The following is a 139,519-nucleotide window of genomic DNA, read 5'->3' as shown; positions in this document are numbered from 1 at the left end:
ATTAAAATCCAGGTCTGCTCATTCCAAATGCACTTCTTTCCATTACGCCACATTGTGCCCCCATTGTTGTATGAAAAGCACTTTGTGGTTTTTAAACCGCTTTGCAAAAGCTGCCTGAAATTATAGAATAACACGTCTAGGCCAAAGGGACTTGGAATATCCTCTACCCCGACTTTGATTTACAAATGATGCAAGTAGGGTGAAAAAGGCTGGGAGTTGGGAGCGGAAAAAGGTTGGGAACCCAAGGTCACCCAAGTAGTAAAGGTCAGAGGTTATATTTGAACCTAGGTTTTCTGACTCCAGAGCTAGGTACTATTTCTATTATTCTATGATATCTTAAAAAAAAAAAAGTTATTCTTTGTCGCTTCAATATGAAATAAAACCAACTCTAGGTTCTGTCTATACTAATAGAGAGAGTATAACCTCTGACACATCCTTCATCATCCTGGATTCTTGGCACTGAATTGTGTCTGTTCAAGAATCAACCTAGTTAAGTGCAAATAAGCTCATGATTGGAAGGCTGGCCACCAGGGATAAAGTTTTCAGTGGCAGCCACTAATTGTGTCTTAGTGATAGAATCATACTAATGAAATCACAGAAGCTTGATGGTTTATTATCAGCATCATTGAGTGATTTTTATTTTGTCCTAATGTCCTTGGCATAGAATAGGACCTTAATATTAAATATTTATTTAGTTGAAGACTCTCTATTCATTCAACAAAAGTTTATTGTTCAATGTCTGAAAGATATATTGCAAGGTACCCAGGAAGATGCAAAGATGCCTAATTCATATACACTGCCCCTTGGAGTTTACAATTCAGTGAGAGAACTTTACTTTGAATCTTGAAAGTTCTGAAGTTTCATTAATAAGCTCATAAATCTTCCATACAATTTTTAAAATTATTTTAAAGTTTTACTGATTTTTTAATATTACATTTATAGGTTGCTCTCATGACATGAGAGTTCTCTTGTAACAATGTAGAACAGTTAAGAAAAACTAATAATTGTGTTCTTGTATGAAAGCTCATAATATCTTACATTTGCAGTATAATATCCCCCTCCCTTTTTTTTAATTAACAGAAATCTGTTTTTCTCTAATTTCCAAGAAATCCTTTTTAAAAAGAAAAATTTGTTTTAAAGGAATTTCTTATCATAAATATGCATAGTCAAGCAAAACAATTTCCCTCAATGACTGTATTTTCAAAAATACACGTATCTCATTCCAGACCCAAATTATCTTAGCTATTACAAAGAGATATAAAGCAACTAGGTGGTATAGTAGAGAGAATACTGGGTCTAAAATCAGGAAGACTTATCTTCCTGAGTTCAAATTTGACCTCAGTCACTTATTAGCTATGTCATTTAACCTTATGTGCCTCAGTTTCCATATCTGTAAAAGGAGCTGGAAAAGAAAATGGCAAAATACTCCACTAACTTCAAGTAGGGTCATGAACACTGATTGTACAACAATGGATAGTATGTTTCATTATCTCTCCTCTAGATTTATGAATGGTTATTGTATTGATAACAATTCTTATGGCTTTCAGAGTTGTTTTCATATAGTTGTATCAATTTATCTCCTGAATATGTTCACTTCATTCTTCATTGGTTTTTAAAAGTCCTAAAAATTGTTCATTTTTTAATATTGATGTTAACGATATAAATTATTCTGTTTCTGATTATTTCAGTTTGCATCAATTCATAATAGTCTTCCCTGGAGCCCTTAAATTTAATAAATCCATAACTCATTATCTCTTCCTTTAAAACCTCACTGAGGTTTCTCCATATTATTTTCCTCCATTTTTCACTATCTTTTACTGCCCTCCCTGCCCATATCCAATCTGTGCTAAGGCCTGAAGATTTAACGTATGCAGTATCTCTTCTCTAATATTGCTATAACTCTTGTGCAATTTCTCAGCATCCCATGCATTGACTATTACAATAGCCTTAGGGTTGGTCATACTGCCTCATGCCTTTTCCCAATCCAGCCCATCCTCCATTCAATCACTTAAGGAATTTTCTTAAAGCACTGATCAGATCATGTCACTCCTATACTCATTAAATTCCAATGTATTCCTATAGCTTCCAGGTTCATATACAAAATCCTATGTATACCATTCAAAACCCTTTGTAACCAAGTTCTTCGCCATAGTTTTCTATCCTTACAATATAATCCTGCCTCCTTACCCTATCCCATCTCAATATGTTTGATCTACTGGCCTTGTGTTTCCATGAACAAGACACTAAGACACTACTCTCAGTCCTGGACATTTTCACTGACATCTCAAGTGTGTAGAATTGCCCCTCTCCTCATCTCCACCTCTTAACTTGTTTGGCTCCAAGACCTAGCTAAAATCTCACTTTCCATAGGAAGATGAGATTTCCTAATCCTCCTTTATTTGAGTGCCTTCTCTCCATTAATTATTTTCTATTTATCTTGTATATAGCTTGTTCATATATATTTGCATGATGTCTCTCCAATAAGATTTTAAACTTTCTGAGGGAAGGGACTGTATTTTGCCTTTTTGTTTGTTTGTTTGTTTCTCCAATATTTAACACAGTGCCTGGCACATGGTAGGTACTTAATAAATACTTACTAACCAACTAATTTCCATGTTTCTTTGAAATTATTTTTTCATTCCATATATCACAACAGTATTCATTGACCTTGATGTATCATAACAGTCATTCCAAATAGTTGGAAATATTTTTAGCTTCTAAATTTTGCTACCACAAAAAGAAAGAGGCTATATTTTTTGTATGTACAGAACCTTTTCTTCTTTGTTTGAACTCTTTGGAATTTAGACCTAGCAGTGCTCTATATAAGTCAAAGGGACCTCTGTAGAGGTATTTTTGAGTACTCTTCAAATTGCTTTTTAAAATTCAATTTTATTTTATTTTCAGTTCCAAGTTTTCTTTCCCTTTTTCTCCAACTATTGAGAAGGCAATAAAAACAAAACCCACTACATTATGTATACCCATTACAAATATGTATAGTCACAGAAAACAATCTCGCTTAGTAAACATGTCCAAAGAAAAAAAAGAAGAGAAAATATGCTTTAATCTTCATTCTGACTCCAACAATAAATGAATAATATGTTTCATTGTGAGCCCTCTTGAATTGTGTTTAGTCACTATATTGCTCAGTTATTGAGTATTTCAAAGTTGTTTGTTTTTAAATTATTATTGTTACTATATAAATTATTTTCCTTACTTCACTTTGCGTCAGTTGATACAAGTCATTCCAGGTATTTGTGAAATAATCTCCTTCATCATTTCTTACACTCTTACAGAACAATAATCTTTTATCACATGTATATATCATATTCAACCACTTGATGAGCATCACTTTATTCCAGTTCTTTGCCACTACCAAAAATGTTGCTATAAACCTTTTTGTTCACATGGGACTTTATCTCTTTCCATGATCTTTTAAAATCTGATAGTCATTACTAGATCAAAGGATATGCACAAGTTGACAACTTTTGGGGCATAATTCCAAATTGCTTTCCAGAATCGTTGGATTAGTTCATATTTCTATCAACAGTCCATTAGTGTGACTGTTTTCCTACAATCTCTCCAGCATTTGTGATTTTCCCTTTTTTGTCATCTTAGCAACTAATGGATATGAGATGGTACCTTGGAGTCATTTTCATTTTCACTTCTCTAATTATTAGTAATTTAGAATTTTTTTTCATTTATCTATTGGTAGCTTGGACTTTTTTCTCTGAATATTGGTCATTTACCAATTGGGGAATGTCTTGTACTCTTATAAATTTGGCTCAGTTCTCTATATATCTTAGAAATAAAACCTTTATCCCTGCCCAGTTTCCTGTTTTTCCTCCTCATTTTAGCTGCATTTATTTTGTTTGTGCAAAAACCTTTTCATTTTGTAAAATCAAATTTATCTATATTACCTCTTATAAACTTCTCTTTTTCTTGTTTGCTCATAAATTCTTCACCAATCCATATATCTGACATGCAGCCATAATTTCTTCTATCTTTCACTAACTTAGTTATAATATGATTAGTTATGATATGTCTAAATCATGTGCCTAATTTTGAGCTTATATTGGAATATGGTGTGAAATTTTGGTCTTTTTCAACTAGATATAGTTGATATAGATAGATGGATACATAGGTAGATAGATAGATAGATAGATAGATAACAAACTATGTGCCAGACTACTTTCTAATTTTCCCCTACCACTTTTGTCAAATAGTGGGTTCTTGTTTAGCAAACACTAAGTTACTGTGTTCTTTGCTTCTACTAGCTGCCCATTACATTGTCTGCAAAATGTTATGGTTTTATATCCTCTTTGTCTATTCTTTTTCCGTCAGTTTCTTGTTCATGACTTGTTGCTATTGTTAGCATTTCTAATACAATATTGAATAATAAACATGACAATAGATACCCTTGTTTCATCCCTGATCTTAGAAAGATTTTTAGTTTTCTTAAAATAAAATTTAAAAATAAACTGGACTTTGGAGAGATATTACTTATTTTAAGATAGGTTCCATTTATTCCTATACAAGATTTTGGAATCTTGTATATGGTCAAAAGCACTTTCTCCATCTACTGAAATAATCATATTCTATTGTTTATGGTCAGTTATACTTGATTAGTTTTTCTAATATTGAACTAGTCCTGAATTCTTGATATAAATTCAACCTAGCTATAGTATATGTTCTTTGTGATCTATTACTGTAAATCTTCTTATAATATTTCACTTAAAATTTTTCCATAAATATTCATTAGAGAGATTGGTCTGCACTTTTCTTTCTCTATTTTAACTCTCTCTGCTTTATATATAAAGAGTTTATTTGTGTGTAATATGTAGTTAGATGGTGCAATGGATAGAGCACCAGTCCTGAAGTCAGGAGGACCTGAGTTCAAATTTGACCTCAGACACCTACCACTTCTTAGCTGGATGGCCCTGGGCAAGTCACTTAACCCCAATTGCCTCAGGGGGAAAAAAATAAGTAGATTTGTGTCATTAAAGGAATTTGGTAGAACTCCTTTTTTTCTTTTTTTTAATTTAAATTTTTCTTTATTCCCCACCCCCCCAACTCCTTCATCTATTTCTTCAAACAATTTATGTAGCATTGGAATTAATTTGTTGTCAAGTTGTTCTCTTTTTTTGATGTAAGCATCTAGAGGCATAAATTTTCCACTAGCACTACTTTGGCTGCATCCCATAAATTTTTGAATATTGTCTCGTTGTTATTATTTTATTGCAGTTATTTTGTCCTTTAATTCATCCATTCTTTAGGATTGTTAATTTCCTATTAATTTTTCATCTAAATTTCAAAGGTCCTTTATTAAAGTTAGTATTTAATACATTATGGTCAAGAAAAGATATATTTAATATTTTTTGCATTTATTTGTGAAGTTTTAATGCTTTAATTCATGATCAATTTTTGGTGAAATGGCTATGTATAGCAACAAGAGAACTGTATAAATATGTACACATATGTTGTATATTGCAGATATACTTTAACATGTTTAACATGTATGAGATTTCCTGCCATCTCTGGGAGAGGGTAGAAGGAAGAAAGGGAAAAGTTGGAACAGAAGTGTTTGCAAGGGTCAATGTTGAAAAATTACCCATGCATATGTTCTGTCAATAAAAAGCTATAATTAATAAAAAAGTAAATGAAAAAAGAAAAAAGAAAGAAATTGCCATGCACAGTTGGGAGAAAGGTATACATCTCTCTATTCACATTCAGTATTCTCTGGAAGTCTATCACATTTAATTTTTCAAAAATTTCATTCATTTCTTTAGCTTCTTTCTTTTTTAAAGTTAGATTTATCTTGAAGTAAAATGAGGCTCCTCCACAATCATAAATTTATAGTATATTTCTTCCTGTAATTCATTTAACTTTCCCTTTAAGAATTTAGATGCTTAGATAACTGAATAAATATCTATACATATATTGTATTTAACATATACTTAAACATATTTAACATGTATGGGACTACCTGCCATCTAGGAGAAGGTGTGGGGAAAGAAGGGGAAAAGTTGGAATAGAAGGTTTTGCAAGGATCAATGTTGAAAAACTATCCATGCATATGTTTTGTAAATAAAAGCTATAATTTTTTAAAAAAGAATTTAGATGCTTAATTTTCTTGAGCATCATGATAAACATGGAGATATATATAAAAGAACTGCATATGTTTAACATATATTGGATTATTTGTTTAGATGAGGGGGAGACGGGAGGGAGAAAAATTTGTAACACAGGGTCTTTCAAGGATGAATGTTGAAAATGATCTTTGCATGTATTTCAAAAATAAAAAACTATTATTAAATCTGTTTTTAAATTTAGACGCTATGTATTGGAATACCTGCCATCTGGAGGGAGGGGAATTTGGAACAGAAGGTTTTGCAAGGGTCAGTATTGAAAAATTACCCATGAATATGTTTTGTAAATAAAAAAGAAATTTAGATGCTATACTGTTTGATGCATACATGCTCAGTATTGATATTAATGTACCATCTTTGTTGAACACTACCTTTTATCAAAATGCTATTTCCTTGTTTATCTGTTTATTTTGCTTTTGTTTTGTCTGAGATCATGATTGCTATCCCTGACTTTTTTTACTTCAGCTGATACTTATAGATTCTTTTCCAGCATCTTATTTGAAATAATTTATTTTTCTGCTTTAAATCTATTTCTTATAAACAACATATTGTTAGATTCTGGTTTTTAATCTATACTATCCTCCTTTTTCATGGGTTAATTTATCCCATTCATATTCACAGTTATGATTGCTGTGTATTTCCCTCTATTCTAGTCTTTTATATTTTTTATTCTCTTTTCTCCCCTTTCTATCTTTAAAACACTGTTTTTCTTTTGATTGCTACCTCTTTAAATGTGCCTGCCGCCTTATACCCTCTTCTCCTTTCTCTTAACTACTTTCCTTTTATTTCCCTTTTGATTAAGATGAATTTCTGTATCCACTTGTATGTATATGTGTATACTTTCCTCTTTTAACTTCCTATGCTTCTCTTGAGTTCTATATTTAATGTTACATTTTCTACACAATTTTGATATTTTCATCAGGAACATTTGAAGGTCTTCTTAATAGTAATTAGAATTTTGTCAAATCTATAAGAAGCCAAGTATCTCCTGTGTGGGATGGCACCCCTAACTCAAAATGACTACTCAGAGATTTCTCAAACTGAAGAACAGAAGCTTTATTAGAATCTCATTAGAAGTGGGCAGTCCCCTCACTGAGTTTTTCAGAGAGAGGAAGCCAATTTCAATGCTTGCTCAAATAGAAGTAATTTGCAGGTTTGCTAAATTCTAGATAGGCTGATGTAGTTAACTTATTGTAGGTGTGTTTGCCTAAATTCATGGTAGTCAGTTTGTTACAAGGTTTACAAATGCTTACTTGTGCTGGTATGAGCACTCTATTGTAAGGTTTGTACAAAGAATTTCGTTTTCCCAAACCCATTAGACCTTCATAAATATATATAGGTTCGATCTACCTTAGTGAATGATTTTATGAGAAACCACATAATCCCTCACATTCCCAAATGATAAATGGTCACTTACAGGAAGTTGGAGTTCTGAGTGTGGGGTTCTAGGTCAGAGGGAAGAACTGAAGGAGGACCTGAGGCTAAAGACACTATTCCTCCATGCCCCAAGACTGAAGGTAATCCACATCAAAACTCTGCTACAAATTAAAATAAAAAGAGTAATTAGATGAGAAGGATTGGTCTGGAATCCTGTTCACATTAGGAATGGGTTAAAGAGGGAACAATATATATGGATATAAAAGTCTTTTAAATTAATAAATAAGAGGGGGAGAAAATAGGATAAAGGAGGGCATAGATTAACAAGAAGGGGGTAAAGTATGTAGATTAATGGGAATGGTATAAAGAGGGAGGGAAAATGTGGGAGGAGAGAACAAAGGAGGTGGGGGGGGCAGGCAGAGATAGATGTTGTTCATCCTTTCTAAAAGAGGATCTTGACATTATCAAGCTGATACCATGACATGCAAGTGAATTGGATTTGAGTAAGAGATAGCTATGCAAGGTCACCTGCCTCATTTTCCCTTCCAGAGCCTTCTAGATCCTGTGGCAAGATATAGATCAAGACAACTGAAAATGTAGCAAAAGAAAGGCAAGGTGGAAGGTAGAAGTAAAGCAGAAGACTCTTTATATAGGAAATAAAACAGAAACACAAACAATAATAATGATCAGAATTTACTATAAAAATAAAAGAGTAGTAATTATTGACCTCAAACTTAAAGGTAAAATGGATTTAATTAAAACAAAAAATGGAGAAACTAAATTATATGTCAGTTATATTAATTAATATTGTTTTAAACTATTAAAATAATCAGATACTATATGTTTGGAATATTGCTGTAGTGTAGAAAATGATGAGTTTAATGATAATGGACTTATTTTCAGAGAAACGAGGACAAACATAGTACCTTTATAGACATCGATTATATGAATGTACATGTGTGTGTGTGATCATAAATATTTATGTATGTATGTGTACATACATATATATATATATAATACTTTTGAATATGCAAATATATCTATGCTTAATTGTAGCTTTCTTGGAGAAATTAACAGTAACAGCAATATTATTTTAAGAATTACTTTGAATAAGTTATTTTGTCTATAATAAATACCCAAATTAACATAAAGGACATATGAAGAAATACACTATCTGAACCTAGAGAAAAAACTGATAAAAAGAAGTATATATAGAATAATTTTACATATAAAAATACTTTTAATCTAATGGTAACTATTTTTAGAGTAAGGGAAGTGAAGAAAAAAAAGAAAAGAATATATGAAAGGAATAACAAATTGTGCACAGGAAGTTTGCAGTTTCACTATAATCATTTTTTTATTGTACTATGTGATGAAAATGCTTGTTCTATTCTGTAAATTAAAAAAGTCTTCTATTTCATTAAAGATCCATCTTTCTCCCTGAGGGATTATACTCAGTTTTGCTGGATAGGTTATTTTTAGTTGAAAGACTTCCTATCCTTAAGGAGCTTATTTTTGAATGAAGGAGGCAACAAGCACATTTACTGGGATATCTAGAGGAAAAATCCAAATAAACACAAAGATTGTTGATGTCTCTTCCAATTCTGGGACATAGTGAAGATGAGCTGGTCTGCATAGTAGGTGGCTGAGTTTGCCATGACAGTGACTGGTGAGTCCAGGATTAGGACTAAACTTTGTCCAGAGAATCAAGGACTAACTGCTTATTCATTCCTCCCCCTAAGTGACAAGCACCTGAAATAATATAAATGGAATATAATCAAAGATAGATCAATACCTCAATTCACCTGGCCAAACCTTTGCTGGATTAAAAAGAGCTTTTGGTACTCATAGATGGATGCAGGAAGAGACAAGAAGGGAGAAGACTGGTATTGAAGAAAATGTAAAGAGAAAAACAGCTTTTCCACCCTTATTGCCCACAGAGTTCTGATTCACTGAATGGTGAGCCATCTGCTGTGAGGCCTGTCTTTGAAGAGGCCGTGTGGGCAATGCGGCAATCGATTTAATGAGTGTCATTTTTAGTGAAGAGGTAACACAGTCCTGGAGGAAGGGTCCCAAAGTGGGTCTCCAGATTTCTGGGTAAAATTCTAAGTCAAGGATTCACTAGCTGAGTGATGGTGGGCAATAAGTCATTCTTTTCTTTTTCTTACCTTTCTGGATTTAAATCTCTCCCAAAGTGAGGGCAGCAGGACCTCGGTCAACTCCCAAAATAATGTCATCTTATCATACTTTATGACTCCTGAAGTCAGATTTGTTTGAAGCTTTATGGATTCACAACAAATAAGATGACACTTGTCCATTCATATGGAGGTCATCTCTGATGATTTTACAGAAAGGAAATTCAGATATGATAGGTACCAGCTGCTGCTCTGAGATCTAGCTGCAGCAGTGGGACCACACTATCACTTGGGCAAGAAAAGCTCCATGGACAATGTCCAAGTCCCCTCTGGAGAGCTAATATCATAGTGGTCCCCAAATTGGTAAGAATTACTACCTCCTGAGGGGTTGTAACCCTCCAGCTTTTTTCTAGAGGTTGATAAAGTAGGATTAAGGATTTAGATCTCAGGAGGCCCTCAGAGACCAGCCCCATTATTTTCTTCTTCTTTTTTTTTTTTAAGTCTTCTGATTTTATTACTTAATTTCCATTTGGTCAGTTTTAATTTTCAAGAGTAAATTTTCTTCACTCTTTTTTCATATCCTTCTTACAAAGCTCTCATTTCTTTTCCTATTTTTTCCTCTATCCATCTTATTTGATTAAAAAAATTTTTTTTCCTGCTTTTAAAACTTTTCCTTTAGGAATTTAGGGACTCTTAATAACTCTTTCCTAGAAATTTAAGAATTCTTTCTTTTAGGAATTCTTTGGACTTATGTCCAATTTTCATTTTTCTTTGTTTTTACTTGTAAATAGTTTCAAGTAATTGCCTTCTTATATGTTTGTATCTTGAATTTCCCTGTTATTATAGTTGTTTTTTGTTGCTTATTCTTCCAGTTTACTTAACTTTGCATTTTATATTATTGTTCTGTTCTTTGCACTTCTGGGAGTGATGTCTGATCTGAGCTTTTGTCTTTTTCTGTCCTTCAATTAATTTCAAAGGTCAATATGGGACTCTGACTTTTCAGCGCTCCCAAATTAACGTGATTCAAAGAGAGGTCTATTCACTGTTCTCTTTTTCTGAGCTCTGCAAATCTGTGATTTGTTAGGCTTGTGAATTCCTAGGTTTTAATAGTCTTCTACAGGGTTCATTCACTATTAGCCGGCTGGTAGATACTGCAGTTTTGGAGCAACTGAACTCTAGCTCTGCTTTGGTCTAGGATTCCTGCCCTTATTAATGCATTGTAGAATTATGTATTGGTATGAAGGTTAAAACTGAGCAACCTATAGTGAAGTTGGTATCATCCATCTTCTCTCTAAACTGGAAAACAGAAGTGCCCAGAGTGACTGCAAGAGCTCAAAGAGACTCAACAGATTCTTGAAAAAAATCTAAAACAACAACAACAACAAAAACTTCCAGTGATGAAGAATAAACTTAAAAATAAAAAAGAAAAGAAAAAAATCTAGAGCTTTAAGAGACCAACCTTTTCTTCCTTGCAGATCTTGCGAACTCTACCCAGGCACAGGATATTGATTCTCACCAATGAGGAGAGTTTCATACCCAAGTTCCAAATGTGAGATTTGAGGGCTAGATTGTTTAAATCTTATTTACCTATTTTAGCAGTTTTTTTTTTAAAAGCTGGCACAGTTAGTTCTTTATCTTATGTAGTTTTCATTTATTTCTTGAAATAGAGCTTCAACATGGCTCTTTTCAATAATGAGGGGATTCAGGCCAATTTCAATAGACTTATAGATAGAGCCATCTGCATCCAGAAAGAAGACTGGGGGACTGAATGTAAATCACAACATAGTATTTTCACTTTTTTGTTGTTTACTTGCTTTTGTTTTCTTTCTCATTTTTTTCTTCTTATCTTATTTTTCTTGTTTAGCATGATTAATGCTACACAATGTTTTTTTAAAAAAGAAAGAAAGATATCTCCAAAACAATGACAACAGACTTCAGAAAAAGTCCACTGTTATTCAAATAGACCTACTTTCAAACCCAAGCTCTCAGCTTTTCATTGAAGGCCAATAATAAGTCACAGCAAAAGCCTCTCTTGCTCATTGGGTTTTGATAGTTCAGTGTGAGCATAACTAATATTTTCTGTTCTGGCCAGAAACTCTGGAGGAGAGGGTGAGGTTGATGACTTTGGCTCACTGATATCTAACTCATGGACAAGTCAAGCCATCGCTTTCAAGAGGTCATTGGTCCTTTTCTAGAACTAAATACTAACAAAAATAGATTCCATCATATTCCAGGAATATCAGCCTTCTTGCTGCCTGCCCCCTAGCTTGCCATTCTACTTTTTGCCTTTGCATAGCCTGTCCCCCATACTTGAAATGCACACTCTTCTCACATATGTTTTTCAGAAATTCTTCATTTCCTCACATCTCTGTCCTTTTGCTAGTTTTGTGATCTTCTTCCTCTCCCCTCAAGCAGAGAATCCTTTGCTCCACACATCTTCTCAGTTGCCATCTCTCTTTGTTGCAACAGGAGTTATTAGCACTACCCTTCAGGGTAACTGCACTTATTTGGATGTCATTGCCTGCTGTAAGATTTCTGATGTTCTTTCCTCATCTTTTTTAGGAAAAGGAAGGTTCTCTAGTTTCAAATAAATAAACATCGATGAATTCTAGTTACACAAATATGTGGAAGTCAGAATTGAACATAAATTAGCTATGGTCTGACCAGAGAAGAGAACAGCAGGAATAAGAAAAACCATGATAAATATTAAATGATTTAATTTTAGGAAATTCAACATATATATATATATATATTTTTTTAAGTAAGTTTTTATTGATAGAACCCATGCCAGGGTAATTTTTTACAGCATTATCCCTTGCACTCACTTCTGTTCCGATTTTTCCCTTCCCTCCCTCCACCCCCTCCCCCAGATGGCAAGCAGTCCCTTACATTCAACATATATTTGTTGCATAAATCCCCATCACCTGAAGGCCAGGTATATTACATTTTATTTTTTCCCTAAAGTTTTCTGGTATTGTAATGCCAGAGAAACTGAGGCAAAACAGAGATTGTTTTTTAATATTTTAATTGTGGGGAATGTAGACTAGCTGAGGCCAACTGGCTGTTTGGGACTCTTGTCTCAAAGCATTCAGCAGTGAGTGATTAATTCATGAGACTTTTATAGCTAGGGGAAACAAAGGCAGATAAAGGATACTCAGTGGAAGACAAGCCATAATCGAAGGATCATAACTTAGTCCTGACAGGATGGGGTCAAAATAAGAAGGTTATAGGGAAGGAGACAGGAAGGCAAAGGGCAATACTCAAAGGAGAGGGAATTATCCCAGCAGGCATTTGAGAAAAGTTACCTGGAGTTTTATGACTCAATAGTATTTCAGGGCCTTTCTAACTTAATTTCCCCATTCCTAAGGAACAAATGAGTGGGGCTACAATAGTTTTATTCAGGGCATAATAATTCAGGGAAACTGAGGCACTACAATATCTACTGAAAATCGTTACAGCCCCTACTATTGTTGTTCCTTCAGTTATAAGAGGTGGTCCTCTGCAATAAAGTTCCATTTATTCATTAACAATCAGATTAGCTTTTACTAAGGAATATTTATTTCAAAAAGTATATATAACAAATATACAGGTATACTCCTCCAATGCACAGAAGGCATAATCCTCCTCACTTATAAATCTAAAAATATGTGCAATGTGTGGCTCTCTCACTTCCATGAAGGAGTACTTTATAAGAATCCTTTCATGTTACTTCAATTGAATACTGCTTGAGTTTTATAATTTTGTTACATTTTGAATTCATTTTTGAATTTTGGGAGTGTAGTTTTTTCCACTCACATTGTGGTGATTATTGTGTATATTATTTTCTTGGCTTTCACTCTGCATTAGTTTATATATATATATTTTTCATGTCCCTCTGTATCACATGCATCATTTCTTATGGTACAGTAATATTCTATTACATTCTTTACTACAATTTGTTTTGCTATCCCCCAGTTGATGTTTATTGATTTTATTTCCAATTCTTTACTATCAGAAAAAATGATACTATAAATATTTTAGTATATATAGAACTTTTTATTGATGAATTCGTTAGAGTATAAGCTCCTCTGATTCAAAAGATATGGACATGTTAATTAGTCACTTTTTTCTCTCCTAATTCCAAATTGCTTTGCAAAATGGTTATAACATTTCACTATTCTATCAACAATGTATTAATACACTTATCATTTCACAACTCCTTTGTCATTCATTATTATCATTTTGGTCAATTTTTAGGATATGAGGTGAAACTTCAAGGTTGTTTTGATTTGTATTTCTCTCAGTGATTTGGAGCATTTTTGCAATTTTTCTTTTGAGGACTGGGTGTTAGTTTTTTCTTTCACATTCTTTGACTTATCTATTGGAGAATGGCCATTAATCTTATATATAATTCCCTAAGTAATTATTTTTTATCAGAGAAATTTGATAAAATGATTCTTTCCCATTCAAGTACTTCTCTTACCTTAGATGCAATAATATTGTCTGTGCAGAAGTTTCCAATTTCATGTATTCAGTTATATATTTTATTTTTTGTAATTGCCTCTATAATTTGTTTGGCTAAGAATAAATCTCCTCTTCTTAGCTATGAGAGATATATAATCTGTTTCTCTTGTAGAATTTCTTATACCATAGTATAAGAATATTAATTTATTTTAATATTAAGATTATGTATCCATTTAGAAGTTAGGCAGCTAGGTGTCACAGTGGATAAAGCATTGAGCTTAGAATCAGGAAGACTCAACAAGTTCATGAGTTCAAATCTGAGTCCAGACACTTACTAATTGTATGACCCTGAGTAAATTATGTAAACCTGTTTGCCTCATCTTAAAATAAGCTAGAGAAGAAAATGGCAAACTACTCCAGTGTCTTTGACAAGAAAACCCCAAAAGGAACCACAAAGATTTTGACATGACTGAAAATTGATTCAACAATCAAAAAATTGACTCAATCTATTTACAATCTATTGTGGAATATGGTAAGGTGTTGATATAAGCCTAATGTGCCAGATTGCTTCCCAGTTTTCCCTGCACTTTTCATCAAAGAGCATCCCCCTATGTTTTTTGTGTTATCAAATATTGGGTTGTTGATTTCTATTGATTCTGATTTTCCCTTGTCTAGGCTGCTACATTGATATACTCTTATTTTTTTTTTAACCAATATCAGATGGTTTTGATGATTGCTGCTTTACATCGTAGTCTGAGGTATGGATGTATCACTCTTCCCTTTGTTCCCTACATCCTTTTATCTTTTTCCTAAAAATGCCAGATCTTGTGTTTTTCTGAATGAATTTTATTATTTTATCAAATTCTATGAAGTAGCCTTTTAGTAATTTGACTGGGATAATAATAAAAATATAAATTGAATATACCTTTAGTCATTAAAGCTTTTTTCTTAAATTTCCTGAAGGAGCACTTTATAATTGAATCTATATAAAACTTTGGAATCCTCAGATATTTTATGCATTTTATAATTATTTGGAATGGATGTCACTTTCTATTATATCTTCTATTTTTAAATTAAAAATTTTAAAATCTTTTTATTTTCAAAATATATGCAAAGATAGTTTTTAACATTCACTCTTGCAAAATCTTGTGTTCCAAATTTTTCTCCCTCTCTTCCTTACTCCCTTCCCTAGCCAAATAATTCAATGTATGTTAAACATGTATGGTTCTTCTATAAATATTTCCATATTTATCATGATGCACAAGAAAAATCATATCAAAAAAGAGAAAAAAATGAGAAAGAAAACAAAAAGGAAGCAAACAACAACAAAAAAGGTGAAAAACTATGTTGTGATCCACATTTAGTCCCCATAGTCCTCTTTCTGGATGTAGATGGCTCTCTCTCTCACAAGTCTATTGGAATTGGCTTGAATCACCTCATTGTTGAAAAGTCACATCCATCAGAAATGATCATCACATAATCTTGTTGCTGTGTACAATATTCTCTTGGTTTTATTCATTTCACATAGCATTAGTTCATGTAAGTCTCTCTAGGCTTTTCTGAAATCATCCTGCTGATTGTTTTTTTTAAATAGAACATCTATTATTTCTTCTTGTATTTTGTTATCATTATATAGAAATGCTTTCAATTTTAGAGAGTTTATTTTCTAGCCTGCTACCTTATTGAAGAAATTAATTGTCTCAATTAGCATCTTTGCTGATTCCCTAGGATTAATAGCTGACATTTAAATTGAGAACATGATGATATCCTTCTTGAGGGCAGGAACTCAGGAACTATTTTGCTTTTATATTAAATCCCTGTCACCCAGAAGAGGGCCTGTCATATCTATAAAATGATTTCCTTAATACATCTTTGTTAATTAATTAAATGTTGCTTGAATAATGCTATCAACAATGTTGGGTCACCTCCATACCATGATAGAAGATCTTTAGGCAGAGGTGGGCCAGTGTTTACCAATTTTCAGGGGGAGATGGAATGTATAAACAACACACTTTTAAGTTTAATCTGCTTTAACATTTTCTCTATAACTTTTAAGTTTATATAATATATAAAACGTAGCTTCTGCTGATTTTTGAGGTATATATATCAGCAGCACTAAAAATTTCTAATTGGCTCTCAAAATTGCTCCTGTGTACCCCTGCCTTAAGTAGAAGATGGTATATAAAAATATTTAGGTTCTAGGTTAAAGGAAGTATAAAGAATAGAAAAAAGATATATAGGAAAACTTTTCAGTGTGCTGCCTGAAGCTGCTTTTTGGCCAAATTCAGAAGAATGGATGTAAAGGGAAACATCTAAGCACAAAAATAATTTTCCATCTGTTGACTTTGCCTAGGTTTCACTTGTCAGCCAAGTGAAGCACATTACATTTACAGAGATTTTGGATTTTGAAACAAAACTTACTATCAGGTTGTAAATCATTTTCAAATATCTAGGCATGTGGAGAAATACAAAGAAGTAAAAGAAATGATGAGTCAGGACTATGGATAGGAAAATCCACAGCCACACAGGGGACCATATGTGGAAAGTTTTGTTGTTAAGTGTTTAGACCAAAGAGGCCTGGATTTGTAACCAAATACTTCTTATATAGTTATAGTTTCTTAGTAAATACACAAAAAAGCGAATTGATATCAACTAGTTGCAGGATATGGTAAAGGACGTACTAAATGGAGGTTCATAAACAGTATTAGAACCTACAATCTCTAACTAGTATCTCTGCAATCTTGAGGAAAGAAGTCAGCCACTTTCTTATGAACCAACACATCAGTGTGAATTCAAAGAATAAATCCAAAAGGAACATTATATGTAGGAAGTTTTTTTGAGGTAAATCTTGAGCCCCTTGCATTTGGAAAAGTCCAAATTTAGAAAGAGAGAGAAAGAAAGAGAGACAGACAGATAGAGACAGGTAGAGAGACAGAGAGACAGAGATTCTCCATCCAATTCTCCTTATTGGACACCCTCATTTTAGGGTTTTCTCAGCAAAGACACTGAGTGGTTTCCACTCCTCCAGATCATTTTATAGATGAGGCAACTGAGGCAAACAAGGCTAAATGACTTATCCAGTGTCACACAACTAGTGTCTGAGGTGAGATTTGAACTCAGGAAGTGAGTCCTTGACTTTAGGCCCAGTACTTTATTACAGCAACTACTTGTCCCATGGACAGGAATAAAATGCAAAACATTGTTCATATTGCTTAGATTTTTAAAAAATAAATTTTATTGGCATATTTTAAAATAAATCTCATTGCCATATTTTAAATATTTAAATATGAATAAGTATATCTATAAATATATAAAAATTAAACATACATATGTATGACATAGCATTTATATGTAATTAATGTGTAATTGGTTACATGTATATATTATATATTTTTCAATTATACTATTTATAAATATTTATTTAAAATAAATTTTATTGGCATATTTTATTTTAAAGTAAATTTTCTCTTGTACTTTTCTCCTCTCAGAGAGCAATTGCATTTTTTATTTTCAAATCATATGCATGGATAATTCTTCAACACTGACCCTAGCAAAACCTTGTGTTCCAAATTTTCCCCTCCTTCCCTTTACTCTCTCCCCTAAATGGCAAGTAATCCAATATATGTTATACATGTTAAAATATTTGTTAAATCCAATATATGTAAACATATTTATACTATTATCTCACTGCAAAAGAAAAATCAGATCAAAAAAGAAAAAAAAATGAGAAAGAAAAAAAATGCAAGCAAATAATAACAAAAAGAGTGAAAATGCTATATTGTGATCCACACTCAGTTCCCACAGTCCTTTCTCTGGCTATAGATGGCTTTCTTCATCACAAGATCATTAGAACTGGCCTCAATCATCTCACTGTTGGAAAGAACCAGGTCCATCAGAATTGATTGTCATATAATATTGCTGTTACCGTGTACAATGACCTCCTGGTCCTGTTCATTTCACTTAATATCAGTTCATGTGAGTCTTTCCAGGTCTCTCTGAAATCATCCTGCTGATATATTTAACATATATAGGACTGCTTGCCATCTTGGGGGGGTGGGGTGGAGGGAGGGAGGGGAAAAAACGAAACATAAGCGAGTGCAAGGGATAATGTTGTAAAAAATTACCCAGGCATGGATTCTGTTAATACAAAGTTATTATTAAATAAAATAAAATTAAAAAAAAAAAAGAAAGAAATCATCCTGCTGGTCATTTTTTATAGAACAATAATATCTCATTACTTTCACATACCACAACTTATTCAGCCATTCCCCCTTGCTGGGCATCCACTCAATTTCCAATTCCTTGTGTTTCTAAACTTCTTGAGAAAGTCATCTACAATAAGTGCCTCCACTTCTTTCCTTTCATTCTCTTTAACTCTTTCCAGTCAGGTTTCTGATCTCACCATTCAAACTGAAACACCTTTTTCTAAAGTTACTTATGACTTCTTAAATGCCAAATCTAACGGTCTTTTAAAATTTTCATCTTTCGTGTCCTCTGCAGGCTGCAACACTATCAGTAATCCTCTTCTTGAAATTCCTTTTAAGTTTTCATATTACTGTCTCCTGGTTCTCTTCCTACTTGTCTGAACCTTCTTTCTCAATCTCTTTTGCTTGATTGTCATCCAGGTCACATTCACTGTAGGTATCCCACAAGTTTTTCCTGGGTCTTCTCCCTCTTTATTATTTCACTTGGTGATCCATTAGCTTCTATGCTTTAGATTTTCATCTCTATGCTGATTCTCAAGCATATCAACTCTAATCTCACTCTCGCCTGTCTCCATTCTCCAGCTATCTATTAATATCTCAAACTGGATGTTTCATAGATTCCTTAGAGTTCAGAAGGTCCAAAACTGATCTCATCTTTTTGTCAAAAGCCTCCTCTCACCTAATTTCCCAATTACTGTTAAGGGTACCACCACATTTCACAATCACTCAGGCTTGCATTCCAGATGCCATCCTCTCTTCTCATCAACCATATCTGATCTGCTACCAAGACCTGTTGATTTTGCCTTTGTAATATTTCTTGAATGTCCTCTTCTCTCTGACACTGCTTACCATCCCGGTTCAAGCCCTATCACTTCACGTCTGGCCCACTGTAATTACCTATTGATTGGTCTATACCTGCAACGAGTCTTACCTACTCCAATTGCTCTTCCCCTAGGCTATCAAAGTGATCTTTCTGACCTGGAGAGACTTACAAAATGCTAAGTGAAATGAGCAGAATCGTTGTACATGGCAATAACAAGATTATACAACGATCAATTCTGATGAATGTGATTCTTTTCAACAATGAGATGATTCAGACCAGTTCCAGTGGTCTTGTGATGAAAAGAGCTATCTATACCCAGTGAGAGACCTATGGGAAATGTGGATCACAACATAACATTCTCACTTTTTTTGTTGTTGTTCACTTGTTTTCCTACTCATTTATTTTCTTTTTTTTGATCTGATTTTTTTTTTTTTTTGTGCAGCAAGAGAATTTCCTGAGACTGGGAAATTCCAGGCTTAAAAGTGAAGGTCTGCTTAGACACACAAGTAACTCGGGTCAAGATCAAGTAAGCCTGAAAATCCTACCAAAAACTAGAAGGGGGCACAGCATGACCCTAGTACAATAACCCAATTTAAAAAGGCAGCAAAGAGGAGTAAGTAAAAGGAAGTGTTGACTATACTCAGAAGGATTATCATCCTGGAATACGCCCCAAACCAACCTATGAATAGAAACTAATTTTACAACAAGAAGCAAAAACTAAAAATTTTTAAATGAATTTTTTTTTTAACAAGGAGAATGTGAATAACCTGAAAGAAATGAAGCAAGAGATAAAAAATGAAATAGAGGATCTGGGGAAAAAAAAAAGAATTAGAAGAATCACTAGCTTAGAAAAGTAGTAAACCTTATTGGGTTCTCTGAAAATCACAATATACTAGAAATAAATGATTTAATGAAACAAGAAATAAGAAAACAAAATCAAAAGATTGAAAAATAGGAGACATTTGCTTAAAAAACAAAACTGAGTTGTAAAAGAACTAAAGGACAGATAACTGAAGAGTCACTGGACACAGCTGGGCGTGGTAGTAAACATATTTAGTTGCAGCTACTGGGAAAGCTGAGGCAGATCATGGCTTGAATCTGGGTGTACTGAATTTCAGCAGCACTAAAAGTTAATTGAGTCTGCATTAAGTCTATATGACAGGAATAAGAAGACTCACCATTCTTGCTGAGGGGTGAAAATAGTCTAGATTGAAAATGGAACAAGTTAAAGCTTCTAGGACAATCAACAGTGAGACGAGCCCATTGACTATCTGCTTTACATCTTTATGCTTATATGACTATATGCTTTACATGGGCAAGATAGGGAGATAATCTTTTAAAAAAAATCATCAAACTCCACGATTTAAAAAATTGCCTTGATATATTTCAAAAATCACATATGAAAACTATCTAGATCATTTAAAACAAGAGGACCAAGTAAGAACAGTGAAGAATCAACTAATTTCTGCCTGAAAAAAATAAATGAAAAAATGAAAGACGCAGGAATTTCAAAGCCAAAGTCCAGTTTTTATGCTGGAAAAAAACATAAAAAACTTCAAGCAGCCAGATTGCAGTTCAAATACCATGGAATCAGTCACGGATCTGTGAACTTCTACTAAAAAAGAAAAGATCATAGAATACAATATTGCACAAGTCCAAAGAGACAGACTTGTAACCAAAAATGACTTGAAAAGCTGATTATCATTCTGTGGGGATTAGGGGGTGAGAAAATAAACCTTTAATGGAATAGAGAGGACTTTGAAGCATTTCTGCTGAAAAGACCAGAGAAAGCTGAGTGAAAATTAGCAAAAACAAATTGAGAAAAAGCTAGGATAAACTTGAAGCACTAGCATGAAGAAAACCAAAATAGGAAGATTCTGAAAGGCATGAAATAAGACAGAGGACCAGGGGTTAATTGGCTCTGTTCTAGGAGGAACAAAATTTGAAGGTAAAAGGATTATTGCAGAAGGAGGAAGAATGGTAATTTATAATTTCTCAAAATTGGAATGCTTGAGAAGAAAAATATACAAAAAAAAAAAAAAGATGGAGGAAGGAGCTGTCATCAAATAGAACAACAGAGAAAGGGAGAGAGAGAGAGAGAGAGAGAGAGAAGAATATCATAGAGTCAATAATTGCAAGCAAAACAACCTTCTTCAGAGAACAGATCCCAACAGGGGGATTAAGAGGTTGGGGGTAGAGAGAAAGCAGAGAACTGGAAATTAAAATGTTTCCTCATCTATTGAGGAAGGAACTACAAACTGTGATAGCAGTTTTATGAAATTTATGAGAAATGTTTTCAGAGAAATTTGGACTGTTATAAATAGATGCAGAATGAAATAAGCATGACCAAGACAATTTATTCAATAACAATTTGATAAAAACTACTTTGAGGCCTGGAGAGACTTACATGAACTGATGCTGAGTGAAATAAGCAGGACCAGGAGATCATTATATACTTCAACAACAATACTGTCTGATGATCAATTCTGATGGACCTGGCCCTCCTCAGCAATGAGATGAACCAAATCAGTTCCAATAGAGCAGTAATGAACTGAACCAGCTACGCCCAGCGAAAGAACTCTGGGAGATGACTATGAACCACTATATAGAATTCCCAATTCCTCTATTTTTGTCCTCTTGCATTTTATATTTCCTTTACAGGCTAACTGTACATTATTTCAAAGTCTAACTCTTTTTGTACAGCAAAATAACTGTTTGAACATATATACATATATGTATTGAACTTATACTTTAACATATTTAACATGTATTGGTCAACCTGCCATCTGGGGGAAGGGGTGGAGGGGAAGGAGGGAAAAAGTTGGAACAAAAGGATTTGTAACTGTCAATGCTGAAAAATTACCCGTGCATATAACTTGTAAATAAAAAAACCATAAAAAAAAAAAAAAAAAAAAAAACAAACTTTGAAAGACTTAATTCTGATCACAGTAGTAGCAAACCATGATTCTAGACCAGAAACATTGTATCATCTGAAAGGTGATAGACTCAAGATGCAGATTAGCTCACATATTTTAAGACCTTGTTACTGGATGAATATGTTTGCTTGAATATGCTTCCTTATTACGGGATTTTTCTTTTTTTTTGTAATGAGTGGAAGGAGGAAGAATATTAGCAATAGTGACATGCCCCAAAAAGAAGAAGTACCATTGCCATGCTTTTAAAAAAATGAACAAAGGAAAATAGAAGGAAGTTTAAAAGAAAGCACAGACACGCAAGACAGCTCTGAAAGTAATATGTTAAAATCATTGTATATATTTTTAAAAAGTAAATCATATGAATAGAGATTTGTACTTTTATAATACAATCCTCTTTTTATATTCTACTTTGCGTATGGAAATGCTCATTTTAAGTTCAGAATAAAAATACAATATAATGTAAAGTGCTATGCTAGCTGTTATGGTTCATATTCAATGATGAGTAGGTATGAGTTCAATCAAGGTTATATGATTGCTATGAACAAAGTGTTACAAGTTTTTAGTTTTCTCAGTAACATAAGTTAATTGAAATAGTTTCAAGAGAAATATTAAACTCTTGTGGGCAATTTTCCTTTACCCTTTAAAGGAAAAGAAAAAATTGAGACTCATAATTTATAATAGTTGCCAAAAAAATGAATTCTCTCACTGACAAGGCATTTACCAATTTAGAACTTTATTTTAAGAACCAAAAGAAACCTGAGATCAACTAGCCCACTTTCTTATTTTATAATTAATATAGGAGGTATAGGGAGAAAAATTGACCTGTTCATGATGACACTGGCAGCCAGTAGAAGTGACACGAGCCTGACCATGATGAGAAGAGTAGTCTCACAAACATAAAAGAACAGCTTGATATCCTTTAATTACTACATTAAAAAACAACTTCATTTTTACAACTTTATTGATTTACTACCTGATTAAAGCATGGAATATTTTAACAGTATTATACATAATATTTTTACATAGAAAACTTTACATAGCATTTCATATTATATAATTCTGCTCATTCTTTCAAAAATGTATACACCCATTGGATAAGGAATGCTTTTCATTAAATTATCAATATTAAATGCACTTAATTATAGCATGTAGATTAAATCAAAGTAGCTATTTAACTAATTTTTAGGCATTTTTAAGTAGGTAAAACATACAATTTTGCACATGAAATATATTTGATGCAATATGCAGAAATTTTTTTTTTTAAAAATCAGAACATAGAGAAAACATCTTTGATCAGTATTTGTTTTGACCAAAGTTTGCTAGCCACAGTCATTCTTTAGAATGCTCAGTTTCAATTTTTAAACTTCAAAGTTTCTGATGGAAAAACAGATTTGACTTTAAACAATATGTGTATGTATATATATATGTATATATATATATATGTATCTTAAAACATTAATGGAAAAATACATATTTAGGACCCAGCTTAAATTTAAAACCTATATCCACTTGCATCATAATAACAAACACTAGAAACGAATGAGAGATGGACACTCTTAGACTGAACTTTGTCAAAGCTATTTTAGCATTTTTTTTTTAGATCGCTTTTGAGGGCTGTGTCGCCATCATCAAATGAGATTTTAAAAAATATTTAGGTTATTTTCATTTTGTGCAAAAGTTAACCTTTTACCTAAATATTCTGACCTTTTTTCAACACTAGAGTATAGTATTCATAATGGCTATTCTTTGGTTATATTGGTATACAAGGATGGAAAGGGAACAACAAGATATTTTACCAGAAAAAATTCTGTCTAGAAATGTCCAATTTCCCTTCCTAGGTTCATCATCATGATGCCCATGGCTGTATAGTTCCCCATTTCACAATGAAGAAAAAAAAACAGATCTGGTGTATGAAACATTGACATTTTAAAAAATATTGCAGTCTAGAAACACAATCAAAATTTAAAGCACTGTAAAAAAAAAAAAAAAGATTGTGAGCTCTTCATTTCCCTAATCTACAGCTTTACTGCACGACAATCTTCACTAAAACAAGACACCTGAATATCACTTTCATCAATTTTTGAATAACAGAGGTCATAAGGACTCATAAGTAAGTAATCTAAGGAGAAGAATAAATTTATTCAAGAATTAGGCTGTGTTTAATCGCTTACTACTAGAGGCTAAGTGCTCTCAACAGCACTTTTCCAACCCAGCATCATGGAAACTGCTCTAGATGATTTTTATATCAAGCTTTAAGGTGCATTACCAGCAAAATTAAAATATTATGTACAAAATAAAGGCTTTTCCTTAAAATGATTTAAAAAAATAAATTTAAGCTTGAATATTCAAAAGGATAGCCTTGCAACACTGCCCCAGACTTCTGAGAAGAGAAATCTTGTGATTATTCATGAGTAGGTATTTAAAGAGTAACACAGGCATATTGTAGAGAATAATGCCCTGGCCAATATCATCTGACAAAAGCAACAGTAATACATTATAACCAAACCTCATTTAACATCAGGAAGTCCTGGTTACTGCTGGCTTGATTGTTCATTTATTACTTGGCTTCTGTGGAACTATCTGCCTCCTGCCCATGGTAATGTTACCTAATATTGCGTTTTCAAGGAATAAACTGAAGGCAATAGAAGCATGTGACTAATATGACTGAAAATTCTTAGGGTTCACCTTTAGTGAAACAATGGCACACTAAAAACACACATAAAGGTGTCTTCATGCAAAAGGGGCAGCCATTATGAGGATCAGAATGCACATGGATAGAGATGCTTGGTTTTCCTGGCTATATTAAATATAAACAAATATCAACTGAAAGTACTGTCATATATGCAACAACTTACAGCACCAGGGAATGAGTCTTTGTATTAAGTTGAATGTTGCTAGATAAAGAAGCAATGACTTCAAATATAAATAAGTTAGAAGCTACATTTAAAAAAATATTTGAATCATGGTAAAAATACCTATTTATTCCTTTCTACTGAATTCAATTTTCTTATGTGCATTTAATAACTTAAAGGCCCCACATTCTTATTATTTCTTTGGTAATAAAATTAAACTCTCTTAGGGGATAGGAGAAAGAAGTTGATATAGAATTCTAGCCAAAACCTGCTGGTCAAGGCTGCAAGAAAAAAAAAAATTAGTGAGAACTTTTATTAACAAAAGCACCAGGAATCTTATTCAAAAAAATTGAATCTATCAATCTACAAGCTGGTTTCCCAATATTATCAACCTCTAAAGCCCCAGAAATTTTTAATAAAACTAAACTAAAACTAGAGGAAATTGTTAGAAACAAATATATATTTAATAATTTTGAATAATACTTTTTATAATTCCCAGTACTGGTAGATGCAGCTCATGAAAGGGCTCAGATTGCACAGAGTAAGGATTTTATTTTCCTTGCCTATAACACATTAAGCCTGTGACCTTCCCATGATGAGTATTTAGATTATGGGCTTTTGACCACATTTTTGCAAAAAGAAAATCGTTTCAAGACCATTCCATCTATAGTTCAGGTACTTTGTAGTTAGGTTATTGCACTGTCAGCAGTGGGATGAGAATTCTAGAACCTAGTCCTAAGTATGTCACTAGGGGTGCAGTGCCTGATCCCTCTGTTTCCCAGCTGCCCTAACATTTTGACAATATGTGCTCACTTTAATTTAAGAACACTAACTTTGGGCACATGGTTTTTAGATCACAGTGTGATGCCTGAGGCCTCTCTCCCCAGAGTCACAACTAATAGATCCTACAAAGCTGTGATACTAACTATGGGGCACACTCTCAGTTCTGTAATAAAAATTAAAATATCCTGATATTTATTGTTGGAATATAAATTAACTCTGGCTAAATAGACATCTTCACTATTATTTAATATGCTATATTTAAGAAGAAATAGATTGAACAATAAATTCTGGAAATTTGTTTTTTTAATTTTCCATATTCATTCTGACTTCAGTTTGAGCAATTTCTCTCAGATGTTTGCCTTCCGATGGCTTAGCTCTAAGGTATTTAATACATAAAAGGAGGCACTCACTAGTCACTGTTACCACCCAATCCTAACTGTAGCACATTTAAACTTTTGATAAAAGCTGTTCATAAAATACTTTTAAAAAACACTCAGACAGCAAGAGGTAAATCTCCTTTCCCCCTACTTTCTACAAACTAGGCTCACAATAGCTGATCCAAAACTAACACATACCCAATCTGATCTAGCTTAGTGTACACTCAAAGAACAATAAAAAACATCCAGCCTAGTTTTTAGGTGGCAGTGTGCCATTACAATATATTTTATTAACATACTCTCTAAACAGCACAATCCTATACAACTATAGTCAGTATTTTCAAAGATAGAAATTCTTTTGATAAATCATTTACAACCAATTATGTGAATTAGATAGAAAATGACAGTATCTTTCAACAACAGATTTGACAGACTTGAATCAGCAAACAAGAACAGAATGATAGGGATGAAACAAATAAGACTTCAAATTTGACTATTAACTCAGTATGCAACAATTTAAATCAAATATTACCAACCCTTAATTAAGATACTTTTATGAGATGCTCCTTGTTGGCCAGAGTAGGATGGACACTTTTCCAAATCAGTTTGAAATGCAAAATGCTGCTTCCTTGGTTTCACAGTAAAGCACCAATGAGCATTTCTCTCCCTTTTCAACAGAGGCATTACCAAAGCTTGGCAGAGGGTCAGTAATGATCAATCTTGCTTGGAGCTACCAGGCTGGCAGCTGTGTCCCCGTTAGCTGTAATGGCTCTTTTGGAATCCATATTTTGTACACGGCACCTATACGGAGGAAAAACTTCCGCAAAACAGCTCGAAGCTCAGGGATCAAGTCAAACTGCATAATTTCACATAGATAGGGGTAGTACATGGAAGCATGTGCTTTAAACTGGAAAGAAAAAAAACATTTGTGAATCCAATGAGAAGCTCATTTACAGAATTACAGGTGCTATCATTTGTCTTTTCCAAGTACTCATGGATAACAAGTATTTGATAACATAATCATTCACTAGAATCTGCATTCGGCTTTAGAACAAATTCCTCATAATATATTTGCCAGAAAACATTATCTTCACTGGAAAATTATATTTTTAGATTTTTTTGCCTGTCATTTTAACTGGTACTAAAAAAACAAATAAAGGTATTCAAACATTTCTTGGACTATACTACTTAGGATCTCAATAACTTGAATCCTGGACACCAGAGTCATTTTGTAGTAGAGTGTAATTTTAAATTCTTAACCAATTTCATAGCTCATACTTTTCTCCAAATCAATGTGTGTTGCTAAAATTGTTAACTAAAACCCAACTCTAAATTTAAAATGTTCAGAGATGGATGACTTAAGCAAAACACAATGAGCAGATTTAACAGCAAAATACATTAAACAAGAATATTTACCTTTTCATCACTTATTTTGAGCGTTTTGGTTAGAAGTAAGAGTAATAGACTCGTCCAGGCCTCTCGATGGCTTTCGGAATTTACAGTAATAAAATAACCAAGAGCTTCACTACAAACACTAGGGGAAAAATCAAAGAGGAAGATACTTACATAAATTCAATTAATAAACATTAATCAAATGTTTACTAGGAACAATCTACTATTCTATTTTTCTAAACACATCTTGTACTTTTCTATCTGGCTTGTGCATTATTCCCTTTCATTAGAATGCCATCTTCCTCTGTTACCACCTGCTGACACATCTCCTTCAAAACACAATTCAATTATCCCTTTTTAGAATTTTTCTTTCTTCTTCAAATTTTATTTTCAATTTCAATCAATTCAATTTTCAATAGAAATTCATGTAAAAATAGTTTAACATTCATTTTCCCCTTTTTAAAATAGTATTTTATTTTACCAACTAAATGCAAAGATAGTTTTCATCATTAACCTTTGCAAAACCTTATATTCCAAATTTTTCTTCTCTTTCCCCTTCTCTCTTCCCCAAGATAGCAAGCAATCCAATATAGGTTGAACATTAACATTTGCAATTCTTCTAAACATATCTCTAGATTCATCATGCTGAGCAAAAAAAATCAGATCAAAAGGAAAAACAAAAAACAATGAAAAAAATGAAAAAGTATTTGCTTTGATCTATATTCATTCTCTGTAATTCTCTCTCTGGATGCAGTTAGCTCTCTCCATCACAAGTCCATTGGAATTGCCTTGAATCAATCGCCTCATTGTTGAAAATCACCAAGTCCATCACAGTTGATCATCACATAATCTTGTTTGGCATTCATTTTTGTAAGACATTGTGTTCCAAATTTTTCTCCCTCCTTCATTTATTGCTCTCCCCACCCAAGATAGCAAGCAGTCTGATATAGGTTAAATATGTGCAATTCTTTTAAACTTGTTTCCAAAAAATCCAAACCAAACAAAAAAACCCAAAATCTTTTTCTATAAAGCCTTTCCAGATTTTCTTAGATAGGTACATTCTATGTTGCATCTGTCTCTCAGAGTTCTGCAACCCTCTTATACACCTGTCAGATGTGATTTGTGTTATAGATATTGGTATACATGTGTTATTCTCTCCTCTTAGAAGCTCCTTGAATGTAGTATATATTATTTATCTCCAGGCCCGCAAAGACCTAGCATAGTATATAATACTGATACTCTATAGATGTTTAATAAAAATCTATTAAATGAATAATAGTGCCTGTGGAAATATAAAAATAAATAACATGTATATAGTACTTTAAAGTTTACAAAGTACTTTTCTTACAACTACTCTGGAAAATTTTTAGGGCATATTTCTAAATGAGTCTCCTAAAATCACTATATTTTAAAGTTTCAGAGATCAGATCTGAACCCCAATATCAAATCCAAGTCTAAATGTTATAATGGAGAAAAATTAAATGGGTTACTGCTCATCTAGGGTCACAGTATACTATTCATTTATGCATCAGACATTTAATGAGTATTTCAGGAGTGTGGGAGGAACTATAGCAGCAAAAAAACAATCTGCACAATGGTCTCTGGAAAGACAAGGTCTCTCTACACATTAAAAAATGGGATAACTAATTGCAAGTTAATATATATGCACAATGTACATAGTACACACATAAAGTCCATATAAACCAAGCATACAGAAGATGGAGCAAAGATTATACAGAAAACCCAATTTTCTTATGGTTTTATGAGCTGCATTTTCTCCCACCAAATACATTACTGTTTCTACTCTCAACCTTATCCTCATTTTGTTTTCTGTCACAAAAGAAGTTTTACCATCTTCTTAGGAGGCTATGAAATCTTCTCTAGAGATTCATAAATAGATACATAACTACCTGTGGAACACATTTTAAGTACAAGTGTGATATTTTGAGATCCCTTTCTGCCACTAAATGTAATAAAAAGGCTTTTAAAAAACCAAGCAAGATTTATGAAAATTTCATCAGAAAATTAATTGTGAAAAAAACATTGGACAGGTATTAGAAAATCTTGGCTCTAGCCTCTACATGTTGTGTGACTATGAGAAAGACATTTAACCTCTGAACCTCAGTTTCTTGTTCTGTAAAATGAGGACATTAAAGTTTGTTACTGTTTCACAAGACAGTTCTATAGATCTTAAAATGCTATGGAAATATACACTGTTATTATTGTGTCAGGTATTACTATAACATGGGGGACAACATAATGATTTTATATTTATAAAGGGTTCTTTGAAAACACTTAGTTTTTTAAACTGTTTATTGATGACATTTAATTTTCTTCTTATAACCACCTGGTAAGGTAGGAAGGGAACATTTTAACATAGAACCTTTTTTAGAGCTGTATGCTGTCCAGGGTTTAGTGTACTCAACTCCCCAACTCAACCTCACAGAGGTCTCTCTGCCCAAAGTCATGAAGTTAATACTAAGGTGTAGAGTTGACAGTAACTCATGTCTACTGAATCTATATCCAACTTTTTTTTTTTCTGTATATGCTGCCATGTCTCAATTTGACTGGCATTACAATCTCCATCTTACTGATGAGTAAATGGATTTCAAATAAAAGTTTAGGGATTAAGGCAAGGTCAAACAGCAAGCTAGTAATAGACATATATTGATTCTAGAAAGACCAGGGCATTTCCCACTGTATTAGATTTTCTTCTGACTTCAAATCCACCTTGCACTAGACAATTACTGTTTGCACTATACAAATACTGTTTATATGTATGTGTACATGTATACATACAAACACACACACATGCACACAAACTTAAAAAAAAATACTCTTTCTTATTCCCTTCCTCATTAAATCAGGGATGTCCACCTCTTCTCCTCCCCCCCTTTTTTTGAAAAAAAAAAAAAAACAAAAAAAACAAAAACCGTCATACGTTAAAAGTCGATGCTGTATTTCCTCCCAAGAATCTTTGCGGTTTTCATCAACATACATTCGGAAGAGGATTCTTAAACAACATGCCAGACTGCTGGTCTCTTGTTTTAAAAGATTGGGTTTAGATTTGCCTTTAAATCCTAAAAGTAATGAATACAAAATAAATATATTTGGAATAATTTTTAAAAACAGTTCAGAAGGAACATGAAAACTTTAAACACATGCTACTTTTTAAAATATATTTTTATACATTCATACTCTTGGCACACCTGGTAATAAAATAAATAACAATGTCTTATAGCATTAAAGTGATCACATTTATTTCCTCCTTAAATATAGTAGCTCTTTATGATACAATTGCAGATTTCTATTTTAAGGGGTTTTCTTTGATTTCATTGGTATTGGATACTTTGTTTTCAGCAACTCACAGTCTTGGAGAGCTGCCCAGGACCCTGAGAAAAGGGACCTTCCCAGAATCACACAGTCAGTGTCAGACAGAAGCAGGATTTGAATACAGGTTATCCTGACACTCTGGACACTATGGCAATGCCCCTTTTCAGTTTTATGATATAAAGATAATTTAGTAAAGCAGTAAAAATGGGTAGAGTATAGACATTTTCAAAATAAATCAAAGGAATTAACCAAGTCAAATGTACAAATGATCTATGCAAGCCATTGACATCATTATCTTCAGTGACATTTAACTATATATGAATATAAGAATAAAATCTGGGGTTCAGTGATGAAAGGAGCCATCTATAGCTAGAGACAGAGAGAACTGTGGGAACTGAATGTGGTTCACAACATAGCATTCTCACTCTTTTTTGTTGTTGTTTGCTTGCATTTTATTTTCTTTCTCTCTCTCTTTTTCCAGTTTGTTTTGATTTTTTTTGTGTGGCACGATAATTGTATAGAAAAGTATGCATATATTGGATTTAACATATATTTCTACCACATTTAACATGTACTGGAATGCTTGCCATCTAGGGGAGGGCGTGGGGAAAGAGGGGGAGGGAAGAAATGGAACACAAGGTTTTACAAGGGCTAATGTTGAAGAATTTTCCACTCATATGTTTTGAAAAATAAAAAAGCTTTAATAAAGGGGAGAAAAAGAATAAAATCTGGGGAAATTTGAGAAAATGGGGTAGGATGTTTGTTTTGGGCAAAAAGGCTATACAAGATACTTTTTAAAGGCACATTTTATAGAGATGAAGCCACTTCAATAGTATAACAAAGAGGATTAAGAAAAAGCAGAAAATTCAAGTATCTCTTATTACCTCCTCATGTTCACACCCCCACTTTTGTAATTTGGGAGAAGAAAACCAAAAAAACTTTCAGTTTCTCCCTGACCCTTTAAATATCCACATATAATCTTCTTTTATGGCACATTTTTCTTTTAATAATATTTTCTTTTTTCAAATACATGCAAAGATAGTTTTCAACATTCACCTTTGCAAAACTTTGTCTCAAAATATTCTCTTTCCACCCTCCCCAAGACAGCAAGTAATTTGATATGGGTTAAACATTCTTCTAATTCTTCTAAACATATTTCCATATACATCATGCTGTGCAAGAAAAAAATCAGATCAAAAGGGAAAAAACCTCAAGAAAGGAAAAAAACCCAAGCAAACAAACAACAAAATGGTGAAAATACTATGCTTTGATCCACATGCAGTGTCCACAGCTCCCTCTTTGAGTGCAGATAGCACCTTCCATCCTAAGTCTATTGGAATTCATAGCATACTTTTAAAGTGAGATTGATTATATGAATTTGATTTTCATTTTCTAAAACATTTCTCCCCTAAACAATTCAAGTAAAATAATATTGTCTGGCTACAGTACAAAATATAAATCACTTAAGTTAGCACTCTGTCCCATTCTTAATTAATAAAATTCAATTTTTATTTACCTGCTCTCCACAGGACTGTTCGTTGTTCATAATTTGAGTTAAAGGCCTTTGAGAATGAATGAGACTCTTGCAAACAATCTAGTAATTTAAAAAGATGCTGTGAAGACATGTATTTATACATCCCTTGATCCTCTGTGTCTATGTGAATATCGGCATCCAGTGTGTCTCTCTAGGAAATGAGTAGGCACAATTGAGGACATCATAGGATTTACAAAAGGAAGATAATTTAGATGAAGTAGTTTTTACATATTGGCAAGTAAGGAGGCTATGATTTGATATTAGACAGTAATACAACTGTAAGAAAAATACTGCCTTTTGGCAGGGAAGAGAATGAATACCCACTGACGTATTTGCAATCGACTGCTTCTAGTTTAAGCAAGGTGAGTAATAATACAGTTATTCCTTCAACATCACAGAGTTAAAGGGTACAATCTGGAAAATCTGCATAAAACTTTTTGGCCCTCCCTTTGTACCAAAGAGGAAGTCTGAATTTTTTCTTTTTCTTTTTTGGGGTATTAACAGTAGTACCCTATTGTAAAATTTGAATTAAATATTTTGGTTATAGATTCTGTGTCATCTGCTGGTCTTTGTGTGTCATCTGCAGCTTCCACAAAACTCCTCCCAAATTCCCATTTAATGCAAAACCATGACATAGTGAAACTGTGATGGGGAAATCTGTGATGTAAAAAAGATAACAATAGTTGATATTGCACTTAAAAATGTTTACAGAGTGTTTCAAAATACATTTTATTTGATTTTTCACAGGTCTGTGAGGTATGAATTACCCCTATTTTACGTATGAGAAAACTTGAGTTCAAAAAAAGGCAAAGTGTTCTTACTCAAGAACACACAGAACCAGAACTTGAATATAGGTTATCTGCCTGTGTTTATGCCATGACACTGGTTAGTCTTTAGCTCCCACTTGAACATTTCTCCCAATGGGGGCTTAGTGATTTCTTTATGGGGTCACTCTTCTTCTTCATCCATATTTTATCTTAGTGTTTTCTTGGTGTACTGCAATCTTATTCCTTTTCTTTAGTATGCTTCAGAATCTCTCAGTCTCACTTTTTTTCCACATGCCCAATTCCTACCTATCCCCTTCCTAAGTCCGATTCAGATGCCATCTTTTTTAGGAAGACTCTCTAGTTAACCCATATTGTTTTTTTTTTTTAATAACTTTTTATTGATAGAACTCATGCAGGGTAATTTTTTACAACATTATCCCTTGCATTCACTTCTGTTCCGATTTTTCCCCTCTCTCCCTCCATCCCCTCCCTCAGATGGCAAGCAATCCTTTACATGTTGAATAGGTTACAGTATATCCTGGGTACAATATACGTGTGCAGAACCGAACAGTTTTCTTGTTGCACAGGGAGAATTGAATTCAGAAGGTATAAATAATCCGGGAAGAAAAACAAAAATGCAAACAGTTTATATTCATCTCCCAGTGTTCTTTCTTTGGGTGTAGCTGCATCTGCCCATCTTTGATCAATTAAAACTAAATTAGCTCTCTTTATCAAAGAGATCCACTTCCATCAGAATACATCCTCAAAGAGTATCATTGTTGAGGTATATAATGATCTCCTGGTTCTGCTCATTTCACTTAGCATCAGTTCATGTAAGTCTCGCCAGTCCTCTCTGTATTCATCCTGCTGGTCATTCCTTACAGAACAATAATATTCCATGACGTTCATATACCACAAATTACTCAACCATTCTCCAATTGATGGGCATCCATTCATTTTCCAGCTTCTAGTCACTATAAACAGGGCTGCCACAAACATTTTGGCACATACGTTAACCCATATTGGTAAAGACTTTCCCCTTCAGCTCTTACCTGTGTTAAACTCATCTTCTCACTAGAACAAGTTCCCTGAAGGTAGGGTTATTTTCCTATATAAACCTTGTTAACACCTCCAATGATGAGCAAAAGTACTCTGCATCTGATGGACACTTACCAAATGTTCTATTATCAATAAAAATAAAAGGGAGTTTGGGTGGACAGATGCATTGCTCTAAACATGAAACCTTACCTGAGCTGCCACCATGTGCTCAGCATCTTCCTTTTTGCTGGTTGCTGGATAGAATACTATGTTGTCAATGGTCTGTATCAATTCCAGCTGAACTACACACTTGATCAGGAGGCTAGCAAACAGTTTCTGGTCTATGTGGAAAGACAAATTGAAAGCCAAAATAAAACAGTAGTTAAAGCAGAAATTAAGGCCATGAAACTTTAATTAAATTTGGATATAACACATAACCAGAAATAGACAATGACGCTATATAGATTTAGTTTGGGCTGAAGATGTGTGAATTTCAAAAACTAGCTTAAAAATGGCTGATCCCTTTCTAGATGAAGCTAGTTAGCATGGAGCTTATTTATGAGAAATTAGAAACCAAGGAAATTGATAAAGGGCAGCTCCCAATTGTCAAGATTGTCATGGAGTACATAAACAACAAGTGACTTGACTGTTACCCAGTTCACATTCATTCTGAAGGCTCTGTGAAGAGCCACCCACTCAGGAGACATCTCATCTATTGAAAACTTCCTGATTGTTTCTTTATCCCTAGTCTCTCATCCTTCTCTGTTTAACCTCTTTGTATATGTCACAGTCCAATGTATAGTACAACCATCTGTGACTATCTCTGAAATGGACTACAAGCTACTTAAAGGCAGGGGCTCTGCCCTGTGTAATTTCTGATTTTCTATCACTTAGCACAGAGATATTTCAAAAGCTATTGGGAAATTCTTAAAGAAAAAAATTTGAATTTACTTTAAAAATAAACATTCTGTCTTGTGCTTTCAGAGATGTTAAGGGCCTCTATCACAATCACTCTCTCCTTAACAAATCCCATACGACAGCTTTATTTACATTGAAATGTTTTCTTACCAACCCTCTTCTACTGTCCTAAATATGAAGTCTTCTGCTGAGAAGTCTTTCCTGAAACTGATTCCTCTTTCATCTGAATACCTAATAGTCTGTCTTCCTTCTGTGTAATAGTTATATTCTTGTTTACCTTATATTTATCTCATTTCTCTGCTTCCAGAATCTTATCACTGTATCTTTCTTTTTTAGCAAAGTGTTACTTGTGCAGTATACACTTAAATATTTTTAAATTAATGAACAATAGGGATATCAAAACTAAAAGGTTTGAGAATAATGATGATGATATTGATAATAAAATCTAATCTTACTTGTATATGATCTTCCTTTCCAGCTATCATCAGTTGGATTAGAAATTTGGCTCTGACCTCTCTCAGAGGGATTTTTATCTATACTGCTTAAAGATTGGCGATCCAAATCCAGATCCTAGAAGTTTATGAGAAAAAAAGATTATTTACTAAGCATTTTATTCTTTAAGCAGGATTTCATTTTTACAATGCACTTAACATCTCTGGCAAAGCTTACATTTAACTTTCTCACTTGTTTCAAAGTTTATAACAAATGCTCACTACAGTGCCCTTAAAGCACTGAGAGAAAAAGAGTTTGAATTATTTTTCCCTTCAAAAATTTCAATTTTATCCTTTTTAAATTTTAAATACTTAACATCTATTCTTTAGGAATAAAAAACATATTTAATTGAAATCTATTATTTTTTATATTTATTTTTTACACTATTCATTTTTTGACATATTCCTCATCTCTAGCACTGAATTCCTTGTAACAAATGAGAACAGTTAAACAAAGTTAATCTAATAGAATGATCTGATCTGCTAATACATGCATAATTTCACATCTCACCACTTATAGGAGATTCTTTTTATTATCTATTTCAAGGTCCATAGCACCAAAATTGGTTGCTAAGAATTAAGCTTTCCTTTAACACTCTTTTCATCTACATTACTATAATTATCATCTATAATATGTTCACTAAGTATACTTTATCATTTATTATCTCCCACAAGTCTTTCCATGTTTCTATGGAGACCGCTAATTTGCCACTCCTTACAATGTGACTTTATTCAAAAAAATTCATGACACAATTTATGACACCACATCATTTTCCCTTCACTTACAATTTTTTGAAACAGTAATTCAGCATATGAGTTGAATGAAATCATTGCATAGATTAGTTTAACAAAACATATAGGACCCCTCCCCCCCAAAAAAAACCAGTATAAATTAAACAACTCTACCAAATGTTTTTCTGACGCATCGTCCTCCATTCCAGCAGGCTTCCATGTAAGCAAACTAAAGTAAGGGAAAAGAAGATGGGAAAGAAAAATGTTTACTAGAAAAAGTAGGTGGAACTACTTAAGAAGATTGAATGCAGGGTAAATTGCACATCAACCACTACATTAAAACTTACATATGTGGAATGGTTGTTTTGAAAATGTCCAGCATACAATTACAGGTTTCATCCCAAACTTCAGGGCTGAATTTCTCACCATTTGATATTACCAAGTTTTCTAAACAATTCGTTCCAGATCGTGCTAGCTGCTCATTATCTACAAAATAAGATAATTATCTGTCAACAAACTCCTGTTGCCTTTTCTAAACCTACTGTGACATCCTCAGTCACAATGTAGGAGAGTATGGTTTTGCTCCTTGCAAATCTTCATTTAAAGCACTGGTATCATACAGCTGGTCTAAGTGTAGAATAAAGAACAAAGAACCAGTTACCTAGGTCACTGGTACTTTGCCAACTTTATAGTTATCCTACGTCCTCCATGAACTGAATCTTTATCCTTAACAAAGCTTTATCTGATCTAGTTAGATGAAAATGACATTTTTCTCGTAGGATTTCATACTTTTTTTCTGTACTTATTGTTCTAATTTATATACTACTATTTAGTAGTATAATGAACCCAACAACCATAGTGGATAGTTATTTTGATATCTAAGTAATGTTAAAATGTAGATCGAAGATAGATATTGGGGAAAATTCAGGCAATGTTTAATATTATATAAAATTATTATAATTTCATTTGAATCATTTAAATCACTTGAGATACAAAGAGTGGAATTAGAATTATTATAATTTAATTCCAAATAAAATAATCATCTTGACTAATTCCTACTTCCTAAATTTTTATCATGATAGCTTTCTGAAAAATTTCTGGTTATAAATGAGTCCTCAATGTACAATATTAAGCCATGTGTAATTGAGTACATGGAACATGTCAACATGTTTTGAATTCCATTAAAGAATTGAGGTGAAAAAGGCAAGTATTAATGTTCTTCAACATGTGAACGGTTCTAATATGGAAATCTGTTTTACAAGACTAAACATGTGTAACCTTTATCAAGTTGCTTGCCTTCTCAATGAGAAGTGACAAAAGGAAAAATGGGAGAGAATTTGGAACCGTAATGTGTATTTTCCAGGAACTCAAAGATGCCTACTAAGAAGCTGATATTGAAAAAGTCATTACAGAGAATCAAGGTCACTTATAAGAATAGCTCACATAATTAGGTGACACAATGGAGAGAACAATGACCCTGGAGTCTGGAGTACCTAAGTTCAAATCTGGTCTTGACAACTTGACACTTAGTAGTTACATGATCCTGGGCAAGTCACCTAATCCTGATTCCTTTGCCAAAAAAAAAAAAAAAAATTCCAAAAGACTTAAATTTAGGATACTTTTCTATGGTGACTCCACACTGCTCAAACAAAGGATTATTTATATGGGGCTGAGAGGACTTAGGTGCAGAGGGACACAGAACCTGCGAACAGGATGGAGGGGACTTCATGGGACATCTAGGACCTCTCCCATCTGGACTATAAATTTTATAAAGCCTCCCAAGAAATTATCAACGATTCCAGATTCAAACATTTTCAAAGACTAAGAAATCTCACTCTTCTAAAGGGACCAGTTTCACTGTCAGTGAACTCTAACTACAAACATATGTTTTCTCCTTCAGGACGCAGCAGTCTAAATCCCTTTTTCACATGACAATCCATCAGCAATGATGGTTATGACACATTAATTAAGTCCTTATAACAAAAGAAAAATAAATACTTTTGTGGGGATGAGACGGATTCTATTTTTATGATCCACACAATTAAATTATACATTGTATGGGCCATTAGGGTCTTAAAAAAAAATTATACCAAGGCATTCTGAGCATTTATTTATCCAGTGACATTCCCAGAAAAACACTGCATATAAATTTGAAGAGTACCTTGTTTTACACACCAGTGTAATTGTGCAAATACATCAGAAAGCAGAACTTCGTTTAAAGCTTCATAAAACTGTGTGAACACATCACAAATAGCATAAAGTGCATGATTGCAAGTTGTGGTCATCCATTCTGATTTCTGGGAAAACAAAGAAATATTAAACCATTTCCATTAAAAAAAAATTAGATCTGTTAAATATAAATTACACATTAAAAGCTCTCCTTTAAAATGCAGCTTAAAATGTAATAGATAAAGCTATTTATTCTTGGGGATATGATATAAAAACTTTTTTAGATGCCAGAGAAAATGGCAAAGAATATCAACAATTATAGCACAAGAGGCAATATGATATAGCAGAAAAAAACATGAGATTTGGTATCAGGAGATCTGAGTTCATATCTAAAACTACTCCTTTCTACACACTCACATAAACATAGGCATATCATTAACAACTCTGAGCAGTATACTCATCTCAAACAAGAGTAGAACAGCTATACAGTCTTTCTCACAAGAATGACACAGATCAAAAAAGATAATCTAATCAGAATGATTTGTAAACCAAGAAGTGCTACCAGAGTGCATGTTCTACAAAGTAAATATGAAATGGCTTAACTAAATCCCCTCTCTTCCTATGAACAGTGCTCTGTAGCAAGTTGAAGTGAAATTAATATCTTTGTTGCAGTGATGTCAGCTATCATCTGAATATTTGTCTCTCTGTGTGAACATCCTTAAAACACTCTGAAAATAGTGTCATAATGGTCATAATGACCAGCATCTTTTCCAAAAGTAGCTGTATTTTTGATGAAGATCCAAATGAACAAGGTTTTCTCTCTGATCTGGAAGAATATGGAAATCCTGACTAGCCTATTTTGATTAGAAGATTGACAGAAACATTTTAAAGCTTAAAATACTATGTAAATGTGATTTGTAATTAATAAATTATATGTCCTATAATCTCAAAATATATTAAAATAGCTCAACTCTCAAAATAGAAGGTGAAGCATCAAGTAGGTAAAATTAAAAGAAAAAGTTCTTTAAGTATTCAACTTACCTCTGACTGCTGTTCAGGGAGTTTCATGTTGTCAAAAATTCTAAACACAATTCTGAACAGATCCTGCCACCAATGTTTTTCAAAAGTGTGGCCATAGCTCTTCATTATCTCAAACATCACTGTGAGTCCTCTATAGAGGGTAAAGGTAAAAAGTAGAAGATAGTTATAAAAGAAGATCTGTCAGTTTCAGTGACTGACAACAATATAATTTCAATGAACAGAGCAATAGAATGCACCTTTCATATAATTACCTTGTCCGAACATCTAACTTGCACCTATTAATAATGCAAGAGAGTTCAAACAGGATAGGGAACCAGCCTCGAACCCAGACTCTGTCTCCAGGAGCTACATTCATATCATCACTTGTGTATTCTTGAAGCACCTATAATAAAAACCAAACCTAAGACATTAAGACCTACTATATAAAACAAAATGCATGTTGGAAAAGAGGTGGTATCAGTATGTGTTTTTTTTCCTTCAAATGCCTAGTAATTCAGTCTACTTTCTGGCTTAGGGACTCTCCTTTCAAACATAGCAAATACATGGACAACTGTCCACTGACCATTTGGTACTGTTAATGTCACACCAGTAAATTCCTATATGTTAATTTCTAAAATGCAGTGGAAAACTTCGGAATGCAAGGAGATCATAAAAGCTCTCTGAAAGGTCAAAGTTGGAAAATCAAGAATTCTCATATATTTAGAATATACTATAAAGATCAAACTAGAGTGGAATATTTCAATGGACAGTCCAAATGTCTGTGCCTTTGAAGAATGCAGCTCTATCAAACCTGAAATAACAAGGGCCTTCTTTTTCCTATCTCTTCAGTTATATGTAGTTATGGCCATCTTCACATCACACTATGGCCTCAAATTACACCATCTCCAAGAATATTGAATGATCAATCTTCATCCTTTACCTTAACTTATCCATTTGCTTCTGCTCTCACTCACCTTACCCTAGTCCAGTTATACCTCCTCTAGTTCATCTCCCTCATTCAGACATCATTTACCTTTTCTCTATGTCCTTCATAACAAACTTTCTAATTTCAACTACTATCAACTTCTTCCTATTTGATTACAAATAAGATCAAGTTTCCTCACTACTATACAAACGTTCTTTATTCTACTGTTTCTACTACCTCATTACTTCCATCTCTCTTAATTGCCCTTCAAGGGAAAAATGTTTACATCTAATGACTACCTCCTCATCATCAAGTTTTTCCCTTGCAATCTAAGTTTTGTTCTCATCACCTTATTGAAATTATTTTCTTAAAAGTTTTTGCTGAATCCCCAATAAATTCAGTGGGTTTTTTTTCATCCCTTATTCTTGACACTGTAGTATTTGACAGTATTGGGTATTCCCTACTTGAGGACATTCTCTCTTCCCTTGGCATCAGATATACCAATCTGATCCAACAAGTATTTATGAAGTGCTAACTATGTGAGAAGACTAGTGCTAGGCACTGAAGACATAAGGACATAAGCATATTCTTATGCTATAAGAATAGCATAAACTCTAGGAGCTTACACTATATTAGGATCAGGAGAATGAAACACCTAAATACCTAAGTATATAAGATAATTTGAGGCAGAGGGAGAAAACCTTAATAACTAAGAAAATCAGGAAAGACTTCCTGTAGGAAAAGACTTATGAGCTTCTGATACTTTTAAGACTTTTCATACATGTAACAAAACATGTAACAAAATGAGAGATTCTTTTCTTTGGCTTTCAACAAATTCTTTTTTTCACTGGCTCCTCATCTTTTTTTCTCTAAAGGTGAATGTTCTTCAATGTTTTGTCAATGGCCCTCTTCTCATTCTACCTCTTAAGTATTACATTAGTTACCATGAGGAAGCATGACATAATGGAGAAAGTGCTATACTTAAAGTCAGAAAAATCTGAGTTCTAATCCTACCTCATACATCTATTAGCTGTGTGATTATGGGCAAATTAACTTAACTTCTCTTGGCTGTAATACCTTATCTCTAAAATGAGAGAGTTGAATTTAAAATAATCTTTAAGGTATTTTCCAGCTCTAAATTTCTGTAAGATCCATTGACAAAAACTATCACCTCTTCACAAATGACTTTCAGTTTTTTAAAAATGATAATAATGGCACCATTGACTTGTTCGTATTTAAGACTACAGATTCCTTACTCCTTTGCAGAAGTGTGAGAGAGGGTGTTGTATGGGTATGCAACATCAGAGTTTTTATTGAAGTACTTATTATTTTTGCTGAATGTTCCCCCTCTCTGCTTAAAATTCTTTATTCAAAGAGATGCCTGAAAATGCTGAGAGGAGAAAAGAAGAATACATGGGGAAATTTAAGTGATATAAAAACAAAAGTTATTAATAAGAATCTTTTTTTTAAGAAAAAGAAAATACAAACAGATTCATATATTATTAGATAAGAAGGAGCTGCAAAAATAATGTAATTCAAATGCTTCATTTTATAAGTGAGAAAGTACAATTTACGGACATTAAATGACAAATTTATAAATGACAAAAATAAATTAAATTGACAAAGAAATGACTCCTAAATCAACCTTTTCACCATGGACTTCCATATCTCCTCCTGTTGATATCCTTCCATTTCTTAAGGTTCAATTTCAGTGGCCCTTTTTCTACATCAAATATTCTAACTATATTTCACTAGTTTTTAAAGTAGTCTCTTTCTTAAAAGATTTTTTTTTAGCAATTCATTTAGATTACTGTTGTTTACTTTACCACATTTAGTTTTATTAAAAGTTGTAGGCTTACATAGCTTATTATTAGATTGTTATCTCCTAAAGAGTAAGAATATTGTCATCTTCCTCCTTTTATCTCTAGTGGTTAGAATAGTAGAGCTTAATACATAATGGTTTTTTTTCTTCACTTATATTTTCTTTTATTATAATAAAATTTCTTTTTATTATATTATAGAATATATAATATTCTAATATTATATATTAACATATATATAATAAAATATATGTTAAATACAATATGTAATACATAATGTTTTTATTAAAGCTTTCTAATTTTCAAAAGATATGCATGGATAATTTTTCAACATTAACCCTTGCAAAACCTTGTGTTCCAATTTCCTTCCCTATTCCCCTAGATAGCAAGTAATCCAATATATGTTAAACATGGTAAAAACATATGTTAAATCCAATATATACATTCAAAATACTTATACAATTATCTTGCTGTATAAGCAAAATCAAATCAAAAAGAAAACGAAAAAGAAAATGCAAGCAAAAAACAACAAAAGGAGTGAATATGCCATGTTGTGATCCATATTCAGTTCCCACAGTCCTCTCTCTGGGTGTAGATGGCTCTCTTCATCACAGGATCATTGGAACTGGTCTAAATTGTCTCATTGTAGAGAAGTGCCACATCCATCAGAATTGATAATTATAATACATATTTTTAATTGAATTTGCACATTACTGTGTAAAATGAGTAAAGCTTTCCATCCCTCTCTGACAAAAGATGGTCATGTCTCCTGTACAAGTCAAATTTCTACCTGATTTAGGCAACTCTCTAAGACTCTTAAGTTTCAGAAAAGAGTATGACTTGCAAAGAGAGGTTTTACAATATAAAATATATAATCTAATTAGAGAAGAAATATTTAATAAATATTAGGTATTTTTGGAATTACTATCACTATGATTTAACTTAGTCTTACTTCTGTCCACATTTAGTGCCATGTTATTTCCTAAAGAAATGGCTGATCTCTAGTCTGAAGTAATACCTACAGTATTTATTTCAAAACAAATATCTAAGTTTTTTTTTTTTTAAGCAGATCTAAAATATAACGTGAATAACAGTATATAATCATTTTGCCTCTTCAAACTTAAGTCATCTAAGAAAAAGTGAACCTACCCTAGGCCTTTCAGAAACATATTTCCCACAGTAGCGGATCAGTCGAATTGCTTCCATGCTGGTGTCAGGAAAAGAAGCATTGCAAGCAAACTCAGATAAGCACTTCACAGCATCTTGAAAGGAATCTATTGCAGCAGGGAAATGGTGCTGAAAGATAGTTGCTGGAGAAACATAAATTGTGTTATCACAATTGTTAGGTGAAAAAGACAGTTAAAATCATGACTGAATCTTAGAGAAATATGACAACGATTTTCTCTAGAACAAAAGCTTTCATAAAAAACTTATTCCCGAGTAATTTAATAAATACACCTCAATCTAAATTGGTTCAAACTACTTCAAAGAATATCATGAAAGCACAAATAGTTAAAGATCACACCACCACCAATTTAGACACAATAAGATAAGGCAGTTTAGAATATGGGAATTTGATAAATTATATAATTAGGAGATCAAGTATCTAAATATATTTCACAGTATAGTTTAGTGGAAAGTAAACATGGCTTCTATTTAGAATTGTGTTGGAGTCTTGGGTCTGTTGTTTATAACATTTAAGAGGCTAATGCCTTACAGATGAAAAATTGGAGCCTGGGGAAAGGAAGCAATTTGCCCCTGATCACGCGGGTATTTGGTGACAGAGCTGGAACTGAAACCTAGGTTTTTTGCCTTCAAATCTAGTACTCTTGCCATTATATCACAGCATACTAACACATCCATATTCACTAGCTCTCTGTGCACCCTTAACTTCTCATAGTTAGTTTGTTAAAAGCTCACCTGAAAAAGGGGATAATACCTCACAGGCCTGTTGTGAAGTTCAAATGAGATAATGTATTATGTGCTTTGTGAACTTTATAATGTTATATAAAGATTAGTTACTATAATTTATAAATCATTTATTTTTCTCGAGTCTTAGTTTTTTTTATCTGTAAAATGGAGAGAATATGCCTACCTACCTACCTTCATTTTAAAAGATTGTAAAGTGACAGCTACATAGGATACTGCCTCATAAACTGTAAAATTCTAGATTGATCAAGCAAGCAAAGCTTTAAGCATCCATTTCAGAATAATAGACATTGTGCCAGGCAGCTGGGAAACAAATACAAAAATGAGACATTCTTCGCCTTCAAAAATTTTACATTCTTACTAGAGAGACAAATTAAATTTGTCAAAGACAATTAAATCCAGGATATACTCAAAATAAATACAAAGGGATTTATCAAGGCACTGAAAAGTGGAAGAATCAAGGGATTTCTATAAGGAAGTGACACTTGCTGAACTCTGAAGACAGCTCAGGACACTTCATGGAGACATCATGCCAAGAGGACATCATGAATGGGGAACAAGAGCAAGTAGAAGACATATGGAATCAGTGGAAAGACAAACTATATAGCCAGATTGTAAAAACTTTTAAATGAAAAAAATTTGTACTTTTCCTATAGACAATGAGGAAAACTATGCACTCATAAAACTAGTCCTGCTGTTCTGCACAAGTTACTCTCTGGTGTCCCTATTTCCTTCCCTCATACCAACTTTCCTGCTCCCTCTAGATTGCAAGCACCTGGAGAGCTAGGACTGCTTTCTTTTCATTAATTGTATTCCCAGCTTTCAGCACAGTGGGGCCACATCATAGGCATATAATAAATGTTTGTTAGATTGGACTTTAAGTAAATGATGCAAAAACACTTATTTTTGCCACTTGTATACAATAGTTCCAAATTTGATGAGGAAATGCCTTGTTTTAAATCTTTCAACTAGCCCACATAGAAATCTTTTTAAGTTAAGATGGCTGATGCTTTCACGGTGTCAGGTATAATTTGGGGCCATCCAGTGGCAACGCAAGGAGGTTAAAATGCAATGAGAGTAGTAAATGACAGAAAAAAAAAAAACTCCTAACTAATAAAAGAAATTAAAAGAATTCAACTTCTAGTTAAGTAGGATACAAAACAATAGTCTCTTCTGCTTTCACAGTCACAATTTTAATAGATTATATCAGGTTTTAAAAGCATTCCTTCACTTCTTCTTTATTCTCCTTTCTCTGTTCACTCCCAACTCCCATAAAACTCTAGACACCAGAAGACTATTCTTCCTCAGGTCCTTTAAACTTTGGCAGAGAGTAAGCCCAATAACCTTCCCAAGTAAGCCCTTGAAGGGACTCTTAAAGGACTAGCGCAGCATATGTGTCCTTAGACTGTCAAAGAACAGGAAGGGAGATCAAAGGATCAAGGAAAAAAGTGAAAAGAAAAGAAGAAGGGGAAGGACAAGGACATGATTCTGTTCTCAGTGGCACCAGAGTACATCAAGCTAGCCTGTGGCCAAAGTGGCCTTCAGTATCTTATTCTCTTGTCCCACTTGCTAGTGCAAACTATAACTCCTAACATCAGTTAAACCACACTAAACTATATCATTTTCTACTCTTTAAAATTCAGCAACAGAAATATCCCATTTTGAAGATGAAGAATTTGAGACACAGAGACGTTAAATAACAAAGTCACCCAGTTAAGAAATGTGAGAGTGAAGATTTGAAAATCCTGATTCCTCCTAAATGTGTTGCCTTTTTACTTCTCCTCAAAAAAAACAAACAAACAATTTTTGAGTTAAAATCATCTAAAGAATAAGCACATCTTAAAAACTGAAATCATCCTTTGTAATTTTACTCTAACTTTCTTGGATCGATTTCTATGGGCAGGAATTTTATATAAACACTATATAAAATATAAGATGTTAACTGTGTGAAATTAAATTACTACTTACTGACTATATGGCCTGTTGTTTGGAATGCTAGTTCCACAATATTCCCATCGTGATCAGAAGCAGCTTGGTGGAATACGGCAAAGATATTCTTCCAACCTGAGCGAATGTTAGCAGCTTGGGAGTTTACCATCTGAGTTATGCAACGGATAACCATATCTCGAATGGTAGGTGATCTTAAGAAAAGAGAATTTAACACACCTCCTAATTAGAATTACTATTCTTTATAGTTACCTTAAAGTCATTAAGGCACCACAAACATATCCTACCTTTACTTTTCTTCATGTACTTCATTATCAAACCCAATAAAATTATTCGGTATTCCTATCACTCTCTCAAATATGAACTGTCCTCCTCTTTTCCCTATGCCTAGAATGTCCTTCCATCTCCTCCCATTGAATTTACCGTCTGTCTTTTAAACCCAATTCTTTTTTAAAAAAAAAATAGCTTTTTATTTACAAAATATATGCATGAGTAATTTTTTCAACACTGACCCTTGCAAAACCTTCTGTTCCAAATTTTCCCCTTTCTTCCTACCCCGTCCCTTAGATGGCAGGTACTCCAATAAATGTCAAATATGTTAAAATATATGTTAAATCCACTATATGTATACATATTTATACAGTTATCTTGCTGCACAAGAAAAATTGAATCTAGAAAGAAAAAAAAACTGAGAAGATAAAACAAAAATGCAAGCAAACAATAACAGAAAAAGTGAAAATGATATGCTATGGTCCACGCTCAGTTCCCATGGTTCTCTCTCTGGGTGTAGATGGCTCTCTTCATTACTGGACAAGTGGAATTGGTTTGAATCCTCTCATTGTTGAAGAGAGCCATGTCCATCAGAATTGATCATCATATAGTCTTGTTGTTGCCGTGTATGATGATTTCCTGGTTTTGCTCATTTCACTTAGCATCAGTTCATGTGAATCTTTCCAGGCCTCATTGAAATCATCCTGTTGGTCATCTTATAGAACAATAATATTCCATAACATTCCTATACCATAATTTATTCAGCCATTCTCCAATTGATGGACATCCATTCAGTTAAATCCAATTGTAATGTTACCTTACCAGTTTATATCCATTTCCCTTCTAGACTATAACCTTCATGAAAACTTTTTTTCTTAAGGCCATATCTTAAACTTTTATTTTTTTAGTACCTACAAGTGATATTTCAAAAATTTACAGTTATATTTTAAATATCTACATAGGAGGCATTTATAAAATTTCTGGAAAGTAATGGTGAAGCTCCCAAAAAAACAATCACTCCAAGTCTATTCTAAATCAAATGACCTCAAGCCTCAAAGCATGTGTAATATATGATACCTAATTATAATTAACTGGACTATTTATATTAATGAGGTTAGATGTAAAAAAACCCAAAAAACAAATTTTTAAAAACTGGCCTCTGAACATATCACAATATTCATCAGGAGTAAATCTTCCTTTTTAGTTACAGTTCATCTTTACAGCAACTGAGAAGGAACAGTGTATGCAGGGGTTGTCTGGCAGGATGGAGCTTACTAGCTACTGTTGTAGATTCACAATGATCTAGGTATTTTTGTAGATAATGAATGATTAGTAGAAAATACATATTTGCCTATGGTATTTCTTTGCTCCTGGAACAGAATCATTTTGTGGGTAGGGACTCTTATCTAAACTTGATTTACTTAGAGTCAGAATCTATTCCATCTTGGGAATCGGACGGCTTAGTGGATTCAGTAGACCCAGCAATCCCAGCTTTGCCATCATCACATGAAAAAATCTTCACTAAGTCATGTCCCATCTCTGGGTCTCAGTTTTCTTTCTATGAAATGAGGGCAATGGACAAGATAATCTTTTAAATTTCATCCCACTCTAAAAATTAAAATATTGTGGTTTGGTTGTAGTGGTTTGGGGTGGGAAGGAATCACACACCTGTTTTTCTTCATAATATGCTCAAATGGTCTCAGAAAATCCTTCTGGAATCGGAAATTGGCTAACTCTCCCTTTTCAAGAAACTTCATGGACAGCTGCCTCAGTGAATCAACAGCAAAAATGGCCACATCTTCATTAGGGTTACAGCCAACCTAATAATGAAGAGAAGGTGTGGGAAAACATATAAGGCCTACAAGAATAAAAATATGACATAACAATTTTTTCCACAAGTGAATGTTTTTATTAAAGCCTTTTATTATTAAAAAAAATTTTTTTTAGCTGTTCTCTAGAATTTGGGTTTAAGTTTTTAATATAAAAAGACAATAAATTACATTTGAAAATTCTGAATTGTAATGTTCTTACGATGGTAGTTCACAATGTATGATTACATATTATATTATCTGCAATTAGCAAATAACCATGAAGTATGTGGCCACTGGAGCACAAAGTTATTGGGGGGCAGGGTTGTATTTGTTTGTTTTTTGTGTAAGGATTAGTTTTGCTCTAGCACAAAATTAGTGTAATAACAGATTGTGTATGTATCACCCATACTTGGAAATGCATTTCAACATCAGAACTAAGATAAAATTGATTAAAAAAAAAAAAGACAAGATCATGAAAAGTTTGGTTTTGAAGAATATAAATGGGAACAGTGTTTTAAAAAATAATGCAGTTTATATATTATCTGCTTTTAAAAATAAGATCAGAGTAATAAGCTCATAGGGCTTTTAAAATGTGGATCCTAAATAAATAAGTTTTTCCAGAATTAAACTTATATGGGACTTAAAAAAAATGCAATACCCATTTTATGGGTAATTTTTATTTTGTCATAATACAAAATTCAACTTTTTGCCCAAGAATTGCATTAGTAGGTTAAAAACAAGTGGTATTAAAATGTGAAGAATAAAAGAAACTTGGTAAATATGCAGAAGTTGTTTCTGAGTATTAAATAAAATCAGTTTCATTTAAGTTTTATGTATGTGTTCCCTCTTTTGTGATCTTTTTGGGATATAGGCCCAGTAGAGCACAGTTTGATAGCCTTTTGGGTATAGTTCCAAATTGCTTTCCAAAATGTCTGGATCAGTTCACAACTCCACCAACAATGTATTAGTGTCCCATTTTTAACACATTCCCTCCAACATTTGTCATTATCTTTTTCTTTCACTTCTACACACCAATCTGAGAGGTGTGTAGTAGTACCTCAGTGTTGTTTTAATTTGCATTTCTCTAATCAATAGTAATTTAGAACCTTTTCATATGACGAAATGGTTTCAATGTCTTCATCTGAAAATTGTTCATATCCTTTGACCATTTATCAATTGGAAAATGGCTTGAATTCTTATCAACCTGAATCAATTTTCTATATATTTTAGAAATGAGGCCTTTATCAGAACCCTTAAATGTAAAAATGTTTTCCCATTTTATTGCTTCCCTTCTAATCTTGTCTGCTCTGGATTTGTTTGTACAAAACCTTTTTAACTTAATATAATCAAAATTATTTATTTTGTGTTCAACAATGTACTCCAGTTCTTATTTGGCCACAAATCCCTTCCTTCTCCACAGATCTGAAAGGTAAACGATCTTTGTTCTTCTAATTTGCTTATAATATCACTCTTTATGTCTACATTATGAACCCATTTCCACCTTATCTTGGTATAGGATGTTAGGTGTGTAGCCAATGCCTAATTTCTTCCTATTAATTTCCAATTTTCCCAGCAGTTTTTGTCAAATTGTGTGTTCTTAACCCCAAAACTGGAGTTTTTCAATTTGTCAAACACTGAATTACTACAGTCATTGACTATTTTGTCCTGTGAACCTAATCTATTGCATCGATCAGCTACTCTATTTCTTAGCCAGTAACAAATGGCTTTGATGATGCTGTTTTATAATATAATTATAGTTCTGCTACAGCTAGGCCACCTTCATTTGCTTTTTTCCATTAATTCTGTTGAAATTCTTGACCTTTTGTTCTTCCAGACAAACTTTGTTATTATTCTTTCTAGATCTGTAAAATAATTTCTTGGGAGTTTGATTGGTATGGCACTGAATAAGTGGATTAATTTAGGAAGTATTGTGACCTAACGTTTATATAAAATTTCTCTAAAATCCTTTCTATTTCTGAAAGGCTAAGAATCTTTAGCTCCAAGTCTAAGAATTAAGCAGTCCTTTGGGCCCAAACAGGAACCTAGGATTTAAAGTTTTTTTTTTCAAATTTGCCCACAACAGGCACAATACACAACTGAGCACTAGAAGCACTAAAAAGCAAAATATGTTATATGTATTAGATTTCTTTGAGCACTACAAGCTCAAAGAAATCTAATACACATAACATATTTTGCATTTCATGCTATTAAAAGATATTTATTATAACCACAGTTCAATTTACTTTGGGGTTTAAGCTCACAGGCCAGTAACACTTTTCCACATTATATTAAAGTATGAAAATGTGTGCTACAGCAATTAAACTGTCCTGAAACACTTAACAAGGTATATAATAATAACTACTATTTATGTAGTAATTTAAGTCCATAAATCATCCCATCTGATTCTCACAACAGGTACCATGATTCTCCTAACTTTATAGATGAATAAACTGGAACTAAAAGAAATGATGTGACTCATTCATACAGCTAATAAGTTTCTGAGGAAAGATTTAAATTCAGGTCTTCCTGAGCCTAAGTCAAACATTCTATCTACTACTGTTCTTCCTAGCTACTTCTAAGAATGCACATTTGGTACTAAAATATCCAAAAAATGTAGACTATTATTGTCAATGGACCTTGAGAAGGTAGACACAGGCAAAATATCTTATGTCATTAATAAGTATATCAAAAATAAAATATTGAGCATAACAATATTACAACATATGATTAATTCTATAAACACAATCTTGCAAATATCATAGATGGGCAATAACATGGTAAGCAAAATTACAGCAGAAATTTAGTGACACTGAATAAGGTTTGGCCTGTTCTAATTAACAAAGTGCACAGAAAGCAGTTTCCACAAACTTATAGGAGAAATGAAGGACTTTATTAGAAGCAATTAACTTTTCCATAGCATTTTGCTTAATAACATTAAGTAAATGTTGTAAATGAAAAGATAAGAGTTGTAAAGAGTCTAATGACTTGTTGTTCTTTCCAACTACATACAGAGGCAACTGCAAATACTGTTTTTTTGGTTATGTTGACTTTTTTTTTTCCCTTTAAATATTGCCTCTACTTAGTACAGTGCCAATCACTTATATCACTTATATAAGTACTTAATAAAGTACTTGCTGATTAACTCATTTACTTTAGGTCAGTTCATGTTATTCTATGCTTCTTTGTAATCATATTTGTTTTTTACAGAACCATAATAATTTGTTCTGTTCATGTACTAAAACCTGATTATCCATCTCTTGATCAGTATGTAAGTACTTAGTTTCTAGGCCTTTGCTATCACAAAAAGGGCTGCTGTACATATTCTGGGATACATGAAGTGGTTCTTTTTATCACTAATTTCCTTTATGCCTAACATGTGGAATCTCTAGGATTTAGGACTGAATTACTACAGTCATTGACTATTTTGAATACTTTTGAATAATTTCTTCCACATAATTCCAAATTTCTTTCCAACATATTGAAATTGTTCTTGATTACACCAACATATTAGTATATCTGTCTTTCTAACACTATTTCTATTTTTTTGGTATCTCTGTGGACATGAGGTACAACCTCAAGCTGTTTTTTGAGTTGCATTATCTTATTATTATTTTAGTAGTAGTAGTAGTAGTAGTAGTAGTAGTAGTAGTAGTAGCAGTAGTGGTTTGGAGAATTTTTTTCTTAATAATTTGCATTTTTTTTTTGAAAACTTGTTTGATTACACCCTTTAACCAATGAAATTAACTTTTAAGGAAAGAAATAGTGGGGATAGTTTCAAAGTCAGCAAGAAATCAACTTTATTGTTCTATAAAGAAAAAAGATTGCAAATTGAAAACAAACACATGAGCCAAAAAAGGAAAATGACAAATATTGGTGGGAAGATGGGAAAAAAGAGACATCAATGCATTGTTAGTGGAATTATGAACTGATTCAATTATTCTGCAGAGCAGTTTGGAACTATGCCCAAAGGGCTATAAAATTATACAAACCCTTTGATCTAGCAATGTTACTAATAGGCATGCATTCCAAAAGAGATTTAAAAAACAAAAACAAAAAAGGAAGAGGAATCTATACATACAAGAATATTTATAGCAGCTCTTTTCTCAGGGCAAAGAATTGAAAATGGAAGGAATGCCTATCAATTGGGGAATGGATAAATACATTGTGATATGTGATTATGATGGAATACTTTGTTTTATTAGAAGTGAAGAATTGGATGCACTCTGAAAAACCTGGGAAATCTTCTATGACCTCATGCAAAGTAACATGTATAGGGTAGATAGCAATGACAATATTGTTGGATGAGTAGCTATGAATGACTTTGCTTTTTAGAAATAGAATGATCCAAGACTATTCTGAAGGTCATATGATGAAAAATACTATCCATATCCAGAGAAAGAACTGATTGGTCTGAATACAAATTGACGCATACTTTTTTATTTTTTACTGTATTTTTCTTTGAAGTTTTTTTTTTCCAGCATGACTTTTACAGAAATAATTTGCATAACTTCACAATTGAGGTTGAGGGAAGAAAGAGGAAAAGAAAGAATCTGGAATTCAAAATTTTAAAAACAAATGTTAAAAATTGTTTTTTAACTGTAACTGTAATTGGAAAAAATATTAAGTAAATGGAAAAAAGTTTTCATGACTACTTCAATATATTTGGCTTCCTTTTCAAAAATTTTTGAAAAAATTGAATTATTCTATAGTATAATCTGATCTACCACAGAGGAAATAAGAAGATTTATAAAGCTAATATAAAGGAAACACTTTTCAAAAGTAAGCCCTACCCATAAACCAGCTCTGTTTCAAGTTGTGCTACATATCTTTGGGCTAGCTGTCTTTCAAAATGTCTCTACTCAAAAAACGTGTAACTCTTCACTGTTAACTTTTTTGCCTAATTAAGTTCCCAAGCATACATTTCTAGACATTCAGGTCTTTTAGGAGTTTGTTTTAGTTTATTCCAGTTTAGACATCATTGTTGTACTCTGTTGGGCAATTGAAGGCTGTCAGAATTACTTCAGGCACAGAATTTGAGCAGTAATCCTTTGCAATTCTGATTCCTTGGATGCCAATCTCACCATAGGAATTTGTGTGTGTGTGTGTGTGTGTGTGAGAGAGAGAGAGAGAGAGAGAGAAAGAAAGAGAGATAAAGAGAGAGAGAGAGGAGAGAGAGAAAAAAAAGAGAGAGGAAAGAGAGAAAAAGAGAGAGGAAGAGGGAGAGAGAGAAGGGAAGGAAAGAGAGAACGCATGGGAGCATGCTGTTGATGTTTTAGACCTTTTTCAGCCATTCAGAGTTTTCTCCCTAGTCTTTGAATCTGTCTTCTTGCCTTCCAAAGTTTACATAGGCTTCATGCTACTTCTGCTTAAAGAGTAATTTATCTCTTTTTAAACTGAAATTTGATTCATTCAGTTGAGCCTTTTTAGGAAAAATTATTTCATTATTTTGCTGTTTCTAGATTAAAGCCACTTCTACAATTTTATTACACAGTCTGAGATGCTGATTTCTGTTAAGCAGATACCAACTGGTATCTGAAATTGGATAGTTTCGCTAATCTCAACTATTGCTATCACTCCTCCCCAACTTCTCCATACAGAGCAAGGCTTTTTTTTTTTTTTTTTTTTTTTTTTGATAGGTCTTGCTACTACAAAACGATTCCAGGGATAGAAATCTTCTTAGATGTTTTTTAAAAAGATTTTTTAAGTGCCAAAGCAGTATGGTACCATGGAAAAAAATACTAGTTTTGGAGTCAAAGAATTTGGGTTCAAATCTCACCTCTGGTGACTACTACTACCTGTATAACCTTAGGCAATCACATAAACCTTCTGGACTTTAGTTTCCTCATATATAAATGAGATCTTTCTACTCTAGACTAGGTTTCTTTACGATTCTGACACTGTGATTATAGGATAGGATCATAAAAGTTTGAAGTGCTAAATATCATGAATAACAAACATAATAACAATAAAACAATCAGTTGAATTTCAAATCTCAAATCCCAGATATAGAAAAGACAATAGCTATTTCTAGTAAAAGTTTACTTATAGTGATCCTAACATGCACGGTTGGTTCACTAAAATCCTCAAAAATTGTTTCACAGGAATTGATTCCAGCTATGTCTTCCTCATTCTCTGAGATTTTTTTTTTAAATCTAAATGTAAGACTTTGCATTTAGTTCTATTAAGTTTATCTCTGAAGAATCAAAAAATGATTACTGTGAGGACAATTGAAAAGCACATAGTAGCTAAAAGCAGACTGCAATATATAATAAAGACCTAGAAAAAAAGAAGGGATTGAGACAGCCTTTGTGCCATACTGCATCCTTGCAATATCAAGAGAAGACAGGCAAGTCCTCTATGCCTTCCATTACACCACATAGTTCTACTGTGTTAAAATTAAGGAATGTGGACAAGACTGGCCCAGGATCTGTAGCATTGCAAAGAAGGACTAAAATGATGGGATCATAGATGCATCTGAATAAATATAATACTGTGATGGTTTATTTATCTAGACAACTGAGAGAGTTTTGAATCCTTTTTCATTCAACATGTTAACCAGGGCTATCTTAATGTGAATCACTGGAAAATCTCACTCTACAGATTTTCTATATAGATAAATGGTTGCCCATCCATATGGAAGCCATATCCAAGCTTCTTCAGCTTGGAGCCAGGATCCTAAAACCTTCTTTCCATCTGCCTCTCCAGCAATAGTTCCAAAGATCTGGCATAATGGAAGAAGTGCTGGATTTAGAGTCATAACATCTAAGTGTTGTATTTAACCTCGTATATGTACATATATGTACATGTTGTTAATCCTATTAAAATGCAAACTCCACAAGGGAAGACTTTCACTTTTCACTTGTATCCCCTGTAAAATTTAGTCAACACTAAATAAATACTTGCTGATTGTCTAATTCAGGGGTCCTCAAACTACTGCCCGCAGGCCAGATGCAGCAGCTGAGGATGTTTATCCCCCTCACTCAGGGCTATGAAGTTTCTTTATTTAAAGGCCCACAAAACAAAGTTTTTGTTTTTACTATAGTCCAGCCCTCCAACAGTCTGAGGGACAGTGAACTGGCCACCTATTTAAAAAGTATGAGGACCCCTGGTCTAATTAATTGCTTAGTCCCAGGGCAGACATCAAAGCCATAAGGAAATCCTTCTCAACAATGAAAGCTGTCCCAAAATAGATTGTGCTGCTTTTGTGGGGAATGAGTTTTCTAATCAATGGAGCTCTTCAAGTAGAGGCTGTATCTGTCAAGGCCACAGTTGAGGACATTTTTGTTCAGAGCAGATATTCTTAAAATACTATGATTCTATAAGATCTCCAAATCTAACAAATGTTTTAAAGGGGAATTGTCCACAAATTAGACTGGCAATAGATACAGGTGGCCTGGAGTCAAGAAGATCTTATTACAATCACCCACCTGAGAAATAAAGAACTTAGAAGAAGGGTGGGAGTAGTAGATATATTTACAAAAGAAGACATGATAGGACTTAGTGAATAGATGAAAACATCAAGGGATATCAATTGAAAGTGTCTATAATTTTATAATCAGAGTAACTGGGGAAAATTAGTAGTACCACAGACACAGTCATTGTTATGAAAATACCCAATATAAACCTAAAAAATTAGCATAGCATTATAATTAGAAGAACAATCTTAGAGGGAGGAAAAACCATATTCTTATCTTATTCCAAACACAAAGTGGCTGTATAAACCTGGGCAGACACTTTAACCTCTTGTGGCCTTAGCTAACTTTCTAGAGACGGCAGTTTTCATGCAAGAGTTCCCGAATACATAAAATGGTAAACCTGTTGTCCTCCCAAAATTACTATACCATACATACATATATAAACACATATTCATATCAAAACACTGGTTATGTGAGTCTTCTGGTCATTTGAATTCCAGATAAAGAAGTTTCTCATAATATTTTTGATACAATTAGGTTTCACTTCACTTGAGACACAGTAATTCAATGAAATGGGTTGTTAGTACTAGAAACATCTTAGGTAATGACTGAAAAAAAAAAATGGAATCAATGTATCTTAAAAGATAAGCCTGATGCTAAATAATTTTTAAATGGGTATTCAAAACATAGGATAACTTTCAGTTTTGAAAACTTACCTTATTAAAATGGTCACCAATCACTTGCCATATCCGTGACCACTGCAATCTAATTCTATTCATGTTATAGTATGAAATCTCCACAATTTTCTGCAAGCTGAACATGCGTGGATGATGAGGTGAAGCCAACTCATCCATAGAAACAGCACACAGCCAGCGAACAAAGTCAACTATAGGCAAAAATTACCCAGAAAAAAATAACCAAGTTAACACTTTTCAGCTGCTTTCAAACTGGAAGCATTTTTAAGTTTTCTAGGAAGTTAAATATACATACCTATTGCATTTCCATCCAGCCTAGTAGATCCAGTAAATATTCTGTGGAGCCAATTAAATATGTAATAAAATTTTTTTATATCTTAAGCAGTTTTAAAAAATAAGAATCTGGGAGAGATGGACTTAGAACAGCTCAATTTTGTAATTACCCTAATAATAAATTATAATGTACTATAGATATAAAACAGAAAAATGATTAAAATAAGTTTTATGAATGTGTGCTTAGAGACAAAAAATGGTTAACTATTTATAAAAAGGGGGAAAAGGCAATCAAAAGCATAAAAGAATATTTTTTCAATATCCCTTGCCTAATAATTGAAAGGGGAATATGGAAATTGTAGAAGATGAAAGAGTCATAATACTGTTATGTGGATGGTGTATTGAAAACAATTAAAATATATTTAAAATGAAGAAGTTCCAAAAAGTACCTTGTAATTGATATTAATTAGGATTTACAAATTCAATATAAAATAATGGATAAGTACTATAAAGAAAATAATCAAAGAAAAAGTCAACAAAAGTTGATATGGAATCTATTTGTAAACTCTGGGAAATTTCCCAAATGATTATGTTATTTTATATTTATCTGTCTGTTTCATGTCATCTCTTGAGGATAATGGAAAAAGGGGCTGGATTCAGAGTCAGATCCTGTGAGGCAGAATCCTTATGAGGCTGAATTAGATGACTTCTGAGTGCCTCTTTTAATGTTGAAATTGTATGCTCAGGATGGCACAGCAGAAAGAACTTGGGGCTCAGAAGACCCGGGCACAAGTCTGAGCTGTGACTTTCACTAGCTCTGGTATCACAAGGCAAATCATTTCACCCACTTGAGCTTCAGTTTCTTCATAACCTCTGTAAACTGAAAAGGGTCACAGGAATGAGCTGTAACTATGTATTTTTGCTAAGGAAATGTGAGCTAGTTTTAATAATAGCCTATGAAACACAGTTGAGCAAAGGCAATGTGGTACACTGAAAAGAGTGTTAGACCTGGAGTCTGGACAGAACTGAGTTTCAATCCTGCCTGTGACACTTACTTTGTGATGGTAGGCAAGTCACTAAATCTCTCTGAAGCTTGGGCAATATACCTGTAGCATCTAGTTTACAAAATTATCACGAAGGTCAAATGAAATACTCAATGGAAAGCATTTTACAAACCCTAAAACATTCTATAAATGGCAGATGCTGTTATTGTTAAACCAATTTGTAAAGTCAACAAATTTCAAGAGTAAATAAAACATTTGGGAATCATTCAATGGATTAATTTCAACTTCCCAATCAGCAGTGGTTATTTGGAATTCTTTCCCAAAACATTCTCCCATAGAGGATATACATAGAAATAATCCCCAACTGTATTTCAAGTCTAACCAGAAGACAAAATTATTACCTGTCCACAGCTACGACCACACTCTGAGAGCTTGTCTCACCAACTGATTCCTGAATACTGGCCATCTGCCTTTTATCCACTCCACCACCAACTAAGTTACCTGAAACATGACATACGTCTATATTTATATATGTGTATTATGTATGTATGTACATATAAATTCTATTATTGAATTTATTATTCTCATGTTATTATCTCATGATTCTGTGCTATGGGAATGCAAACTTACATGACTATCAACCAGAGAAATATATCATTTAGTTAGCTAAAGAATGCAAACACTCCCCTCCCCAACAAAAATACCACCTTCTTCCAAATCAATATCCTTTAAAGACAATGTAAGGAATTTTAAAATTAAATTAATTATTATTTTAATTCAAGAGTGGCAGCATGAAGCAATGGATAAAGAGGTGGCCTCAGAACCCAGAAAATCTGGATTCTATATATACCAGCTATGTCACCCAAGGCAGGTTACTTAGTCAGTATTTTAGTCAACTCCCTAAAACTAAAAGTTTCAGAGATGGTGTCAACCTGTCTTGGTAGAGGGAATTTCTGTATCAGAGTGTTAATTTTACAAATGATAATAAAGTCCAGTCCCCATCCCTTTACTTCAAAGTACATATATCTTTAGAATAGAGTACCTCTGTTTCCCCAAATACAAAGAAATCAGTGAAATATATGCTAACATTAACTTGGGGATCATCACTAGTGATAAGTTTTTCTGAAAGTTGTCTTTCCACCTCTTTTTTATGTTATTTGTTTCTAATCTATTCCATTCAATGATGCTGATTCCTCTAGAGGGTCTTTCCAGTATGCTGCACATCATCTCATAAAGGACTAAAAGTGCAGCACATAATTGGTGATCCTTCACTCTCCTCACTGACTAGCTTAACCTCATTCTTCTAGTCTCACATATTCTTGATTATGTGTGACTCCCCAAAAACAAACAAACAAACAAACAAACAAACAAACAAATAAATAAATAAAGAGAACTTGTAATAATTAGGCTGGACAACTTTGGTTAGCATTTGGAAATATCATATCTTCCTATTTTAAGAAATATCTCTACTTTACAAAGAAATGTTAATCTCCTTCCTCTCTAATTTCAGTTGTAGCAAGTGCTAATCATCAAAAAGATAACTGGACTTAACCAATATACAACTATAAATTGCTAAAGCAAAAAGACAAATTCCCCTAAAATATCAATATATGCCAACCATTATTATAAAACCTGCTATGTGAGACCCCTCTGAAGTAAAAATTTAAAAATATTTCTAACACTCAATACTACCCATTTTGGGTATGAAGAACCAATTTCCCAATTTAACAAAGAGAATAAAATAACAGCCTGCTGATTTTTAAAAGAAAAGCATTTGTTCAATATCATGATCATGATCAAGGAAGCTGAAGCAGCACTTCCTTTTCCATTGATAGACAAAGAGGTAAACAAAACACATGAGAAACAAGTCACGAGTCACGACAGCACTGGCAAAATGTTGATAAAAAATATACACGCACAAATTGTCAGATTCATTCATATTACCTAATCCCAGGCCCATGAATTCTTCTCCAGCTGATGTGTAGCCCTTCAGGCTACTCTCTTTTTCACGTCCAGATCCAGACAAATACCGAGTCTTTACTCCAGTTCCTATCAGCTGAGCAAGCTCCAGTTGGCTAATACATTTCAAGATCTAATCAAATAATGGATATATAGGAGAATAAGAGTCACATTAAAATCTTTAAAACATTATACAATTTCTTTTTTAAGACAGAAATAAGTCTAGTATCTTAGGATCATTTACTTAAAGAACAGAATGTCTTTGAAGATGATTATCAAACAATAGTATAGGAATGGTGAGGTCAAAATTGTGTGGGGTAAAGACCTGCACTTGAATTCTGTCTCCAACATTTAACTGGCTGTGCAGCTAGCTGTTGGCAGATCACAAGTTTCTTGTAGTGTCTTAGTTTCTTGTTCTAAATGTATGAATAATAGCTACACTGACCCTAAAACATTATGTATGTATGTTTACTTTGTGACTATTACTTGCCAAGTGCCGGATACAGAGGATACAAAATAAAATATACAGTCTCTTTAGTTCTGAAGAATGGTGTGATGGGAGCTATTATTGACAGCAGCAACAATAGAAGCGCACATTTACATAGCATCGTTTAGTTATAAGGCAATTAAATACATCATCTCAGTGAACTTTAAAACAATTTTAAGAAAGGCGGCACAAATTTTCATTACCCTTCATTTACAGGAAGGTTCAGAGACTTGCCTAAAGTTTTCTAAAGCTAGGAAGTGACCGAGCCTCAAAATGGAGCAGCTTGACTGCTAGGCTTCTTGACACTCTCTTACCCAAATGCCCAACTTAGATATATCTAATTATAATTAACACAGAAAAGGACATCTTTAATTCCTTTGCCAGTGGAGCTTTGGAACAGGCTTTGCCTTTCTCAGACAATGGAAAACCATCAGGGAGTTTACACAGAGGAGAATTTAATCCATTCTAGGTGAGCCAGTAGATAAGAGTACTGGGCCTGGAATTGGACAGACTCATCTTCCTGAGTTCACATCTGGTCTCAGATAGTTATTAGCTATGTGACCCTGGGAAAGTCATTTAACCCTTTTGGGCTCAGTTTTCTCATCTGTAAAATGAGCTGGAGAAGAAAATGAAAAATCCCTCAATATCTTTGCAAAGAAAACCCTAAAAGGGATCATGGAAAGTCGGACCTGACTGAAATGATAAAACAAGAAGTCCATGTTAGAGATCTGTAACCACTCTCAGATACACTTCACACCAACATCCACAAGGTCTCTGATGCTGAAAAACTAATGTGTAGGTTTCCAGTTAACTTCCTAAGAAAGAATTCTGAGGAGGGCACTCACACTTAAGCCACCCAAAACCAAAAAAGACCTCTAACTTTGGTAACTTTTGACTACTGCAGATGAAAGAAAAACGAAAGTATCTTGACAGCAGGATTTTCCAAAAATGCTTTGCCTGATGTGAATATGGATTCCATGAGAAAATGTATACTAGCATTATCCATCCCCCTAACATGCTAAATATGTTTTAAAATGATATTAATATTTTGTTAACTGGGGCAGCTAGTTGGTAATAGTGGATACCAGCCCTGCAGTCAGGAGGACCTGAGTTCAAATCTGGTCTCAGACACTTAACACTTCCTGGCTAAGTGACCCTGGGCAAGTCACTTAACCCTAATTGCCTAAGCAAAAAAAAAAAAAAAAGCTAATTTTTAAAATAAGAAAACAGACTCAAATTTCCTCCCTTTTGTGTCAAAGTTTCCCCAATATTCCTTTTCATATTTTGAGGTTACTTGCACTAGCATTTTCTAGTTTCTGCTAATATATTTCAAGCTTGTAGAGTGTTCTGTGACCAAATTAGGTTGGGAAATGCTACTTTTTAGAAGTATAGGCTTGAAGATAGACAGATAGTATTCCTAAGAAAATTCCTAGAATAGACTATTAACCACAGGAAAACGTCAGGAAGTGTCCTATAATACCAAAAAGATTTGGAGAGACATACCTCATGCCAGGAGTTTCCAAGGTAGTTGCCATCAGTATGAGCTACTGTAATAAGGGTCTTTATGGTATCAATATTTTTCTGTTTCATCTCTGTAATACTAGAGCTAGCAGTCAACAGGGAGAAACGGGCAAGAGCTTGTACATATGCATCTCGTTCCAGCTAAAATGGAAGAAAAGGAGAAGATAGTTAACCAGTACTCAATTGTTCAGTAAATCAATTAGTAGTTAAGCATTGACTACAAGCCAGGTTCTAAACTCTGGGGATCCAAGAATGACAGAGAAGACAATTGTGGTTCAGTCATTTTCAGTTATGTCTAATCCTTTGTGACCCAATTTGGGGCATGCCTGGCAAAGATACTAGAGTGGTTTTCCATTTCCTTTTTCAGCTCATTTTACAGATGAGGAAACTCAGGCAAAGAGGGTTTAGTTTTTCCTAGACTCTGTATTCTAATAAGAGTTTTTTGGGAGTCAATATCTTTTTTAATTTCTTTTTTTTTTTTTAATCTTTTTTAATTTCTAAGGCATAAGCCTGTAACAGACATATTTTAGCCAATGTGGAAAGCTAGCAGAGGAAATATTTTGGGGTACCTAGGCTGTATGAATTCCTGCTGTCTTCCATTAGAATAAGGGTTCTTACTCTAAAGTCCACATTAATTTGTTGTGGTGGGTTTTTTTTTTTGATAACTATCATTCAATATAATTAGTTTCCTTTGTATTTTACTTGATGCATTTTTAAAAAAATGCAATTTACTTGATCCATTTAAAAAAGAGCACTTAGGCTTCATGAGACCATCAGAACGGTCCATGATACAAGCAAGGAAAAGAATGTTTGCCCTAGAGTATGGTTAGCCAAGAAATGATTATAACTACACATTAGCCAATCACAAACATAAATACATAAAACAGGATGGTTTATGACTCTTAGGATATGGCTTACATATCTAAGGTAACAAAACCATTATAAAAGTTTTACAAATTTTCTGTGATTGCAAATTCCTGGATGTGAAATCCTGAGTATCCCAGACCTCAGAGACAGAAATACACACCTGCATTCCAAAGATACAGGCTATCCGTATTGCACATCTTATCCCTTCTAAGCAAAGAGAGGCTACTTCAGTCTCATCACAGTTTTGAAGTCCAATGCTATATGCAGCCAACAGAGGGGTCCACACCAGCTGGCAAAAAGAAAAAGGTTATCTTTTAAAGCCATTTCATTCTGGTATGAGAAACTAGAAATAATTCAGTTGTGATTCTCCTTTGTTATGAAAGAAGAAAGTATTATCTCTCCTTTGAAACAATTAAATAAAAAACATCTGATACCAAGCCCATTCTCATGATGAATAAAATCCATTGATTTTAGTAGATTACTGTCTCTCTGCTGAGAGGAGGGAAAGTACATTTCACCAGGTCCATTAATGGTTTTCCAATTATTCAGAATTTGGCTTTTTTTCAGTAATTTTTCTCCCACTTATGTTGTTTAAAGATATTATGTATATTGTTATTTTGGTTATGCAAACCTTTTTTCTTTATGTATACTATTACATTTAGTGATCTCATCAGTCCAATCTTTTTTTTTTTTAATCAAATACTCAATTATTACCCTCTTGATTCTCCTATTTGTCCAGCTCTTATTCCTTTCCTGGTATGGAGAGAGTTCTTCAATAGTCTAGTCTTACAACTCAAATTGCCAATAAGTCATCTCAGAGGTAGTTGTCCCATAGATTCAATATGTCCAAAACTTAATTGATTATCTCTACCAACACTATCTCCATCCCCATTTCCTAACTTTCTTATTACTATATAGGAAACTACCATCCTCCCTGTTACTCAGGCTGGAAACCTAGGAGTTTTATATATATATATATATATATATGTATATATTCCTTTCTCTCCCCTAACAATGGTACAACCCTGCTCTCATCATTTCATTTCAGGACTACTAGGATCAGTGCCTCAGCCTCAGTTCTTTCTCCACTTGTCAAATGTCAAACTGATCTCTCTTAAAAGCAGGTCTGATCATGTCATGTCCTTATATTAAATAATACACTGGCCTTCTATAACTTTTATTTTTTACAACTTGTTTGGATTCAATTTTTATTGCATTTTCAGTTCTAAATTCTCTTGTCTCTCCACTCTCCCATACCAACTGAGAGAGCAAGGAAAACAAAACCCATTACAAATACGTATAGTCATGCAAAAAAAAAAAAAAATCCTATATTAATTATGTTTTGTTGTGTTTTTTAGAGCAAGATAAAGAAAAAGAAAAAAAAAATATGTTCCAATCTGTGCCCTGAGTTTTTTGGAACTGCAGTAGTGTAATGGGTTGATCAGAGTTACTAAGTATTTCATGGCTGATAATTTTAAAATATCGCTTTTAACATATATATATGTGTATATATATTGTTTTCCTGGGTCTACTTGCTTCATTGTGCATTAGTTCATATAAGCTTTCCTAGGTTTTTTAAAAAACATCCCCTACATCATTTCTTGGATAGCACAGTAGTAATCTATCACATTTATATGGCATGATTTGTTCAATCATTCTCCAACTAATGGGCATCCCCTCAGTTTCCAAATACTTAGCACAATAAACATCTTTTATAAATATTTTGGCAGATATGGGTCCTTTTCCTCATATCTTTTTGGGATGTAGGTATCATAGAGAAATTGCTGGATCAAAGGATAAACATAGTTTTCTAGGCATAATTCCAATAGTGTATTAGCATATTCTATTTCCCTACATAATTTTCCTTTTCAATTGTCTTAGCCAATTTGAGTAGTATGAGGTAGTGTTAGAGTGATTTCATTTGTCATTCCTCTAATTATTAGTGATTTAGAGTATTTTTTATTCTTACTATTGGTAGTTAGGATTTCTTTGGTTTCTCTGAAATCCCCTGACCATTTATCAGGTATGGAATAATTTTTATTTTTACAAATATGGTTCAGTTCATATATATTTAGATATGAGATGCTTATTAGAGAAAACTTGCAAAGATTTTTTTCCCTTCACTTTTTCTTTGGTTTTATTGGTTTTGCTCATACAAAATATTTTTAATTTTATGTAACCAAAGTTATTTCTCAACTCCTGTTAACCTCTCTCTCTTAGATAGTCATGAACTCTGCCCCCATTCAAAGATCTGACAGATAATTCCTTCCATGCTCCACTAATTTGATTATGCTATCATGTGGATGTCTAAATCATGGACCCCATTTTGAGCTTATCTTGGAATACAGTATGATATAGTGATTTATATTTGTTGTCTGCCATATGCCTAACCTTATTTCTTTCAATTCATTTTCTTATAATTTCTTTTCTTTTTCTTTCAATTTCTTTTTCTTATAATTACCATCCCTAGTACAACACCAAATAATGGTGATAGTGGACACTTTTGCTTTATTCCTGATCTTATTGGAAAATCTTCTAGCTTATCCCAATTATAGATAATGCTTGTTTCTGTTTATAAATAGATACTTATCATTTTAAGAAAAGATCCAATTTTAAAGTGTTTTTTTTCTTTTTCTTTTCTTTTCTTTTTTTTTTTTTTATTTTAATAGCTTTTTATTTACAGGTTATATGTATGAGTAACTTTACAGCATTGACAATTGCCAAATCTCTTGTTCCAATTTTTCCCTTCCTTCCCCTCATCCCCTCCCCCAGATGGCAGGATGACCAGTAGATGTTAAATATATTAAAATATAAATTAGATACACAATAAGTATACATGACCAAACCATTACTTTGCTGTACAAAAAGAATCAAACTCGGAAATATTGTACAATTAGCCTATGAAGGAAATCCAAAATGCAGGCAGGCAAAAATATAGGGATTGGGAAGTCAATGTAATAGTTCTTAGTCATCTCCCAGAGTTCTTTCGCTGGGCGTAGCTGGTTCAGTTCATTACTGCTCCATTGGAACTGATTTGGTTCATCTCATTGATGAGTGTTTTGTTTTTTTTTTAAAACATGAATGGGTATTGAATTTTGTCAAAAGTTTTTTTCTCCATCCACTGGAATAATCATGATTTTAATTTTTGCTTATTGTTTTCCTAATATTAAATCAGTTCTGCATTCTCAGTATAAATCTTGCCTAGTTTCGTAGAGCATGATTCTTTGATATGTTATAATTTCTTTGCCAATATTTTACTTAAAATTTGGAAGAGGTTCATAAAGAAGACAATCCTTGAGCTGTGGAATCCAGCTGGGAGTGTATTCCAAGGCTAGGGGACCACCAGCACAAAAGCATAGAAATGAGATGGTATGCTGGCTATGAAAAGCAAAAAGAGACTAGACAGGCTGGATGACATAGTACAGGAGAGGAAATTATACACATTGAGGCTAAAATAGATGGCCTAGGGCCAAGTTGTGAAGAACTTTAAAGCTAAACAGAGAAAGCATTTCTATTTGATCCTAGAGACAACAGAGCCCCTGGAGTTTCTGTGGACATGTATCAGAGCTGTGCTTTAAAAAAACCATTTCGGGAATAATATTTAGGATAGATTAGAGAAAACTTGAGGAAAGAAGACCAATTAGGAAACTGTTGTAATAATATAGGTGAGAGATTATGAGAATCTAAACCTTTAAGGGGAAGGAGTGAAATGTGAGAGATGTTATAGAGATAGAAATGGGCAAGGTTTAGCAACTGCCTAGATGTGTAGAAAAAGGAGAGTAAGGGAATGGAAGAATGAGAGTAATAGGGAAGTTGAGAAGAAGGAAAGGACTTTTCTGGGGAAAGATGATGTTTTGGATATGATGAATCTGTGGTATTTCCAGGACATCCAGTGTGTTCCATAGGTGGGTAGTGATACAGGAGAAAAAACAGGGTTGTATGGCTACACACTCCCATGAGCATACAGATAAGAGTACATACACACACGGGGATGCTTTATCTACAATTGGAGCTGATACCATCACCAAGAGAGAGTAAAAAGAAAGAATAGAAGAGGGCACACAACAGTGCTTTACAGAACATGTACAGTTTAGCAGAGGGTAATAGGGAAAGGAGCTGAGAGCCATCAGACAAGACACAATGTCATAAAAATCCAGAGAGGACAGAGATCCAGGGGAAAGCAAGGTTAACAATGTGAAATGCAGGTAGAGAAGACAGGTAGAGAAGGATGAAGCCTGAGAAATGGCCTTTACATTTGGCAATTAAGAGGCCAATGATAACTGTGGAAAGAAAAGTATCAGCTGTATGATAAACAAAGCCAGACTGCAAAATATTGAGGAGCAAAAGAAGAGGAAGCAGAAGCAATGAATACAGAAAGCTTTTTTCCCCCTAAGAAAAAGATAAAATAAAGGATTGAGATGTTGGCAGTGAAGTCTTTTTAAGGATGGGGGAATGGGCATATTTGTAGCAGTGGTGAAAGAAGCAATCAATGAGGAAAGGGATGAAGATTAGAGAACTGATTTATGGTTCTATATGGAAAAAAGTATAGAATCTTAGTCTTCCTTTTTAAGGGATTACCAATCTTTTCCTAATTTTTTTCTGCTTAATCATATCCTTGCTTCCCAAATCCTAAGTGAGGCTTATTCCTTCCTTGCTTAGCTCTCAAGAGATTTACCTTGAACATGGGCCTGACATGGTCCAGGTGTGTGGCACTTGTGAAAGGTGCTTTGGCATGACTTACAGCTTCCATCAGAGCTTTAGCAGTTTTAGCCATTTGTTCCATTTCCAAATTATAAAGTAATCTCCTCTGCTTTTCACTGGCTACATCTGTGAAGGAATACAACAATATGAGATTAATGGGTTCCCAAAATGATAAATGATCAAAGAATATAAACAGGCAGGCAGTTTTCAAAGGAAGAATCAAAGCTAGCAATAGCTATATTTTTAAAATGCCCCAAATCATTAATAATTAAGCAATTTTGAGGTTGTATCTCACACCCATAAAACTAGCAAACATGACTAAAATAGAAAATGACACAATGAAGGGTCTTTGAGAGAACAGATACATTAATGCATTGTTAGAACCAGCCACAAGTCTAGGAATTTGGGAACAGGAGGTGAGAGGGAGAGGAAAAAAATATTTGTCAATTGAGAGGGAAAAAAGGTAAAGTCAATGTGTTGTAATGCTCTGGACTTTCCAAGGAGTAGAGTCACCTCTGAAATGTGAGGGGAAAGTTTTGATTAAGAAATCAGAATTCTCTCTTTTTGTTTGGATTCCATTCAATAGTGTAATTTAGCTTTAAATTATTTGTATTTGCTAATATCAAATCTATCTGCAAAATATTATTATGAAAGAATTAGTATAATAATTATTTTAATATTAGATTTTCTATGGATAGGTAACATCAACATCTATAAGCAGGCATTTATTTATGCATTTTGGGAAAAATCAAAGCTGTATATGACAAAAATTTGCTCTCAGGCTTACTCTGCTTATTAGATTTTGTAGCAATTGTGTGCTCTTTTGTCTCTTTCATTGCAATTTTCTTTCCTTCTATCTCTTCATAAATGGTGGAGAGATATTCCTCTGGAAGATCTTTACTGTCATTGATACCTCGATTCATTTTAATATATTGTTCTTTTGTCATTTTATTCTTTACCTGAAAAGAAAAGTTTTTAAAATTATTTTAAAAATCTGACAGTCTGAGAAAAATTATACTCTACAAGATGAAAAGCATTAGCAAATACTTTACCTGAGGACTGTGTAAATCTGTTGTAAGCATAATAATTGAATATGCCAAGACGTAAGCTGTGTCAGCACTAGCAAACATAGTTTGCCTGGAAGAAAAGATTAGAAATTTTAAGAACATCACACAATGCTGTGTGGTTAGGAAGCTATAAACTTCTAATTGGGAAATACTCGAGAATCAGTTTGACTGCTCCATCTACTAGCGAATTAGGCACAAATTTCAGTATCTTTCTACCATTATTTAATATTTATTAAAGATGAAGTATATTATATTAGGTCTTGATTAAGAGTATTAAAATCTGGAATTCTCTTCATGAATAGAACAGTTTACAGTTAAATTGTTTAGATTTTCTAATGCATTTGACAGTTACACAATCCACTGTACTATTCAACAATAGAGATGTAAAGATAAAATTGAGTTTCTTTACAAAATGCTAACAAAATTTAATTCTCTTAGTTTTAGCAACTTCTTTGGAAAGAGTGGGATGCCAAGTACATTAGGCTGAGGCAAAGCAATAGTGTTTGAAAGAATTAAGAAAAGATTAGTGATTAAAATACTGAATCTTATTAAATTACCAAATTAATTAGTGTAATTAATAATAAATTATATCATTTTTAAGTTTGACCGTGTCACAAATCTGCTGATTAAAGCAGAGGTAGGGCCTTAATACCCACATGGAATATGTAGTAAGATATGAAATCTTTGAAGCAAATCATTATTTCCTCTAGGTTCAAATGATCTGACTTTGCTGACAAGTCATTTTGCAAGAATAGTTTTTCCAAATTTTCATCAGATGATGGTATCTTTAAATAAAAACTATGCATGTGCTATCTATCAGCAGCCATCAAAGTGTTTCCACTGTGTGTTTTCCTCAGGATTTTCACACATTTAAACACTTTTAAGAAGTGTCAACTTATTCCTCAAGAAAATCTGTGGAGAAAGAAAAAAGTCCAGTCTATTTTGCCTCATGTATAAATACTGAATACAACATCATGAAAAATGATCATCTGGTATCTGCTTGAATGGCTCTGATGATGAGGAAATTGCTACCTTCTAAGGCAGTTCCACTGTTAGAAGGCACTAGTTGTCATAAAGTTCTGCTGAGTCAAGATTTGTTTTACATTACTTATTAGTCCATAAAATGGAAAGAAATATCAGTTGAAAGAGCTTACCAAATATTAATCAGAGAGTTAAAAATTTTCCTATTCTAGTTATAATAAAAAATGTCCACTTCTCCTATCTACAGCTCTCAAGTACTTTCATGCAATATAGATCTAGAAAAAAATACTAAGTCTATCCACTTGCCCAGGAAGTAAATGATACTGAAATGAAGTCAAACAGAAAATTGATTTAGAAAACAGCTAAGTACTATTACCCTTGATTGCATTCAAGATATCTTGCTGCAAACTTTTCCATTAATCTATCAATCTTCTGAGCCTCGCCAGGTAAGCGAAAACCTTCAAGAAATATTCGTAAAGCTGAGACAAAATCTTTTCCACAGAAATCAAGCTGGTCCACGTAGGCATACATCACCTCCTTGTTGAGTCTGGTGCTCTCTCCCAGGAAGTCTCCTACTTGGGTCTGAAACAAATAAAAATTTCTTTAAGTGAAAGGGGTGCAGAATAGTCATCAAGTTAGTGCTGACTCCTTCACAACTGCTACTCAAACCGTCTAGTATGATAGGAGAGGAGTTCTGCACAGAATGGGCATATATAATAGCAGGCAAAGAGGAAAAAGCAACATAACAAAAAAGAAAAACCGATTCTAGAATTTTCAAAATGATGAATAATTAAGAGTTGTCCAAAGCAGTGCAGCACAGACTAATGTTAATCTCTCACAATATGCTCTGAAGTAACAACTTTTATCTTTGACTCCTTCCCTAGAATATGCTTACCAATTGTTCCCTCAGAAAGTTGATGCTACAAAAGACTTATGTGTATGTTGCTATGTTTTAATAGGGTACGTGGACAATAGCCATCACCCTTTGCTGGGCCATTAACATTCTCAAGCTTTCAGGAATCTCATTTGAGTCTACAAAAAGAAAATACGCAATCTTACAGAATCCAGGCGCTCTTCTTGGTGCAGAAACTGTGCAATATCTTCAACTGGAGTTCCAAGCATGCCCTGCTCCTGCAGGTACTGGATGCCCCGCTTTGGTTTTTTGTTGAACCTAATCACGAAATAAAATAGCATCAAATTAATTGTCTAGGTTTTTTGAAATCTCTCTGCTTGTCATTTTTTATACTGCAATAATACTCCATTACATTGTTATACCACAACTGTTTACCTATTCCCTACTTGAAACATCCCGTGAATTTCTAATTCTTTGCCATCACAAAAAGAGCTGCTAGAAATATTTTGTACATGTAGATCTTTTTTTCATTTTTATGATCTCATTTGAATATAAGTCCAGAAGTGGCACTGCTAGATCAAAGATAAGCATAGTTTGATTGTCTTTGGGCATAATTTCAAATTGCTCTCCAAAGTGTTTAGATCAATTCACAATTTCACCAACAATGCACTAGTGTCCCAATTTTCCTACATCCTTTCCAAAATTTTCCTTTTCCTAACATTAGCCATTTTAGGATTCTGGAACAGGCTGCTTATTTCTGAAATGTCTTAGGAACTGAAAAGATTATATCCACTTAATAGCAAATGATGAAGGAAAGCATGATGGACAAGCTGCCATAAATTGGCCATTCCAGGATATGGATAAAGGCCACAGAATTCACTGTGTTTTTCCCTAGACTTATGGTCTTAGTTCTCTTATCATCCTCCTTCTACTCCTCCTAAGAACAATTTTTCTCTTATGAATCTGACTTTTCTAGGTTCGTTGTGATCTGTCATGCTTCCTATTTTGGTTTTTGTCAATCTTCCTGGATATGTGACACCCAATCTCGTCTGATTTTACAAAATACCCTCTTTATCTGACGACAGCCAAGGGTTGTAGTCTTCATCAGAGAACAGAATCAAATTACTATATTCTAGCAATAATTCTGTCTAAGATGATCCAGGCCAATTCCAATGATCTTGGAGGGAAGAGAGCCATCTACCCCCAGAGAGAGGACCATGGGAACTGAGTGTGGAACACAACATTCAGAGAACTAACACTTTACAAAACAAGCAGAAATTGCTTTGATTGGGGCATTCTGATGTTGTATCAGTAAAGCACATGTACCTAAAGCACTATAATAAACATACAAGTTAGAAAAAAAGAATGTAGGGCAAGTGGTACAACACTGCTGCTGTAACAGCCAGTTTGTGAATAGACAACTATGTGGTATCCAATAATCCAACAATTCAAGGACAATTCTCTTGGTTTCTTGGGTAATTAGGATAAATTCAAAGGCCATAATGAGATAAAGGTTTTGCCCAATTGAATCTAATGAGGAAAAGAATTTAGTCTAAAAAAACTAATTTGATGGTCTTGGTAGTCTTAAAAACTCACCCATATAGAATGGCCAGGTACAATTCTTGATCCAACTTGTCCAGAATGAGAGAAAACTCATTTCCATTTGTCAGGATCTTGCTCGTTCTTTAGGATCCAGATCAAATATCATTTCCTCAACAAATTTTTCCCTAGACTCCTGCTAGAAGAGGATCTCATCCTTTTCCTAATGTCCATAGGATTTTGTTTCTCTTTTAATACTTTGCCTTATATCAAACTACTTTACACACAGTTTAGGTTTTCCTATTTGAATATAAGCTCTCTTTAGGCAAGAATTACATATTTATTGATTTTTATATCCTTTTCACTACAAAAATCACTTAGAATTATGGTGTACACATAATAGGAACATACACAAAAAAAAGCTGAATTTAGTTTAGAAAAACAAAAATAGAAAAATGTATGCTCCAAAATTAGTTCCAAAACATAGCACGAAAAATTATTTAATTTGAGAGAGGAAAAAAAAAATTTTGCCTTAACTCTTTGTATTATTTACCTTTAAGTATATAACAACACCCAATGACCAATGTTGTACTTTTAGACAATGGCAACCTGATGAACCCAAGGGAAACGTGAGGAAACCACACTCACAGTTCTATTCCATGTTCAATGATTTCCTTTTGTTGCTTGATAACCTCAAACTGCTCAGGGTCATCTGGGACAGAAGTCTGGGTACCAACGCTTCCAATCCCTGAGGACATGGTGGAGTCCATAGAACTTACACTACTTCTCCTCCTGAAATCAAGACCTTTGGGTTCACCTAGGTCTTGATCTGTTGATCTCTCCTGGCCTACAATTGAACAAAAGAGCACAATCAATGTAAGAAGTTAAAAGGACCCCAAACAACAATGAAGCCAAGATTCCAATGCTCTTTTCACTCATCTCCTTCATTTTCTGACACTTACAAATGGCCAAGTTACATTTATCTTTGAAGCAAAATGTTCTTTAAAATGACAGAAAGTAGCTAAAAACTAAGATTTCTAATAAAATTCTATGGATTCGCTTACACACACACACACACACACACACACACACACACACACACACACACACACACACACACAGAGTTCTGGTTCATTTTAAACATTTTCTGATGGGCAGTAGAAAGAAGCAAAAATAAAGATTCTCACCAAGACTTGTTTGATGGTTGGGGTTCACATATAAGTCTTTACTCCACTCCACCATACATTTGAGTATAGATACTAAACATTCAAGACCTTTCTTCCTCAGACTTAATTCCTAAGTGAAAAAAAAGATATGGAATTCATATCCAGGATAAAATTAAGTCACAAAAGTTTATAAAGAGGGAAACACAGAGATCTTCTAGTCCAAAAGCCTCAATTTATAGAGCAAGAAGTGGAGCTCTAGGAAAAACAAACGAAGCAGAGACAGACATTATTTGGAAAGCCTGAAATAACACTGGATATGAGTATTTCTGTAGTTCAAAAAAGACAAAAACAAGGGAAATGTTAAATAATGATATAAATATTATGAATTTTTTTCTTTAGGAGTAAACTGTTAAAAGTCGTCTTGAAAGTATCTATTACAAAGAGTTGGTTATCAAAATCCTGGAAAGAACATTTACCTAAAGTTAAGTACTATAGAAGTTAAAATTAATCATCTTGAGAGTTAAAAATGTTTGTTGTCATATATTCCATAAAAGTAAATTATACTCTTATGTTCCAAATATCCACAAATAGAATAAAATGGAACCTGCTTCATTCTTTAAAAAGAACTAGGGTCATTTCCTACAGAGATGAATATTGGCTATAAAGAATTTAAAAGGACTTTTAACACTTATAGGAACTTATTATGACTATAAAAATCACAACTGATAGAACCATAGACAAGAATTGTACATGATAAGAAGGCATGAATAAGTGGTGATCTGTGAGTGGGGGAACTGACTACATCAATGAAATCATGAATACCTTTGAAAATTGAGTAAGTATTCTGAAAGTAGTCATACTCAATGATAAAAGAATGGTGTGCATTTCTATTACATTCTGTATTTACAAATAAAGCATTATGTAGGTTTGTAGCAATAAACCATTATACACAGTCTCTGAGGGCCCTATTTTCACTAGCACCTAGTAAGGTAAATTGTATGTGATAGTTCCTCAATTATATTTACTAACTAAATGATTACACATGTTCTCCAGACTCTTAGGTTCAAATGGAAAACACTGTGAGGGCTCAGATGAAGAACAGAAAAGAAAGAATGAAGGCACCTTTATTGGAAGTATAAAATTTTTACTATTTTGAGAAAGGCATGATTATTTTAGGAATATAAAGCACAAATACTCTGGACTTAAAAGTTAATGAAAAATAAAACATTTTTAGAGAATGAACAAGAAGGATAGTCAGAAGTGAAATAGTACCAGGAAAATTTTAATGAAATGGGAATCATCACAATTAAAAAAAAAAAAAAACTAAAAGATGTTGACAATTTTTAAAAAGTAGAGTAGTCAAGGTTCTCATTCTACTTCTGTCCCATTTTCTTACTTTTAAATCTTCTACAAGTGATAATTTGGCAGTAAAGAGAGTCACCAGGGTGCCATTAAAAAAAAAAAACAAAACAAACAGTCTAAAGGCATCCTTGCAAATGTTATATGTGCTGGGTCCTGAACTTGCAAAAGAATTTGCCACATATTCAACTTGTATTCACTGAAAGCAATTAAATACTTAGACACAAATGATGATGTTAAGTAATTTGTTAAAATAATAAGACTGTTCTTAAAAATAAATTTTTGCTGAAGCTTGTGTTTCTACTAGGCCTGAATTTGTAAATGTCTGACACTTTTATTGTAAATGTAACATTTTTACTTTTTTGAGCAATTCATGATATTTTATCATTTGACTCAAAAAAATTTAGACTTAAAAAAAACTTTAATGAAAAATTAGAAAAACCCCTCAAAGAGACTTCTAACCTAATGTCTCAAATGTGGAATGTATCTTAATAATTCTGTAAATATGTATTCTGTTTATAACTGAAATAGAGGTTTAGAATTTTGTTCTATATACCAGACTAAGTGACTCAAAGTAGAGAGATTAGATTTAACTCTTTTCTTCTCCACATTTTACCTGCAGAGGTGTCATTCCCAATTCATGTCCACTTCTTCCCTGAGCGATTTTCGACAAATCATTTACAAGGCGCTCAAAAATATTAGCAGCATTCAAATCACAGTCATAGTTGACATAAATATCCACCACACACTGAGCATCTTAAAGGATAAGACATAAAAATTAGATTTTTCTTAGACAAAGATAAGCAAAACCCACAATTTTACCAATGAGCTTATTTTAATTTCTTGAACTAAATCTGAATTCCAATTGGTTCTCTATGAACACTTCTTTATATGACCAAAACAAAAACAAGAGATAACAGTTCAGAAAAGTCAGTTCAGTCATTTTTCAGTCATATTCAACTTTTCATGATTCCATTTAGGGATTTTGGGATTTCTGGGCAAAGATAGTAACTAGAGTGGCTTGTTATTTCCTTCTCCAGGTCATTTTATAGAAGAGGAATTGAGGCAACAGAGTTGATTGACTTACCCAGAATCACACAATTAGTAAATGTCTAAGGTCAGAATGGAAATCAGAAAGACAAGTCTTCCAGTCTCCAGACCTGACACTACTTACTTGCTTTTCAAAGACAGTAGAATAAGGCAGCATTAAACTATTGATCAAGAAACAGAAATTCCAATTTCAATCAATCACCAAGCTTTTCATTTTTTAAAAAATTATTTAATTTTAGTATGCTTTTCTTTTTAAATTTTGAGTTTTAAATTCTCTCCACCCCCTGAGAAGGCAATCAATTATACATGTGAAATTATGTAAAACAAATTTCAATAGCCATATTAAAAAAAATTAGCAAGGTAAACAAGGTGAACAAATTTATATTTCAATTTTCACTCAAGTTTCATTACTTTTCTCTCTGGAAGTGGATAGCAATTTTTTTTTTTTTTTACTCCTGGAATTGTCTCAAATCATTGTAGTGATCACTCTTTCATAGCTGATCCTCATTTCAATATTGTTATGCACAATGATCTCATGGTTCTTACCATTGTACATCAGTTCATATAAGTCTTGTCATATTTTTCTGAATCTATCCCCTTGTCATTCTTATAGTATAATAGTATTCCATCACAATCACATATCACAATTTCCTCAACATTCCCCTAATTGACAAGCATCTCCTTGATTTCTAATTTGGGCCTGTTTTTGCTTTGTCTGAGATCATGATTGCTACCCCTGCCTATTTTGCTTCAGCTGGTGCATAAGAGTTTGCTCCAGTTCTTTTAACTCCACATGTGTGTTTCTGTTTCAAGTGTCTTTTATAAATAACATATTGCTGAATTCTGGTTTCTAATACATTTACTTCCATTTTATGGGTAAGCACATCTTATTTACATTTCTGTTAAGATTATTAAGTGTGTATTTCTGTCCATTCCATTATCTTCTAGCGCTCTCTTTTTATCCAGTTCCTAATCAAAACCCCATTTTGCTTCTAACCATTGGCACCATTAATCTACCCTTTCCTTTTTCATTCCCCTTGTTCATCCTTCCTCCCCATAGCCCCCACCTTTTCTCTTATCCCCTTGCCCTTCCATTTTCCTGTTGGATAAATTATATTTCTATACACAACTCTGTGTGTGTGTATGTGTGTGCGCTCATGTACATTCTTCATCCTTTGAACTAATTCCAATGAGAGTGAGATTCAAGTATTGACAGTCACTCCCTCCCCCACCCCCTTTTTCCTTTTGTAAAAGCTCTATATGTGTCTACTATGTAAAAAATTTCCCCATTTTTTCCTTTCCCCCTTCTCCTAATGCATCTCTCTTCTTCATCCCCTTCATAATTTTTGAAGAAAATGCCAATATAATCAACTCATACCTATCCCCTCTATGTAAATTCCTTTTAATTGCCTTAAAAATGATAAAGTTCTAAAATTTTCACATAATATCTTCCCACATAGGAACACAAACAGTTTAACTTTGAGGCTTTTTTTTTCATATTTAGCTTTGAGTCTTGAATCTTCTGTTTGAATGTCAAATTTTCTATTTGGCTCTGCTTTTTTCAAGAATGGTTGAAAGTCCTCTATTTCATTAATATCCATTTTTTCCCTTGAGGGATTATATTCAGTTTTGTTGGGTAGATTATTTTTGGTTGTAATCCTAACTTCTTTGCCCTCCATAATGTCCTATGATTCCTTTCATGTGGAAGCCAGTAAATTCTTTGGCTCCATAACATCTAAATTGTTTCTGGATGCCTGAAGTTTCTTGGTTTTTTTTTTTGTTTTTAATTTTTTGCTGAGGCAATTGGGGTCAAGTGACTTGCTCAGGGTCACACAGCTAGCAAGTGTTAAGTGTCTGAGACCAAATTTAAACTCAGATTCTCCTGACTTCAGGGCTGGTGCGCTAATCACTGCACCACCTAGCTGCCGTTGCCTGAGGTATTTTTTCTTTGAACTGAGAGCTTTGGAATTTGTCTATACTAGTTTTGGAAGTTTTCATTTTGGGATCTCTCTCAGAGGTGATTGGTAGATTCTTTTAAGTTCTATTTTTCCCCCTGAATCTAAGATACTGAGGCAATTTTCCTTATTTCCTTGATAATTTCTTGAAATATGTCCAGGCTCTTTCTTTGATCATTGCTTTCAGATAGTCCAATAATTCTCTCCTCAATCCATTTTCTAGGTAGTTATTTTTCTAATGAAATAGTTCACATTTTCCTTTATTTTTTTCATTCTTTTCACTTTCTTTTATTGTTTCTCAATGTCTCATAGAATCATCAGTTTCCATTGCTCAATGATAATTTTTAAGGAATTATTTTCTTTCATGATATTTTTGTACCTCTTTCTCCATCTGGACAGTTCTGTTTTTTAAGTTCTTTTCTTCAGTGAATTTTTAAACTTTTTTTTTTAACCATTAGGCCATTCTGGGTTTTTTTTTTTTAACAGAATTTCTTTTTCTTAAATATTTTTGGTGCCTATTTTAAGAGACTATGTTAATTCTTTTTTAAAATAATTTCCTTTGCATCACTCTCAATTTATCTTCCCAATTTTCTTCTATGTTATGTTAGGAAAATTCACTTTGGCAGCTACATAAAAAACAAATAATAGTAGGAAGAGATTTGAGGCAGAAAAACCAATCAGGAAACTACCAGATCAAATTAGAGAAAAAAGTGATGCACAGTTGAACTAGGATGGTGACTGTGTGAATAGAGTGAAGGAAATGCAGGAGACATGTCATAGATAACAAAACATACACAAAAAATTTGGTAACTGATTAGCTATATGGGGAATGAGAAGTCACATGTTGCTCAGGAATTTTGCATCTGAGTAATTAGAATGATGGTATTCAACTTGATGGAAATATGTACCACTAACTGAATCATTTTAGGCTTCTCTTTTAATCTATCTATGTAAGCCCCACTTTCATCATTCATAAAATGAAGGGAAACTTCAGCTTTATCTACTTCAAAAATTGGTGATTTAAATAAGGCATAGTTTGTGAGTGGTTTATTGATCCAAAGTGAGACTCTTCCTTAAAATACAAAATGACATAAATCTTTTATGACATAAATATAATACATCAAGAAAACAAGTTCACTTAGAAGGAAACACTTCCTCAGCTCTCTCATCATACTTTATATTTCACTAAAGCCATCCTACTCTTTTGAACCAATATAGCTGTAAAAAGATATGTCATATTTTGACTGTCAAACTCTGACCTTCATAAAGACTAGAGGCAAACTCACTTTCTTGTCACAATTACTCTAGTCTTTAGCACAAAACTCATGGCATTATCCATAGCAGATATGATAAATGATGGCTGAATGAATGAAATACCTGCACAAATCCTAGTCAGAGTCTGAATAACCATCCATTTGTGCTCAAAAGAACTTGTTGATGTTTCCAAAATGTTCAAGAAAATCTCTTTGAAAAACACCTGTAGAATGAAAACCAAAAGTATTTAATAGACAGGTAATAATTCAATACTCTGTATAATTCTACCCCTAAAACCATCTTTCTTCTTTAGCAAAGGCAAAATTCCTTACAAGTAGTGCTAATTTTTAAAGTTCTAATTCTTACTGTAACTTGAGCAGTTCAAATACTATCAAAAAAAAATTAAACAAAAACTGTACCTCAATCTGCATTTTCAAATGTGTCTTAAAGTTTGAAAGAAGAGTGAGAAAAATGGCAAGAGACAGCTCAAAAACATCAGGCACTGAAGAAACTCCATTTTTGGATAATGCCACACAGAGGTATTGCTTGATTGCATTGATGAACATTTCATGGGTCCTGAAGACAGGACCAGCATTTTGCAACACTGAGAGAAGAAGCTGAAGGGAAACCACCTTTGAACGTAGCTCATGAGATCTAAAGAGAAAAAACAAAATGCAGTCTTAAAAATATTGTTGCTCCTTAACTCCTTATAACAAAAACATTTATTTGTCCCCTATATCAACAAGATTATCTTTTCTGCAGCAGTCAGAAAATCATGAGTTAGAGTTTATCCTTGAATGTGTCTTGAGGCACACTGAGGTAAAGTGGATTTTGAGTCTCACTGCTATCCCATCTACTAGCTAGAAAAATTTAAATCTTTTCTTTTTCACCATCACGGTCAGCTCTGTTCTGCACCAGAGGAATCATGGAGCTTTCTTTTAAAACTTCTGAAAAAGTTTAGCTTCACTAGTTGCAGAAAAGGTTAAGTCCATCATTTTAAATATGAACCCATAAGGAAATACAACAATAATTATAAAAAGGTTCATAACCTGAAAACCTGATGCTGAAATTTCCTGCAGAGCAAGAGGCATCACAATAGGATAATTGTTGCTTAATAATTTTCAATGTAGAAAACCATACATTGTTTCTGGAATGCTGTTGGAATCTTTACAAACTGCTAACTCATTAGAGTTGATAGATTATTGATCTGATCTTACAAGAAGATGTTTTGGGCCAGAACCTGAAACAAGGTACTAAGCAGAACTACTTAGCATTGTATCAATGCACCTTTACTCATTGGAGTTCACACGTTTGGGAAATTTCAGGGTTTAGTATGAGAGATCTGAATTCATACCTCCCTTAAAGCTCTTAGGGTCAGAGAGCACTATGGGAGAAAACCCATAATCCCATTCTCTCAGAAGAATCATATATAAGCCAGTGAAGAGTGATTCATTTGGGAATATTTTCCACTTGGCTGGCTGGTGGCGGAAGAAGAGTTTTTAGAGGAAGAAGCTATGAGTAGAGAGCTCAGTGAATATTGAGAAGGCTCTCTCAAAGGCAAGACAGATTCAACTTGGTGCTGGCTCTGGAGGCTGAAGAAAGCAGAGGCAGAGGCTGAAGGACAAAACCTTTGGATTTGGAGACATTCGGAGGGAGCTCTTGGAACCAAGCAGAGAGAGAGGCCTCTCTCTCTCAGGCTATTTTGGAAGGAGAAAATAAACGTTTGTATTTTTGCCAGCTAGCGCCACTTGGGGTGATTATTACTTTGAATTGATACTAAGGTTGCCTCCAAGAAAACCTTCCCCGAGAAACCTACCCTTTCTCCCCCAGAGAGAACTATTCTACTTATTTAAAAAGAAGAAGATCACCACAGAATGCTATAGGGAAGGTACATTCTGATAAACTTCCTTACTTGGGATCTGGAGGTCCTTCACCTAGCGGCTTCATGGAGAGTTTGCAAAGAGACCGGAACACTAGAAAAGCATCTTTCTGCAGAATGTGAGAAAACTTAGCAGCCACCTGAGGTCCATGCACATCTGATTCCTAATGTTAAAGTAAAAGAAAAATTAAAAAGTCAAAATAGAGGTTTTTAAAACATTGTAAAATTAGCAAACAAATTTACTTTCTGAAGAAGTTATATAAAATATATAAAGAGCTGAATACATAAAATAAATTAATTATGCCCTTGAACTTGACTCAAGATAGGGGGAGTTATAGGAAAACTGAAAATAAAAACTATGATTCAAAAGTTTGCTACCTGGGGGCAGTTGGGTGGTGCAGTGGATAGAGAACCAGCCCTGAAGTCAGGAGGACTCGAGTTCAAATCTGGCCTCAGACACTTAACACTTCCTAGCTGTGTGACCCTGGGCAAGTCACTTAACCCCAATTGCCGTGGGGGGCGAGAGGGGGGAGGAAGTTTGTACCAATAGGAATAAACTTTAATTTTATAAACATAAGCACAATTAATTCAGAAACAGGTAAGGTAAGGCAACACTCCAATTATCTTGGCTATTAAATTCCCTGGCTGTTTTTATTGTCTAATCTTCTCCTTTAACTTTTTTTTTTTTAATTATAGCCTTTTATTTCTAAGATATATGCATGGGTAATTTTTCAGCATTGACAATTGCAAAACCTTTTGTTCCAATTTTTCCCCTTCTTCTCCCCACTCCGTCCCCCAGATGGCAGGTTGACCAATACATGTTAAATATGTTAAAGTATAAGTTAAATACAATATATGTAAAAATGCCCATACAGTTATTTTGCTGTACAAAAAGAATCAGACTTTGAAATAGTGTACAATTAACCTGTGAAGGAAATTAAAAATGCATGCAGACAAAAACAGAGGGATTGGGAATTCTATATAGTGGTTCTTTCGCTGGGTGTGGCTGATTCAATTCATTACTGCTCTATCGGAACAATGGTTCATCTCATTGCTGAAGATGGCCACATCCATCAGAATTGATCATCATATAGTATTGTTGAAGTATATAATGATCTCTTGGTCCTGCTCATTTCACTCAGCATCAGATCATGTAAGTCTCTCCAGGCTTTTCTGAAATCATTGACCAGTAGGTCATTTGTTACAGAACAATAATACTTCATAATAGTCATATGCCACAATTTATTCAGCCATTTTCCAATTGATGGGTATCCACTCATTTTCCAGTTTCTGGCCACTGCAAAAAGGGCTGCCACAAACAATCTTGTACATACAGGTCCCTTTCCCTTCTTTAAGACCTCTTTGGGATGCAGGACACTGATGCATTGTTGGTGAAGTTGTGAACGAATCCAACCATTCTGGAGAGCAATCTGGAATTATGCCCAAAAAGTTATCAAACTATGCATACCCTTTGATCCAGCAGTGTTTCTGCTGGGCTTATATCCCAAAGAAATACTAAATAAGGGAAAGGGAGCTGTATGTGCCAAAATGTTCATGTGGCAGCCCTGTTTATAGTGGCTAGAAACTGGAAAATGAATGGATGCCCATCAATTGGAGAATGGCTGGGTAAATTGTGGTATATGAATGTTATGGAATATTATTGTTCTGTAAGAAATGACCAGCAGGATGAATACAGAGAGGCTTGGAGAGACTTACATGAACTGATGCTAAGTGAAATGAGCAGAACCAGGAGATCATTATAGACTTCGACAATGATATTGTATGAGGATGTATTCTGATGGAAGTGGATTTCTTTGACAAAGAGACCTAACTCAGTTTCAATTGATAAATGATGGACGAAGCAGCTACATCCAAAGAAAGAACACTGGGAAATGAATGTGAACTATTTGCATTTTTGTTTTTCTTCCCGGGTTATTTTTATCTTCTGAATCCAATTCTCCCTGTGCAACAAGAGAACAGTTCAGTTCTGCAAACATATATTGTATCTAGGATATATTGCAACATATCTAACATATATAGGACTGCTTGCCATCTAGGGGAGAGGGGTGGAGAGAGGGAGGGGAAAAATCGGAACAGAAGCGAGTGCATGGGATAATGTTGTAAAAAAGTTACCCTGGCATGGATTCTGTCAATATAAAGTTATTATAAAATAAAAAAGATCTCTTTGGGACATAAGCACTGCTGGGTCAAAGGATATGCACAGTTTGATAACTTTTTGAGCATAGTTCCAAATTGCTCTCCAGAATGGCTGGATGTGTTCACAATTCCACCAACAATGTATTAGTGTCCCTGTTTTCTCACATCCCCTCCAACATTCTGCATTATCTTTCCCTGTCATTCTAACCAGTCTGACAGTTGTGTAGTGGTATCTCAGATACCACTTAAATTGTCTTAAATTGCATTTCTCTGATTAATAATGACTTGGAGCATCTTTTCATATGGCTAAAAATAGTTTCAATTTCTTCATCTGAGAATTGTCTGTTCATATCCTTTGACCATTTATCAATTGGAGAATGGCTTGATTTCTTATAAATTAGAGTCAATTCTCTATATATTTTGGAAATGAGGCCTTTATCAGAACCTTTGACTGTAAAAATGTTTTCCCAATTTATTGCTTCCCTTCTAATCTTGTCTGCATTAGTTTTGTTTGTACAAAAACTTTTCAACTTGATATAATCAAAATTTTCTATTTTGTGATCAGTAATGATCTCTAGTTCTTCTTTGGTCATAAATTCCTTCCTCTTCCACAGGTCTGAGAAGTAAACTATCCTGTGATCCTCTAATTCATTTATAATCTCATTCTTTATGCTTAGGTCATGAACCCATTTTGAGCTTATCTTGGTGTATGGTGGTAAGTGTGGGTCAATGCCTAGTTTCTGCCAGACTAGTTTCTCATTTTCTCAGCAATTTTTGTCAAACAGTGAGTTCTTATCCCAAGAGCTGAGGTCTTTGGGTTTGTCAAACACTAGAGTATTCAGGTTATTGACTGTTTTGTCCTTGGAACTTAATCTATTCCACTGATCAACTAATCCATTTCTTAGCCAATACCAAATGGTTTTGGTAACTGCTGCTTTATAATATAATTTTAGATATGAAACAGCTAGGCCACCTTCATTTGATTTTTTTTTCATTAATTCCCTTGAAATTCTTCACCTTTTGTTTTTCCATATGAACTTTGTTATTTTTTCTATATCATTAAAATAGTTTTTTGGGAGTCTGATTGGTATAGCGCTAAATAAATAGATTAGTTTAGGTAGTATTGTCATCTTTATTATATTTTCTCGCCCTATCCAAGAGCATTTAATATTTTTTCCAATTGGTTAGATCAGACTTAATTTGTGTGGAAAGTGTTTTGTAGTTTTGCTCATAAAGTTTCTGATTTTCCCTGGCAGATAATCTCCTTTAATTTTTAAACACCATTTGTCTTTCTCCTCATCCTGGATATTTTGTTTCTCCTTGCCCTGTGGCTCTTTTCAATGGGTTATCATTGCTTCAAAAGAAATCACAGTTTTTCCCAAGACACTTGCCTTGGACTTTTTCTGTCTCAAGTAGTCTCACGGATTCTCATTAGCATTTCTATATAGTTAATTTCCAAATCTATATATCTAGTTCTAATCTTTCTTAACATCTGATTCCATATCACTTGGCTATCCACACTTGGATAACTCATAAATATCTCAAATTCAACATGTCTAAAACTTTCTCCTTTAATTTTCTCTATTTCTATTCAAAGCACCTCCATTCTTTTGGCTACCCAATTTCACAATCTAAGTCACCCTTAAATCTTCCTCCCTCCTCAATTTCCACATCCTATCAGTTGTCAAGTCTTATTAATATACTGCCATAATCTCTCTTAAATTCATCTCTTTGTCTCTACTTCAGCCACTATTCTAGGTCAGATCTCCAAGACTTCTCTCTCATGTGTACTAATGCAATTAACTCCTAATGTGCATCTGCTTCTTGTTTCCAGCACTGCCAATTCATTCTCCCCATTGGAGCCAAAGTTTACTCCTTTACTTAAAAATATTTAGTGGCTCCCTGTTGGCTATATAATAAAAAAAATACTTATAACAACTCTTTTGGTAGTAGCAAAGAACTGGAAATTAAGGAGATGCTCATCAATTGGGGAATGGCAGAACTGGTTGTGGTATATAATTGCAATGGAATATACGATGCTATCAAAAATGATGAACAGGTTGATTTCAGAAAAATCTGAAAAGACAAGAATTGATGCAAAGTGAAGCAGGAAAACATTGAACACAATAGAGTTCAATTGTGATGACTATTCTCAGCAGTGCAATGATTCAAGACAATTCCAAAAAACTCATGACAAAAAATGGTATCCACATCCAGATGAATTCTGAATGCAGAGCAAAGCATACAATTTTTAACTTTGTTTTTTTTCAGTCTGTTTCTTCTTTCAAAATATGATTAATATGGAAACATGTTTTACATGACTGCACAAATATAATCTACATAAAACTGATTATCATCTGGGGGGAAGGTGAGAAAAGAGGAGAAAATCTGAAATTCAAAATTTAAAAAAAATGCTAAAAATGATCTTTACATATTATTGAGAAAAAATAAAATACTATTTTAAGAAAATAAAGTACAAAATGCTCAGGAGCCTGGAATTATTGTGCATTAACCATCTGTTTTCAACTTAATTTTCTAAATTTATTTTATACTTTTGCTTCCATACACTGTTATTTAAAAAAAAAAAAAAAAAAAAAAAAGGCCTACCACATGTTCCCTGAACTTGGCATTCTACCTTCATGGCTTTTATACAAGCTATCTCTCCTCTGAAATGAGTTCCCTCATTTGCAACTCTTGGAAATCATAGCAACTGTTAAGGTGTTTACCTCCTAGATGAAGCATTCCCTAACTTGCCCAGCTATTATTGTTCTCTCCCTCCTTGATTAATTGGGTCTTTACTTATTGCTGCACTTGTGGTGTAACAAAGCAGCATGTAAGATAGTAACTGTTTTCCTTTTTGTAACCTGGGCACTTAACACAGTGCCACATGCAAAGTAGACATTTTCTAGGGGTTTAGAAAATAGAATCTAAACTATTAAACTTGATAATTATCATTTGACTGAAATTCAACTGGAGCTCATTGTCTACTAGCTTATTTTGTATAAATGAAGCTCTTTTAAACTTAAAAGATCTATATATTGAATGAAGGGATTCCTCCTTTGATCAATCCAAGTTTCTCAGTATTAAAAGGCTATTGTATGAGATAATACAGGCCAGTTCCAATTGTCTTGTGATGAGGAGAGCCATCTGCACCCAGAGAGAGGACTGTGGGAACTGAATGTGGATTACAATATGGTATATTTTTACTCTTTTTTTTTTGTTGTTGTTGTTTGCTTGCACTTTGTTTTCCTTCTCCTTTTTTTCCTTTTTGATCTGATTTTTCTTGTGTAGCACAGTTGTGGAAATATGTATAGAAGAATTGCTTATGTTTAACATATATTGAATTTCTTGCCATCTAGGGGAGGGGTGGGAGGAAGAAAGGGGGAAAATTTAGAACACAAGATTTTGTAAGGGTGAATGTTGAAAATTATCCATGTATATATTTTGAAAATAAAAAGCTTAAGTTTAAAAAAAAGGGCTATTATGATCAATTGGTGGTCAAGCAGCACAAGTGATCTTTAGATTAAAAACATAGAGCCCATCCCTACGCCTTCTAAGTCTTTTCAACTTGGCAGAAGCTGTTAAAGTTAATGCTTGAATGAATGAGACACTCAAGACCCAAGGATCACCTCTGTTCTTGTGATGTCATGTAATAGCTAAACTACTTCAGATGAAGTTTCATTAATAAAAAAGGAACACAAAAAAAATTAAAAGTTGACTAAACAAAATAGTTATCACCATATCAACAATCTCATACCAGATTATCAGCTGATGATAATGACTGCCTATCATCTGCAATTCCATTGGTTTGGGAGTTTTCATCAATTCCACTAGAAGAAAGGTCCTTGCTCTCCAATTCTCCCAGGACTCTCTCAGTTTCCAACATACCATGTTTTCCTGTAGCTTCTTAAAATGGGAATGTATAACACCACAAAATCAATATCTACAATTTTTCAAAAAATTATATAAAAAGGCTGACTACAGAGAATCATTTTAAAGTTAAAAAGAATAAAAAAATCATCATGTCTAACATTTTCAATTACTGATTAAAAACAATGAAGTACAGAATCTTTAACTTATTTCAAGTAATACAGTGGGTTTAGCGGTCAAACTGGCATAAAGGATTCCTTGTTACATAATCTACTTACTGGATGAATCTCCTTCCTATACCTATCATTATCAGTAACTGGCATCAGAAAACAGGAAAAACTCTGCAAGTGTTGAGATTAGAGAGACTCTTTATTGTCACAAATGTAAAGCCTTCTAACAGCAAATGACATCTTCTGACACTATTAAAATAGATGAAGGGTAGTCCTATCTCAAATGAGTGAAATCAAACTTATTAAAAAACAAGTTTATAATTTTGGGCTTCCAAGGAAAAGGTTGTAACTTAATTGAAAAAAACAAAAACAAACAAAAGAAGCCCATTCATACTAATATGTAAGACATTCATTTACCTTTTGTTTTCCCCATTTACCTTTAACAGCAGATGTCACTACATCTTCTAAGATGCCCTTCACCACTTCATGAGCTCCTTCAATAGGAGTTTCGTCAGAACCTACACGTCCAGGAAAGATACAAGAGAGCAAAAAGGTAAAGGATATTTTTGATTCTTTTAAAGAAAGTCCTTAGAAGATAAGATAGATCAAATATTACAGAGAAAATCACTTGAAGGACATACTTATAAGATTTTACAATATTATTTCAAAATACTGCCTCTGAAACCTGAAAAATCACTAAATCATATCTATTCGTATTCTATTGAATTTCATCTTTTCTGAAATGTATGTGGTTGTATATATTTAAATCTACATCCATCCATCCATCCATCTAGATTATCCAGATAGTACATACTTTAAATTTTGTATGCTATAAATTTGTAATGATTCATATTGTGGAAAATGGGGAAGGTATTTTAAGAATATAGACAAATTTTATTTTTGAAAAAGGAGAAGATGAATTTTTCAAATAGTGTGGTGACTTTTATTCCTAGCAAAATTCTAGAATGCATTAAATATGTTCTAGAAAATACTTTTTCATTCATTCATCATATGAATTGAGAATGATTTATAAGTACTTAAAAAGCAGTGTTCATTATGACATAACTGCAATCAATCAAGTATTAAGTATTCATCAAACACCTACTATAAACTAGACATTGTATTAGATGCTGGGGGCACAAAGACAAAAGATAAAAGCCCGTGGCTTCAAAGAGCCTATACTTGAAAACAGAAGAGACAGCATATACACATATATAGGTTTATACAAAACATGTACAATGCAGATATAAGGTTAACTTTAAAGAATTAAAGGTTAAAAACACTAACAGGTGGAGGGAATAAGAAAAAGTCTCCAGGAAATGAGGAACTTGAGCCATCTTAAAGAAAACCAACTTCAGGAAAATCACTGTTGGATATGGAATTCAAGTAAACTAAATTTCAGCCTCAGTTCCACAACAAATTAAAAATACAACCTTCATTTCTCCAAACCTCAGTTGCCTTATTATTAAAAAATAAGGAAATTGAGTTAACTGTAACATTCTATTATTTAGACACTAATTATGCAGAAGCACAATTACTCAAGTTTGATTTTAGAAATTTCAAGCATTTGCAGGATTTTATTAGCAACCTCATTTTCACTTTCACATTGGCAAGTGCACATATTCATGGCTATATATAGTAGAGGGAAAAAAAGGAAGGTATGATGCAGGGAAGGTTGTGGAAGAAATTCAGTGGTCTTGTTCAGCTTCCAGTTGTAAAGAGCTCCCAAGCATTCCTTGCATTTTTTTTTTAATTTTTTGTCTTTACAACTGGAGTTTTGTGTTGAAGTTTTGTCCCTAAAGTATAGTGTGAGTCCTCTGGCCATGTGTATAAAGTTAGTGACGCAGCTTAATGGAAAAATAAAGATATTAAACGTCTGCAGTCATTATCAACAAATTTGGTCTATATGAATCACTCCTAAATTTTATATCCAAAAAAAGGAAGAAAGTATTCATAAAATATTCATGAATCCACTCCAGAATTCATTGCTCAATTATAAAGAATTATGTGCAGAAAAATGTATTTTCAGCAGTTTCTAATGAAAGATTATAGTTTTAGAGTTTGCAGGAACCTAACCCCTCTATTTTCCACAAATATAACATTCACATTTTTGACTTTTACAACACCTGCTAGGGATCTTATTGGATATGAAAGTCGTGGACTGAATGTAATTTCTGGGATAAAAACAAGATTTTTTTTAAAGGTTTTCATTTTAGTTCTGAATTTCATACAAGAGAGTCACAAAGGAAAACAAAATTTTAAGTTACCTAATTTTGTGTTAACAATATAAAACCATGCATTTCTACTTTTCATCCACTTCAAAATATTTATTATCTGATATGGAATGTTCTTTAAATTGGAAAAAAGAAATTAAGAATCTATGAAGAAAGAAGAAAAGTAAATTGTCCCATTTTAAAGCCAGAATAACAGCTGGAAAAAATGACCTTATTAGCTTCCATTAGCTTAATTAACATCTTCATAAACATGACTCCAATATAGATATTTTTAGACCTTATTTCTTTTCTGAACTCCAGTCCTACATCAAGAACTGCCTACTGAACATTTTGAACTGAATGTTCGATAGAGGCATTTCAAACTCAAAATGTCCAAAAAAGAACATAAGTGTTCCCTCAAAAAATTCACTATTACATTTTTATTTGTTTGCTTATATAAATACTCCTAAATTTTTAGAATTTTCTTTTATTGTCATGAGCATTTAGCAATTAACATAGCATCTGACACATTGTAGACCCCTAATAAATGTTTACTGATTTACTAATTGTCAGGCACCATTATCCTTCCATTAATCTAGGTTTGAATCTTTTAAGTGTCATACTGCACTCCTCACTTTTCCTCATCCCTTTCTTGAAATTCCTGAATTTAAGACTTAGCCCAACAACCATCATATATATACACATGGAGCCTTTCCCAATTCACTTAGATATTAGTATTTCCTTCCCCCCCAAAACCCAAATTTTTATATGCCATATATATACATATGTTCTCACCTTCCAACAGAATGTAAATTTTATGAGTTCAGGGACAGTATTGCTTCTCTAATCCCAACATCTAACACAGTGCTAATATGTACTTAATAATTGCTTGTTGATCAAATAAAAAAAAAAAAGTGTCAGAAAGCATTCCAAAAAAAAAAAAAAAAAAGGAAGCATTCCAAGCAATTTAGACACTCAAAAAAGTTGATGACAATAGTATACTAAACATATTAACAGTAGTAATACTGTAGTAATAATGTTTTTTCCCATTGTAGTTTCAATATATCAGGTCAGCATAAAAAATTAATGTGAATTTTGGGGGAATTCTGCAGAAACTGCAGGTGACACAGAGCCTATAATGAAACACTCCCATTGGGGAGCAATTTGGAACTATGTCCAAAGAGCTATAAAACTGTGCATACTCTATACTATGACCAAGTAGGATTTATACCAGGAATGCAGGGCTGGTTCAATATTAGGAAAACTATTAGCATAATTGACTATATCAATAACCAAACTAATAAAAACCATATGATCATCTCAATAGATGCAGAAAAAGCATTTGATAAAATCCAACATCCATTCCTAATAAAAACATTTGAGAGGATAGGAATATAAATGGACTTTTCCTTAAAATAGTTAGGAGCATATATTTAAAACCGTCAATAAGCATCATATGCAATGGGGAAAAACTGGAACCTTTCCCAGTAAGATCTGGAGTGAAGCAAGATTGCCCACTATCACCATTATTATTCAATCTTGTATTAGAAATGCTAGCCTCAGCAATAAGAGTCGAGAAAGAGATTAAAGGAATTAGAGTAGGCAATGAGGAAACCAAATTATCACTCTTTGCAGATGATATGATGGTATATTTAGAGAACCCCAGAGATTTTACTAAAAAGCTATTAGAAATAATTCATAACTTTAGCAAAGTTGCAGGATACAAAATAAATCCCCATAAATCCTCAGCATTTTTATACATCACCAACAAAGTCCAACAGCAAGAGATACAAAGAGAAATCCCATTCAAAATAACTGTTGACAGCATAAAATATTTGGGAATCTATCTACCAAAGGAAAGTCAGGAATTATATGAGCAAAATTACAAAAAACTTTCCACACAAATAAAGTCACATTTAAATAATTGGAAAAACATTAAGTGCTCTTGGACAGACCAAGCAAATATAATAAAGATGACAATACTCCCTAAACTAATCTATTTATTTAGTGCTATACCAATCAGACTTCCAAAAAAATATTTTAATGATCTAGAAAAAAATAACAACACAATTCATATGGAAGAATAAAAGATCGAAAATTTCAAGGGAATTAATGAAAAAAAAATCAAATGAAGGTGGTCTAGCTGCACCTGATCTAAAACTATATTATAAAGCAGCAGTCACCAAAACCATTTGGTATTGGCTAAGAAATAGATTAGTTGATCAGTGGAATAGGTTAGGTTCACAAGACAAAATAGTCAACTATAGCAATCTAGTATTTGACAAACCTAAAGAGCCTAATTTTTGAGATAAGAATTCATTATTTGACAAAAACTGCTGGGATAACTGGAAATTAGTATGGCAGAAATTAGGCATGGACTCACACTTAACACCGTATACCAAGATAAGATCAAAATGGGTCCATGAGATCATTATATAACTCAATAATAATACTGTTTGAGGATGTATTCTGATGGAAGTGGATCTCTTTGATAAGAGAGCTTTAATTGATCAAAGATGGACAGAAGTAGCTACACCCAAAGAAAGAACACTGGGAAATGAATATAAACTGCTTGCATTTTTGTTTTTCTTCCCGGTTTATTTCTACCTTCTGAATTCAATTCTCCCTGTGCAACAAGAAAACTGTTCGGTTCTGCACACAGATATTGTATCTAGGATATACTGTAACCTATTCAACATGTAAAGGACTGCTTGCCATCTGGGGGAGGGGATGGAGGGAGGGAGGGGAAAAATTGGAACAAAAGTGAATGCAAGGGATAATGCTATAAAAAATTACCCTGGCATGTGTTCTATCAATAAAAAGTTATTTCAAAAAAATGGGTCCATGGACAAAACTAATGCAAACAAGATTAGATGGGAAGCAACAAACTGGAAAAACATTTTCACAGTTAAAGGTTCTGATAAAGGTCTCATTTCCAAAATATATAGAGAATTGACTCTAATTTATAAGAAATCAAGCCATTCTCCAATTGATAAATGGTCAAAGGATATGAACAATTTTCAGATGATGAAATTGAAACCATTTCCACTCATATGAAAGTGTTCCAAACCACTATTGATCAGAGAAATGCAAATTAAGACAACTCTGAGATACCACTATACACCTGTCAGATTGGCTAAGATGACAGGAAAAAATAATAATGAATGTTGGAGGGGATGTGGGAAAACTGGGTCACTGATACATTGTTGGTGGAGTTGTGAACGAATCCAACCATTCTGGAGAGCAGTCTGGAATTATGCCCAAAAAAGTTATCAAACTGTGCATACCCTTTGATCCAGCAGTGCTACTATTGGGCTTATACCCCAAAGAAATACTAAAGAAGGGAAATGTGCCAAAATGTTTGTGGCCGCCCTGTTTGTAGTGGCTAGAAACTGGAAAATGAATGGATGCCCATCAATTGGAGAATGGTTGGGTAAATTGTGGTATGTGAATGTTACTGCTCTGTAAGAAATGACCAGCAGGATGAATACAGAGAGGCTTGGAAAGACTTACATGAACTGATGCTAAGTGAAATGAGAAGAACCAGGAGATTATTATATACTTCATCAACGATACTGTATGAGGATGTATTCTGATGGAAGTGGATTTCTTTGACAAAGAGAAGATCAAACTCAGTTTCAATTGATCAATGATGGACAGAAGCAGCTACACCCAAAGAAAGAACACGGGAAATGAATCTAAATTGTTTGCATTTTTGTTTTTCTTTCTGGGTTATTTCTACCTTCTGAATCCAATTCTCCCTGTGCAACAAGAGAACTGTTTGGTTCTGCATCTATGTACTATGTATCTATGTACTGCAACTTATTTAACATAAATAGGACTGTTTGCCATCTGGGGGAGGGGGTGGAGGGAAGGAAGGGAAAAATCAGAACAGAAGTGAGTGCAAGGAATAATGTTATAAAAAATTACCCTAGCATGGGTTCTGTCAATAAAAAATTATTTAAAAAAAATTATATAACTGTCAATGCTAAATTTGAAAACAAAGGCCCTGGGTTTGAATCTTTGTTTTGCTATAAGCCCAAAATCATAAAAACAACAAATCATAAACTTTTTGAATCACAAAAGACCACTAAGGTTATGATTTTTAGGTGGCTGGTGATAAGAAGAGAATATTATAGGCATAAAGAATGGTTTGTATAAATGAATGGAAGCAGGAGATGGTATTCTGATTTCATGGAATAAGTAGTCCAATTTGGCTAGAGCACAAAAAGATTTGAAATTATGCTGGAAAGATAGATAAGAATCTTAAAAAAAAAAAAAAGAGATAAATAACTGTGGCCAGGAGAGAATTCTTTAAAAAATAATAAAATGATTAAAAAAGAAAAATAATTTTAACTAAAGTTTTAAAACTTTTGCATAAGCACAATCAATACAGCTAGAATAAAAAGATAAGCTGCTTACTATGAAAAAAAAATCTTAGCAATTATTATCTATCACAGAAAGTCTGCTATCTAACATCTATGGATATATCTATTCTTTATATAGGAACAAAAATTTTCCACAAAAAAGAAATGAAAATTAAGTATAATCAATCAATAAGCATTTCATTAAACGTTTCTATGTTGCTGGCACTGAGCTAAATGCTCAGGATATTTAGGGAAAAAAAAAAAAGCCAAACCAATTCCCTGTTCTCAAAGCAAATATAATCTAACCATAGGGGAAAATGCTTCAAATCAATAAAAGAAATGCAAATTAAAACAACGTTGAGATTTCACCACAACATTAGGAAAGATGATAAAAGTTTTAAATGTTAGAGAAACTATAGAAGATAAGCACTCTAATGCTCTATTGGTGCAAGTATGAATAATACCAACCAAACAATCTGAAATTACACTAGAAAAGTCATATATATTCTTTGATTTAATGATAATACTATAAGACATATAGGAAAAGGAAGTTTTAAAACATAGCAATCGGGAAATTAAGACAAAGCAATCTAGAAAACAATTTGGAATTATACTAGAAAAGTCATATATACCCTTTGATCCAATGGTAACACTATTAGGTATATAGAAAAATAGAAGACAGAATTCTCACTTTACTTAAATTTGTATTACACAAATCTGACTTTACATAAAAGAATTCTGAAAAAATTTTCATATTCCAAATAAATACCTATGAAAACTTTACTATACAATATTGTTCTCACCACTCTTGCCACTTGGCTCAATGCTCTACAGACTCCCATTCTCTCCCATCCCATCCAAAATATCAACACCTTTAAAAAACCTTCCAGGTCAAAGCAGAAGAATGTAGGCACAAAGATAACTTCCACTGGACTGGAAGCTTGGTTTAATACCTCCAGCACTCTGAGAGGAAACTTCTGCCCTATTCCACAAACTTTTTCGTGTGTTTAGCTCCAGCATGTCCACTTGTGTTCAGGCACCAAATGTCTGTCTCCAGCCCTCAAGTGTCACCATTATGTCCTGTGTCTGTATCTGACTTCACATGTCTGTCCTATCATATGTTCTTCTCCTCACTTCCATCTAGGCCCTTATATGTAGCTGGCCCTGGCCCTGTTTGTCCTCCTGTTCTTGCTTCTCTGTCCTGAGTCCAGGTCTACTGGCCCTTTCTCCTCCTGGGCTGCTGCCTCCTTCTTCCCTCTCTTTTCTATGTGGGCAAATTCACATGACATCACTTTACATAGAGGTTTGTGGAATGGGTCCACTTGTGTAAAGCAAGAATTGTCTATATACAAAGATTTTACAACTTTTTTTCTAGTATCAAAGAACTTGAAGGAAAGTAAATTCTAATCAATTAGGGGATGGCTAAAAAAACTGTGGTATGAATGTAATATAGCATGATATCATACTGATATGACTAACACAATTATTCTAATATTGAGAAAAGGAAAATATGAGAAGTTTAAGAAAATTTTGTGTGAAGCAAGCAAACTCATGAAAACAGCTTACACAAAAACAACAAAAAAGTTAAGGAAAACAACATTAAATTACTAATATGATATAATAATAATAAACTCTGCAATAATCAATTCAGACTTTGAAGCCCTTAAGCCTCTGGCCTCTAGGGAGACAAGCAGACTCCAGATACAACAAGGCTTATGTTTTCAGATATGACCAAGATGTTGAGGTGTCCATAGAGGCTGGTAGGAGCATAGTGGATAGAGTGCTGGGCCTAGCATCAGGTAGATCTAAATTCAAACCCAGTCTCAGACATGAGCCCATATAACCCTGGGAAAATTACTAAGCTTTTGTTTGCCTAGGTATCCTCAACTGTAAAACAGGGATAATAATATCATCATTTCTTGGGGCTGTTGACAATGGGACATTTGTAAAGAGCTTAGCACAATACCAGAAAGCACCATATAAATACTATTATTATTTTAGAAAATGGAAAGTCATTGGGAAATAAAAGCACAAAAAAAACAAAAAGGCAGGGTTTTAAAAAATTAAATTTAAGTGTTTAAAAATAAGAAAGAAATAGAGGACTTAAAAATGGTTGATTGAGGCAATAGGGAATCACTGAAAGTTTTTAAGCAGAGGAATGATTCAGTCAGATGTAGAAATTAAGAAAATCCTTTTGGCATCTGTTTTTTTTTTTTTTCTTCTGAGGCAATTGGGGTTAAGTGACTTGCCCAGGTCACACAGCTAGGAAGTGTCTAAGTATCTGAGGCCACATTTGAACACAGGTCCTCCTGATTTCAGGACTGGTGCTCTATCCATTGTGCCATCTAGCTGCCCCTGGCATCTCTGTTAAAGATGACTTAGGTCAGAGAGGACTAGTTGTGATAGGGGGTAATAAGAATTTGAAATGAAATTAGTGAAATGAGAAAAAGGTGAAATTATGAGAAATGCCATGGGAGCAGAATCAAAGGGAAACGTACTGGATATAGAAGAGAAGGAACACATGAAGATGATTCACACTTGGAGTGAAAGAGTGGAAGGATGATGTTTCCCACAGCATATATGAGGAAACTCAGAGAAAAAGTAGATTTAACTAGAAAGATAAGGAATTTTTTGGCATTTTGGATTTGACATGCCAGTAGGAAATATAAATAAAAATTTGGTGTTGGAGACTATTATATCAGCCGCCATTTACCCTATATCTGCCTGCTATATAATAAAAGCAAGATACTCCAGTGTATTAATCACTAAACAAAAAATCCTGAATGAACTCTTGTTTACTGTACTCTTAAGCCTATTATATAGTCTAGAGATTGGCTCAGTAGAATTAAGAGCTAACTTAAAAATTCAGGGCTGTGAGTTCACAATTGTCTATAGTGAGCCCATGGAATATGGGAATGTATTTCAAGTGCAATGTCCTGAAGAATTGGCCTATAACTTTGAGAACAGGAAAAAAGTCAACTGCAAGATATGTCAAACTCATTCTCCCTCTTCCCTTCCTCACTACTTTACACCCTATCTACAATGTTCAAAGTATCCAAAGCATAGGTTAGGGAGTGGAACTGAAGGGCTAGAGACAACCAGGAGGTCGAGGTAGTTGGAAGACCATAAATGTTTAATTATTTAATAAAAGAAACTAAAAAGGAATAGTCAGACAGGTAAGGGAATTAGGAAAGAATGTGAAAACAAAGGAAGGAAGAGGAAGTGGTCAACAATATAAAAAACTTCAAAGAAAGAAGGTGAGAGAACCTGACTTTTTGGGATAGGAACCTGCTTTTCATGCAATTGGTTTCCCCAAAAATCATTACCTGAAACCTCTTCAGAAGCTAGGAAAACTAAAACATGTTAAACATGGAGACTTTAGGAAATCATTTATGTGAGTTGCTATCTACCTCAACCTCTAACCCAATCAAACAAGGCTCTGTAGGTCATGAGGAATGTAACTCTCAAAAATTTCATTTGGATGCCAAAGCTTTGTGTATGAGTTCTCTTTGTCCTTCTTTAAGAGCATGGGCACTGATTTATCATAGAATCATCCCTCTGGAGTAATACCTGCCACCAATGCAGGGTCAGAGAACTCAATTATTCCATTCATTTTTAGAAAAAATCCTATGAACTTGAGAAATAGCATTGTTTCAAATTGATGCCAAGAGGTATAATTCAGATGCCTAGTAGGTTACTAGAGATTTTAGATGAGTTCAGGAATGAAATAAGAGCTATACTTGCAAATTTCAAATCATCAATGCAATTGAAGCCATGGGAGCTAATGATATGATCCAAAGGAAGAAATAAGGAGAAAAAGAATATAGAGGACTTAGGACTGAATGTGGGGCAACACATACATTTAGGTGGCAGGAGATGGATAATTATTTAGCAAAGAAAACTAAGAAAGAATAGTTAAGCTTAGCTAAGCTAAGCTAAGAATTGCTAAGAGAACTAGAAGTAAAAGCATCATGAAATCCAAGGAACAGAAAGCATGCAACAGAAGGAATTATTCAGTAGCATCAAGAAGTCAGAGAGATCAAAGAGGAAAGCTCAGAAAAATTCATTAGACTTTGTATTTAATAAATCACAATACATCTTTAAGAACTAATTTAAGTAGAGAAACTAAAAAATTGAGAAATAAGTGCAAGGTGCAATTCAACCATTTTATGAAATCATTGATTCCCTCAGCCACTTTTCTTAAACCTTTGGTATTATACTTATTTCTGTATATGCTTTATCCTCCCCAATTATCAGATCATGAGATTCTTGACAAGGATTGTGTCATTCATCTGTGCCTGTCATACTGACTGACACAGTAAAGGTGCTTGATGAAAACACAAACTAAGATTCCTTTAACATTTTATGTTCTATGTTCTAAATTCTCTGAGTGTAAAGGGCTGAAACTCTGAGTTGATGCACTAAAGTCAGACAACTGAGCACTTAAGGCTCATTACCAATTGGACAATACTCTATTAGCATATGCTTGGAAAATGGCCCTTCCCACTATTCTGTGCTGGTTCAATCTTTTGGTATATACAGAGAATTGTGGGAAGGATTAGGGCGTAGAGTAAGACAAGACAGAGTCACTTTGGCTGTAGATGAAGAGAAGGAAGGTCTGGAGATCCTGTGTCCATCCTGTTCACTTCTATCCTTAAAGACTAAGAATAAAGACCAAGGACACTTGCTTATCCTGACTCTGGCTAATTCTAAGGCATCCAGGGTGCTAACTCGGTCTTTACACCTGATGTTTCTAATTATGAAAAAGAGATGTGAAGAATCAGATCCAACAAAGAAAGAACTAGGGTAATATTTACCTGAATTCCAAGGTATTTTACTCATGAAATATGTTTTACCTTCAAATGGTTTCTTTTCGACACAATTAGAAAGCAGACAGCCTGGAACATACCTGACAAAGCAGGGCCTCCCTCTAGCTGAGCTTCTCCATTTTCTATTCTATCTTCATGAGAGCCCCTCCGCTGGTGTTCACCATTCATTAAGTCAGTTTTTTCAGGAGTTGATGTTTTGCTTGGTAGTTGGTTGTGCTTTAGCCGGTTTTGCTTCGGAGATCCTGCCATAGCCTGAAGCACAGGAGATTGAGGTTTGGGGTGCATTGTTTTTTCTAATTCTCGGGCCTCCTGTAACTAAAAGCCAATAAAAGCAAGATTCAATCCAGATAATTTCCTCCTTCAAAAACCAGTTTGGATGTTATGCCAGCCTCTGTGAAGCCTCTACTAACTGACACCTACATGTAGCTTGAACTACTTTGTCTTTCTCTTGACTGCCTTTTTCATCTGAATTCAGTATTTTCTGCTCAGTCTAATTTGCATTCTATTGATAGCTCATTCAAAGATTGTAGATGCTTAATGTATTCAAAGAGAATTAAAGAATGCATGAATGAAACAATGAGGAAAAAAAAGGAAAAACAGATACTTGTTATCAACAGAAATAACAAAATACAAGAGAAAATAAAATTTCCTCAATAATTCACACAGTTGCATTCCTCCAAATATAACAAGTTTGCATGCAACACTCAGAGTAAAATGATTATGTGCTTCTAAGCAAAAGCAGGCAAAGAGCTCTGAACCCAAGCAGAGCCAGAGGACCCCAAATCTTGATTCTACCACCTAATAGTGATACAATCTCGGGACTTGGGACTTCACATCTTGACCTCAGAAAAATAAGAGTAACAATCTAAACCCCACCTTCCTCACCAAGTAATGGCAAACACTTTGTAAATGTAAATTATTACTATTAAGACTTTTATTAAAAAGATACACATCATTGCCCATCTCTTCTTACTACTTTCAGCAAAACCAAAAAAATTTTAAAGACAGTGCAGAAAACTGATAAAGAAGGTCCTTCCTCTTCCCTCACTCACATCAGTGTAACTTTCCACTCTCCCCACTCCTCATAAGACCCTTCCACTGAGAAAAGTAAAATAACTCAACATATTAACCATGTCTAGAAATGTATGGCTAATTTTCCATCTGTGTTCCACCAGCAGAAGCAGAAATAGTCTATAAGGGAGAAATAATAGTGGTATAACATACAAAAGGCCTGGTCATGCATGAAGGCTAAAATAAAATATTTTTTAATTTGTTTACATACATGCACACACACACTCTCTCTCTCTCTCCCTCTTCCTCTCTCCCTTCCCTCCCCCATCAATCCCAATTACATAGCTAAAAAGACAACCTACCGCTTGGTTTTCCATTCGGGTAAAAATGACATTCAGCATTTGAGTGAGAGTGGCCTTGGCAGTTGTCTGATTAATGAGATTTTTACTGGCCAGATAGATGTTATAACATGTCCTAACTGTCTGAAGTATTGTACCTTCATGAATTTCAATATGCGGGGAAGTCACTGCAGTAAGAAGTGCCTACAACAGAAGAGACACACATTTTCCACTGATTTGTCCTTTGTGCCATGTCTCCCAAGGGTAAAGGTGTTCTTTAGCGTTTTTAAATTTTGGAGGGAAAATCTTAAAATGGTTAAGCAAAATACAACATACCAAGAATGAACTGTTTTCAGTAACAGCATTCTGTCTGCAAGTCATTAAATTCATTAGAACAAATTATAAATTAAAATCTAACTGAATTTAAAAGCAGCTGAATTTCTGATTGTTCACTTATATTAATTGCATGCAACAGTGTTAAATAAACTCTTTACATAGAAGCTAAAATTCCACACAACTGAGCTAATCCAGAGCAATCATAAAATAGACACACACAATAAGAAATCAGTTCCTCACTTTTTTTACAGTTGTTCCCTTAGTATCTTGTTTATAAGAGTAGTTTTTAATTTTTTTGTGCAGCATGGACTCCTTTGGTAATCTTTTAAATGTACAAAATATATAGAATTACCAAGGAAACAAATTAGAGTGGAATACATTGTCAAAATATTTTTTAAAAAACACATTCAAGAACTGTAAGTTGAAAACCCCTGCGTCAGAAGAAGCATAACAGTCACAGCCTAATAAGAGACCTTTCTTTATAGAACAAAAAATTTGAAAAAAAAATTGAAAAATTAAAATATGGAACCTCAGCATACCAATCTTTGAATCTATTTGCAATTACCACACTTGACAACATTGTATACTTGGTATTCTTGCAGCAAAAATGAAGAGTAGGAAAATGGGGAGTTATAGATAAATGCCCCTTGAGAAATGTAGACTGTAAAGCAAGTTTTTCAAGGGAATAAGACAAGAAAAGCTGTTTGTAATCCTTAATTCACAGGCCAATTTTAATTTGAACTACTGGGGTTATTAAGTTTTAAAACACAACAAAAATCCAGGGAGTCCAATTTTCTCATTTAAATAAATTACTTTCCCTCTTGGAACTTACCCAGTACTGTCTTACACTTACATTTATAATTTAATATTTAGTATTATAATTATTCATATGCATGTCTTAGGATAAATTCTACTGGGGCTGCTATGTCTTATACAAATCAGTCTACTTTATAATTCTGCACACATGCTTAATAAATGTTGCTGAATAACTGAATTAGATTGTAAGTAGCATATTAAGAAATGGAAATGTCTAATAATTTAAAAGAGGGGCAGTGGTTTAAGTAACATGGAATTCTTTTGTTTCTGTTCAGCACCTAATTTACTTTCTTCTAACTAAGCCAACTACATAATAAATTAAAAAATCCATACTCTCAAAGAAAAAACATACTCATTTAAGAACCTGTTACATCAAAAAAAAATACCTTAATTATTTGTAATTGCACCCCTTCATCAGTCTGAGGGCCCTGAAAGCAATTGCAAACGGTTTCAACTATCCGGTCAATCAGGCGCTTCCCAGGGGCTCCACTGTCTGGAGCATTTCCAGTAATGTGCCCATATGCGATGAGTTTCTAAATTCAGAGAAAAGATACATAATATACATATACATATATATATTACAAAAGTTTTGCTTTTTGTGAATAGACACAGCAAAACACAAGTGGACCGATATTCAAGACATTTAAGTTCGTTTCTCACCAATCTAACTGAACTAGAATCCTAGGGAACAAGACTAGAATCATTATCATAAAATTTGGAACCCTGAGAAGATCAAGTCTGTTGTCCTGTTTTTGTCCACATGACTACAAACTATTACCTTGATTGCCAAGGCTAATGTTGCAACATATAAATTTAATTATGAAAAATGTTGAAATTTGCATCAGGAAATTATTTGTTTAAAAGATGGGTTTTCACTACATAGAATTCCCAATCCCTCTATTTTTGTCCGCCTGCATTTTTGATTTCCTTCACAGGTTAATTGTACACTATTCCAAAGTATGATTCTTTTTGTACAGCAAAATAACTGTATGGACATGTATACATATATTGTATTTAATATATACTTTAACATATTTAACGTGTATTGGTCAATTTGTCATCGGGGGAGAGAGTAGGGGGAAGGAGGGGAAAAATTGGAACAAAAGGTTTTGCAGTTGTCGATGCTGAAAAATTAACCATGCATATAGCTTGTAAATAAAAAGCTATAATAATAATAAAAAAGAAAACTTCAATTAAAAATAAATAAATAAAAATAAAAGATGAGTCTTTTCATAAATTAACTACTTCTGCCTATAATATTTAGATCTTTAATGGCCTGAATTTCTTAATTACATTAATAAGTGCTTACTCACACTTGGACATTATTCCAACAGCTAGCTATGAAATATAAATGAAAATAAATTTTTAGCTCTACAGCACAATATTGAACTGCAACACCAAATCTTTATAAATGATAAATTACAAGAGACTGAAAATTCTCCTTAACACTCCTTGTCTTTTAAAGTCATGAAACTACTACCACTTGAGAAGAAGAAAGGATAAAAGTAATTCAAGATAATTCCAATAGACTTGAGATGAAAAATGCCTCCACATCCACATATGGAGATTGAATGCAGATCAAAATATACTATTTTCACCTATTTTTTATTTTTTCTTTCTTAGGGTTTCTCCCTTTTGTTCTGATTTTCCTTTCCCAACATGCTTAATATGGGAATGTTAAAAATTATTCTACCTGTATAACCTATATCAGATTGTCTGGTGTCTGGGGAGGAGTAAAGGAGGGAGGAAAAAAGTTATAACTCAAAATCTTGCAAAAATGAGTGCTGAATATGGGGCAGCTAGGTGGTGTAGTGGATAGAGCATCAGCCCTAAAGTCAGGAAACCTGAGTTCAAATCTGGCCTCAGACACTTAACATTTCCTAGCTGTGTGACCTTGGGCAAGTCACTTCACTCCAACTGCCTTAGCAAAAAAAAAAAAAAAAAAAAAAAAAGAAAGGAAAAAAAAAGTGAGTGTTGAAAACTGGCTTTACATGTGATTAGAAAAATAAAACACTCTTAAAAAAAGAAAGAAAAAAATGAGCATTCAAACAATGGGCTACTTGACTAATCTCCACTGCCCTGATCTATGCATGTGTGTGCATGTGTGCGTGTCTGTGTGTGTTAAAGGGAGAAAAGACTTTCCAAATCCATCTGGACCTTGGACTTCTGATATTATAGCTTTAAAAAGCTAACTGTACCTTAAGCTTCATGAATAGTGCCATGTCCGGAACAAAGGAGATAATGCCACACCTGCTATACAGTATGAGTCTAACCTCCCCCTTCCCCCCCTTTTTTAAGAAAAGGCATTTATAAACTGTAGTTTAACAGAAGGCAAGAAGAAATGTAAAGCTTAAAAACAATGCTATCTAAAGATGAGTTAAGGGATCTGGGAGTAATCAACTTGAAGAAGAGAAAACTTAGGGAAGGATATATTAATTTATTAAACTGTTTTGTTTTATGTTTTGTTTTATTTTTTAGTTTATGCTTTATTTTGTTTTATGTTTATTTTAAGCTCTGGTTCTAGAAAGCAAACCAATATCAATGAGCAGAAATTATAGAAAGGCATGATGAAAAACTTGTTTTATAATGAAAAAAATTAAAACCTCAAAATGGAATGAACTGCTACTAGAGCAGTTCTAGAACATCTCTCATATACATTCCCTTATTTTCATTTTTTCTAGCAGTAAGATGCCCACTGCTTAAGCAGAAGCTTCATTCACCATATAGTAGATGGGATTTCCATTTTATATACCTATATCTTTATCCCCTCACTGGTTTATCATCCATATCACATTTCTTAACTGTGGATTGTCTCCAACGCTGTTTTAGAAGTTTTCCAAATTTCACTCCCCAAAACTTTAAAAGTATGAGTAGTATGCATAATCCCTAGTTTCCCTTCAAGGCTCAATTGAAATGCTACCTCCTATAGCTTCTCCTAATCCCAGTAGCTAGTGCTCTCCCTTCAAAGTTAACAAATCAGTTCTGTATAAATGTAGAAGTGTCTATTTTGTCTCCTCTGGTTAGATTTAACCTCTTTAAAGAGGACTGTCTGCATCTCTATCACTGTATATTTCCTGATCTATATCAGACACCTAAATCAATGTTTCTTAATTGGCTAGGTGTACTTCAATGCCTCTGATCAGCTCTAGGAGTCTTGCTCTCTCTCTTCAAGATTACAAAATTTGTAAGCTTTATAAAAAGGTAGTGTTTGTTACACTGCATAATGGAGGTAGTTCTTTACATGTATAACAGTGAGTGAGATTTTATTTTTTGTCAACTACTATTATTGAATTAAAATTTGTGTCCTTATTTTACCCAGTGGCCCTAAAGTTAAGGTAAAGCATCAATACTTGCACTTAATATCCTCCTCTGATAACCAGAGGGCAAGTGGATAAGGGCTGTGCCCTCAGCAGCTCTCTAGACATAATATGATTAAGAAGATAAGGCAAAAAATTCAAGTAAATCTCCCTACAAGGGCATTTAATGAAATGCATTTCATTAAATTCGCTATGTCAACTTGCTAAAGCAAAAGAAGTTGCTAAGGCAAAAGACGTTTGAGTGGATGGCATCTAAATTATCCTACCTTTGGGAATAACCATCAGTTTCACCAAGTTGTTTCTTGGTCACCTCTTTTGAATAAAAAAAAAAATAAGAAAAGACAAAGATCTTTAGGAATAAAGACAGAGAAGACTGATCTACCAATAATTCCACAGCTCAGACCCATTCTAAAAGGGTAATGTTATAGAAAGGATTTTTATTCAAGTATGTATTGGGACTGATGACCTTTGCCCCAAGGTCTCAACCAACTGAGTTTCTGTGATTCAATGAATAAGATCATGACTCAACCTTATGAAAATATATGGTAAAAAGATAAAATAAGATTTTTTTTGAGGAAAAGCTAATTATTTCCTTTCCCCATTTCCAAAATCACTATCCTTGCTCAAACCCTCATTATATCTTACTTGGACTACTGCTACAATGTCCCAATAGGTCCCCTAGCCTCTAATTTTCTTCTAATTTAACCTTCCTATGATACTAATTCATTTTACTAATCTATAAGTATAAGCATGTTACACCAAGATTTAAAAACTTTCAATGGCTCCCTACTAAAGTTCAAACATTACTTGTTCTTCAAAGTAATCCAGAAATGGCTAATTCTTCCCAGATTATCTTCCATTATTCCTTTCCATATATTTTATACTTTAGCTAAACAGTTTCTCCACCTTCCTGACCTTTAAACTTTGCTCCCACAATTTACCTGGTAGAATGGAAAGAACAATGAAATGAGTTTAGAGAACTAAGTTTGAATCTAGTATGTGGACAAGTATGTGGATCATGGGCATGTCAATTATGACTTATTCCCTTTTCTGAGGATCTTTATGTCTCAAGAAGATCCACAGAATCTTTGTGTTAGAAGGAAGCTGAATATTTTACAAATCAGAGAAACAAGGATCAGAAACATTAACTGAGTTGCTTAAGGTCTAGCTTGTAAGTGATAGAGACAGGATTAGAATCCACATCAGCTTCAGGACTGTCTTCAGGACTGACGAGGTCAGGGAACCAAAATGATTTGATTCCTAGATAGGCAACCAAATGATGAGATTAGTGACAGTGCAGAGAGTAGTGGGAACCCCTCTTTGGTCAGTACAGGTACAACGTGAAAAAATTCACAAACCTGAAAAATCTGGATGGCAAAAGGGAAGTTTTATTGGCACTGAGAAATCAGTTTTTGCTAGGAAGACTGACTTCTGAGTCAAAGTGACACTGCTTTTCATGTGTACTGAATAGTGCTTTGTCTGGGTATTGAGTGGCATGGATCTCAGCGACAACCAAACTGGGGACTTGCACGTTTTCAATGCCCCAAAAGTTGTCTGATCCAGTATGAAATCTTATCACATCTTTCCTAGTCTCAACTATGTGAGTTCCTGACGTAAGTCTTAATGTGAGCAATACCACTATGGGCTTGCTCCTATCACAGTCAGCTAGCTTCAGCACAACAGAACTCTAAATTTCCCCTTGGTCTGAACTGCCTTGCCTTGTTTTTTTTTTGCTATAAGCTCCAAAATGAGATTGAATCTGGAACTGAGATACTGCTTTGTTCACAGAGGTAGAGCTCCACAGCTTCAAATCGCTTCAGTTCTTACTCTTTATTCAGTACCCAGAATTAGGCCTGCAATTGCCTTGTCTTTTTTGGCCACAACAGGTGCCAAGTTCCTTTCTTAGTCTACATTTGATCTGATATCCCACTCTAGGCTAAGTGCAACAGCTTCTTACTGGCATCTGTCTTTGCTCTGGCAACAATATTAGGCCCTTCTATATTTCCAGACCTCTATTCACTCTCTATACTGGAAGAATCTATGCAGTACTCTCCAAACTGGGCCCAGTGTCTACAAACCTTTTTACCTTTCTTTATATTTCCACCTCATTTAGAACAAAATGACATCTCTCTCACTTAATATACAAAGACTATATCATACCATCCTCATCAGAAAGGAATAACACTAACGACTCCTTTAATTCCAAAATTATTCTGGGGATCCAAAATATTGTTATGCAATAGCTAAATCTCTTACTCTGAAACTTTAAATTCCTGGCTTAAAAATTCATGTCAAAATCAAGTCTGAAGACAATACCTGCAAGCAGTCAAGTGATGTACTGACCACCCTTGGAGATTTTGATTGACAGGCTAGTTCAAATGGAAGGAAATACTTGTCAGCCTCAATGAAGTTTGCTTTTGGTGGTACTGCTGTCCCAGGTCTGGTTTAACAAAAGAAAGAATAAAGAGGGGGGAAAAAGTTGTAAATTTGTTTAGAAATATTCTTTCTAAATGCCATTTTCAAATTAAATATGACTACAAACTGTCATCAATGACCTAAATAATGAAAATTAAATAATGAAAAAGTTCTCCTGCACCAGGGAATATCAAGTACCAGAAGTAGCATACAAGATTTCTTTTTTGCTGATATACCAATATCATATTAGTCATGGTTACATTACTAGTAAGAGACTAACTAGCATCATTATTGAGAAAGGTATTGAGAAAGGCATTATTGGATTATATGGAAATATAGGTACAAGCTTTTTATATGACCAAGGTAACATATCTCAGAGAAGACAATGCTTTTGATCCCATCACCCAGAAAAAGCTAAAACATTAATATTAAGATTATCTTGATCGTTCTCCAAGTTGATAACTTAATATCCCATTACTACTCACCAAGTGTTATGAAAAAAGTGTAAAGACTATTATAAGCTTTTCACTATATTACCCATATATATGAAAAGCAGGCTAACATGATGGGAAGAACAGTAAAGTAGGAGATAGTGAGATATAAGGTTTATTTTCAGTTCTGGGATTAACTTGCTGTGTAACCTTGAACAAATCACTTCCCCTATCTGTTTAATAATGAATAATAGTATACTTTTGCTTACTCATAGCTTACCTTTGCTTTTCTAATTCTGCTTTAATTTCATCTAGAAAGGAACAAAGAGGAAAACATTAGATATATGCAGATATATGTTTGACATTTTTTTTGAGACAACTTTTAATTTTTACAATATAGATTACAAGAAAGACAAAGTAATGGTTATAGAAAGTGAAGCAAGTCACTATGTAAAAATATGAATTAAACACATTGATTACTGATACTCTGTTTCAAGAAAGAAAAAAAGCTTAAGAAAACACCAAAATAGCAGGTTGGTTTTTTTAATCCACTATCAAGACAAATAGGATTTTTTCCCCTTTAGATACATTTAATCTTAGATCTCAGGTTCTTTATACTTATTAAAACCGTAAACTGCAATACATTATAACTATACCTCCATGGAGATAATGTGTCATTTATTCTAAAACAAACAAAAAACACTTTTAAACCATTAGTGGTTTAGATTCATGTGTCACTATTTGTTTATACTTTACAAGTATGTGTCCTTATACTTGAGATTTTGTGATATTTAGTTTTCTTAGAATTCTAGAACATATAACTCTAGATGCTAAGAATTCTTTTTGTTGGGAATTTACATACATGATGACCTCAAAAATCTGTAGAAGAACTACACTTAGTAGGAAAGTGCAAAATGTGAACTTTTTGGATTGTTCACATCCAAGCCAACTATGTACATCATATAAAAAATACCTATATCGAAATCATTAGGTCTACTGTAAATGAAGATGGAGCCTGACAGGAACAAGAGTGCATATGTTCTTTATGAGAAAAGACTCAATTTTCCCTCCCCTCTTATTTATTTTGGCAAGTAAGAGAAGATATGAGATTGTAGGAATAGTCAATGAAATCTGATACCATGAAGATAGATAGGTTTTCAGAAATTTTTATTTATAAGGCCAAGACCCATTTGGATGATGAGATCACAGAAAAACATTAATATCCAATTTGGTGAAATGAGGTTTACCTTTAGCTTTTGCATTTATTGTTTTAAATAAGGTTGGATTTGTTGGGTTTAACCGGGAAAATGGTAGGATAGCTGGCTTTCTGTAAACTTTTCTGACTTCAAACCTCAAAGTAAAGGTACTTTATAATGTGTCCATTTTTATTATTTCTTCTTTAATCAAAAGATACAGAGAAATGGTTGTTTGGATTCTTTTTTTTTTTTTTTAAACTTAGGGGAGTTTTAGTTAAAGTCTCATTACAAGTTATTTTCTTATCACACATTTCCTATCATTGGAACTTCTTCATGAAAATAATTAAAGTTGAGTTGGGTTCAACTAGAATCTACAAAGACAGAAAAGTAGTACAAGGTAAAAGTTTCAATGATAGAATTCTAACACATGGAGTTTCCATTCAGTGTTCCCATACCAATCCATATACCTAGCATAGAATGTGAACAGAGGTAAATTCACAGACCTTCAGGGTTGTATAAAAGGATCCTCAACTCTGACCAAACCCAATAGGAAGCAGACATTCATTACCCAGACAGTCAATAAGAAGAGAAAGAAGGGAGAGTGGAAAGGAATAGAAAACATCAAAAGCACCAATGCTGAGTACCATAGGCTAGAGAAGAATAAGTATCAAGTTTGGAGGAAAGGTGCCTGACATCTGCCTAAGGCTAATCTTTGTCCACCCCAGGTTATTCAAGACAGAGAATCTAGTCTAGACCATCAGGATATTCTCCAAATAAATGATACTTAATACAACCAACTACTCAGTTCATAGAACAGTGCAATAGCTGAAGAGGAAAGAAGCAAAGAATGAAGATTCCCAGATACACATGATGAGAAACATCAGCTAACAGACCAAAAGATCAAGAGAAAACATAAAACAAAAACTTAGCCCATGTAGATAAACGAACATGAGGAAAATAAAACATAAGGAAGAATAAGTAAAACTTCTTGAGAAATCATAACACTTTAAACAAATATTATATAATATGAAGAAAAAAATGGCTCAAAATTATCTAATGAAAGAAAATCCTGCTGGCTTTTCAGAAATCATACAACAGCAAGTAATTCCAGAATAATTCAAAAGAGAAACAAAACTCTTAAAACAGGGGATTCTAACAAGGGATTTTAATAGGTCATGGATCTATTTAATAGTCTAATGAAGCCTATGGACCCCCATCTCAGATGCTCCTAAATATCTAAATGGTTAAAATAAATGGCTAAAATAAAATACAAATAAACTACTGGTTTACAAAGTAAATGCATAAAATAATTAGGATGATAGCAATTAGTATTCATATAGCACTTAAGTTTTACTAAGAACTTTTTTACACATCTCATTTAATTCTTACAATATCTCTCTTGAGGTATTTGCTATTATTATTCCCATTTTATAGATGAGATAAAATACTATATTGAAACTTTTTACTCCAGGTTAATAACTTGTCTTAAAAGAGGAAACCAATTATGAATTTGGGTTGGAAATCAGTTGGACATTAGCTTTGCCCATATTCAGGTCTGGACAGCAGTGCAGGCTCATAGTATAAGTCCCTAGGAGGATCTCTGAAAACAGCTGCACAAAACATCTGAAGCTTGGGACATTGCACCCTCCACCCTGGAAATAGAGTCCTCTTTTAACAAAGAGTTAATGAATATAATTTCTTCTTACTAATATTATATTTTCTTAAATTGGTATTTGTCCTTATATATTTTGAATTCTCCCTGATGCTGGGCATATGATAATGTTTTCTTTTATTTCATTTTGTTTTGTATTGCTTTTCTGTTTTTCTTTTTTCTTACTCTGTTTCTTCAAATAAAATAAATTAAAGAAAACAAAGGAAAAAACCCAAAGAGTTAATGGCCAAGTAATAGGCTGGAAAAATGAGTAAAAAGAAAAAGATGCAGAGCATAGAACGTTATAAAATATAAACTCAGAAAAAGATAATATAGTTAAAGCTCTTACATCCAGAACTTCCAAGAAAAATAAAAATTGATCTTAGGCTATGGAAAGGTTAAAAAGTGATTGTGAAAACTAAGTGAGTTAGAGAAAAAATCGGTAAGAGAAATGAGAGTGATGCAAATGGAAATACAAAAAGCTAATAAGAATGCCTTAAAAAGCAAAATTGGCCAAATGGAAAAGGAAGTACAAAAGTTCACTGAGAAAAATAATTCCTCAAAAACTAGAATTGAGCAAATGACTTTAAGAGAAATCAAGGTACAATAAAATAAATCCAAAACAATGAAAAAGTAGGGAAAAAATGTTAAAATATCTCAATGGAAAACTAGCTGACTTGAAATAGATCCAGAAAAGATAATTTAAAAATTGTTGGTCTATCTGAAAGCTATAATCAAAAAAAAAAAAAAAAAGCACCTGAACATTGTCTTTCAAGAATTTACTAAAAAAAAAAACTGTCCTGATATTCAAGAACCAGAAAGTAAAATAGAAGTTGAAAGAATCCACTGATCACCTGAAAGAGATCCTACAATGAAAACTCCTATGAATATTATACCCAAATTCCAAAACTCCCAAGTCAAAGAAAAAATATTATAAGTATCCAGAAAGAAACAATATAGTATAGTAGAGCTGTACAGCTGGGATAATACAAGATTTAACAGCTTTGATACTAAAGGATCGGAGGGCATGGAATATGATAATTCTGGAGAGCAATGAAGCTAGGATTACAACCAAAAATCACCCAAGTATAATTCTTCAGGGGAAAAGGTGTACGTTTAATGAAAAAGAGGATTTTCAAGCATTCCTGATGAAAAAGACCATAGCTGAATAGAAAATTTAATATTCAAACAGAGGACTCAGCAGAAGCATAAAGAGATAATCAGGAAAGAGAAATCACAAGGGACTTAACAAGGTTTATCTGTTTACATTTTAAATAGGAGGAAGATATTTGTAACTCATAAAAACCTTCTCATTACTATGGTAGTTAGGAGTATATATACACAGAAGGCACAGGTGTGAGTTCAACATGAATAGATAATACCTAAAAAAGAAAAGAAAATCAAGGGATGAAAGAGGAATGTACTAGGAGAAAGAGAAAGAGAGAAGTAGAGTGGTGTAACTTATCTGCTATAAAAAAGGCAAGAAAAAGCTTTTATAATAGAGGGGAAAGAGGGGGATGGGAAGGGAAGTGAGTGAACCTTACTCTAATCAGAATTGGCTTAAAGAGGAAATAACACACACACTCAATATGGGTATAAAAATCTATTTTACCCTGCAGGAAAAGTAAGAGAGGGAGAGGATACTAGGAAGGGAAGAGGATATGAGAAGGGGGGGGGGGGTGATAGGAAAGAGGGCATTTTGGGGGAGAGGCATGTCAGAAGCAAAACACTTTAAAGGATAGACTAAATGGGGCAGGAGAAAAATACAGTTAGTAACAGTAATTATGAAAAGAATTTTGAAGCATGTTTCTTTGATGAAGGCACATTTCTCAAATATAAAGGAACCAAGTCAAATTTATAAGAAAAAATTAAGAGCTATTCCCCAATTGGTAAATGATAAAAAGATATAATCTATGCCCAAAGAATTATAAAATCATTCATATTCATATTTTTTTAAAGGAAAAGAACCTATATGTATAAAAATATTTATAACAATTCTTTTCTCAGGGCAAAGAAATGGAAATTGAAAGGATGCCCATCAATTGGGGAATGGCTGAATAAAATGTGGTATGGGATTATGAAGGAATATTATTATCTTATAAAAAATGTTGACCAGGACGCTATCAGAAAAAAAAAACTGAAAAACTTGCAAAGTCCTTCATGAACTCAACCAAAGTGAAATGTATTGTGTACACAGTACTAGCAATGTTGTGGGATGATCAGCTATGAATGACTTTTGTATTCTCAGTAATACACTGATCCAAGACTGCTATGAAGGACTTTTAAAGAAAAATGCTCCCCATATCCAGAGAAGGAACTGTGTCCGAAGAAAGACTGAAGCATACTTAAGAAAGAAACTTTCTTTTTTTTCTTGAGGATCTATATTTTCCTTGCAACATGACTTATGAAAATGTTTTGCATAATAGGCCTTCTCAATGGGGTGTGGGATGTGGGAAGGTGGGGATAGAATCTGGAACTCAAAATTTTAAACAAATGTAAAAAAATATTTCAACTGTAACTGAGGAAAATAAAAATATTTTTAAAAGAAAGAAATGATGAGCAGGATACTCTCAAAAAAACCTGAAAAGTCCTCCATGATCTCAAACGCAGTGAAACATCCTGTGTACATAGTAATAGCAATGTTGTGGGATGATCAGCTGTGAATGACTTTGCTATTCTCAGCAGTACAATGATCCAAGACTACTCTAAAGAACTTATGATGGAAGATGCTACCAATTTCCAGAGAAAGAACTGATTGTGATTGTGTCTGAATACAGATTGAAGTGTATATATATATATATATATATATATATATATATATATATATATATATATATATATATATATATATATATATATATATTTTTTTTTTTTTTTTGCTTTATTTTTCTTGAGGGTTGGGGTTAGGTTTTTTGGGGGGAGAGGGAGAGAAAAAAAATCTATGTTTTCTTTTGCAACATCATTATTATGGAAAGATTTCCTTCACCTTCATGTGCCTTCTCAATAGGGGTGAGCAGTGGGGAGGGAAAGAATTTGGAACTCAAAGTTTTAAAAATAAATATAAAAAAATGGTTTTACATGTAAATGGGGAAAATAAAAACATTAAATTTACAAAGTCATGTTTTCGATATCAAAGGGACTGCTTATGTCATATAAAGTTGTTTATGGAATTGTTAAGTATAAAAGCCCCGACTAATAACCAAGCAAATAAGCATCTATAAATTTCTTCTACAAACCATGCACCAAGTTTTGAGAATACAAGCACTCTCTTTGTGCCCTCTTCCTTCCCCAATACCCTCACTCATACTTTCCCTCTATGTTGTTTCTTCCCCACCTCTACCTCCCCACCAATTAGAACCATATAAATCAATCAAGTACTATATTAAGTGGTAGCTTGGCCACAACAGTAAAAACAAAGTTTAAAAGAGGTGAGGAATAGGGATAAGTTCTATTTTAAATGTATAGTTTGTGTTATGCTTGCTGCATGCATATCCCTAATTCATGCAATAACTAATTCAAAATTTCCAAGGATGCAAAAATTAGAAATTTAGAAAAGACCAGGATTTCATACACAAATAAATAAATCATCTGCATAAAGATGTTAACTGATAAAAGAAAGATTGATGTTATCTACAATCTAAATTATGCTTGGCAAATCATAGGCAAAACAGCTTTGAATGTTTCTATTAGCAGATAATACAGTGGGAAGAATTGCCTGAGACATAGACAGAATGTTCATCTCTTCCATAGTATTAAACAACACTTTCTGTTGCCGAAGAACTTCAAAGACTTTTTTTATGAATAATAATAAAGTCAATTCATTTCATAACAGAAATTTCTCCTGAAACATGTAGTTAGTGGATATAGATATATATATATATGAATAGAGTACTCCAAATAAATCAATACGAAGTCCACAAATTCATACTCTGATCCAGAAAATCAAACTACATTTCTGAAAAAAATATAGTTACAGAAAACAACCTTATGAAGTAATATTTTTATTTTTCTCAATTTTAAAACTACCAGACATGCAAATAAAATTGAAATAAATTCCTTTACAAGGAATCTTTGCTTTATTTTTAAAGATTATTCTATTAAATATATAAAAAATACTTGATATGGATAAATGATACATTTAGTTTTACTCATATGAACAAGAACAATTAACAAATTGGTCAGTCAGGAAGGCAACCAGCCCTTAGGAAGCATTTACTATGTATCAGCTTGTAAAGATACATGGAAGCAAACATTTGAACTTGATAATTTTATGTTTTCACTATGGATGAATATACAGTTGTTAGTTTGTTTTTTAAAAGCAAAATAAACTTTAATAATCTTTACAACATTGTATAAAACAAGGTTTTTTGCTAAATCTGTTACAAAGATAAAATATCGATTTGAATGTGGGTTGAAAAAAAGAATTCTTATTCTACCAGCTTTTCACTGATATATTTTCTAATTACACCATCTAGATTCCTGTTTCTCTCCCTCTCTCTCCCAGAGCTATCCCTTATTAAATTTTTTTAAATGAAAAAAAAAATCTCCATAAAACTAACCAAGGCATAAACCCTCCTTACATTATATTCATTTACGGGGGTCCTCAAACTACGGCCTGCGAGCCAGATTTGGCAGCTAAGGACGTTTTATCCCCCTCACCCAAGGCTATGAAATTTCTTTATTTAAAGGCCCACAAAACAAAGTTTTTGTTTTTACTATAGTCCGGCCCTCCAACAGTCTGAGGGACAGTGAACTGGCCCCCTATTAAAAAAGTTTGAGGACCCCTGCCGGGTCTAAACCATACTTCCCACCCTGCCTCCACACACACACCTTTCTCTGTGAAAAAGCAGTGAGAAGTTATCTTTTCATTTCTCCAACATTCAGCTTTTATTGTTGTAATCATTTTATGCTTTATTTTCCTGGCTTTGCTTGTTTCACTTTGCTCCAGTTCATGTTAAGTCTTTCCATGATTCTCTATAGTTATCATTTCTAATAATAAAATGACAGTCTAGTATATTCCACAGTTTGCTTAGTCATATCTCAATCGATATGTAACTATATTTTTCCTTTTGAGACCATAACAAATGAGACCATAAATATTCTGGTGTAAATGGAGTCTTTCTTTTTATAAATAATCCCCTTAGGATATATGTCTACCAATGAAATCTTTGGTCAGAGGGTATAGACATTTCAGTTACTTTATTTGCATAATTACAAACTACTTTCTAAAACAACTGAACCAATCAGAGTTCCATCAACAATGTATTGCTATCCAACATATAAAGGACTGCTTGCCATCTAGGGGAGGGGGTGGAGGGAGGGAGGGAAAAAAAATTGGAACAGAAACGAGTGTCAATATAAAGTAATTATTAAATAAAAATTAAAAAAAAAAAACAAAAAAAAAACAAAAAAAAAAAACAATGTATTGCTGTACCTGCCTCTCCAACATTAATTATTCCCATCTTTTGTCACCTTTGACAATTTGCTAGATGTTATGTAAATCTGTGCTCTTCTAACTTGCATTTTTTCTTATTATTTAATGAGATGAAACATAATTTCATATGAAATTTCTATTAATAGTTTGAGAATTGTCTCTATCCTTTGACTACTTTTCTATTGGGGAATGGCTTTTGGTCTCACATTTCTATTGTTTAACCAGATATATTCTGGGATAACAAAGTCCTATCAGAGACACATGATACAAAGACATTTCCCAGGCCACTACTTCTCTTAGATGCATTAATAATGACTATGAAGAAGCTTTTCAATTTCCAAAAACTGAGTGAACTACAATTACCAAGTTTGGTCCCTAAGGGATAATGAAAATTTACTTCTCTCCCTTTTTAATATTTCATATAATCATCAGATTCTGCTGATGTGTTGGTTAGTTCTACTGCTTTTTTTCTTTGTCTTTTTCTTTTTAATTGTTTTAAAGAATAGCCTGTTGGAACCAATCCTTACATTTTCATTGCTATAATTTTCATTGTCATATTTTATTGAGTTGGATTATTACTTTCCCAGGTCTTAATTTTTTTTTAATAATATTTTTTTCCAATCATATGTAAAAAGTTTTCAACATTCATTTTTATAAGATTTTGAGTTCCGGATTTTTCTCCCCTCTCCCTTTCTTCCAAGGCAGCAAACAATATAATACAGGTTACATATATGTATGTGAATCATGATAAACATATTTCTATGATAGTCCATAATATTCCCCTAAAAGCTACTTTGGCTGCATTCCATGGAGGTTTTAGTGTGTCGTCTCATATTCTCTTTGATGAAATTATTGTTTCTATAATTTGTTGCACCTTACTCATCCTATAGTATTAGAGTGAAGTCCTTATCACTTATCTTCAGCTGGAAATTGTTCTACTCTTATCTTTTTGTATATTTTGCCACTCTAGAATCCACTTGAGACTTGATTTAAACACTGAGACTAGACAGAGTTCAGGTAAATTCCTCTTTTCTATGCTATCTTGACTCTGCCTCACCTACTCCCCAGTTCTTAATTTTCAAAGAGTTATATGAACTTAAATCCCAGCTTCCTACTTACTCCTTATATGAATTGAGACAAGTACATTTGGATCTCAAATTATTCTTTTATAAAATAAGAATGAAAAATAATGTATCATTATTTCTGTTACCTATCTAAAAAGTATAATTTCATTCTCTAATTCTGATACATTTAGAAAAACTCAGGAGAAAAGACTGTAACCAGTTTTTGTTTCTTTCACACAGTAGGAAGAAGAAATTAAACATCATGCAAAACTATATAAAACTAGCAAAGTTAACCATAAAGATCTTGGAAAATACAATTAAAAAACCCTTTCACATTTGGATGTATTAATGATTTCATCAGTGTGGACACTTTCTACCACTGCCGCAAAACCAGAGTGCAATTCAACATTCATTAAACATATATGAAAAGAACTTCACGAAAGCCATTGTGCCAGAAGTTGGGAAATCAAAGGCAAAAATAAAGAGTCTTTGACCTCAAAGAAATGATTCGACTAACTAGAGTGGTACACGGATTTAAGAAAAAGAGAACAGATTCAATTCAACGAACATTTATCCAGCACCTATCAAATGAAAAATTAACTATTAGATAACAGGGAGATAGACAAAAAAAGGTTAGTCTCTCCCCTCAAGGAACTCAGTAATGATATGATAAATATAGCAGACATGGAAACATTTGAATTTCTCATTATAAAAGAGCTTACTAACAACTGGAGTGCTCAATCCATAGGTCTAATGACCTATGATTTAAATGAAATTCCATTCAACGTGCAGTTATTAAGTAGTAGGCAATTTGCTAAGTTATGAGGATATCAAAACAAAAAAACAAAAGAAAACAAAAATAAAAAACAAGTCTCTGCCCTCAAGGACCTTATAATCTACAGAAGGAAAACAACACATACACAAATATATGCAGAAAATATAAACAAAACAAATAAAAAGTAATTTCAGGAAATGAAGGAACACGAGTACTATCAACCTAGAGAATCAGGAAAAACTTCTTGTATGAAGATGAGAGAAATTTCAGAGGAAGCTAAGAATTCTAAGAAGCAAGTGAGAACATTATAAGCATGTGTAGACAAAGAGGTAGGATGCATGAGATTAAATGTATATGATAAAGAATAAGCAAGCCCTTTAACTGGAACAAAGAATATGAAAAATATTTAGTAAAGAATAATGTGTAATCAGTATAGAAAAATAGGCTAGAACTGCATTGTAAAGGGCTTTACATGCCAAACGAAATATACATTTTATCTTTGTGTCAACAGAGAGCCACCAAAGCCACCAAAGGGATGAGAATAACACAGTTACTGTATACTATCAATTTGGTAACTGTATGGAAGAAGGATCAGAGACAAGAGAAACTGGATTCTGAAAAACCAAAAAGAAAACTATTGCATTATACCACGCAAGAAGTTTTAAGGCCTCAATTAGAGTAGTGGCTATGTGAGAAGAAAAATGGTGATGGATTTAATAATGTGGAATAGAATGTTGAAAACTCAATAATTGATTGGATATGGGAAGTGAGAGTGAAGAGTAAAGAATGACTCTCCTAAATGGCAAATGAAAGATTGAAGAATGGTAGTAACACAAAAATAGGGAAGTTAGGATTGGGTATGGAAAAAAAAAATGTATGGGTTGAAGGGAAAGGATAATGAATTCTATTTTGGAGATCCTGTGAATTTGAAATATCTACAGGGGAGCCAGCTGGTAATGTCCAGCAAGCAGACTGAAAAGTTGGACTGAAGTTTAGGAGAAAGACTTAAGCATATACATATATATATATGTAGCAAGAAAGGAATCAGGAGAAAAAAGTATAAAGATGAATAAGAAAGGTAACTTGGACAATCTCTGAACAGTATAAGATATTTGCCTTGGTAAGAAAAAGCCACATGATGCTCAAAAACTTAATCAAAGAATTAAGGGCTAGATGAAAATCTTGTAGAATGAGGGAAATAAGAAACTTTATGACATTAAGTAGAAATGCAAGTAAAGTAGGAATAAAAACTCATAACAGCCTACGTAAAGGAGGCATTTGAGAGAGAGAGAGTGCTTGAGGAGAGAGGTTTGGAATAGCCATTTTGGGAAATATAATAAGGGGAAAATTAAAGGACTGCTTGTGTGGTAATGACTAGTTGAAATTAGATAAGGAATTGATAGTAGACCTAATCAGTACAGTTGCATGATTTTTTTTCTAGGAGCATTTAGCAGCATAAGAGTAGGTTGGCAGAATACAAGATAGAAGATTAGCTATGGTGAAACAAGAAGGGAAATGATTAAAAGGCAGAGGGCAGTGTAAAGGGTAGTATGGAGGAGAACAAGTTTATACTATGGTTAAAACTATGAAGACACACAAAGGCCAAAAAAAAAAAAAAATTATAAGATGGAATAAAACAGAGGAATAGAAATACTGAAGCTCTAAGTGTGAGATTATATATAGGAACAATACAGAATATATGAAATATGGTTTATGACCAGAAAGGGGCATTTCAGAATTCAACATGAGGATGTTCACATTCACCCTCACCCAAACTGCTATCCAGTAGCACAATGTCATCTTATTTTTGTGGTCAATGGACTAGGTTTATTTCTTCCCAACAGGGACGATTTATAAATTCTCATTCTTGTTATATATAAATGAACCACACCTCCTTTTCAAGTCTTATAAATCCACAATGATGTTTTTTATATGAGTACTTCCATATATCATTGGTAACATGCTGCAACCTATGAAAATCAAACATGCAGCTTTCCATTTCTTGCATGAAAGACTGGATCTGGAATAAAGAATACCTAAATTCAAAGCCTGCCTCAGACAATAGTTGCATAATTCACAGTCAAATGTATCCATGCACATAATTTCTTCAACTTAGCTTGACTTATATGTAAAAGTGTGAAAATAATAGAGAGAAACAGAAAAATATCTCATAGAATTATTTAAAGAATCCAATGAAATAATCATATAAATATTAGTCTATTATTATTCCTTTTGGGTCACCTGAAATTGTTTTCTCTCATACTATGATTTCTATGATAGAGTCATGTAACATCATTAGAACACTGTTATTTTTTTAAAATGGGCTTTTGCACTAAGGAGCTGTTAAGGATAATTACTGCAATTTCTCAACTTCAACAAATTCCAATTTCTCTGTCCTATTCATTTTCATACTCTCAAGAATACAGAATGGTTATATGTAGAAAGTTACTATTACTACTACCTCTCAAGGAAAAAGGAAAAAAAGAACAGAAGACCATAGAATAGAAAAATAGAAAGTGAAAAAAAATGGGGTCTTCTCATTAAGAAATGACATATGAGGAATTCAGAGAAATATGAAGATTTTGTGGACAGCTGCAGAGCCAAACCATAACATACAAAGTAAATGAAAAGAACACTAAAAGACTAAACTCTGAACTGAAAAGCAAATGATGATTTACAGAACAGATAATGAAATATATATGAGAACAGAACTGTAATACACTGTGTCACTTCATTTGTTATTTTTGCCAGGATAGAGTAAGGGAAATAAATTTCAAAATCACAGATGTAAAAGATATCAATAAAGACATTTTTAAAAAAAGAAAGAGGGCACTATGGTAGCATATAGCAGAGACCAGCTCTTAAAAGAGCTTGGTTTCCCTTATCAAAAGGGTAAAATGAATGGAAGCAATAAATGAACAGAATGAGAAAGAGTGATAGAACTGGGCTGGATACAACTGAAAAGGTTGGCTAAATAAAAATGTCCTTCCATAAAATATGACTGTACTGCCTTTCTGGTTTAACCAAGGGAAGAAAAGATTAACCAGATTTGTAATGTTTCACAGGTTCAATTCAACCCTCAGTTTTCAGTGGTAAGGAAGCTATCAATTCTAAGAAAAGCCCTAAGAGAATATCTGAACTAAGGATTCAAGCCAAACATCTTGGGTACCCAGGAATAAAATATCATAAACAAACAAGCAAACAAAAAAACCATCCACAAACCTTATTTTCAAAAAGTATAAGCAGTGCAAAGTTGAAAGAATAGAGATTTTATTACTGAAAAGGCACTAGGCAGCGACTCTGGAGAATGAGAAAAATTTAACAGATAGTCTCAACGATTGTTTCCACCACTGAATCCTAAAACCTAAATCAAAGAAACTTTGAATATACTTTTATCACAATCCCTCATTTGCAAACCCATTAAACTCTGCCTTATATTCTGGATCTCCCCCGTTCTCCTCCACCACCACCCCCAGTAAATCATAAGCTCCTTGAGGTCTAGAACTGTTATTTTTCATCCTCATAATCTTTACTGAATACCTTGTACATTGTAGCCTACCTCAATAAATGTTTCTTCAATTGATAACAGGATCAAAAGACACAGAAATGCAAGGAAGTTTATATATGATCCAGTTCAACCCCTCATTTTACAGATTAAAAAAAAAAAGACACATGGGGGCGCTAGATGGGGCACTGGATAGAGCACCAGCCCTGTATTCAGAAGCACCTAAATTCAAATCTGGCTTCAGACACTTAACACTTCCTACCTGGGACAAGTCACTGACCCTGGGCAAGTCACTTAACCCCAACTGCCTCAGGGGGAAAAAAAATCCAGAAACATGACTTTCAGAAAATCACACAGGCAGAACATGGGGCTATAGTATATCATCTTTGGGTCAGTTGTGAACATTTAGAACTAAAAATAATAACAAGCTATTTATTTTGAAGGCTATGTACTGCCAATTAATTTTTTTAAAAGTCTTTAAAAATCTACTCTTTCACAAAGAATGATTCTGCTGTTCTTACTGATTTTCTAGTGGTTTAGGCACATAGGACCTGAGATCCAAATATACCCAATTATTTACTTATATAGATAGTGGAGATAAAATGATTAATACTAATTATATATAAGATAAAAATAATTAATACTAATTAATACTTTATCTAGATACTTTATAATACTAATTATACATAAGATAAAAAATGGTAGTCCTCAGCATTTTAGCAGGAATATTTAAATCAATTCTAATAATAATCCACCAATTATAAAAAGTTATGCCCTAATCAAATCAGCAGTGTCAGAATTTTGGCTTCTAGTGTGACTTTCCTTTAATTGCTTATTTGCTAGGGACAACCACTGTCCTTTCTGAGTCAGTTTCCTCTCCTTTGATTATCTAATGTTCCTTCCAATTTTGATATTCTGTAATTCTATAGTGAACATGTGGTTTTTATTAAATTATTAAAATTTTCAACAAAAACTAACCTTTCAATGCATTTATTATTTCAATGCATGTCTTTAATCCTCAGATTTTTTTTTAAAGGACAACTACCATTAATGGAACAATGAAAACATCAGTATCTACTTAATTGTGTACCAATGTACCCTTACATTTTAATAGTACCTAGGAATAGTAGTAGTATTTAGCAAACCTCACAAATTGGATCATTAATAGTGAGAATTTTTGAATCATATCAATGTGTACAATAAAAAAAAATCCTATCAATGAAAAAGAATGTTGAGAAGAAATACATTTTACCTGACATTACATAAACATAACCCAAAGTATGAGACTAGGATAAGTCCTGGCATTTTTCTGGGCTTAAAATGAACTGCTAAGACTATTGTCTTTCAAATTCATCCTAGCTTTTAGGCTATCAATTAGAAATTTTAATGCATAAACAGTGCTGCCCCTCTCCCATCCTTAAGGAAAATTTTTAAAACTCAGAATTGCTTATGAGTGCTTTGGTAAGTTCATCAACAATGTGGCGAATCTCAAAATAATTCATTTTTTTACTTCTTAGTTTCAAAAATTCAAAACGATTTTATTTCGCAAGACCACAAAGTGAAGACATATTTGTTTTCTGATGGACAATATTTCCCTTTTCTTAATTAGAAACCTCTAACAAGTATTTCTAGTTCAACAATTTCTTAAGTATCTGCTCTATGACTAGCATTGAGTTAGACCAGGGAAATAACAGACCAATGAAGCTTTCAAAGAGCTGATTACATTCTACTAAAATGGATATATGTGGAGCTTCTTACTTTTAATTATTTCTTCCTCTCCTCAAACTTTAAAGCCAAGACTGATAAAATATTTAAAGTAAGAAGTTATCTAATACAACTTACAGTCCAACCTGCTTACAGAGAACACTCCATCAGTGACACTGCTCTCTCTTGGTTCTCCTACGTGTCTGCTTGACTACTACTTCTCTTCAGGCTCCCTTTGATAACATGCAAACATCCACACACTTACACCTGTAAGGTAGTTGCCATTGTTATCCTCATTCTACACATAAGGAAACTGAAGTTTCTAAGACTTACCCAGGGGTCACACAACTAGTAAATGTTGGATAGTATTAAAACTGTTTTTCTTGGCACTAAATTCAGTGTACCAAGTATCCAATGTGGCCCAAAACATCTCAAATTCAGCATATATAATATTGGATATAATACTGAATGCTCCCCTCTTCTGAACTTCCCTATTTCTGTCAAAGATGCCACTGTACTTCAGGTCTCCCAGATCTATCTATAACATCAACATTATCCTGGAATCCTCACTCTGTCATCTTACAGTTGCTATTTCTTGCCAATTCTAGCTTTACCATATCTCTCTGATCCCTTCTTTCTACTTCCACAAGCACCTCTCATCTGTTCTAGACTACTCCAATAGCCTCTTATCCTGCCTTAAGCCTAAGATACACTCAGGTGTATCTGACAGCTTTTGCTAGAATAGTTTTCCTTAAGTACAAATCTAACAAAATGACTCCCCTACTCAATCAACTCTGGTGGATTCCTACTCCCTCTAAAATAAATATCTTTAGTAGAGAAGTTGAGAAGTTTATAAAGTCCCACATAAACTGACCCCAACATATCTTTCCACTTTCACAAAGATGTTACTCTCTCCTATTATCTGTTATCTTATCAAACCATCCTTGCTGTTTGGTACACGAGGCACACCATCATCTCCAGGCTTTGTTCTTACTTACCTTTGCTTCGGAGTCCAATCCTTTCTATAAGGTACTTTTATCAAGGAAAACCTTTTTTTGATTCTAACTGGTAATGCTTTTCTCCCCAAATACTTTTTATTTTTACTTAATTCATTTTATGATGTACAAAGATAACTCTATATATTTGTTTTTTGGCTGTTAAAAGGTAATAAACTTCTTGGGATTAGGGATTGTTTCATTGTTTGCACTTACATTTCCAGAGTCTAACACAGATTCTGGCACATGGCAGGCACAATAAATATTAATTATTTATTGACTGTTTGAATATTTATTTGAGTACCTACATCACCTGTAATACAAAAACCTTATAAAAAGGTCATTTAACAAATATTTGTTTGATGCTTATAAATACATATGAAAGAACTCTTTTCATTTTCTTGAAATATATTGTTCCTGACATCTAGGGAACGGGGTGGGGGGAAGAAAGGGAAAATTTGGAATACAAGGCTATGCAAGGGTCAATGTTGAAAAATTCTCCATGCATATGTTTTGAAAATAAAGTTTTAATAAAAAAAAACAAATATAGTTTCAAATCTTTTTCAATATTTCTCATTACCATACATGATAACAATGTTATTCAATTTCACATGAAATAAAACTTTTTTTTCCTACTCTGCCTTTTTTATTATTTCACTACATATGTGTATTTTGGATGAATTTGAGAACACTTCAACAAAATCCTTTTTCAGGACCTCTCTTCTTAATTCAATTTCAATCCTACAACATTTATGTGCCTAGATGGTATTAAGCCTCGAGTCAAGAAAACTCATCTTCTCAAATTCAAACCCAGCCTCAGATGCTTGCTAGTTAGGCAAATCACTTAACGTTTTTTACCTCAGTTTCCTCATCTGTGAAATGAGCTGGAGAAAGAAATAACAAATCACTCCAAGTATCTTTGCTAAGAAAGTAAGTTCATCTATGCTCAAAAAGTTATCAAACTGTGCATACCCTTTGATCCAGCAGTGTTTCTACTGGGCTTATACCCCAAAGAGATACTAAAGAAGGGAAAAGGACCTGTATGTGCCAAAATGTTTGTGGCAGCCCTGTTTGTAGTGGCTAGAAGCTGGAAAATGAATGGATGCCCATCAATTGGAGAATGGTTGAGTAAATTGTGGTATATGAATGTTATGGAATATTATTGTTCTGTAAGGAATGGCCAGCAGGATGAATACAGAGAGGACTGGCGAGACTTACATGAACTGATACTAAGTGAAATGAGCAGAACCAGGAGATCATTATATACCTCAACAATGATACTGTTTGAGGATGTATTCTGATGGAAGTGGATCTCTTCGATAAAGAGAGCTAATTCAGTTTCAATTGATCAAAGATGGACAGAAGCAGCTACACCCAAAGAAAGAACACTGGGAAATGAATATAAACTGCTTGCATTTTTGTTTTTCTTTCCAGGTTATTTATACCTTCTGAATTCAATTCTCCCTGTGCAACAAGAAAACTGTTTGGTTCTGCACACATATATTGTATCTAGGATATACTGTAACCTATTCAACATGTAAAGGACTGCTTGCCATCTGGGGGAGGAGGTGGAGGGAGGTAGGGGAAAAATCAGAACAGAAGTGAATGTAAGGGATAATGCTGTAAAAAATTACCCTGGCATGGGTTCTATCAATAAAAAATTATTTAAAAAAAAAAAAGAAAGTAAGTTCATAAAGAGTCAGATCCAACTGAAATAATTGAACAACAGCAACACTTTGTGCTAAATACTTGGAGTATAAAGCTTGTAAAAGTTAAGTCAGTGTCTTAAAGTCTCATATGTTAGTGGAGAGTTGGGATTTGGAAAGAAAGCATGACATGACATAAACCTGAATAAATAAAATACGCGAAGACTGTCACAGGGGTAAAGGAGAACTAGAAGTGCTGAGAAATTTAAGGGAGTAAAAATAACTATCAACTAGGGGAATGGGCAATCAGAGAAGACTTTGTGAGGACATGGTACCTGAGAGACTTTAAAAAATTTTGAAGAGAGAGAGATGGGGATGAGGAGAAATCTATTCTAAGCAAGCACTTTTTTTAAAAATTTGTCAAAATTTTTTTTTTGCATTTGTATTATTTTATTTTTCCAAATACATGTAAAGATATTTTTTCAACATTCATTTTTGAAAGACTTTGTATTCCAATTTTTCCTCCTCCCTCCCTTACCTCACTCCTCTCCAAGATAATAACCAATCTGATATAGATTAAATATTTGCAATTCTTTTAAACGCATCTCCATATTTATCATGTTGTTCAAGAAAAATCAGACCAAAATGGGGGGAAAAAATGAGAAGAAAAAAACAAACAAACAAAAAGGTGAAAATACTATTAGGCAGGCATTCAATATGGCTTTGTCATGAATCCCTTTGGTAGTTTAATAACATCTATAGACTTCTAAGAATAATGTTTAATTTTGTTGATTTTTTAAACTTGTAATTGAAAGAAATGCTAAAGATTGGTTGGAGACTGGAAAAATTAAAGATTTTTCCCATGCAAGTTCACAGATTCTCTGAATTGTGAATCCCAATTTATGAATCCCTGATTCCAAGAATGGGAAATGAAATAAAGTAGCAGAAGCAGAGAGAGATGGAAAATAATATGAAGAAGAGGAATGATAGCATCCAGACAATAGTTTTTAGGTGTGCTAGAATTACTGAATTGTGCTGAGCCATACTGTGAGAATTATGGTTTTACCCTATCATGAAGCCATTTTGGGCTGCTAAACTAGTGTTACCAAGAGACTCCAGAAACCTGGGAATTTTTCTGTATATTCTCTACATTTTCAGAGAAGCACGAATCTTTGCATATCAGTGTTGTCCAAAAAAAACTGTGAAACTGATGAAACTATAAAAACTTCCTACTTGGCCTTCCTATCTTCTCAATCCCCTCTCTAATCCATTCTTCATAAGCCTACCCAAAAGTCTTCCTAATTAATTCTCTGTTTTAATGAAAAACCCTTCAGAGTCTCCCATTGCCTTTGAATAAAGTAAAAATAATCTCCAGATCCAGGCCCAACAGATCCTGACTCCAATTAATCTTTTCAGTCTTGTCTCTTAGCTCCTCCTTACCATACTTTTTACATACATTTTAGGTAAAGTCAACTACTTGGAATTATCTAATTTTGTACTGTCCTTTATCTTTGAGCCTTGCTTAAATTCTTCATAGAGAATTCCCCTATACTACTTTTAAATCTATTCCTTAAAAGCTCAAGTCAGGTGCTTCTTCCTTCATGAAGCTTTGCTAATCACCCTCCTACCTCCTCCCATCTTCTTGAAATAATGCTTTCTCTTCAAAACACCAGTTTCTCAAATGTGATCCAGCCTAGTACACAGTAGCTTTTCTTGAAAAAAAAGTTTGCTAAATTAATATTTCTTTACAGAAAACAGGCAAGCAGCTTACATAATAATTTTTAAAGTCAGTCTGTCAACTAACACTCAGTAAATACTATGTATCAGGTACTGTCCTAAGCTCTGGGGATACAAAGAAAGAAAAAAACAAGCCCCTGCTCTCAAGAAAATAGTTCTATTATTTAGACAGTTCTCCAAATGCCTTATTTTTTTAAAGTGTAAATTTAAAGAGAAATCATGCTTCTACTAATAGGAATATATCCCCAAGATAAGAAGAAAGCCCTCACATATCTCAAAATATTCATGGTAGTATTTTTTTTTGTAGAGTCAAAGGCCAGTAATCAAAGCACATACTTATCACTGCATGACTGCATGGAATATTCTCTACATTCAGAGATGATGAATATGAAGAATACAAAGAAGTACAGAAAGCCTTAAATAAACTGATCCAGAATGAAGTAAGCAGTGACAAGAAAACAATATACAACAATGACTAAAACAATTTAAATGGAAAGAACAACCACCAAACAACCAAAAGTAAATGTTGCAAAATTACAAAGAACAAACACAAATATAGAAAAGAGATACAAAAATAGTTCTCTAAGTATGGAACATTATGTATTTTTTTCCTACTCTTTCAACTTGTTAATCAGTATTGCTAATTTTTTTCCTTTTTTTCTCTTTAAAAAACATAATTTGTTACATAGAAAAAAAGCATTTATTAGTGTAGACTCTAGGTCAGTCACTATACTTTACAACATTATCTTATTTGATTCTCACAACTCTGGGAAGAAAGTGCTATTATTATCTCCATTTTACAGCTTAGGAAATTCAAGCAATCAGTAAGTGACTTGCCCAGAGTCAAAGAGCTAGTAAGTTTCTGAGGTCCAATTTAAACTCCAGTCTTTCTAACTCCAGGTTCAGTCCTGTAACCACTGTGCTACTGAAAGGGGAAGGAGAGGAATACTAGGAGAAATTTAGATGTAAATAAAAAAAAGACATAAATACTAAAAAAAAATTTTTTTTACAAGGAATGATGATGAAAATAACTCTTGATGGTTATGGAAGTTAAGCCATAATATTATAATTATGTTCTTCAACAGTATTTAAAGATTGTAAGCATATTTATCAAAAGCCAATTAACAATGTTAGGACAAGCAATTTTCAGGAGTGATTAATAGCAGATCTCCAACTAACAAAAAATGAGGAAGGACTCATTATAAGTAGGCAGTCCTAGTCTGATCTGAGCAGTTAGTATTCAAGCAAGACAAATAAGCAAAATTATTCTGGGTGATCCTGTTATAAGACAAAATCCAGATCTCCCTGTGGTTACATAGGTTAATTCTCCAATAAATTGAGACTTCAAGTAACATAATTACATTCTGTTTTATGGCATCTGTAAACCAAAGATAAGAAGGAAATAAATCAAAATACCAACCAGCATTAAAAATGTTTAGTTTCTGCAGCCTATTTTTTTTGCTAAAATAATACTAACTAGGTAGCACTAACAAGTTGTTTCCCCTAAGTGTACTGTAACCAAGAATTCCAACTTTGTACACTAAAGCGAGTTAATCTACATGTTAAATTTCTCATTTTCCAAATCTGGATATTCACCCTCAAGCAAGCAATAACTTTAAAAAGAAAATTTTTATATTTCCTTTTTTGTTACCCAATTTAACCCATGTTCCTCTACTATTTTGAGATAAGGGAATATCAGCTAGGTGAGTCTGATAACCAGAGGGGAAAGAGTCATAATATCAAGATTTCCAAATTGAGGTATCTGTTACATTGCAACATTTGTCATCCTAATCTTAACCATCTTCCCTCTATTTTCCACTTCCTCTACATGGGCTTCCTAAAGCCATTTTAAAGCTGGCACTATAGAACTGAAAACCAACATTCAGACTTTCAAAATAAGGTTGTTTTTATTTTTGAGAGGATGTTTTTGGTAGCAACAACTTAAGAGTTCACAGTACCAGAAAAAACTGGCCAGAATGAAATCCTAAAAAGAAACATCTGTTCATTATATGGCACCAAGCAATTTGAGAAGTCCAATCATATCTATCTATCTATCTATCTATCTATCTATCTATCTATATATCAGCATTCTTCCCTACTGCTAATTGGAAAAAATGGTTATTTCTTTTGACCAATAAGCAAGATTATTTGCATAACAATGTACAGGAATTCACTCATTGTTAAGGCAGCTCCTAGAACTAAGGTATCATCATAGTAGATACTGTATTATTCCTTGTAGATGGTTCCCTTACTCATGGCTTATATAGATAGATTAATCAAATTTATCTATACAGTGCCCACAATTGTTAGTGTTAGGAGGACTAAAGTATAGGACGGCACCAGCATAATGAACAAGAGAGTAATCAGAATATTCTGGAGGAATTATAAGAGATATTGAGCCAATTCTCCTATTCCCAAATTTATACACAAAATATATACATTTTTGTACATATTGTATATAGAGATGAAACTGTATGTACCTATGAAATTACATTATATTTTATATCTCTACAATACATACAGGTATGCTTTAAGTCTGGGACAGTAGAGTTTTATATTTGAAATCAAGAGGATCTAGGTTCCAATGCTAGTTCAAGTTATATGTATGACTGTGGGTAAGTTACAACCTTATTATATCATGCAATCAACCAATGCATGCCATAAAATGTAACTTGCTTTCAAAAAAATATCAGAATGTACAAAGTTAGAATTAAAATGAATACCATGAGAATTATATAAATGATGTTGAATGACAATTTGATAAATTAAATATACTGTACTAAATAACCATTTTCTGAAACTCCTCTCAAAGCATTATCAATATAATGGAATTGTGTGAAAAATTTTAAAAACAATATAACAGTTACTATTTTGAACTGATGCAACTTGGTTACTTAATATTACTTAAGATATATTGCATATCTAACTAAGCATATAATGACCCATATGTAACATGCTTAATTATATCAGTACTCCAAAGTTTTAAACTAAAGAAGTTTAAAAATTACAAATGAATTTCAACAAAGTTTCTCTCACTAAACCTGTACTTTTCACTCAAGCATCTAACTAATTTAAGATTCTAATTTTCCTTTAGACAGACATCAGTCTCTATGCCCTAGAAGAAAAAAATGTGATGACTTCAAAAGTTTGTGGCAAAATCAAAATGCTTTCCAACTTGCTTAGCCAAGTAACAGAAAAATGGACATTTCCTAGGGATTCTAAAATGTTTTAAAGAAATGAAGCTAGTAATGTCAAACTAAAATATGAGTGGGAGGCAAAAATGTTAATCTATATTAAACAGATTAACATTAACATTATCTAGAATAACTAGATTTAACTAGCAAGAAGTTGTAGGTGATGAGATTCTTCTACTATTCTCTATTCTATGCACCTGGAATAAACACTCCACTTTACAACCTCTGCTGTGATTTCCCACAAGCCTCTATTGATGAAAGAATGTGGAGAATATCCAGAAAGAAAATATTCCACATGCAGGCACTTCCTGGGCTAGGCCTAGTTCTACCCCACGAACACAGTATGACAACTTCTGCATCTTCTATCTTCTCTGCTCAGCTAATGGGAATACATCTGGCAGGAAGAATCCAGGAAACAGGACGGAAGGAGAAACCAGGAAATAAAAAAGGAAGATTCAAAGGGAACAGAGAAAGTCGCTTCTCTCTAAAGTCTCACTTTTCTTTTTCTTTTTTTAAAACCGGGAGATGCTCTGGATAATGTGTAAGGTCGTTTCCAGCTCTAAGATTCTAAGTCACTTCAGGGCCTCAGCCGCTCACCTTTAAAATGAGGGATCTAGACCAGGTGCCCTTTACGATCTCTTGGAGCCTTAAATACTAAGATTCCATTAATAATAAAAGGCCAAAGGACACCTAGCAATAAGGAGGCGGATAAAGAACGAGGAATAGGAAAGGAGGGGGGCGGGGCTGAATTGCTGACAAGGGGACGCAAAAGAAAAGTGAAAAGTCGAGGTGAACGGTTCAGTTGTGAGAAGGAAGAATGGCGAAGTATCTGAGGACTTTACACGGAGAGAATGACACAGTGAGGACTGACATAAAAGAGTGTGTCCCAGAAGGGATGGACGATGTTGAAGGATCGGGCCGGAGGGGTGCGGCGTGGGGGACGGGGTGAAGGAGAGGAGGCGAGAAGGAATAAACCAGGAGGGTCCTGAAGGAGAGAAGCTGGGGGGAGGGGAAAGCTGATGGATGTCCTGTAAAGGTGAGGGTGGGGGAGGGCAGAAAGGGACAGAGTGCGCTCGGGGGAGGGCGGTGCTGCTGCGCCTCGGGGAGTGTAGCCCAGGGAGAGGGACCCGGAAGCAAGGGACCGAAGGGTAGGGGGTATGAAGGGGTGACGTGAGGGCGCGGGTCCCAGGAGGAGGAGGAGGAGGAGGAAGGGGGCCGTGCCCCGAAGAACCGCGGGGCGGGCGGTGTGGGCGAGGTCAGAGGAAGCCGTGAGGACGGACGGGCGGGCAGCGGCTCACCGAGCGCCACCTGGCAGGCTCTGCGTAGCTGGGAGTGCTGGGGCCGCTTCGCCTCCTTGTCGGCCAGGATCTTCTCCAGAGCTCGGGACACGAACATGCTCTTGGTCTGGCTCTCCTGCATGGCCGGGGTCTGGGAGGGGCTCCGCCGGCTGAGGAACGAAGCAGGAAAGGGATCCCAGGGCTCCGGGGCGGGTACAGGCTGCCACCGTCGCCGCCGCCGCCCCCCGTCAGGAAGCGACACCGCGGCCCCACGGCGCCGCCATGTTGGGTCCTATCACGTGACGACGACGCATCCTCCACCCCCTCCCCTCGCTCCGGTCCCTCCGCCCCTTAGGCACCCACCCACTCCCAGCCCCGCCTCCCCCGTGACCGGAGTAGGGAAGAGGGTCACTGCTTTTTAAATCTCGGAGGACACCTAATGATCTTTTAGTCCAGCTGTCCCTCAACCCGGATTGGACCTTGAAAGCCCTCTGGTCCAATCCGGTCGTCATTTTACAGATGTGAGATTAAGTGACGTGTCCAAGGACATAGAGGTCATAAGTTCATAGGTTTAGACCTGGAAGGGACCTCAAAAGCCCATATAGTTGAGTCAAGTCAAATCAAAGGGAAGGTAACCCCAGCTTTCAAAGGAGCAACCCAAACGTCACTTAAAAGAAGCTTTAAAGGGAGGGAGCGGGAAAGAGGAAGTACTTGAACTGGGACGTTCACCAATTTTATTTAGATTGTCAGTTTTATTAATATATAATTAATATAATAATATATAATATTATAATATAATAAAATGAGGGAAAAACAACAGAATGGTTAGGTCACAAGTCATAGGGTCACAGATTTAGAACTGAAAGAGATCATATAGGCCATCTAAATCCAGTTTCTGAAACTGAAGCTTAAAGATGAATTGACTTATCCAGAGTCACTCAGCTATTTACCTAGGAAGGATTTGAATTCGGATTTTTCTGCACAATAGGATAGAGCCAGGATTCAAATTTAAGTGCTCTGACTCCAAATTCAGGGCTTTTTCTGATGATGTTAGTCAATCAGTCCTGTTTTCTTCTTGACTTCATTTGGGGTTTTCTTGGCAGAAATAACTAGCGTTATTTCTAGTATGCTAGAAATTCTAGTAGTCTAATAACACTAGTATTGGTATACAGATTTCCTGATTCTCAAGTCACTACTCTCTCTTCTGTACTATACTATCTGACTAGGGAAAAAGAGGAAATAATTTTCTTTTCTCCCACTTCTGCTCTACACATACAGTGGAATGCTAGAGCCAGTTCATACTTTCCTTTACAAGACAACTTTTAAATTTTCAGTAATAACATTTATATTTCAGAGAACAATAAATCTTATGAGTCAGGGCTTGATTTATTGTTTTGTTGACTGGTTACAGTTAAGAAAGTTACAGGGAAAACACTATTGCAGATTAAAAGTGTGTTGTGATTACATTTTTAGATGAAAGTTGGTTATTAAATATTTACCAACACATTCCACATATACATATACATATTCATATTAGCACCATGATGTCCAATCCATGAATGATACATCAGCATGTGATATTATGCAAACTTTGATGATTTTCCCTTATCCTCCTGACTCTCTATGACAAGTACATCCTGTGCTAGATTGTCTTTTTAGGAAACAATGATATATATAAGAATGGGCAGAAATGGAAATGGAAAATCTGTGATATTCTGGGCAAATTTACCAGTTAACTAATGGCAGATGATATTGACATACTACTGTAACAACAGAAACATAAAAGGATAATGTATTTATATAGAGTGTATTTATCATCTCATTTGATTCTCATTATTACTATGTGTGGTAGACAGAGCAAGGATTATTTTGCATGTTTCATGTAGACTTATCTATTTAGCTGTTTCCGCTGATAGAATAAAAGCCCTTGAGGGCAGGGACTGTTTTAATTTTGTCTTTGTATCCTCAGCACTATGCCTATAGATGAGCTAGTGATCAATCCCCTTGAGACAGGGTTGGAAGTGGGAGTATGGGCTGAGTTAGAGATGATTTGCTAAAGGTCACAGATCTGGTTAACAGAAGAATCAGAATTAAAAGCCAAATTTTCTGAAATCTAATCCAATATTCTTCCCCATGTACTATTTCACCTTAACCCATCTTCAGTCATGCTGAGCTGTATCTTGCCACTGGACCCAGATGGCTTTGGAGGAGACAGTGAGGCTGGTGACTACATAGCCTACCCTCACTTAAATCCAATTCACTTGCATATCATGGCCTCAGCTTCCTGATGTCATGGTTGTCTTTGAGAAGGAAGGACAAACAACAACTGCTATTATAAAACGTTGTTTGTCCTTCCTTTTCTAAAAGGATTAATGATATCATAGATTGGTTTCTTAACTTGCTTCTGAATTGGATTTGAGTGAGGTAACCATTGCTCAGCCTCATTCTCTCTTCTAGTCATTGAACAGAGGCAGAACAAGTCAGAAAGACTATCCAAGGCTGGATGACCTTAGAGTATTCCATGTCTGACCAAGCTTTAAGTACCCCAGAGCACCTACTTCAGATGCCTTCATGGCAGTTGGAACAAGCCATTCTCACCCACCCATACCATGGGGCAGGTAGTCACATGTTTAGGTAGACATCCCTCTAATTCACCAACAGGTGAATTAAGAAAGCTATCAGTTGCCTTCAACTTGGTTGAGTCCATCTGCCTAGACAATTTACCAGGGTGTGGATGTTGCCCATGCTACAGCTTCTTGGAGCCACAGATAAGAGTTGGGTGAAAGGGAAACACCAAAGGTGGATGAACAGCTCTGAAAAGGGATCAGCAACCCTCACACCAGAGGTTCTAGTCTTCCTAAACACTCTACATATCCCCATAAAAATATAGGGAGGGAAGAGACAACTCTGAATGAAACCCTACAGGAATGATCTTTCCCTCAAGACTTTGATTGTGATTCTCCTCAGGTATTTTCAGGAGTTGTAAGCAGCAAGTTCACTTTCACTCTAAGTACCTGATTGAATCATCCACTTCTTTTCATGAATTTTCTCAGCCCATGGCTCTTAGTAATAGGAACCTTTTGGAAATGATGGTGTTCCAACACTGAGGTACCACCCCTTACCTATCAGATTGGCTAACATGACAGAAAAGGAAATAATAAATGCTAGAGGGAGTGTGGAAAAATAGATATACTGATGCACTGTTGGAGTTGTAAAATGGTCCAACCCTTCTAAAGAACAATTTGGCCCTATTACCAAAAGACCATAAAACTATGCATAATTTTTTGAATCACTATTAGATCAGATATAAGAAAAAAAAGGGGAGGGAGGATCATATGTGTACAAAAATATTTATAGCATCTTTTTTTGTGGTAGCAAAGAATTGGAAATTAAGGATCTACCAAATGGGAAATAGCTGAAAAAGTTGTGGTTTTTTATTTTGATGAAATGCTATTGTTCTGTAAGAAAGGACAAGCAGAATGGTTTCAGAAAAACCTAAGAAGAATTATATGCACTAATAAATAGTGAAGTGAACAAAACCAAGAGACTACTGCACAGTAACAGCAATATTGTAATAGTAATCAACTGGGAAAGACTTAGCTACTTTGATCAATACAGTGATCCAAGATAATTCCAAAGATCTTATGAAAAAAGATGCCATCCACCTCCAAAAAAGAGAATTGGACTTTGAATGAAAAATAAAGCATACTTTTTTTCACTTAATTTTCTTGCTTTAATTTTTTTTTGCAACATGGCTAATGTGGAAATGTTTTGCGTGACATCATGATTGATATAATGTTGCTTTCTCATTGGGGAGAGGAAAGGCTGGAGATAGAGAATTCGGAACTCTATAAATTTTTTTTAAAAGTTAAATATTTTTTAAAAGAAAATATGGTGTTTCATGATTCAACTTTCTAGTTGGACAAACAACTAGTCCTACTGGGGACTCAAATGATCAGGACAGTTGGGCAAACAGCTCTTTCTTTCTGCATAAAGTATCATATCCTTACCTGCCAGTGCTCTGCCCAGTTTTTAAAAAATGAATTATTGAACCTTCCCAAGATATTTTGGGGTTTCCTGGCTAGATTTCTTTATTAAGGACCATGCCTTAAACACAAATTAAGGTTCTCATTGATTGGCCAACACTAGGTCCCAGACTAAACTCCACCAAATATATAGATCCCTCAGTAAAGATTTTCTGAATAAAGGCCTTGGTGTTGTGGTACTAGAGTTCTCATTCCATTCGATTTAATCCAACAATCATTGTTGTACTGTTGTTCTAGCATGATGCTAGGAAGATCAACAATCTCTGCCCCATAAGAAACGTTTATTCCATTGGAGATAGCCTATATGGGCTGAAAACCGAAAGTTTAATACAAAATAAAGGTGAGATCATGTTGACAATGGGGATCAGGAAAGGCTTCAGGTAGAATGTGCACTCAGATCTGATGAAATATAAGAATATAATATAAATTTAATATAAATAAATTTAATATAAATTAAATATAAGAATCCAGTTGATCATATTTTGGACCCTGATTGATTCAAAGTGATTGTAAGTAGCAATGGTTTCTCTTTTGATCAGAAATGCTGAGGGGCTTCCCCTCCCAGATTGAATTTTTTTTTTTTTTTTGACTAGGTAAAAGAGCCTCATTTCTTACCTAGTCTTAATCACTCAATGTGTATAACCTTAATCAAACTGGACTTGTTAAAAGACCTTAGCTTTAAAAGGCCAAGGTCTCCCACTGCATTCAGGGCCATCTCCAGTCATCCTGATCTACATCTTGACATTGGACCCAGAAGACTCTGGAGGAGAAATAGAGATTGGTGACTTTGCAAAGCCTCCCTTCCTCACTTAAATCCAACTCACTTGCAAGTCGTGGTATCACCTGCCTGATGTCATGGTCCTCTTAAGAGTACAAAAGACAACAACTGTAGTCTATGCCATCTTTAGGAGTAAGCATTGTGAAAATATTAAAAGGATGAGCTTTTGTGGTAGCCATATATTTGGGATCACTAGACAATTTCTTAAATTCAATCCAACCAATTTCTTTGTTTATTCTATTCTGGACCCAGTTCGTTGTCCAACTCTAGTGCCTGTGCAAGGTAAAGAGAGTGAATCAAAAGTCTTAGTGTAGTTTTAAGCTATTAAAACTTATGGTCCTTAAAGCTCTAAGCTATTTCAAGCTATTAAAACTTAAAACTGCACTAACACTTTTGGAACAAGTTGTATATGCTGATAAACTACTTTAATGGGTGTCCCCTCCATTTGAATGTTAATTCTAACAACAATACATGCATTTTGTCTACTTTGTTTTTTATGTGTGACATTAATCCTGTTTACTGTGACTATGGATTTAATTAAGACAGTATCACCTATCAATAGAACTACCGAAAGATTCTCACCATGAACAGAAATTCACTATTCTACTTGAAAACCTTTACTTATTTGGGACTTATTTTCCTCATTTAAAATGCAGGAATTGGACTATTATCCATAGGGTTCCTTTCAACTCTAAATCATCAGCTGATAATTCTATATATTTTCCTTTTTTATTCCTCATTTTATGCTTATTTTATTTCGTACTCGTTTATACTTAGTAGATTGTTTAATAGTGGTAATTTCAGTTATAAAATATTATATAGTTTTTAATATCTTAAGAGAAGGCATTTTGAAGGTACAATTTTAAGACTTCCTTTTCTACTGAGTCAAATCGTTTTGAAATTTTTAAAGAAAATAAAATGAGATTTTATATTTTCAGCAGCTCTCAATTACTTGTATGATGGAAGAGATGGCCATCTGTGAAAAAAAGATCCAAGAAAGACTTTGTCTGTTCTCATGTTTTCATTAAAGATATCTTCAATATGTACATAGACTATTCTCATAAAGATTTTTTTAGAGATGACACAAAAGGTCTCTAGTTACTAATATGTGTCTCTAGTTGCTAATATCCTTTCTATATATATATATATGTATATATATATATATATGTCAAATGCCTTTGCTTAGCATTCAAGGCACCACATAATCTAGCACCAATTTACTTTTTTTTTTTATTACAAACATCAGCAAACATGAACATGTCATACAGAACAGAAAAGAGGATTGCATGTGAAATCTCTGGTATATAGAGGATTATTGTTTTTTTTTCCTTTTAAATTGTACATTATATGAGCAGGACTAGGAGATCATTATATACTTCAACAACAATACTATATGATGATCAATTCTGATGGATCTGGCCATCTTCAGCAATGAGATGAACCAGATCAGTTCCAATGGAGCAGTAATGAACTGAACTAGCTATACCTAGTGAAAGAACTCTGGGAGATGACTAAGAACCATTACATAGAATTCCCAATCCCTATATTTTTGTCCGCTTGCATTTTTTATTTCCTTCACAGGCTAATTGTACACTATTCAGAGTCCGCTTCTTTTTGTACAGCAAAATAACAGTTTGGACATGTATATTTATTTTGTATTTAATTTATATTTTAACATATTTAACATGTATTGGTCAACCTGCCATCTAGGGGAGAGGGTGGGGGGAAGGAGGGGAAAAATTGGAAAAGGTTTGGCAATTGTCAATGCTGTAAAAATACCCATGCATATAACTTGTAAATAAAAAGCTATTAAAAATAAATAAATAGAAAGAAAAAAATTGTACATTATATTTAAAACCACAATAACAAATCTTTCTTTCTTGTCTATGTTGCCTTCTAAATATTCATTTTCTTTCTTCTTTGTAGTTTTTAAAATTTTATTGTTCTTTTGTTCTTTCTTTTCTCCTTTTTTTTTTTTTGCCTCACTAACTTCCCCTACCACCAAATAGAAACCATTTTAGTAACAAAGCCTTGACTTTAGTCAAACCAAAAAAAAAAAAAAAAGAAAAAAAGAAAGAAAGAAAATGATCCTATAACTGTATCTGAAAATATAACAACTCATTCTACATCTTTAATCTTTTCACCATTATATAGCTTATTGCTAGAGTTGTATTTTTCTTTTCCTCCTTGTCTCTCCTCACAAGTCTAGACGTGGGAAAGAAAAAGATAAGGGAAAATGGGACCTTCCTTTTCTGGGAAACAAATGGGCAAAATGGAACTCTGGACTGGATCTTATTCCTTTCATCAACCACTGTCACTGGTTGTCCAAGCCCAGTTTATGCTTTAGCTCCCTTTTGCTCCTCAGTGTAGGGGGACAGTACTGCCCCAAGTTTCCAAGTTCCTTGTTGAGGTTGGAACTATCTGTGGCCACATTTCCTCCTCCTTTCTCTCTTTTTCTATGATTTCTTAGTGTAAGTTTTTCCTCTGTCAAAAGCCCAAGTATAGTTTTCTCTCTAGGACTGCTCCCTCCAACTCATATTCTATCTCTCAATTTGGGTCCTTAAAGGACTATGATACCTACTGTCTCAAGGTTCTAGAAATAATTTTCAGGTTCTAAGGCACTCCATTCTAAAGAAAGCTAAGAAGGAGAGAAAATAAATGCTTATTAATTTAAAAAATTAATATTACCATTTGAAAAATGCTTACTCTTTACTCTCCCAGACTTTCTCTAAAATTTCCCAGAAAACTCTTCATTCTGGAAACTCACTTCATCCTGCACTTCAAGTCATAGTTCCTCTTTAAAGCCTTTTTTCTTTAGTCCCAGTTTTTTCTAAATAGTGAAAGAATTAGATTTATTGTTCTCTAATCTATTTCTATATCCATGATCCTAGTAGAATGTGATAAATGCAAAGCTCAGACAAAGGGCTATGAGAAATTTATGAAGAAAGAAGTCACTTTAAGCTTTGGAAATCAGGGAAGGCTTCATGGAAGTACAACTTGAGTTAAGTTTTGAAGAAAAAGGATTTCAACAGGCACAGGTCTATTAATCAACTGGGTGTTTAATAAGTAGCTTCTATGTGCTGAGTTCTGGGTACACCAAAACAAAAGTCAAACAGCCTTTGCACTCAAGGAACTTACATTCCATTGGAGAAAATTTGTACAAAGATAGAATTATTGGAAAATAAGAACTATTGGAATAGTGGAAAATCTCATAGAGCAGGGAGTACTTGAGTTGAACTTTGTATAAGATATGGAGGAAATACATGATGGCATCTACAAACGTGTAGATGGGGGAAAAAAGTCAACACAAGTTGAAGGAACAGTAAATAATAAAGTCTGGTTGGAATAACATTGAAAAGGCTAGTGCTTAATTCTATAGGATCTTGAATACCAAACTGAGTCTATATGATATGATATAGGCAAAGGGGACCACAAGAAAAACTGATCACTCAAGAAACCAGAGCTTTGGGAAATTCATTTTGGCATCTATTTCAAGAAGGCATTGGAGAGGGGAGAAGTTGAGGCAGGCAGACCAATTAGAAGACTATTACAATAATTCAGGTTAAAAGTAATGAAGGCCTGAACTTTCATGGCAGTGTTGTGAGTGGAAAGAAGGGGCCAGGTATGAGAAATGTTAAGGGAATAATTGAGAGGCTGTGGGAGTGCTAAGAATAGGAAAGAGCAAAGACAGCTCTCAGGTTTCAAGCCTGGATGGTTGGAAGGATATAGGTACTATCAATAGAAACTAGGAAATTGGTAGGAGGAGTAAGTTTGTTGCTTTCCCTGAAGTCTTTGTTTAGTGTTTTAGCAAATAGACTCTAGTCAGTGCTTTCAAAAAATAAAAAACCCAACAGCTTAATTTTATAGTTCTCTAAAAAGATCCCACTTTCTATTTTTAAAGTATTTTATTATTTTCATTTTTTATTGAATCCCTTCTCAAATAAAAAGGAAAAGGGGGAGAGGGGAATTCAGCAAAACTAATCAGAGTTTGGTTTTTACAATAGTTAGGGTTTCCAGTATTCTACTTATATAATCCCCAACTTCTTCAG

The 139,519-nt window shown here is 33.8% G+C and overlaps 1 protein-coding gene across 1 annotated transcript; it reads right to left on the bottom strand.

Moving 5' to 3' along the window:
• Positions 1 to 22,781: 22,781 nt before the first annotated feature.
• ARFGEF2 (ADP ribosylation factor guanine nucleotide exchange factor 2) lies at positions 22,782 to 131,042 on the bottom strand. The gene is made up of 39 exons (XM_051976533.1): positions 130,668 to 131,042; positions 106,749 to 106,779; positions 105,939 to 106,062; positions 100,692 to 100,838; positions 99,178 to 99,357; positions 97,885 to 98,119; positions 86,833 to 86,913; positions 86,113 to 86,261; positions 80,232 to 80,362; positions 78,739 to 78,973; positions 78,443 to 78,542; positions 74,677 to 74,816; positions 72,723 to 72,831; positions 72,184 to 72,382; positions 70,203 to 70,314; positions 69,520 to 69,725; positions 68,148 to 68,232; positions 67,883 to 68,054; positions 67,070 to 67,221; positions 62,555 to 62,683; positions 61,510 to 61,668; positions 59,505 to 59,652; positions 57,962 to 58,061; positions 56,579 to 56,619; positions 56,305 to 56,474; positions 48,031 to 48,182; positions 46,114 to 46,286; positions 43,366 to 43,526; positions 39,744 to 39,874; positions 39,493 to 39,622; positions 38,444 to 38,579; positions 36,630 to 36,768; positions 36,457 to 36,511; positions 35,515 to 35,629; positions 34,352 to 34,482; positions 32,319 to 32,487; positions 30,411 to 30,549; positions 27,494 to 27,611; positions 22,782 to 26,984 (listed from the first exon to the last, which is right to left on the bottom strand). Exons 1-39 carry the CDS (start codon positions 130,786 to 130,788, stop codon positions 26,808 to 26,810), a joined length of 5,382 nt encoding a protein of 1,793 aa, XP_051832493.1. The 5' UTR covers positions 130,789 to 131,042; the 3' UTR covers positions 22,782 to 26,807.
• Positions 131,043 to 139,519: the final 8,477 nt, after the last annotated feature.

Source organism: Antechinus flavipes, chromosome 2, assembly GCF_016432865.1.
Source record: "Antechinus flavipes isolate AdamAnt ecotype Samford, QLD, Australia chromosome 2, AdamAnt_v2, whole genome shotgun sequence".
Classification (NCBI taxonomy): Eukaryota; Metazoa; Chordata; class Mammalia; order Dasyuromorphia; family Dasyuridae; genus Antechinus; species Antechinus flavipes.
This window is presented reverse-complemented; position numbering and strand designations above follow the sequence as displayed.

Bases quoted from the DNA above. Each gene is read 5' to 3' on its own strand.
- ARFGEF2 (XM_051976533.1), bottom strand. From the start codon at position 130,788: ATGCAGGAGAGCCAGACCAAGAGCATGTTCGTGTCCCGAGCTCTGGAG. The intron at 106,780-130,667 runs GTGAGCCGCTGC...GTTCCTTTCTAG, and splicing joins AGCCTGCCAGGTGGCGCTCG to ATGAAATTAAAGCAGAATTA. The intron at 30,550-32,318 runs GTAAATAAAAAT...CATTACTTTTAG, and splicing joins AACAGTCCTGTGGAGAGCAG to GATTTAAAGGCAAATCTAAA.